General features: G+C 42.2%; 3 protein-coding genes across 5 annotated transcripts in view; 2 read left to right on the top strand and 1 right to left on the bottom strand.

Moving 5' to 3' along the window:
• Positions 1–3,356, top strand: part of LOC149283248 (putative sodium/bile acid cotransporter 4) — an 8,424-nt gene extending 5,068 nt beyond the window's left edge. The window contains exons 2-3 of the mRNA XM_089497788.1: positions 691–901; positions 2,811–3,356. Of these exons, the coding sequence (XP_089353914.1) occupies positions 691–901; positions 2,811–3,356 (757 nt within the window). The remainder of the gene's footprint in view (positions 1–690; positions 902–2,810) is intronic.
• Positions 3,357–10,453: 7,097 nt separating this feature from the next.
• LOC149283247 (zygote arrest protein 1.L-like) lies at positions 10,454–12,692 on the top strand. Its single transcript, XM_089497816.1, has 4 exons — positions 10,454–11,098; positions 11,697–11,789; positions 12,106–12,180; positions 12,549–12,692. The coding sequence occupies exons 1-4, from the start codon at positions 10,475–10,477 to the stop codon at positions 12,690–12,692; spliced, it is 936 nt and encodes a 311-aa protein (XP_089353942.1). The 5' UTR covers positions 10,454–10,474.
• A 14,371-nt stretch (positions 12,693–27,063) lies between these two features.
• On the bottom strand, positions 27,064–110,034 carry LOC149283246 (protein furry homolog-like). 3 transcript variants are annotated; one of them, XM_089497761.1, is made up of 64 exons: positions 109,867–110,034; positions 106,830–106,839; positions 88,267–88,466; positions 79,498–79,551; positions 75,899–76,038; positions 74,853–74,949; positions 73,872–73,951; positions 72,291–72,371; positions 72,022–72,190; positions 71,476–71,568; positions 70,570–70,668; positions 70,348–70,449; positions 68,755–68,799; positions 67,532–67,635; positions 66,275–66,383; positions 65,523–65,609; positions 64,468–64,639; positions 64,082–64,214; positions 63,355–63,462; positions 62,722–62,959; positions 61,861–62,046; positions 61,335–61,421; positions 60,598–60,866; positions 60,194–60,389; positions 59,642–59,766; positions 58,840–58,897; positions 58,623–58,714; positions 57,676–57,848; positions 57,288–57,448; positions 55,281–55,391; positions 54,681–54,835; positions 54,483–54,582; positions 53,613–53,781; positions 52,874–53,133; positions 51,714–51,854; positions 51,177–51,345; positions 50,335–50,419; positions 49,826–49,938; positions 49,080–49,230; positions 48,761–48,864; positions 48,208–48,393; positions 47,590–47,791; positions 46,375–46,496; positions 44,728–44,915; positions 44,163–44,257; positions 43,266–43,873; positions 42,541–42,638; positions 42,121–42,291; positions 39,935–40,075; positions 39,412–39,621; positions 38,897–39,058; positions 38,256–38,330; positions 37,867–38,043; positions 36,938–37,138; positions 36,260–36,430; positions 34,225–34,478; positions 33,043–33,250; positions 32,587–32,736; positions 32,410–32,508; positions 31,244–31,312; positions 29,337–29,354; positions 28,276–28,386; positions 27,779–27,975; positions 27,064–27,322 (listed from the first exon to the last, which is right to left on the bottom strand). In XM_089497761.1, the coding sequence occupies exons 1-64, from the start codon at positions 110,032–110,034 to the stop codon at positions 27,064–27,066; spliced, it is 9,366 nt and encodes a 3,121-aa protein (XP_089353887.1). The 3 variants fall into 3 exon arrangements, with proteins under 3 accessions (XP_089353887.1, XP_089353886.1, XP_089353885.1); XM_089497760.1 differs by lacking the exon at positions 106,830–106,839 and adding an exon at positions 92,145–92,154 and having other exon boundaries at positions 51,141–51,345; XM_089497759.1 differs by lacking the exon at positions 106,830–106,839 and adding an exon at positions 89,477–89,492 and having other exon boundaries at positions 51,141–51,345.
• Positions 110,035–144,179: the final 34,145 nt, after the last annotated feature.

The following is a 144,179-nucleotide window of genomic DNA, read 5'->3' as shown; positions in this document are numbered from 1 at the left end:
TAACATGCAATGATACAAAAAGGAGAAATAGGGTTGCAACTTTTTGTAACAAGTATTATGCAACAGGACGAGCACATATGAACCTGTCACCTTAGCAAATAATAATAATGTTAGTATGTTAAACGTTTAGCATTGTTTAATGGGGGTATCATACATATTCTTAGATATTAATTGTTGGAAAATACTGTGACTGCATGATGAAACTGGATCATGGGAACAGTGCAAATATATTTTGGAAGGTGTCTTTCCCTTTGTTGGTATGAAGATTATTACTCCTGGAGATTATACACAAGAATTCACTAAACTGTTAGTTGTGGTGAGTGAGGTGCAAGTCCCTGACGTCATCTGAATGCAGCCAGCAAGTGTGAGGCGGTGAGAGTATGGAGTGACCATCCAGGGGCTTGCCCTCCCCCCTTACCACCCTGCCCCCCTGCAGACGCCCATGCATACAATGTCGTGGCTCTAATGCATTCTTACATACAACTCTATCAACAATATATAACAATTTATACTGTGATACATAAGATACAATTGCTTAAGAAATGTTATCCTTGATACCTATGACCTAAGTTGTTGTGGTTTAATTACTTATATCTAATGCATTCCATAAGCCTATATAGTATCTATACATGTCTAAGTAGTTACAATTTGGTTGCATTTACATACATAGTAATCTCTTGTTCTATATAGTATCATCATGACTGCGTCCTCCACGTTACTAGCCCTGGTGCTGATGCCGCTGTGCTTATGGATATACAGTCGCCCCTGGATTAACACACCATTGGTGGAATTACTGCCGCTAGGCGCTGTGAGCCTTACTCTCTGTAGTACTCTCCTGCCTATTTGTTTGGGGGTCTTCATACGCTACCGCTACAGTAGGATTGCAGATATCCTTCTCAAGGTAAGATAGGCCACACATCTAAGTGTCTTTACTAAACTATTTATAATAACTATTACCCAATATAATATATTATATATGCAATTTACATGGTGTCTTCCATGGCACAGAACAGCTGTGAAATGTATATAAATATAACAAAGTTCATGCAATCCAATGGTACAATTTCTTTTAGTCACGGAACATGTTAGATAAGTCATCTGATTTTTATTTTAGAGTCTGAATGTTATATATATATATATATATATATATATATATATATATATATATATATATATATATATATATATATATATATATATATATATTTATATCAAACAACGTCAAGTTTAACAGGGAGGCTGGAGGGATGGAGCACATAGGCAGAAAAAAAAACATGAGTGTGTCTTTAACCTAAATGGCTTCTTTCTGTTTTGTGGAATTGGCCTTTTGTTCCAAAAACAAAAGAACATTAAATATATAATTTACAATTAAATAAATAAGGTTAACATTAATCTCAATTTAATTGCAGTGGAGAGAATATGTCATTGTTTTGCAGAACATAATTAGATCCCCTGCTTGTCAATAGAAGAGGCAAAGATTCACCCTGATTGATAGGTTTCAGACATAAACAGACATGTGTAGGCTCACAGATTTATATGTGTGTTTTCTGCATAGATGAATGACCTGCTCAGCCATGGTTTATATGACACAGTCATCAATAATTTCCTAATAGCACTGACTCAAAACAACAGTCTTTTGTGTTAGATAATGTGCAGAGGAAGCCCATTCTATATGTAGTAAACATAGGAGACAATCATTTTGCATAGGAACATAAAATCTCTTATTTTTAGTAAAGGGACATCACAAAAACTCCTGCATTCACGTAACGAAGACCATTGGGTCACCTCTACTAAATGCTGTGAAGGTGGCTATTCCCTTACAGTTGTTGGTTTTTGAAGGAACAGTCTAGTCCCCTAACATAATTTTTTATTTCACACACTACATGCTAATTGGAGTATGTATTCTTTGTTTTTCATAGAAAATGAGTCTTATTTGAGTCCACTCATGACTACCTCTAGTGAAACCAGTAAACATCTGTATAAGCATCACTCCCATTGATGTCAGGAGCTGCAAGCATGTGAATTGCATGTATGTTAACAAAACATCAGTGTTCAGATAGCATACACGTGATTGGCTGCTGCTATTACCCATGATTCGATTTTTAGTTTCCCATTGATTAGAATGGACCTATTGAGCATGTGCAAAAATGTACAGACGCATGCTCCCTGGTTCCAGCAGAGGCACCTGGGGGAGGAGTTAGGATGAGATTTTCTCATCTCAACTGTGATAAGTAAAGAATACCTGCATCAATTTCAATGCTGTAAAATGCGCTGGGATCCATGCTAAATTGACTCTAATATGAATTTAACATGGAAACTGTGCTGGAGTGCTTCTTTAAGTAAAAAAAATATGCTGTAAAAAAGGTATGAAAGTACAATGTGAGTAAAGTATATACATTAGCATTTTATATGGTATAACTATATATATATATATATATATATATATATATATATATATATATATATATACACACACACACAGAGTTTTAGGCAGGTTTATTTATGTTTTAGGCAGGTGTGAACAAATGCTGTAAAGAATTATTTTCACTCACTTTTGTTAAATGATTAAAAATAATCTATTAAACATGTCTATTTTTTAAAGCATTCTTACTTTACAACATTTATTCACACCTTCCTAAACCATTTGCACAGTACTGTATAATATATATATATATATATATATATATATATATATATATATATATTGTTACTGACTCTGCTAAATGCATTGTTTGGGGGGTAAAAGGGTTCTATAAAAAATTTACTTAAATAAAGCGCTCTCTTTAACACGTTATGTCTTTTTTCACTAGGTTTCCCTCTGGTCACTATTAGTGACTTTGCTCATCCTGTTCATCCTCACTGGTGCGATGCTTGGGCCAGAACTTCTAGCGACCATCCCTCCCTCTGTATACATTGTGGCTGTGATCATGCCTCTTATAGGCTATGGATTGGGATATGGACTAGCCACTTTATTCAGCTTACCCCCAAATTCCAGAAGGACTGTGTCTCTGGAAACAGGGTGTCAAAATGTTCAGCTGTGCACTGCTCTGTTGAAGCTGGCTTTCCCTGCCCATCTCATTGGGAGCATGTATATGTTTCCCTTACTCTATGCACTATTCCAGGCTGCTGAAGCGGGGATTTATGTCTTAGTTTACAAACTGTACAGGAAGGAAATCTTACACAAAGCAGAACCTCTTGATGAAGACGAGGACACTGATATTTCTTACAAAAAACTGAAAGAAGAGGAAATCATTGAAACATCTTATGGGGCAGTAAGTACTGCAGAAGCCAACTCAATCCCAATGGAACCAACCCAAGGACTGCATAATGATACTGCAGGGCCAGGACAATGGTAGTCAACAAATGTTGCAAAACTGCAAGGCTCATAATCCTCTGCACCCAAAGGCTTGTAGACGTGGTAGTCAAAAGCAGGAGGTCCGATCTTTGCTTGCACCTGTAATAATGAATTATAGTTATATCTATGGTGGTGAATACATGGGGCATGCTGAGGTGTATTTCAGAAATTATGTAAATTGTGCTTAAGATGTATGTATATTTGGATGTGAAAATAAGTTGTCCAGCTGTAAAGAAGCATACCTTGAAAATATGTTCTTGTTAAATTTGTTCTTTGACCTGCAGCCCATTATCTGGCATTTCCCTACCTCACATTTAGGAAAACGAGAAAGAGATCATACAGTGCCTAGTTCATCATTATTCAGAGTCCTTTGAACCTTGTGTGGTCATGAGTCAGAAGTAAGAGGCATATTTATTTGATGTTGTCGGTGTTCTGTTGTAATTGCTTTGCTTAAAATCATGTAAGTTGTATAGCTGCTGGTTTATCACAGTTTAACCAACCCTGACCTAGAATGAAGCCAGTCTACTTCTTTGTAACATATATTACCCAGTGTATCTACTAGATTGAGTAAAAGGAACAGCTGTCAAACAGAATGAAGAGTTTTAGTTGTAATGTGTTATGATTCTAAATGTTTATTCAGCCAAATGTAACATACAGCTCCTGAGATGTCTTGCACATTCTGTAGGCCTGGAATTTCTATAAGGCAGACTAGAGTGTGGCCAAAGATAAAGCGGTATGGCCCAAGAACGCACAGGGGACCAATCGGCCATAGCTCTTTAAGGGCCAATGGCTGATAAATGACACGGACATTGCGGCCTGCTGTATACAAGCTGTGCAAGAGGCAGTAAATATACATGGGAGGTGGTATTGGATACTATCCCGCTAGGCATATGCCTGGGGTGTCTGATGACCAGTTTGAGTATGGTATAGACCTTTGGGAAGGGCAGGCAAAGGGGCAGGGTTGAAGTTGCCTTCTGAATTGCTTTGATTATATGGAGCCACCACCATTTTTTTTTTCAAACTTGTATTTTTTTCTGTGCTTCCTTTTATGGTTTTTATTGTAGCCTGTTTTTGTGAATGTGAGTTGGACACAACTAGATAGCACGCATTATATAATGAGTGACTGTGGTGCAAAGTTTGAAAATTGATCTCCATAGAAACCAAATGGAATGCTGTTGCTGACTGGATGATTACATTGGCAGATATGGTGATAAGACTACTTCTTCTACTTTCCCACAATCATACATAATGACCAACGAGTGCGTTGTCGTTTGTTTTGGCCATTTGGATGGGCTTGCCACCATCCTAAAAATATCCATCTCAACCCCAGGCCCATTACTTATCAAACCAAAGCAATAATTCAGTGCATACCATCCAACAAACACCTATATAAGGCATACATATTGGGCATTCCATCACTATATGGCCATTACACATATGTACCCCTCATGTCCAGTCTCTGCCTCCCCATCAAACCCTTTAACACTGACTGGAGGAGGATGCTTGTTCACCTGTAGTATTTGTGCCTAAGTGTATCTCAGATGTATATCTGTTGCATGTTATTAAAGCACATTAATGTATTGATTTGCACATATCTTTGAAAATGCATGCCTGTGGATTAATGGACCAATTTATCGGTATTGAAGGCTACTTTATCTTAGGTGTGCCAAACATCCACAGTATTCAAAGTAATCTTTATGTCATCTAAAGTAATGTTCATAACATGCAAGAAAATGTTGTGGTGCTTCTCAGGTATAGAATTTTAAGTTAGAAAAATATGCTTATATCCAAATATCCCTCTAGAGTGTAAGCTTACGAGCAGGACTCTCTCTACCTAATGGATCGGTTTCTCTTAGTCTCCCAATTCTAGTGCTGTCAAACCCTTTGAATATATGTATTGTAGGAAGCGCTGCGTAAATTGTTGGCGCTATATAAATAAAATCTATTATTGTTATCAAATAAAGAAAAAGTAACTTACAAACTATTTTGCATGCACATACAACCATCATTTATCTATAGTGACGACACTGGGTAGCAGTGGACCAACTGCTAGCACATCATTTTGGTCCTGTGCTTGTATGGTTCAGTGGGACAGGGGTCTATTCACTAAAGCAGGGAACAGCAAGAGAGATGCCATTTCAACTCACCAACTTCATTTGATTTTTGAAAGGTCAACCCTGGCAAGATTCTCCTGCAAGAAGGGCTAAGCTGGCCCTTGCAAAGAAGCTCACTGGGGTTGGTCCTTCACCATATTGGATGAAGTTGATAAGTCATACTGAAATAATCCCCTTTATTTTCCCCTAATCTCTCATATAGGTCCTTAGACATCATAGGCCAGCATGTAAGAAAGCAAAGCTGCGTGACGGTGGCCACACAACCACGTGTAAAGTGCGGCAAGTCCCTATACGTGCTCCGTGCAACCTTTAACTCTGCTGACAGATACATAAGGAGAAAAACTGTCCTTATTTTACAGAGAAATATAAAAATAGTTTGTACAAACAAGTAGCTGATGTATTTTAAATACTAATTTTTGGGTCACCTTTTCAGGCCGCAGCTCGTTTTTGCAACATTCCCAGGTTCGTGTATAAAAATAAACTAATATACATGTCAGGGAACAAATTAAATACAATTAAGACATTTGTTACTATTTGCTACTGACAAAATCCGTATATGGTCCACTGTGTGCATTTAACATTGTTTAACAAAATGTTAACCTGTCTAATTACAGCATTTATTTGTGTGTACAACTTAGAAACATGGAAACATCCAGTCTGCCCAACCTCTGAGTACTTTCCTTTAGTACTTGCCCTTATCCTATATCTAGCTTGGCCTTATGCCTATCACATGCTTGCTTAAATGACTTTACTGTATTAACATCTACCACTTCTGCTGGAAGGCTATTCCATGCGTCCACTACCCTTTCCGTAAAGTAATATTTTCTGATGTTACCATTAAACCTTTGCCCCTCTAGTTTATGCTTGTGTCCTCTTGTTGTGGTAGTATTTCTCCTTTTAAATAAACTCTCTTCCTTTACCTTGTTGATTCCCTTTAAGTATTTAAATGTTTCTATCATATCCCCCCTGTCACATCTTTTTTTATATAGGTTAAGAGGTTAAGATCCTTTAACCTGTCCTGGTAAGGTAGATAAACCTGTAATCCATAAACCATTTTAGTAGATCCGGTCTCCAGTACTGTACACAATACTCCAAGTGAGGTCTCACCAGTGATCTGTACAACCGCATGAGCTCTTCCCTCTTTCTACTGCTAATACCTCTCGCTATACAACCAAGCATTCTGCTAGCATTACCTGCTGCTCTACTGCATTGTCTGCCTACCTTTAAATCCTCAGAAATAATTACCCCTAAATCCCTTTCCTCACACGTTGAGGTTAGGACAGTACCAAATATTCTATACTCTGCCCTTGGGTTTTTATGCCCCAGGTGCATTACTTTGCATTTATTTACATTAAATGCCAATTGCCACAGATCTGACAATTTTTCCAGTTTACCTAGATCGTTTGCCATTTGGCTTCTTCCTCCAGGAACATCAACCCTGTTGCTAATTTTTTTGTCGTCAGCAAATAAACATACCTTTCCATCAAGACCATCTGCACTATCACTAATAAAAATATTAAAGAGAATGGGTCCAAGTACAGATCCCTGAGGTATCCCACTAGAGGACTGCACTGGCGGGCGGTCAGGCACTGTACCTGCGGGTCCCGGTAATCCCGCGCAGTCCCGCAAGGATGCCTTCGCGCTGCTCCATTACAGTGTCTCCTATCTTGCTCCGCCCATGAACAAGGCAGATTCACGTGATGTGACGTCACTTCCTGTGACTCCGCCTTGTTCCTGGGCTGAGCAAGAGAAGAGACGCTGTGAGGGAACAACTCGAGGGCAGCCTTGCGGGACTGCGCGGGAAATCAGGTAAGGAGACGGGCGTGATTGGCCACAAATGTGGCGGAAGCGGGCGTGATTGGCCACAAATGTGGCGGGAGCGGGCGGGAGCGGGCGGGAGCGGGCGGGAGCGGAACACCCACATTGCGGGAGCGGGCGGGAGCGGGATTCAAAACAGCGGGAGCGGGCGGGAGCGGGATTCAAAAAGCAGTCCCGCGCAGGGCTCTATATCCCACTGGTAACAAGACCTTGTTCTGAATATACGCCATTCACTACAACCCTCTGTTGTCTGTCACTCAGCCACTCCTTAATCCATTCAACAACATTGGGATCTAAACCCAGAGATTGCAGTTTATTTATAAGTCTTCTATGTGGGACAGAGTCAAAGGCCTTACTGAAATCCAGATACGCAATGTCTACTGCACCACCTTGATCAATTACTTTAGTCGCCCAATCAAAAAAATCAATAAGATTTGTTTGGCAAGATCTTCCTGAGGAAAACCCATGTTGTTTTTTATCTTGAAACCCATGTGACTTCAGATGTTCAACAATCCTTTCCTTTAACATTGTTTCCATTAATTTCACCACTACAGATGTAAGACTTACTGGCCTGTAGTTGCCCGACTCCTCCCTTATTTTTGTAAAGCCCGTGCTCCCAGGTGTATCACAGATACAAAGACTCTAACCAGGAAAAAGGATGAAGTCAACATGCTCCATGTCTAAAAGACCTCAACCTATAGACTCAACTATAGTCTATAGACTCAACTATAGTCTATAGACTCAACTATAGTCTATAGACTGTAGACTCAACCTATGTAAGAAGACTCTGCATTTTAATGGGCATGGGCATGTGGATCCCCAAATGCCAAAGTTCAACATTGAAAAATGTGCATGCCCCAAATGTGGCCCTTTTGCCCCAAACAGCCAGGCAAAATCATTCATGTGGGGTATCACTGCGCTCAGGAGATGTTGCTGAACACATATTGGGGTGTTTTGTGATAGTGACATATATGAGAACTTTTTAATTCATACCTGAAGTAAAATGTGTGTGAAAAAACAAATGCAAAAAAATGACTACCACAAAGTTTGACAAAGACTGGTGGTAGATATGGTGCATGGAAAGAGTTAAAATACTAGCATTTGAAATACCCTGGGGTGTCTAGTTTTCAAAAATATATGGCTTTATTGGGCATTCTGAAATGGCCCGGCTCAAAGATGTACCAAATAGGGCATGGGCAGTGGATCCCCAAATGCCAAAGTTCAACATTGAAAAATGTGCATGCCCCAAATGTGGCCCTTTTGCCCCCAAACAGCAAGGCAAAATCATTCATGTGAGGTGTCACTGTACTCAGGAGATGTTGCTAAACACATATTGGGGTGTTTTATGATAGTGACATATACCAGAACTTGTTTATTCATACCTAAAGTAAAATGTGTGTGAAAAAACAAATGCAAAAAAAATTACTACCATAAAGTTTGACAAAGGCTGATGGTAGAATTAGTGCTTGGAAAGGGTTAAAATACTAGCATTTGGAATACCCTGGGCTGTCTAGTTTTCAAAAATATATGACTTGATGGGGTAAATTGCATTGGCCGGCTTCAAAGATACCCGAAATGGCACATGGGGGGAAGAATTACCAGATTTGGAAAAAATGGCTTTGAAATAGCAAAACGCTACCTGTACTTATTGCTCCATAACGTGCAGAAAAAAGCAAAAAAACATTAAAACATTGGGTATTTCTAAACTCAGGACAAATAGTAGAATCTATTTAGCAGGTTTTTTCATTACCTTTTATAGATGAGTAAAAGATTTTTCAACTAAAAGTTAGAAACAGTCATTTTTTTCTAAATGTTTTACCATATTTTATACTTTTTTAATAGTAAATAATATGATACAATCAAAACAATGTCATCTAAAGAAAGCCCTTCTTGTCCTGAAAAAAACAATATCTAATGTGTGTGGGTTCAGTAAACGGGAAAGAAGAAAATTACAGCTAAACACAAGCAGCGCAGAAATGTTAAAAAGGCCATTGTCACGAAGGGTACAAAAAGTAAAATCAGCCTTTGTCACAAAGGGGTTAAATAGCATCCTACCTGTGGTGAAGGAAACACAATGATGCTCAGACTCTTCCAGTGTATTAGTAAAGGCACATATGATTCAATGCATAACCGAGCCAAAGCTGAGGTTCATGCTGGAGAAATGGTGGCATCTCAGGGTAAAAACTAGAAGAGGAACACCCACCAACATTTTATTACTATGTGTAAAACAATCAGTTTTGTGCATCAAAGCAATTCTCCTCTTAATATAATGCGATGTTTATGCAGGAAAAGTCACCCAAAATATCACCGCCTACAATGATGGTAGATTAAAAAAATGAAATATAGACACACTTTCTTCACCTCTGAACTGCATTATTCTATACAGCAGTGTATGTATGCTCACAGGAAAATGGACTTCTCCTTTAAGACATGAAGTCACCGTGTAAAACCCTAAATGAAGGGTGTCTCAGTTTGCTTAGTGTTTATTGTATGCTCAATTGGAGCCTTTTCAGCTTTATTGATCAGACCTGAAGGGGGGCATCTCATAGACCATAGCTCATGAGATTACTTAATCTTGTAGAAAGTCCAAAACTCTTAGTATCCTTTGGTAAAGTGCATCATATGACATCATAGCCAGTCACTGATATTGCATTTTTCTTTATCTAGGTATAATATTATTATTACTGCCAAGTACTATTAAGACACATAGATAACAATGGCAACCTTTATATACTTTATCTAATCAATGTAATAAAATGTTATTGATTTTAAATTTTGTTGAAGTCATTAATATATATATATATATATATATATATACCCTATATCTATCTATCTATCTATCTATCTATCTATCTATCTATATCTCATATTTAACTATTTAATTGTCAGGAGGAGCTGCTGTCTAAAATTTAAATAGCCAATTAAAGAGGAATATATGCAGTCTACGCTGCAATGGATGGTTGTTCTTATGTTACAGAAAATAAAAAAAATAAAAAAACAATAACATTTTATCTGAGTATGTATTTGCTAAATCTCCCTTTAGCCACTTGCTTTATTTTCAATGAATACATTGAATTGCAGGTTTAACTCTTCACAGCTTGTTAGCTAATCAGACCACCTACTATTTAAGCAGGTACTTGTAGAACACCAGTGGCCAAACATTATGGCTAGCTTCACAGAGGAAGCAATGGAAAACTACATGTATTCTGCCTATAACCCCTATTCCTATAGGTATATGAACCCTAAAAATAAAGGGGGTGGCTGGAGGCAGAAAAACTATTTGTCTAATTATGGAGACACTGGGGAGTATTTTGACAACTACCAAAGAGCTCAGCTGAAGGCCATCTTATCTCAAGTGAACCCCAACCTCACTCCACGTTTGAGGAAAGCAAACACGAGAGAAGTTGGAATCCAGGTGAATCCCAGGCAAGATGCATCTGTTCAGTGCTCCTTAGGGCCCAGGACCCTGCTGAGAAGGAGGCCTGGGGTTATTAGGAGAGCACAACAAGCTCCCCAAGAACAAGGTAGCCCTGCCTCACCCACCAAGGCTGTACGCTTCCCCAGGACCATAGCTGTATATTCACCCGTAGCTACAGGGAGAATGGCTACTTTCCAGGAGGAGGAAGAAGAGGAGGTAGAAGAAGCAGCTGAAGAGAAAACCAGTGAGGAGCCCTTAAAGCCTGATGAACCCAAGGAACAGAGCCCTCTCCAACAGGAAATTAAAGAAAATGAGGCGACAGAGATGACCAAAGAGGGGACGTTGGACAGTGACCAAGGGACCTCCTCTGGCCAAACAAGAGTGAGATTTCAGGTGGGTGGCATCTATCCTGGGGCTACCATATTCAAGGTCAGAGTCCTTGGTGTATGATGCTTTAACAAGCACTAAGGTGGGCTCTGTAATGGCACACATCTCATGGTGTCTGGCTCCTGAACAACTTGACTCCTCTCCCTTGTGGAGCAAGAGGCTTGTACTGATTATTCTGAAGGCAGCAAAAAAAAAAAATTGGCTCTACAGTTTGCAACTTTAGATGGTGCTGAGGTATGTCTTCTACCTGGGGAAAGATTGTGGGGTCTATTCACTAAAGGGTGAGTTTTTTGGAGACTTTGCAGAACTATGATCGGCTCATTATCCCCATACTTGCAGTGAGCTTCTGCTGCAGTTAGAGCTTGAGTGGCCCGGAATAATGTGTAGTTAAATCACTTAGTGTTCCCCAAAATCTTGTCGCCTTGGCACCAGAATAACGCATTATATATGGTCAGCTCAGCCCTTGAAGTCTTGGTCCTTTATATTGAATGGAGAAGGCAGATATCCAGGTTGCTCAATATATTCAACTCTAAATGTAATTACTCCTGGTCGCCTGTGTTTGTACCATTAACGTTGATGCATTTCAGGACTTCTCTCGTTACAGTTCCTAGAACAGAAATATGGATACTACCACTGTAAAGACTGCAACATTCGCTGGGAAAGTGCTTACGTATGGTGTGTGCAAGACACGAACAAGGTGGGCAGAATTACCTTGTGCTTTATGTATAAACTTTGAGCAAGCTAGAGGGCCTGAAGGTTCCTTATCTGCTAAACTAGAAAGTTTTGTCCTTGGTCTAGCCTTAAATTGAGAATCACCTTGTGCATGTTACATTCCATCACTGTATTCGCCCTAACCAGTGGATCAATAGAACAGCCTTCCAGCAGAAGCAGCAAAGAATATATTACATTGCAGCCAAGCCTCTGACCCTCTTGGTTATGACCTCTCGCTTCCAACATGTAGTCTTTTGAAATAAAGGTAGCCCTAAGAACCATAAATACCGTTTTCTTTCTAGGTGTACTTCAAACAATTTTGCAGGAACTGCCAAAAATCCTTCAATCCTTACAGAGTGGAGGATATAATGTGTCAAGTAAGCGTTTTTTACTGCTCGGGTTTGCAATGTCTGTTTAGTATCGCATTTCTAACACTGAAGAGTAGGGTATGTTATAAATGTTGGGGTTATGCAGTGTGTGTGGGGGGGTGTATGTGCAAAACAATCTTAATTACCGTTTATGCTGATCCTACTATTCTTTTGTTAAAATTTGCCCCATAATTGCTTTCACATAAGCCCTCTTTCAGCATAATTTTATTGCTAAAAATGCTATGTATATTATGTATCACGCTCTGCTTTTCTTACTCTAATGTACCAACGTAATAAACCCGCAGCTCTAATGTGGCAGCTAACTATTCACAGGAGATAATATCTTGTATATTTTTTTTTCCTCTCTTCCACACCAGAGTTGCAAGCAGACCAGATGTATTTGTCCCGTTAAACTTCGCCACGTAGATCCAAAGAGACCTCATCGCCAAGACTTGTGTGGGAGATGCAAAGGCAAAAGGCTTTCCTGCGACAGCACCTTCAGCTTCAAGTATATCATATAACTTGTAAAACTTAGACTCCTGACCTGATGCAGTTTAATTTGGCAGAAATGCATTTTTTGTTCGGATTTTTGAGAGCAGATGAATTGGCAGGAATTCCAGTCGTAATAAAACCTTACCACAGCACATTATATAGTACATTGCATACAATCTCTGCATCATGCCTAGATGGGGCTCCAGGGAGCTGGCAGATGGCGGCTGCTGGTACCGGTGCTTCCTATGGCTACTAATCTATAGTGATGGAGGCTCTCTGCGTGCGGTACATGCGTGTTGAGTGTTAACAGTAAAAATGTTCATGAGCAGAAATAATCTGGTATTCTCAGAAGTGTCGCTCGGCCTTACTGAGGGCTAGTGACCATGGCTGTAATAAAACATGAAATCAGTGGACATGCGCCTCTGTTCTCGAAACTTAAATAAACAAATACAAAAATGCATATTTTTGTTCTTGTGGCTTGTAAAGTGCAATCTGGTGTGTTACAATCACAATGCCTTCAACAGCTAAATGTGTGCTGGTAACTAAGCCTGGACACCCCATTGAGTAGGAAACCTATGCAAATATATAAGAACCACCAGGAAAAAAATCTTGAAAGGGTGTAAATGTCGTGTGGTTTTTGGTGGTCTTCATGGGTAAAGGTGATCAATGAAACTGTATCCTACCGATCTGTATCCTATTTCAGTATTCACTAGACCAGGGGTCTAGTGCGGGGGTCTCCAAACTGTGCCCCTCCAGCTGTGGCAGGACTACACAGCTGTGGCAGTTACATAGTTATATAGGCTGAAAAAAGACATGCGTCCATCAAGTTCAGCCTTTCCTATATCTGTTAATTTGTTGCTGTTGATCCAAAAGAAGGCAAAAAAACCCATTTCGCTCTTTCCAATTTTGCACTAACCAGGGAAAAAAAATTCCTGCCAAAATGGCAGTCAGATTCCTCCCTGGATCAATAAGCTGTTTCCCCATAATTAATGATTATATCCCTGAATATTATGTTTCCCCAGGTATCCATCCAGTTGCAGTTTAAACGTCTGTAGAGACTCCGATAAAACTACCTCTGCAGGCAGAGAACTCCACATCCTTATTGTCCTTACTGTAAAAAACCCTTTCCTCTGCTTTAGACTAAATCTCCTTTCTTCCAGTCTGAACGCATGACCACGTGTCCTATGCATAGTCCTGTTTATGAACAGATTTCCACATAATGGTTTGTATTGGCCCCGAATATATTTATATAATGCTATCATATCCCCTCTGAGGCGACGTTTTTCTAAACTAAACAGATTTAAATGAGTTAACCTTTCTTCATAACTATAGTGCTCCATTCCTTTTATTAATTTTGTAGCCCGTCTCTGCACCCTTTCTAGTTCTATGGTATCCTTCTTTAGAATAGGTGCCCAAAATTCCACAGCATATTCAAGGTGCGGCCTTACCATTGATTTATACAGAGGCAACATTATATCTTTATCCCGCGACTTGATGCCCCTTTTTATACACGACAATACCTTACTGGCCTTAGCAACCGCAGACTGACATTGCACATTGTTGCCTAGTTTGTTGTCTATAACAATTCCCAAATCCTTCTCATTTGTCGTTACCCCTAATTCACTACCGTTTAGGGTGTATGTTGCTTGTGCATTCCCTACCCCGAAGTGCATAACTTTACATTTATCTACATTGAATTTAATCTGCCATTTGTGTGCCCAGTCCCCCAGTCTATCTAGATCCCTCTGCAGCACTGTAATATCAGGCTCGCCCTGTATAACTTTACCTAGTTTAGTGTCATCTGCAAACACAGAAACATGACTTTCAATGCCTACTGCCAGGTCATTTATAAATATGTTGAATAAAATTGGTCCCAGAACAGAACCCTGAGGGACACCACTTACCACTTTTGACCAGCTTGAAAATTTACCATTTATAACAACTCTCTGTTGTCTGTCTCTAAGCCAATGTTCTACCCAAGAACAAGAATTTGCATCTAGACCAATTTCCTTCAGTTTGAATACTAACCTATTGTGTGGAACCGTGTCTAACGCCTTGGCAAAATCCAAGTAGATTACATCCACTGCAACCCCCTGATCGACACTTCTACTTACTTCTTCATAGAATGCAATTAAATTAGTTTGACAGGACCTATGTTTCATAAAACCATTTGCTAATAATACTGTTCTTCCCAAGGAATTCTTGAATATTATCCCTAAACAGCCCTTCAGATACTTTCCCTGCCACAGAAGTTAAGCTCGCAGGTCTATAATTTCCGGGCACAGAGTTTGAACCCTTTTTGAAAATAGGAACCACATCTGCCTTCCTCCAATCCTCTGGTACAATTCCTGAAAGAAAAGAATCCCGAAAGATTAGAAACAGAGGTCCCCCTTTTTCCTGACTCAGCTCCTTAAGTACTCGAGGGTGAATACCGTCAGGCCCCGGTGCTTTGTTAACATTAACTTTCTTTAGTTGCTGCAGCACCTTCGCCTGAGTCATCCACTCACAGTTTGACTGAATTTTTTTCTCAGTAGTCCTATGTATATCCATTGCCATAGGTTCCTCCTTAATATATACTGAGGAAAAATAGTTATTTAAAGTTTCTGCTTTTTCCTGGTCCTCCTTAACCAACACTCCCCTCTCTGTTTTTAATGAACCTACGTTTTCATTTTTTGGTTTTTTTTAGAATTTATGTACTTAAAGAATTTTTTGGGGTTAGTTTTGCTCTCTTTGGCAATCACTCTCTCATTTTCTAGTTTAGCCCATCTAATCACCTTTTTGCATGCTTTATTGGCTTCCTTATATCTTATATAGGATGCCTCTGATTCGTCTGATTTAAATGCTGTAAAAGCCATTTTCTTTTTAATTTTCTGCTTAACGTCCCCACTAAGCCACATCGGTTTCAATTTGTTTCTTTTATATTTGTTTCCTAGTGGTACATACTGAGAATTGTACCCTGCTAATATTTGTTTGAAAATACTCCATTTTTCCTCAGTGTTTTTATCCCTAAAGAGTTTTTGCCAGTCAATAGGTTGTAAAGCTGCCCTTATCTTATTAAAATTGGCCTTCTTAAAATTATACGTTTTGGTTTTCCCCATGGGCAATTTCTTTTTTGAGTTTATTTCAAAAGAGACCATATTGTGATCACTATTACCCAAGTGCTCCCCCACTTGAATGTTAGACACAAGATCAACATTATTCATTAAAGGAGTTGTGCTTTGACCTCATTGACTGTACTATGCATGATAAGGGGCTACAATGGGAGTATTCTTGATATAACTATACACTAACAAAGTGTCAGTAGCGTACCTAGTGGGGGGGGGCGGTCTGCACTGGGTGCCGCTCATCAGGGGGGCGCCACCACGCTGGCACCCCTCCAGAGATGGACAGCAATGTCTGATCTTTTCAACCGAGCCTGCTCCTCTAGAGACAAAAATCTCCCTCCAACCAGCTTAAAGTCAATCAAGGGAGCGGGAGGACTGTTAATACTGCTCCCTTGCGACGTGCGCGGCAACTGATGCTGTGGATCGGGATTTGATGTCATATCCCGGCACACAATACTGAAGCCATGCCTACCGCACTCACTGCACCAGAAGGACAGAGCACAGAAGAAGAAGAACGAAAAGGAGGGACAGTGATAGAGGAAAGGTAGGAAAACATTCAGTGAGAGTGGATTAGTAAGTGTGTGAGAGTGATGGATGTTATGCTGAATGAGTGTGTGTGATAGCATGGATGTGTAAGTGGGAGGGGGGATAGCATGGCATGTACTGGCTGCCTGGGCATGATAGGAGTGTGAGTGATATGATTTTTTTTTGTCCAATTTTGGTCCAACTACACTTTTATTAAAAGTAACACACCAAAATTGGACAGAAAAATGCAATAACAATATTAACCCCTAAATGACAAAGCCTGTACATGTACAGGCTCAAAATGCATTGTTTTTAATGGGTTTAGGGACCGCCCATTGTCCTTAAGGGGTTAATTATATATATATATAATTGCTAACAGCAATCACACTCCTATCATGCCTAGGCAGCCAGTACATGCTAGAACCTGGATATGATAGGAGTGTGATTGCTGTTAGCAATTATATATATATATATATATTTATATATATATATTGGAATCTGTGTATAGGATTGTGATTGCTGTTAATCATATATATATTATTATTGTTATTGAATTTTTCTGTCCAATTTTGGTGCAGGGGGATTTGCCACATACAGGAACCGCCCCAGATGCCAAATACTCTAGGTACGCCCCTGCGGAGAACCTCAACTTTTTGGCAAAATGCCTTTATCAAGGGTGGTCTTGTGTGTGCGCCTCTTCCTTTTTACATTTAGGGAAGAAGCTCTGATTCTGATGAAATTGAAGCCCATTTATGACCCGAGAGGCCACAATATAAGGTTTGCAATAGGATGCACCGATATATCGGTGGCCAAAATATATTGGCCAAAATGGGAATTATTGGCAAAATGCTGAAATAAAAAAAGGCCGAAAATATTTGTCCGCAGGGGCAGCTTACCTACGTGTTGGTCGCACAGAGGCGAGCAGCATCTCAACCAGGAAAAGCAGGAACCCAGCGGATTCACATGATTCTGCTCCGTTCCTTCTTCCACTGGGGGCGGGGCCAGAGAAGTTGTTCCAGAGGAAGCAGCAGGGCCCCTGCAGTAGTCTGCGAGTGAGAGATCTGCAGTTCAGGTAAAGGGGTTGCAGAGGGTGTATGAGCAACTATGTGTGATTAAGGGAATGAATGAGTATCTGTAAATAAATGAGTATATGACTGTGCGGGGGGGGGCATGGCATAGGGAGCCTGAAATAACACTCCTATCATGACCAGGTTCTAGCATGTGCTGGCTGCCTGGGCATGGTAGGGGTGAGATTGCTGTTAGACATATATATATATAATTGTTATATTGTCTGTTAATTTTTATTAACAGTAACAAACAATTTAACTTAACAGCAATCACACTCCGATCATGCCTAGGCATACCTAGATTATAGCATGTACTGGCTGACTTTGCATGATAGGAGTGTGATTGCTGCTAACAATCATATAAGTAAAAAGTGCACCATGTTCATTTATATATACCTGTATATATGACAATATGTGTAGACATATACATTCCCATCCCTATATTCATCACTGCATTCCTATTCCCTGTATGTGAGCACTAGCATCTTAATTTTTTTTGTGTCAATTTATCTTCAGCAATGCTAAACTCCCCTGTCACACCAACTTGTGTAGTGCATACATGGACTTGCTTCCTGGTAGAGATGGTATGGCCAATTTCAGTATGAGAGGGGTTAATTTGATTGTATAGGCACGTGGTGCCAAAAGGTCTTGTAAGATAAATTTGTCTTTTGAAGCTGGGACTCCAACCAAGGCCCTCTGCAAGGTGTGAGATTTTACCGGGAGGCGGTGCCTTTAAGTCTGCTAGCCATATTCACCATATGCCTGTATCCCCTCATAGACCCCGGATTCTTTGATATGCAAAGTGACCACTAGCAGTCAGGAAAACCATTTCATATCCAGGTCATATCCAACACATATCAATAATAACTCATATATTCATTATCATACCTCCTTGTGTGCATACCTAGAACGGGGAAAGCGCACCCTACAAAAAGCGTACAAACATGGCGGCGCAACGTAAACGGTTTGGAAGGAATTGTGAAGTCTATGATGTTCAGTCATAAGTAGCAAGTGTGACATATCTATGGACTTCACAATTTACAGGAAATTCATAAACGCATGAATTATTACTGTGGCGAGCACAGGAGGGACGATAAAATGAAAATAAATTTGGACTGATATGTTTCCACCACACGAGGGGGAGGCCACTTATGGTACACCTTCCCTCCGCTTATACCACCTCTGGGCCGGTTTGGAAACTCGAGATGAACTGGGAAAGAGTATAAAGTTTAGGAGAGAAGATTGGTCAGTGTGCTTACTAGGGGCCAAGATCTAATTTTTCTAATCTTTCCTTGCCGGAGCCCTACGGACAGAAAAACTGTTACTTGACCATTCAGTGAGTAGTTAGGTTTTCTGTAATTTTCTCCTTTTTATTTTTATCTGTTGGTGTAAATAATCTGTTTATCATATTTTTTTTTGTATGCACTGTGATTTTTTGTTCATAATAAATATTCCTTTATTAAGTTCTGCCTTGGTCTGGTAAAGACTCACGTTACCTGATTAGACCATTTTATCGGTAATCTAAAATCACATAATTATTGTGTTAAAATATATTGTGTGGATTTTTTTAGTCTGATTCGTTTGGGGTACCAAGACACCCCATTTCTAAATTGTCTTGGTGGTGGCAGCATTTTTTTGATATTTGTTATATCATTATAGATAATTGCGGGTGGTATTAAGGGTGGATATTTGTATTTTTATCACTATTTCCTGTCTAGGGCAGACAGATAGTGAATTTTAACCCTTTTACCAGCAGAACCAAGTCACGCGCACGCTTGGAGTAGAGTGCGTTCGTGACACCCCCCTCAAAATTCCTTACTCATTTATGACCCTCTGTAGGGGCACATACTTTTACAACAGTAGTAAGTCCCCTCCATCCCCTCCCCTGCCACACAACATTGAGTTCTATGTGTCGTTTTGCTAAGAAATGTTTTAGACTTGAGAAAGGGAGAAGAGCTCCTGAAAGCTTGTCATTCCAAAATTCTGTTAGTCCAATAAAAAAGGTATTATCACAAGATACTTATTCCATCTGTTATTTGATATTGACACCACTAGACTAATACGGCTACAACCTCCACACACACACACACATATATATATATATATATATATATATAAATATTTTTTTATTATTTTTTTTTTCTGTGCATCCCTAGTTTGCGTAGAGCATACGTATGGAAAAAGGCCAGGTTCTATTTATTGGGTCTGGCAATCTTCTCTGTTGGTTGCACGTTGTAAAGGGCTGAACAGATTCCATGAGCTAGGTAGCAATGGCTTCTACAGTTTTACAGATTATGTTTAAATTTTTTGTTATTTCAGATTGAATCTTGTAAACTCTCCACTCTTACCTCCCAATAATATGAAGCTAGCCCCTTGGTTTTCATTCTCGGCTTATAAATTTGAACAGATTTATATTTCTGAGTATACAGCTGATGTTGGTAGAGATTCCAACCTTTTCTGTATTTCCATTTCCTTCCTCACTGCCCATGGCAGAAGCAATGGATGCAGTTACCGAAAGGCCTTCTCAATGGACAGTGTGGTTAGCTGTGGGCTAAAGAGAAAGTGTTTGTTCTTCCAAATTGTTTGCCCCCTCATGTGTTTTATGTTAACAGATTCAAACTAAATCACAAGAGAGTTTACATTTTTGTAAAAAGTTTTTTTATTTGTTATAACAGAAAATAGTGACAAGGAAGGAAACAAAAAATCTTTAGTGCACTTAAATAGCCCTAAAAGGGACAAATCTTTCCAGTCCTAGTCTGCAGTCCTTATCAGTGATCCAGAGGAAGGCGAAAAAACTTGGAGGACAAAGGTTGTTTCTGTAGTCCAAGCAAAAATTCCTTCCTGAACCCTTGAAATGGCGATCAGTTACTTTTCTCTGAATCAAAAATGGACCACAGAACTCTTAAGTGCGCTCCTCGACAGAAAAAAAACCCAAAACATCGATTCTTGGTATTCGTGGCATTTAAAAAAAAAAAAAAAAAAAAAAAAATTGTCCGGGTGCTCGTCTGATGCAGTTAGATCAATAAAATTTTTACAAAAATAAAAAAAAAAGAAAAAAATAGCACGTGCGCTGTGAAATAAACAGATAAAGAGATCCATCATGGAAGCCCCAGCCCTTTATGTTGGTGTATTAAACATTGCATGCACTGCACCAGGTCAAAGGGCAGAAGCTAGTAGGGCCACAGTGGACATCAGCACCCTTTTTCTTTTCTTTGTTGGGCTGCGATCACTGAAGGGATAGGCGGCAACTTCTTAGTCAGAAGGGCTGCAGGAAGACTGGATCTTCGGGGACCATCCCAGCAAGGGGAAGGACCGCTGAAATCAACAAAATCAATAAAAAATATATATATATAAAAAAAACAACTTGGTTGCACCATGGCATATCCAAAACAAAAAATATTCTGGTTGCTTGTCTGATGCAGTTAGAGCACTCAAAAAAAATAAGGTGCTCTGTGAAAAAAACGGTGCAGAGCTCCATCATGGAAGCCCCAGCCCTTTACACTGGTGTATTAAACATTGCATGCACCGTACACCAGGTCAAAGAGCTGCGCTCCCTGAAATCAGCAATCAATAAAAAAAACAAACAAAAAAAAAACTCTTGGTTCCACTATGGCATTTTCAAAACAAAAGAATTCCAGTTGCTCATCTGATGCAAATTAAAAAATCATCACTCAAAAAACAAAAAAAGTGCTCTGTGAAAGAAATGGTGCAGAGGTCCAGCGGTCCAGCATTGAAGCCCCAGCCCTTTATGTTGCTGTAATAAACATTGCATGCACCGCACTCAAAGGGCCGGGACTAGTGACAAAAAAAATAAATAAAAGTGCTTAGAAGGGTCTAGGATGCCAAGTACAAAACTGAAAAGTGTTTAACAATTACCTCCCATGCACTGCACCCAGACTCGGAACATGGACTGGAAGCACCTAGCAATCTCTAGGCTAACTTAGCCTCGCACCTTCACAGGCATCCTTGTCTAAAAGCTGAGAAGCAGACCTCTTAAGATGTTGCTGGTCTAGTTAATTCATGATCCTCTATCCTAACTGTGCTCACCCGCTTCAGGCACCTGCTTTTACAGCTGGTGAGCTATTATGACAGAGCAAGCATTATGATGTAACGTGGGTGTGGCTGTAACATGCCTTATAAGGTTACCAGCTAAACATTATGATGTAATGTGGGTGTGGCTGTAACATGCCTTAAATGGAAAAACTGCATCTGGCTTAAGCGTCTCTTACCTGAGGAAATAAAATGTGTTTTAACCCATTGTTTTCCAGTTCCACAAATGGTTGATGCAGCTCTCCAGAGTTCTGTACGGCCCTAGAGCTCCATATACAAACCCACAGATTCAATTGCATTGCATAAATAAATATTTAAAGCTCCAGCTTTTCCCTTTTTGTTATAAAAGCAGGGCAACAACATTTAGATTAAATCATAGACACATTTTAGATTTGTATTTTCAATTTAGTTTACCGTGTGTGTTTCTACCAAAACTTTTATATTTTATTATCATGAAGAGATTATATTATAATTATTATTACATGCCACAATAAAATATTTCTTCTTACAAAAAAAAAGGCCACTGCTGGCCAGTAAAACCCAAATTCTATAACCTCCATACATATCGATAACGATTATTATTAACAGTGGAGCATGCGTGGTTAACCTCAGTGAGTGTGCTACTCCAACTAAAGTCTTTAAATTCCCCATGTTTTGCATACAATAAGAGATTACCGGCTCTGAGAGTAATTGCCTGCCAAAGCTACCAACGGTCCAGAATTTCCTATGCAAGACCCGACAACCTGGCTTATAGCCTTAATGCCAGCCGTGCTGCAAATTATCCTGTGTGTTGGCAGTGTTGGTGTTTTACAAAGGCAGAACCATCGGGTATCTGTGAACCTGAGAATCTGTCCTTTACCTTCTGATGAAATCTTTATAGTTCCAGATTATGACAACTATTATTACATTAACGCTTCTACGGCCCAGCTAGACACAACCTAAATACAAATTTTTATGTATATGCCATATTTCTCCATGTTTATAATCTTTGTCTTTGTATGGATCATGAATTTTGGGTTCACTTTCTTTTTGCACTGTGAAAACTATAGTGAAAATGCAAATTCCTTCTGTATGAAAGCGTTCAACGATGTTGAGAAATAGCTATTTTATGACATTCCATGCCTCGAACTGGCAATGCATTAAAATACTATAGAGCTGTGTTTTTCTGCTAGGGTGTGATGGTGTGTATAAGGGGTTCCCCAAAGAAAGGGTTAACTGCTTACAAGAGTTTAAGCCCAGTACTCCAAGCCGTTACTGGGGCTTAAAACAAACACACCTTCACTCGAACGTTTTTTCTTCCTTCCGTTTGTGGATCTCATACATGATGGGACAACACTAAGCAGCCTGGGTTTATGTTGTTTGGAAGCCTTTTATTTTGTCCTTAAGTGGAGGGAGAACTAAGTGGAGGTGAGGTTTTCTTATATGTTTGACCTGTATAATTTATGTCACTCTGAATGTAACAGTGTTGCATACTTTGCATGCTAAGAAGAGTTGGAAACTCCATCCAACAAGGTCCACTCCATTACATAGGAGTTTTTTTTCTTTGTCCTCTCTCAAAGCACAATGGGGTGAGATAAGACACATTGCCTCTGTATAGACATTGGCATACCTAGGAACTCCCCCCACTCCCACTCCCACAATCGGAACTGGTGCTGGAGGAGGAGGGTTGGTTGGGGAGATCAGTAGAATCAGCACAAAAAAACCCAAAACACTGATCTCAAATTATAAATCTTTTTGCTTAAAAGCACAAATTTACATTATATTTTTGAAAAGGCCCACATATTATTTCAGCTGCTGGTCTCCCAGAATCCACAAATCCTTCTTGACAATTATGGGCAGGAGGCGTAACTAACAGAAGAAATGGCCACTATGTATATTGTACGTACGTTACCATGCGCAGTTACCTGTGTACGTGGCTGGCTGCCCACTAGTCCCTCTTTTCTGCTCCTTATAGAAAGCCGTTGGGCTTTTAAAGGACTAGAACGTGGGTTGGCAGGAATGGGCAAAGCCAAACACTGATCCCCTTAGGTTCCTCTAAATATTAGCAACACTAAACGTGAGAAAAAGTGGCCGCCAATCTCAGCTGTCAGTTGGGTTTGTCAGGGTAAAAGGCTAAAATATACAATCCTGTAGTTCTTAAGAGTTTGTCTTCCTCCCTAGATTTATCACACCATTTAGTTTAATGAAAGGGCAGTAACACATAGGCTTCTTGTCATTATTAAGGGTCAGAGGTGATGCTCATTTATAATGGAATTAAGGGCTCCTTACACAGTGAAGAGGAGAGACCCAGAGATCCCATGAAAATATATAAAATACATGTATTTATTGAAATCATTTACTAATATTGTGTCTTAGTTTATACAGAAATCATATATACCGGTATTCCTGTATTACATGATGTAAAGATGGAGTCATATATATATATATATATATATATATATATTTTTTTTTTTTTTTTTTCAAGAACATCCAATTTTTGCCTGTGTCCGGCTGTAAAGGCATGAGGCATCCGAGTGGAGTACAACCTGACATTATTCCACAAAATGTGGATCTACATGCTTCAAAGCGTAGTTAAACGCGATGCCGCTAATCTATTGTTTGAGGCCAAGGAGATAATTGCCCCGGGGAACTTCCATTTACTCCACAGTATCTTAATAATCATTACATAAACCAACGGGACTGATCAAATAGGAGCTTAAACCTTTATACTCGGATAAAGCCAGTGCAAGACGTAATTGCATAAAGTCTCATGTTTTCTTTAAAAGGCTCGTATTGTTCTATTTATATGAATTTATATGTTAGGATTATAATCTGATTAAAGTTCCGTGCAGCAGACAATCCTCGGCAGTCTGTGTATGTTTGTTTAATGCTTTTATACTAGAAGCCAGATTTCAGAAAAGCCTTAATGGATCTCCTCTTCGATGCCAGAGGCTATGACTGTCCATTATTTGAAGACTTGCTTTGTAATAAGTGAATACTGAATAAATCCAAGCAATAGGCAATGAGTTAGCAAGAGAATGCACAGAGGCAGAAATCCAGGTACATGAATGCTTCAGACTCGGGGAAATGTTCTGCCGCTGGTATTTGTGAATCACGAGGTTTGCCAGTAGCACCCAAAAGAAAGCGATCACTAAATAGGAACCCTGCACGCGACCTTTAAATACATTTATGTTTAAATTCCAATGTATCGCATGCTTCCCTATTGTGAGGCAAAGACAAGTGTCAATGATCTAAAGTAACATGTAGAAGCTGGATCCCAAATCCTCCTCTTCTGGGGCTATGACACAAGGGTATATATTCTATGCCCCCCCCCCCTAAAAAACACACATGCCCCCAAAAACAGCAATAAAGTGCAAGTGAGCTTGTAGGGGAAAAAACTGCCATGGCTAGTCTAATTCTCCTCCAGCAGCCATAGGCTAGTGTTATGGATGGGTCCATAGGTCTTACCAACCCAGACAGTGAATTTGATTTTGTGCAACCCCATAAATACACAATACACACATATCCAGCTCCCCGATGGACCGAACCAGGGGGTTCAGTGCACAACTTTGGCTTAATAGCTTTCCTTGCCTGAAATCCATAGGACAAGTGTTCCCATCTGCCAATATGTTTTGTAGATTGTCACACCTTGTCTTATAAACCAATATAGGATTTTGTTCTGCTCTTACCATAGAAGAGTTTTTCCCTTTAAACTCACTCTATGCCATTTTCACAATGTTGACTATACTTCTACAGTTGGAAGAATATATAATGAATTGCTGTTTTGTGGGCATTTTGAGTGGGCTCAAGGAATATAAAGGCTGATAGGTTCAAGGATACAACCTACCTGCCGAGTTCCTTAAAAAACAGTGCGAGTACCTAGAAGAACTGGTGCTGTTTTGAAGGCAAAAGGTGGTCATTTAGATTTTTCTTCTGTTCACGCACTTTGCATTTTGTTAAATGAGAAAAACTTTTCGCATGGCTATTGTTGAAAGCATTTGCACTTTACAGTATTTTTTTGCCTAAAACTTGCACAGTACACAGTATGTATAACATACATTCACTGGTGTGGGTGCTGATGTGTAACGCACCTGTAGGTTAAACGTGTCCTCGTAAATTTTAAAAAAATATTAAATACCATTTAAGGTACAATATATACATGGAAACAATTTTCAGTTTGTGTCTATTTGCTATTTGGGGATACAGTGATTACATTCTTCAATGCCAGTGAATAATTATATATATATATATATCTCCAAGAATAAAACGTGGGGCTATTTCCCAAGGTGAAAGCAAAGCTTAAACATGTTTTATATTAAATAATATATCACAGTGTGTAAGAGAGGTGTAAAAAACGCAGGTTATTCATTTCCATAGCAAGAATCAGTAAGCTACATCCATTTATTTTACAAAAGAAAACGCAGTTGGTGTATACAGAAACCTGTTTATTTGTGCTACAGAACTCCAGTCTTACAATGAGCTTATATTGCAGAGACTGTAAATTATTTTGGTAGCTTGTCCTATTTTTTTCAAGCTTTTCAGCATCCGAGGGGTGTTCAAAACCCCTCTAACACTAAAAAGGGTTAATATAAGTTACGAAATAACAAAAGATGCATGAATAACTTCTTTTACCCGGGCCTCGTATAGTACTCCTAACAACGTGTATTCACCGCACCATGTCTGCCCCTGCCTGACCCATCCGTGACAAAGGGCTTCACACCCTGTGTCCACGTATCCTTTATACAGCCATCATCCTATAACATTTACAAGGAAATACTGGATTTACAACGTACAGAGAATCTAGAATATATACAGAATAAAATAAGTTATTATCTGGTCTTCTAATAAGAATCGCTGGTGGGCAGCATTTAACTAAATATACATTTAAAGTCTCTGCAGGCAGTTACTTTTTGGTTAGTTATCAATATTTATACCATAAGCACTGGTCAGAGAACTGAGCAGCATTCTAATAAAGTTAAGATATATTATTTCTTTTTTTAGAAACACTGGTGAAAGCCCAGCTTAAAATAAATGTCCTAACATTTACACGCTATGAGGTGTTAGATCTAATAAAATAAAAATTTATCCAAAAATAATGTTGCGGTACTCTCTTTGAAGCATGCTCGGAGACAATATATACATTCATCCTTAGATAAACAATGCAGCGCTCGCAGGGCCGCACACTCCATTTGTCGCTGATCTGCTTGGACAAGAAACACTTACATAAAACAAAAAACACTAACAAAAGAATAAAGAGTTCCATTGTATCCCACAGACGTTAGGTGTTATCTTCTGCCAATGTCTCGTCGGACAATTTCATAGTTTTGGTATGTTTGGTACTTCGACTTCTCAGTGACCAGGTCATAAAGGCCACCACAGCGGAGAGGCCATATTGCAACTGCTCCTTTTTTCACGTCGTTGTAGCCCTTTTGCTTCTATAGGGTTGGTACGTAACAAAAGCAGAAAAGAAAAAGTCTATACTCTCACATACATTGCGTGGAACAAGCGGCCTGTCTTCTCCAGGACTGATGCACGTCTGCTTTGCGATTGCTCCTCTTGCTGGAGTTCAGTCCCGTCAGAAAAGCATGTTAATATACAGTAATCAATGAAAGGTGCTTCACACGGTTATCACACATCCAGTGCATTCACTTTGAGGCCAGCTCCATAGCCAGTGCTCAGAACTCAGTACTCAATGTACTGCTAACAGGTTTGGCTTTAGACAAAAGCTGGTAGGACTGCACCACGCGCAGAGACGTTCTGATCTCTAGGTTCAGTTCCATTAGCTTGGAGCTCGCTTTTGACATGTCCTGCTTGGACCCAATGATGGCAAAGCTGCCAGTCTGGCCGAGGGTTTGATGGCGGAAATATATATGCAACAGAGTTTGGATTGGATCATCTTTTGAGCTGCCAAATATATCATTGGGCCAGAGAGACCTGGGAAAGAAGGGGAGAAAAGGAAATGAATGCACTCAGATGATGCATGTAAGTAACAATGGGTTGATAAGGTTGAATATTAGCTGCGGGTTTAGATATCAAAGGCATCCTTAAAAGCAGCAAAATGGCAACACCTTTCCCCTAATACCCCATACAGATGAAGATAGAGGGCTGCCTTTGCCATGCCTTTGATGTTGTTGGATCTCAGAAAACAAACCATGACGATTGTGCAGAGACAACGCAGCCCTGCGTTCACCGGAATCCAACGGCAGAGACAGAATTAATGCACTGCCTTACACTGTAATCGCATTTTTAGAAGGCTGGGAAGGGTTGCTCTTTATACAGTAATATGCTACGCTTGCAGTATTGATCTCTAACATGCAATTAACCTGGCAAAGCAGAGAGACACGCAGTATGAAAATGACTCAATCACACATCATCGACTCATCTCATTACCTAAAAGCTTTGACCTGGGTTATGGCGGATACAAGTTCTTTTGCTCTTAAGCTTTCAATGACCGAATGGACAGCTGCCTCGGTAGTTGCTTGGCAGAACTCTGAGAAGTCACACTCTTCAACGAGAACGTCAGAAGACGCATCTGCTTCTTTCAGGCAAGCCTCCAGCTGGGAAAGCTCCTCCGACATGTTTATTACCTAAAATATGGTTTCAAAATTAACAAATCCAGTAGCTGATATAATTTGTATACAAACTTTTTCATTACAATAATAAGTGTACCTTCTTCCTTGTTTAATTCATGACATTATCACTTTGTATAATGAGGACTCATTCATTCAGGGCACATGCTATCATACACTGAAACTGCTGACATTATGACATCTCAGTTCCATTAAGAACATTGGTCATGAAAAAAAGGCATGGTGTCACATGACTGTAGATGACACGGGCACTTTAATACAATGCATTCAACAAAAGGCATACTAAGCAGAATCTACCTCTGCCTCCTTCTTGATGGTGTCCACCTGACTGATGAGTTTGCAGTAGGCCTGGAAGAGGAGCAGGAGCTGGAAATGCAGCTTGTAGAGCCGTCGGCAGAGCTCGAGCTCCTGGGGACAAGAGAAAAGCACAAGCTTTCATTTGCATGGATCTTTATTACCAGAGCAGCAACAAGCGACGGGAGGACGCACAGTCAAATCGGTTACTGGTTTAGTGCAAGGAAAGGAATACCAGGCTTATATTAACCAAGTTGTTAAACAATACACAAGGAGACAGCGATTTAGACATCTAAAGCTTGTTAGGGTCAATTTGGGAGAGAAAAATCTAATTAGTAGCAAGCCAATCTACAGTAATCTACACTACCTCTTCTCATTAGTAGAATGGGACGGGATGAAAGCCAATGTGTGTTACGTGGTGACTGCTTTCTAACTTGCATAGAAAGGGTCTCTGTGGCAATGCTGGGATATTTTATTGGCTGCTATGGGGATAAGACCACCTTTCAAACATACCTATTTATCTAAATTAACATTAATCTTTTCGTCTTGACTTCCCAATGACGCAAACATGGCACATATTAATTGTCAACTATACTTGAATACTAATGGATTTGGCATCAAACTATAATTACTTTGGATGACCAGTTTTCCGTATGGAACTACCTGGTTTCTCCACTACTGTATCACACTTTGGTTTTCATGCCTCAACAGAAGACAAGGTCTTGTTTGGAACTGGTTTACGACATGCGCCAAAACAACCAGGACAAAAAACAAACCAAATAATAAAGCCATAGGAGTGCCGATCACATAATTTTAGGGCTCCAACAAGATTTAGCAGAAATCGGTGTATTTTTGGACTTTTGTGGATGGATTTTTGAGGGCGACACGAAACAACAGTATGAAATCTATTATACGAGAATTATATGTGATGTGAATGAGCCGAGATAGATTTGCAGAGCGCACAATGCCGGGAAGTTACTAGCTCAACAAATGGACAAGACAAATGAAAGTGAGTTTCTGATCTGCCGCGTTTAGGAATTAATAAATCAAGAACCATCACTTACTGCTAGAAATTCCATTTGCTAAGCAAGAAGGTGAGCAGGTCACAAAACAAACAAACAAAGAAACAGAAAGGAAGAGAGAGACGGAAAATTAGTGATAACCTACTAAAGGGGGTCTCAAAATCCCAAGGCCTTCCTTTAGACAGTACTATACATATACTAAAATATAAGACAAGTGTTAGCAGCATTTTACATTTCACCTGCCACTCCGACACACTACATTTTAAGAGATATGCAGATCTACTTTAAGGGTGTGTTTATGCTCAAGCCATAAAAATGAACGTCTGTGTGATGTTTCGGAGGTTTTAAACTGCCCACAGTGAACGCTGTTATTTTGCGTCTATCAGTTATTGTCCGTCTATGTCGCACCCCGTGTACACGTCCCGCAGCCTACCGAGGTTAAAAGGACTGCGGGTAGTGTTTTGCGTAGTAGTTACTAACCCCCTGAGATCCATACTAAAATGTGCTCCTGAACGATCGATACATAGAAACATACAATTTCATGGCAGATAAGAACCATTTGGCCCATCAAGTCTCTAGATTTAGGAAAGCTTTATGCCTATGCCATGCATGTTTAAATCCCCTTACTGTATTAGCCACCACCACTTCTCATGGGAGGCTGTTCCATTCATCTACCACCAGCTCAGTAACGTTAAACTTCCTAACATCTGACCTCTACTGCTTAATAGACTAAATAAGCTTCCCTCCTGTAGTCAGGGGCCCCGTATTAATGCAAATCTGTCCCTCTTACCTCCCCTTTTTTCTAAGAACTCAAAAGACTTGGAGGACATGAGATTACCATAGAGTGCCGCAGCCCTGCCGCTAAGAAAAATATACGCCATGAAGAGGTCCCAGCAGCGCGTAAACTTGATAAAGCCATGCCATTTGCCACAAACTCTAATCGAGCCACTAAAAAGTATTCCTCTTTGCCAGTCTGAAATACTGGGAGGTGCACAGCTGCGTGGCTGTCATTCTGTGCTATTCCTGCCATATAAACAAGTTTATTACAGTCCTTCTATTTCCTCCTCTCATTGAGAAGACCCAAACGGGCTGAAAGCAGTACACTCGTTGGAACTGGATCTGAACTTACAATTTCAACTGTTGGTTGCCCATATAATATTATATATATATATGCATATTTTTGGGATTATGGATAGATATCCCATACCCGCCATGCAGCACGCATGAACTGTTGCGTTTGCCCGAAGCGGTCACACATTAGTAGTGTTATATCACCCGCATGCAGTAAGATGCACAGCGCCACTGCCAGACCATGCATGCACTCTTTCTGCCTCTTTCTGCTTTAATTCAAGAAAAAAAGTTTGTGTTTGTTTTAAAAAAAAGAATGGAACCCCCAAAAAAACAAAAGCAGGAATATGTTAAAAAGTAGTAAAATTGTTTAATTTGAACCAGGTGACCATAATGATGTAAATATTGATCCATCGAGTCATTTAATTAACTTACCATCTGCATATCGGTGCACACAGACATTAATGCTTACCCGAGCACACAGAGAATATTAATCTCCAGATTAGTACATTAACAGTATCCAAAAAACAACTTAACTCAATAAAATGAATGAGTGTCTGCGTCTTTCTTATCAAAGACGTACAGATATTAACAGTCACCCACGATCTGTTCCAAGGGTTAACTGAGCGGCACATATTTACAAACCATATCTGCTGATATTGACGGAAAGGACTTCATTCCAAGTTGGATAAGATCCCAGACCATGCCGCTTCTCTGAATATAAAGCACTTCTAGCTTTTCTACCAGCAGGTAAATATCCTCAAGTGTTACATGTGAAAGCCCCCCCCCCCCCCCAACAATAAGAATGTTCAGTGTAGATTTCCGGCTACTTATAAAGGTGAAAAGAGCCCTAAGCAAGAAGAGAACCACTTAACACATACCTGAGCTTCTGTATTAGATGCATGGCCATCGCCCCCAGAACAAAACGTCCGTTTGCAGTTGTCTAACCACTTAAAAGAAGAGAAAAAGGGGCCATCAACAAAACGCAACATAACCTTTTCCCTTAAATCCCACTGTATAACCCACAAAAAGCCAGACAGTAGCACACGAACCGTCGCAAACATTCTACAGCCAGTATTTTTCATTAATGCCAGAGGGGGCCGCGATGCCAGCAGAACACTGTGGCTTTTCCACGCGTGTACCAATGGGGGGGGGGGGGCAGGGAATGTCCCTGGGTAGGATGTTAATAATGACTTGCATACAGTATACTGTGTATATCCATATCTATTTATAAACCCCCTGCTGTACGTCAGCCTATGACCTCCGGCTCACTTTCAAGAAAAGAAGAATGTGTTTTGCTCGCCGGCTGAATTTAATAAAGGCTACTCACTTAGTGAATTAACCACGGAGGTCTGCATTAGAGAGGGAGGGCAAACTCTCAAAGGAATACAGTGCCAGATTCAATTAGTGACATGGACCCAAGGTCTGTCGTAAATTTCATTTTCTTTCCTGACTTGACAGCCATCATTAATAAGTAGTCTTTGCAAGGAGCAGTACTGGAGGTGCGAGTCTCCAGCTTTTAGATGCAGTGCAAGCCAATAAAGCAAACGGCAAATACGTAATATACAAAATACTGAACCGCTTCCGTTAAGATCTTTTCGGTGATTGGTTCAAACAAAGTGCCCTTTTTAAAGTATATACATTTTAAACATATAGCTATTTTTTGTAAACACATTTTCACAAAATAAAGTATATATAGGCTTTTTGTACGGTCCAAACTAATAGGACATTAAGTTCTGCTCTATCGTATACAGTATGTATGTATAGAGCATGAAAGGAACCCACAAACTGAAGTCTAAGGGGACTTCATCGGCATTGCCATAAAATGAAAGCACTTTCTGCCATCTAGTTCTGTAAAAGAGGTAATTTGCAAACTGGAGAAATAAAGTTTTACTTGCTAAAAAAAAAACAAAAAAACAAAAAACAAAAACCATGATGTTCCCGTCAGGCATGAAATCTATAAGCCTGTAGAAGTACATGAAATGTCACTGCTACTAATCCATAGCAATCAATGGCTTTACAGAAATGCCCAGGCTGTACACAGTACCTGTTCTGCTGCCTCCCGCTTTGCATTATAGGTATCCAAGTGTTCCTGCAACTCCAGCACGCTGAACTTCAACGTCTCTAGCAAGCCACAAGACATCAGCTGCAACAGAAAACTTCAACGTGTTAATTTCTAACAGCCACAATTTATTTAGCGTCGAGTAACTAACCGGTGACTTACCGTTTCTGCATCCACAAAGACTGTCGGGCATTCGGAAGACGCCATCATCACCTCTAAGGAGCTTTTAAACTTTGTGCCGATTCTTTGCAGATTTTGTCCAAGGAAGCCAACGGAATCATTCGTAATAGCCACAAACTTGCTTTGAATGCTCTACGGTGAAATATAGACAAAGGTCAAATTTTTTGTTTTCTATAAGTACAAATACATATATATCATTCCAGAAATAAGAGGTTCTGCAGGCAAATATGTTTTCTTAATGCAGAAAAATAGCAGCACAGCTAATGCTGCTGCTTATGGCTCATACTGTGTGCAGCCGTACAGTACAAGACCTGTAGTTTCCATCAGTTTAGCAGTTTCTGGGTGCTGCGTCACTCCGTTTGTATCTCTGCGGAGCTCATACACATGGCTCGGTATTGCTAAAGGCATCTGGTACGTTATGAGTATGCGATAACTGACCTGAAACAGCCTAGAGAACACATGAAAGGTTTGGACCGCACAGGACCCATCAGTTTCGGAGAGCATCTGGTTGACGTGGCAGCGCCATGCTTCCTCCTCATCTTCATAAGCCACTGGTTGGAAAGCAGCCAAAATGGCAGACAGAAATGGGGATGGCGGTGGAGACGACTGAACCTCTGCAAAGCAGTCTTGTTCTGCCTCATCCTGGCTGTAAAGAGATCATAAGACATAAGTCATTCAGCAGACCTTCGTCACTAAACAGACTGATAGCTGCTACATATTTACAGCAAGAGGGAAAAAGTCAAACAATACTCGCCGCTGATTACTTACAAGCTGAACTTCCTAAAAAATCTGACAACACAGGTTGAGTATATATATTTGAGACCTTTCTTGCTTATCAGAGAGGTTGACATGTTCCACACTGATGAAGTAACAATATCAAATGTTGGACTTTCTTGGTAAGACTCTTTACTGCATGCACACACAATTCACAATCAGCTCGCTGGAGATGGGCCAGCTGAAACCGCTCCAGATCCGCATTCTTTTTAATTATCTAAAGTAATATCTGAATGTACGGAGCAGAAAACCTGAGATCTCATTTATTTTTATGGACAATCAATTTAGCTGGCGTTGTGCTGTATAAGATGCTGCATTACGGGCTTCTTGCCATTCTGAATCTCTGTATTGGAAACTCCTTGCTCATTAGCCACATTGATCAAGGTTTTCACATTTTGCCGGAGCCAGATGATTCAGGGTACCCGAGTTATATGGTGTGTTTTAAATAAGAAGAGATGAAGCATACGCCACCCAAAAGTTAAACGACAGCAAAGTCCTACTTCATAAAACCACAAGGGGAATTAACAATATTTACAATACTTCAGTCCTGTTGGTGAAATAATTGGCCTAACAAATACCGCATCATGAATCATCCTTTGTACAACGTGTAAATGACATCATGTCAGAGTTGGGATCAAATTGTGTATAAAATAGTTAAATACAAAGGCAGTGCAGCTATGTCACAGTCAAAAACTTGGAAAATCTGCTTAAAACCTGGTTTGTGTGTGATGCAATATTTTTTACATCTGCTTGTCTGTTTTGCCATCTGAATTGATGATTAAGAGGCTGGGTGATCACCGACAGGTCTATTGCTTTGTAAATATTATGCAGTCCGAACAGACTGACCTGGACAGATCAGAGAAATCGGCTTCTTCCTCCTCACATCTCTCATCCAGTTCTTTCAAGGCAAGTGTGACATCATCTTCGCACACAGAATCAGGGGGGCTTTCAGGAGGCGGAGGGTCCTGAATATCGCACTGCTCCTCCACTTCCAATGGCTCGTGACAGACCAGCGATTCATGTGGCTCCTGTGTAACGTAAGAGCCGGTATCCTCGCTTGCGGTGCTCAGCTGCTCATCTCTTCCGGCGTTCTGGCTGTCCTGAAAGTCACAAAGCATGCCGGATGTTACACCGAAAGTACAAAAACGAATCCGCAAAAATACATTCAAAGCACAGCTGTGTGCGGGTTGTGGAAAAGAATATATACCACCAGAAACCGCATAACCAGGCACATGGCAGAGCCTTTAATTAAATACAGACACTTAAAAAGGCTTTGGCACCAATAATAAATGACCTTTCTTTTACAGAACTAGCGCTCTAATAGCAGTATGCAAGCGGTATATATAAGGCTACATTATTATTATATACTGTTTTATATGGCGCCATCGTTTTCCACAGTGCTGTAAAATGGGTAAACGGGACATAAGCTGTATATAACATATAGAAAACAGCAGGTGAGGAGGGCCCTGCTCAAAGGAGCTTACAATCTACATTATACACAGGAGACCCCAGTGATGGAATGGTTTCTTGGCAAGCTTTCCCAGCATTACGTAAAAGAATAGTATACCCATAATCGTCTCGTGTACACATCCAATCTTCTGAGAACATAACGGTGGTGGGTAACAGCCATGACTGTTATAGGTTTTACTACATATATTATCTTTATTTTTAAACAAGCCAGAAAATGCTGATTTCTGCTGTCTTAATTCCTATAGGACTTGGTCTATATTTATATGGGAAGCTATAGGCGAGGCTGAAACGGCAGAAGAAACGCTATGTAACGGGAAACCAACTCCACCACCAAAACACATTAAACCAACTTAAACACACTGGATCAAATAGTAACAGCATTGATTTCATATTTCTTATCCATTGTAAAAAATGTACTTAAACCATTAAAATGTTATACATAAAAATCCAATGGAGAGCCTACAAGGAGCTCTTGTACGCACCCTGGCATCCAAACATAGCAACACACAGTACACTATTAATAAACAAAAAAAAACAACTTTTCCAGACTTCTTTAAGCCATACTTTGCCTTTAAATATTGTACATCTCTGTAAATGAAACAAGTCACGTGGCCTGCCACTAGGGTTCTGCATAGTATACTAAAAGCAAAAAAATATGGAATTCACAATTTATAATCCCCTTTTACTATTACTTAAAACAGCAGCTGTACAAAAAAATAGAAATAAATGTAGGTAGATCCACGGAGAAATGTAAAAGTGAAAAGGGACGCCCCTTTACCTTCTTTTAGATCAACAGCTAAATACATTGTATGTAACAATGCATCCGACACTTGTAAAGTAACTACAAAGCAGATTTTTTTTTTTTGCTTCTCATCAGCGACGGGTAGATATTTCGACGTTTAAATGGAATAAAAATTACTTACAAGACAGAGGCCGGCAATGAGTTGCAATGTTCCATCGTCACAGGCCACGCCAGCACATTAAATACTAGGATTGCGGGAACTTGTTTTCATAGAATCGTAATGGTTGTACAATAGCGACCACTAACATAGCTGGCCTGAGGTCCTAACCCCAATTACAGTCCAGATCACACAAAAGCAGACCTACTACAAAGAAGCATCACATAGGGGAAACAATCTGGAATCAAAGTAACCATTCCCAAAAATAGCACAATAAATTAAACAGAAACGGTAACAGCTTATTTAGAATATTTGTAACCCTTGGGGGAATTGCATAAATAGTTGCTGCATTCATGGTAAGATGCCCCCAAAAATAGGTTAGAAATATTAAAAGTAAACAAAATTGTATGATCTGACAGGCAGGACAGCGCACAGAAATAAAAAAAAAGGTAAAGCTAAGAGCGCTAGAAAAAGCCCAAATCAGCCATGCACCAGCCCAGATTTCTCCCCACCTCAGCCAGCTGACTGTTAGCGCCGTCTGGAGGGGTCACCTCCAGACTCGGGGACTCAGCTCTGGTTGGTAGCACTTCTTCCGTTATTGCATTACTAACAGAGTCTTGAAAATGAAGGATGGAATCCACGGCGTCCGGCACGCCGTCTTCTACTGCAGAGTCATTGTGAAGCTGAAAAGGTAAAGGAAGCCACGTGATATCACAGCAAAGAGAGAGAGAAGGAAACTATGCAACTATGCCCTAACTACAAAAATTATCACGCACCCAACGTGAAGTGTAAAAAAGGCAATTTCTACCCCCACTCCAGACTCTCCCTTGTTCTGCGGAGTATTTCTGGATGAAAAATTCTGCCCAGCTGCATGGCCTCACCACACCAGGCTTGACAGCAAGTTGGAGCACACAGCAGGCCATAGGCACAAACAGATCCCAGCAAGGTTAAAGCACTGGGTTAATGTACGCATGCCCAATACAATGTCTGCGGTGCCTGCCGGGAACAAGCAGCCGTCTAGTACATTAGGTGAGAAGCACCTCTCATTTTCTTTAATTGAAGGTAAAATTATATACATACATACATACATATATATATATATACATATACCTTCACACACACACACACACAGTGCCTTAGCAATTGACCTACACTGTTTTGGTACATGCGGTATGTAGGCCATTACATACCATATGTGAATGGGATAATATCTGACTTGCAGTCAGTGCTTCTTCCTCAGACGACTCGTCGGTGTCTTCTTGATTAGTTAAGTTCAGGCTCGGTGTGCTTCCCGAGTATTGGCATTCCTGGAGAGATGGGGTATCTCCTTTGTCAATGCTGTCCAGCGAGCGTCTGCGGACACCCCAGTTGAAGTTGTCCATACTCTCACCCTACAAAAAACACAAAACATATTAAACAAAATAAGCAGAACCCTCCTCTGAGCATCACAAAACACAAGCAACGCAATACAAACTAGAGGAGGATCGTTCCTGAGACATTTAAGGTGCGTATAGCTAGCTGGTTGCGCCCAGTTTAGCGGATTTTTAAGCTATACTTGGCATGGAGGAAACAAGAAGCAACGTTCTGCGTTTTTTTGTTTTTTGTTTTGTTTTGCTGTATGTTTTAGTCCACACATTAGGCTACAGGTTACTGCACACACACAAATCACGGATACCACGGATGATCACAGTGGGAACAAGCCACGCCACCAGGCTGCAACTTACCTGCAGTTCCTGGTTAGCAAAAAGGAAAACACAAATAATTACAACTTATTATTACCAGGACAAAACACACAACTACGAGAAAACATTCAATTCTGTGTAAACATTACATAGCTATTAACTGTTAGATCCCAATTGTAAGAGCTTGATTATGTAGAGAAAGAATTAGATTATAACCTAAGGGTGACTATTTCTTCTGACTGCTTAAAAGAGATTTAATCACCCCCATTTGCAGCATATGAACCAAAAAGTAGATAAATAGTGTCAATTTCACATGTATTCCTTTGCTTTTGTGTTTATAGCAATTTCCAAACTAGCCTGAGAAAAGATCATTCTTGCTGCTGGTAAACGATGCAATCAGAGTGACAAACGACAGACAGCAGACACAGGGGTCTCACCTCAGCATCTTCCAATTCCACATCTAAAAAGTCAAAGTCCTTGAAAACTCCAAACTGCTGTTCGCTGCCCGTGTCCTCCACGGCTACGTCCTCCTCCTGAATGGCCTCCTCTGTGCTCGAAATAAGACTAGTCTGCTGGTCTCCAGCTTCCAACTCTTCATTGGATGAGAATACCACCTGCCGACAGAAGAAATTAGCAAAGAAACCTTCTAAACACTCGAATCTCTGTGTGAAGCCAAAGCGCGGCAATTAACAGGTGTGGGGCGCTCCTGGCAAGGTATTTAATAAGACTGAACGGAGCAGGGACTGCAATTATACGAAGTGTAATCAGCAGTCCCAAGGAAAACAAGCCAAAAAAAAGTGTATAATTGGTTGTTTTTCACACTCACGGATGGATTTTTGGGGAGACCGGAATCCGAGCCACAGAGTAAAAGAACATTCCTTAGCTTCTCCCTTGTTCTCCTCTGAAAACAAAGCACAGGGAAAAATCAGTAACAAGAAAACAAAAAAATGACACAAAACCTGAAAATGTGCGGCTGATAAGACTTTGGTCTTTTACAAAATTAAACAGAAAGAAATGACCTTGCTTAGTGTTCTAGGTTCACAATATGCACCAGATGATGCTGAAATTCAATTTTGTTTCATCACAGGGTGAACAAAAAGAGGCGTAAACAAGAACGACTCAAAATTAGTATCAGTAATGATCGGTAATATCATTTCAGACATGTCTGCAAACAGGTTATGGAGACAATGGTATTTCTTAAACCTCGCAACAGCTGGCAAAATCTCTCCTACTGAGGAGGCTCCGTGACCTGTAGGATGAGCCTGCAGATCACAGATTAAGCACAAACCAGACCTGCTGGCACGGCTCGTCTCTAAATAATGCCATATTACAGTACAGTTAGACGTAGCTTCTCATTAGCGCCCTCACCCTAAAGATAATGATGCCTCTATAATATTCTTAAAAAAAAAAGAAAGAAAGAAAGGAAACGATGGTGTGCATGGGGCCTGCAAGCAGTTTTATTCATACCTGAGACAGCTGAGGCCGCTTCCAGCTGACGGGTACTAGAGCATTAGAGTTGGAGCCGGAGGAGGTGGATGATGTGCTCCGGGTCACCGCAATAACCTTTGGCTTGCCGTTGCGTCCCGCGGCACTGTGCTGGTCACCATACTTCTGCCCTATTATCGGCGTCTAGAACACACACACAGTTAACGCCTAGAAACTCAGCCATCACTCTAAAAGGAACTAAAGATGTGTGATATAAGAAGAGAAGTGACCAATGAATGAACAATGGAATGGTGGCATTTTGTCACCCCTAATCTGATACTCAGGGCAAAATTTTTTTTTTTTGCTTTTGGAGTAAATTTATATTGTGGTGGCAAGTTTCTTTTTGGTTTTTTTTTTACAGTATGTTTGCTGTTGGGATATTATTTATTTCTCAGAATCTAGCTTCTGAACTACAGCTGCGTCGGCATGAACAGGACCCTCTAATACCTTGTGGGAGAAGCTAAAGTAGACGTCACAACGTTCAAATCTGCACTTGCCTCTGTTATGTCGAAATGGAAATCTAAGGTTTTCCCTGGGAGCTCTTTGGAGGCGCAATTGAAGATTTTTGCAAATGAGATTTCAGGAGAACCCATATCTCCTCCTCCACCTCCTCCATAGGACTTTGGGGCATCATTAGGCACAACGAGGCTAGCCGATCGAGACACCACAAGCTTGAGGATGTTAAGGGCTTCTTTCCAGTATGCGGTCTGGTGAGAGAAATAAACGGTGGCTTTAATATCTGAAAATAGTTCCACATTACACCTGAAAATGAAACTTGCCACAGTGAACGTGGCTGAGGCCAACCCTTCTTGGTGTATATATTCTAGCATTAACAAAAACTATAGGACTGGCATTGAAAGACAGAAGAGAACGAAGCTATCCAACCACCGTAATTGCCATGCCAAGAATTGAATGATATTGTTTGAATGCAACTATAATTATAAAAAAATACAATAATTCTTAAATTACGACATTATAATTGTTCATACACACTACTTCAATAGCAGTTTATGGACCCACCTGTACATATTTCCCGATAATCTTTATGATCTCAAGGTTGAACTGCTTTACGGGAGCAGCGGAGAGATCGATGTGACTGAGAAGGCTATAGATGATCTGCAGTAAAGACTGCTGCATGCTGGCCAGGCCTTTCTCAAGAAGCTAAAAAAGAAAAAAAGAGAAACCATTGAGAATTTCTTTATATCGTCTGTGCATGTCAATCATGCCTGAATAACATTTGGATTTATTATCAAATATTCAGTGATTTGTTTGCAAATATCTGTCATTTTAACTTTCATTGAAACGTCTTTAGTCGCATACTGTACTTTCATGCTAGGAACAAAGATGTGAATCCTATATCTGGTAATTAGTATCACATTTAACCCCTTTGTGACAAAGGCTGATTTTACTTTTTGTACCCTTTAACATTTTTTTTACATTTCTGCGCTGCTCGTGTTTAGTTGTAATTTTCTTCTTTCCCGTTTACTAAACCCACACACATTAGATAGGGCTTTCTTGAGATGACATTGTTTTGATTGTATCATATTATTTACTATTAAACAAAGTATAAAATATGGTGAAACATTTAGAAAAAAATGACTTTCTAACTTTTAGTTGAAAAATCTTTTACTCATCTCTAAAAGGTAATAAAAAACCCTGCTAAATAGATTCTACTATTTGTTCTGAGTTTAGAAATACCCAATGTTTTTATGTTTTTTTGCTTTTTTCTACACATTATGGGGCAAAAAGTACAGGTAGCGTTTTGCTATTTCAAAGCCATTTTTTCCAAATCCCAATTACCCCATCAAGTCATATATTTTTGAAAACTAGACAGCCCAGGGTATTCCAAATCAGGGCTTGACAAATTTGTTGTGAATCTAGGCGCCAGGTAAAAAAGTTAGGTGCCAGGATTTTTTTAAACTAACAGTTGGTCAGGAGTGATCGGATCATCATCAGCCCACTTACTAAACTCACAGCGTTTGACCTGGAAGCACCATGGACTTTCAGGTCAGTGCTGGGTTTTTTTTTTTATAATTTTTTTTTTTTTTTTTAACTCTTTCAATGCTGATGTTCCATTGGAGCACAGTATTGACTGATATTTAGTCCCCACAAGCTTGTGGGGACAAATGTTAACCCCTGCAATGCCACGAATGTGCCATACACAATTGTGGCATTGAAGGGGTTAACGCTGCACTGTCGCTCTCATGGAGCTGGGACGCAATTACTGGTCTATAGAGCAGCCATTGCAGGGGGGAGTCTCTGATGACTGCTGTAGGCTTCCATGCCTACAGGAATCATCAAAGAGCTTGTGGGGGCTCGTTTTTGCTGTTGCTGGTCTGCCTGGGCAGACCGCCAGCAGCAGAGCCCCGTACAAAACGGGAATTAACCCCTAAATGCAGCGATCGCGGCATTGAAGGGGTTAACGCTGAACTGTCGCTCTCATGGAGAGCTGGGGGGTGTTGGGTCAGGTCCCCACACTTGTGTGGGGACCCAATCAACACACAACCCCCTTCCCTGAAGCTGCCTGTGGCAGCTGAAAACACGATTGCTGGGAGGGATCTCAGGCTCGGGGGCGGGCTCTGAGTGGCTGTGCTGTCTGCCCAGACTCCTGGGCAGACAGCAGCAGCAGCGCCCCCGTGTGGTGACTCAGCCTCTTACATCCACAATCGTTGATCGCCTCCTAAACGCTTTTAAAACAGGCGTCCACCGCCATACATTGTATGGCGGATGTTGACGCCCCGGGGAGGGGCCAGACATGGCCCCTGGTGCCGATTGTGGCGTTGCTGAATGCTTCGAGGTCGAGGCACTACAGCAGCACCGTTTGGGTGGAGAAAAAAAAAAAGTCGATCACGGATCGTTTTTTTTTTTCATCCGTTTTAACAAATGACGGTCCTGGCAAGTCATTTGTCGTTAACTACTTGTTTTTCCGTGACGTGCCCGGACCGGCAATTGTCATCAAGGGGTTAAAGGAGTGGGACAGCAGCTTTATGTATTTAAACGGTAATAGGCACTTAAATGCAAAATGGTAACAAAAATGGCGTTCCATTCAGATTAAAGAAAGGTGAGAATGCCTCTATTAACCCTTGGCTAGACATCACTATACAGATAAAAAATAGAATGTATGACATTTTACGCAAAATGATTACAGTCTAATGGACCATCCCTGTTCACTGGGTGCTGATGACCTCAATGGCGTGTTCACCTACCTCGGCGAGATAAGTCACAAGGCTAAAGGTTATGTCGGAAAAGGCGTCGTGCAGATACCGGCACACCACGTTGATCCAGTTGCTGCAGTCCCTGGAGTAGCTGTGTGTGCTGTATAAACTCATCATATGAGCCAAATTTGCAAGAGTAGATGATTTCTCCTCGGCACATACCTAGGTAAGAAACGCACAGAGCTAAAGGGACACTCATGCACCATCAGTACTTGGGTTTTGCGTCAAAACCCAGCTTGCTTATGGCTGCTGCGTTCTTCCGGCAGACTTGTCAAATGACACCCTGACCTCGCTTTTACCGGCGGGTCACGAAGAGGTTAACATTCTCATTTTAGATTGGCCATTAAACTGTAGCCCAGTTGGCCACCCTGGATCTAATCTAACAGGGGGCGCGCTATGAAATCCACTTACTTTGGCTATCCTGTCTGCAGTTTCTTTACAGAATTGCGTTGGGTTATCAAAATGCTGGATTAGATGAGGCAACAAGCACAGAATGTTGAGAGGAAGCCCTGGAAAATAAATTAAACAGTATTAAATGTTCACTGTCTATAAAGGGACATTACTAAGACCGTATGGTTTTCAATTTAAATGGCGTGTAATATGTGATGCAATTCATTGGTTTATTACGCTGTCATTTTGCTCATTTGTAAATCAAACTGCTCACACTCACACACAAAAAGCGACGACAAAGTGTGTACACGAAATTCAACACGAGGTGTTTGGGTGCCGGCCCCGACATCGTGAGCACCCCCCCACCCCCCATTTCAGTTCTGCTTTAAGTGGTTAGAGCAGAAGCCCCAGAAATAAGCATTCTGACCGGATCAGCCAGGACATGAGCCTGCTGGCACTATAATCGTGTATTTCATAACTACATCATTATTTATCTGTATACATACATACGTATTTTTTTGCAGTTTCTATGTCACTTTTTGGGCTGCACAGAACACGGTTAGGCTTATACACAGCAAACAGTCTGAGATTTTAGAAAAGAGGGACCGTCCCTTCTTAAGAGGGACACTTGGGAGGTTTCCTGAGAATCTGTAACAGTCCGGCTAAGTTTTATCATTAGCGGCCACAGCCTAGCTTCAAACGTAAATCAATGATAGGGTTTCTTTTAAGGCTACGGAGCAACCTACCGGCTATAAGCGGTGGATCCACTAACTTATGCTTCGACGTGGTGATGAGCTTGCTGAGAAGGTGAACGGTCATCTCCTGTGTAGCCACCGAGGTAAATCCCTTAAGGAAGAGCTGCTGAAGGCCTGGAAAATTATTCCACTTCAGTTTAGCCTGCACCGTCTCGATCTTCTCCCGGCTGTCTGATTTGTCTAGAGGCATGTGTGTCAGCAGCTTGTTTAAAAGCTTCAGAGCGAGGAGGTACTCATACTCGTAGTCTGATTCCAGCAAGGATGCTGCGATCCAGAATATGGTAGCCATGAGGTTGGTGGGATCAGTAGCTGGCTGCAGATCCTGCATTCCTCCCTCTCTGAGGGAGGAGAGGCTTCTAGTCCTTGCTAAACTGCCGCCATGATTTATCCTTCCATCCATTATATCCAGTGTGTTACTCCGCCGCCTGTCACCTCTCCGGTCGACAATTAAACTTAGCCGCAAGGAGTTACTCCTCGCATTGTTGTAACATCCCATGAAGTTACCGCTACTCAAAGGACTTGTGCTTAGGTTCAGCTGTCCGGTGCTCTTCCTGTTGGTTGCGTGCTTGTTGCCCATTATTGGGTCATGGTAGGATGTTCTAAAAGAAGAAACATAAATGAAAGATAAAAGAAAAGACAAAAAAACACAAATACATCACACAAGCAGTGTCTTGGTAGACTTCCTTATGCGGAGAACAGAAAAACCTAACTCCTGGAAACGCGTTCCCCTCTTTGTTTCTACATGAATTTGCTTGCTCCCACACGTGAGCATCTGATGTTTGCAAATGAGGTGCACATTATTTCATATAAAATAGTGTACATGTGTAATACGTATTATTACCACTACAATGTCACAACGCATATGCAAGTTTTCCGAAGGCTACTTACTGAGTGAGTGCAGAGAGAAGATCGTAATGCTTCATGGTCTCCGACAACGTGTCGATCGCTGACTCCAGTGTTAGAAGAAGCTCTATCACAAAACCCTAGAGAAAAAATTATTAGCATACAAAGAATACAACGGTGAAACCTATTACTCACAATGCTGATCAATCACAACTTCAGCAGTAGCTGCTGTAATGATCTGACCTCAAGATATCAAAGGGATTTACTCTGGGAAGGTTATTGAGCATCAACTTGAAATTAAAGTTTAAGGTTTACGTAATAATTATGTGAACACGAGGTCTATATTTCACTATTGGATATGTAGCTTTGTATCTGTGATTGGGTACAGGACTGCGAACATGAAGGCAGCAGGCAAAAGAAGATGATGTAACCAAACTACTGAAGAACATTAAATGGCCTCCACCGTCTCATTGTTTTCTCATTAACACGGTATGGCGACTGATGCCGCAGCCAGAAACGGGAACCCTACAGACAGACAAGTCATGCATGAGCATGATTAGATTTTAAATAGATATTGTATATAAATCACAACCCTGTAAAAAGAGCTTACCTGGGCCTCTTCACCTGCATCCCCAACAGTATCCACCAGTCTGGAAAGGAGATCTGAGAGGGTCTGTGCAGTAAGTGGTTGCTTGAGGGCACGGAATATCTGAAAAGACCTCCCGGCATAGTGACGAGACGAGCAAGAAAGAGCCGTTTGCAGGGCTACCTCGCTCAGGTGGCGCTCCAGCTGGAACCCTGTAGGATGCACAAGGCGAAGGTCAAGCCAAAGACCTGAACGGCCGGGGAGGAGTAAATGTCTTCACGTTTTGGTGCAAACTGCAGAGATCCCCTCTTACGTTTTCCTCTCATGGCACACATTTCTCGGTTGTGTAGCAATGTGTTTTAAAAGCCACAAAAGAATTACAGAGAAACACCCCCCCAACATGTATACTAACTAAGGGGTATCTGGAAGCTTTGTGGCATCGGCATATGCACATATGAAAATCCCCGATCCAGGTTTGCTGCTAAACACTTTGGAACAAATGTGACCATCCCCAAAAGGTTTCCATATTTCCATGACCCACGCATGGCCTAATGGAAAAGCTTGGACAATAATGGCTGCAACCCCAACCCCGAACTGTCTTAGCACATAGTAAGTAGCAATATGTATTTAGGGCTCTAATAAAACTTAAATCTATTCACTGGTATATGAACTACATATTCAATTTGCTAATATGTAGTTTATATGCCAGTGAATATAATAAATATGCTCATTGTCAGTATGAACCCCAGACAAATGTAAATTTCTTACACAGCTAAGAATTAATGTATTGTGCCCCCTACTGGCAAACAGGAGTCTGCGCTGAGGGGTACGCTGATAGCGGTAACATCCATGGATGATTATACATTTCAGATCTACTTTTTTCACCCCAACTGTCAGACCTGGCTAACTTTATAACCATAAATCAGCTATATGTACAGCTAGTTAGACTACTTAAGGCACTTGCAATAACTGGAGTGCAACTTGAACAACAAGTCTACTTGTGGAGGCAAAACATGACAGGGTTATGTAACAGTAAAAACGATACTGCTTCTAACAAGCTAAGGGGGTAAGAGAGTGTATGTTAGAGTGTGTATGTACCGAGAGAGTGTTAGTATGAATGTGTGTGTGTTTGCAGCTGTGTAAATATGCATTAGAGTGCGCATGTTTTTGCATGAATGTGTGTGTTAACATGACACCTAGTATTTACATAGAGCCTTTCTCCCAGTGGGACTCAAAATCGGTTTTAGCACATGCTCTCGGAATTAATGGAAACTGAATAATAGTTATTACCCAATGAATAGTAGTCATTTATTGAAGGATGAAGGGCTCAGTTGAACCTGCGCCCATGAGGTTTGAATAGTCTCTGCACTGAGGGGCATTTACCACCTGAGCCATATCACCGGTGTTAGAGGGAGTGTGTATGTCAGCATGAGTGTGTATGTGTAAGTGTGTGTTAGAGGGAGTGTGTATAATAGAATGAATATGTGCACTGGGGGTGTCTTTACCTGCCAGCAAGTGCCAGCCCAACTCTGCTGTTTATTTTAGACTACTTTATAAAATCTCCTGGATATTGCAGTCACAGTAAGCAACATATATGATGCTGATGATTTTGACACATGTGTAAGATTTAGGTACAATAAATAAGTGTTTAACACCACCAAGTAAACATACCTGATCGAGAGTTCTTAAAGACAGAGACCACATGCTTTAAAAATGCAGCGAGTTGTTCAGCACTTTTAATACAGGGGTTCTTCGCAGAAACGTCCTCATGGTTCCACAGTGGTCCTCTTTTTCTATAAAAGACATAGTAAAAATTAGCCGTGTAACATGTAAAAGCTATGGGGTCACCACGCAGTTCTGCAGCTGAAAGTTGAACAGAGTTGAAGAGAATTGTAGTGTAAACACTCAGACACAAAGCTTTGTTCTTTTTTGCCTCTCAAGCCTCCACTATTTGCCGCTAAAGGTACTAGAATAAAGTCAAATGCTCCAACTATGTTACACTGACCAATGAGGGTGTAAGGACTACCAAATCAATAGCCCCCTCCTGTCCCTTATTACTCCTTACGGGCAAGCAAAAGTCATAGAGGTATCAGGAGAGGGCAAGAATATTCACAAATGGTGGTTCTCCTCCACCGCTCCACTTCTGCTTGCTAAGAGCACAAAGTAACGGGTGCACTACAATCTATGAGACGATGAGGACACATGAAACTCTACAAAGTGATCTATAACACACAATAAAGCAATATAAAAATAACCCATAGACACAGGTCTACATTTGCTAGTCTTTCTGTTAGCGCATGTGAAACAAAGACAGATAACTAGAATGGGACATGACAAAGTCACTTGAAAACTTGATTTAGAGTAATGAAACCCGGCCCTGAAAATAAGGGCTGTTTCTGCAGTCATGAAATAGCAGCCTGAAAAACGAACTCTCTTCATGTTACATCAGGTTTCTGCCAAAGCTGCAGGCCCTTATTTTGTCTCCCTGCTTCATGGAAGACGGCTCGTGAGTCACTTCTTCCTTTCCTCTGTCGGCAAGAGAGCAGATATTGACAGCGAGGAATGGATGACTTACCGCAGCTTCCGCGAGCAATCACGCAGGAAGCTAAAAGGCGTCCCGAAGCTATACGCTGATGCACAGAGAGGCCTACAGCGGGAGAGGAGCTATTTCCAACCCATAGCCCAGTGCATTTTTATAGGTTTCATTTTCTCCTAAAAATAACTCCAGCAGTCTGTGTTAATGCTGGCATGGCCAAGGTATATTTCTCTGTGGCATAGTGATATGTATGTAAGACAGGGTACAGATTTAAGGCCATATAAAGATTTGTATATAAAAATATAAAAGAACCTGTTCACCTAAAAGATGCAGACTGTGTGAATCTATACCTTGAAGTAATGAATTCCATGAGTGTCTTCACTTTCTCATCTTGCTCTATGGAGAGGTCCACCTCGTTGAGGATGGTGGTGTGCAGGTGAGGGACAGCTGAGCTGGTGTTCCCTAAGCTAATGCTAGAAGAGGTAGAACTGGAGCTGAGTCCTGAGTCCGTCATGGGAGAAGGCTGGTATTCAGGCATAAAATCATTAATACCTAAAAAAACAGCACCACAGAGAGACTAAGTATCAGCAACTCAGTACAGAATTATAGGCACCTAAAACATTTTGGGGCCATGACAAGAACTGAAGTTTAAATGGTGATGGAGGACAACAAACCGTAACTTGCTTCGCAAGCAGCTTTTTCCATTCTTTCCACAAGCAGCTTTTTCCATTCTTTCACCATAAGATTCTAGCAAATTTTATGGTGAAAGAATGGAAAAAGCTTTTTTTCCCCATTTATGAATACAACGTTAACTGGAACGTAGGAAGGATTCACGCCCGTTAATGTGTCCATTTTGGTAACGTTTGTAAATCATTACACCTGGTTAGGTCCTATTAATGGTAGACCATCATGGTACTGATAACATCAGCCAAGGAGTACTCCTGCAGTTAAGAAAATGACGGCTGTACCTGTGAAGGAGAAGTCCAGATGTGAATTGTGTTTGACGGTAAGCACCCTCGGCTCGTTACATTCTCTGTTCCTGAGGAGGACAGAAGCAACGGTCTGCACGCTGCTGTTGGAGCCCGTGACAATCAGTAAATGCAGAAGGAGGCGTTTACAGTGTTCATACACCTCAGCATGGTAGTGGTCCAACCCTAGAACACAATATTAGAGAACTTCAATACAAATTAGTAACAATGCTGTCCAAAGATCAAGCTTTGACCATTTCAACGTCTTTCCAGCGGGCCACACGCGAAAAGATTGTTCCATTTGTGCCGCTAGAATGTGTTGTGCTGTGTGGGTCAGTGAACAGCAGTAGTGGTTGGCACAATGCAAACCTTGTTAAGATTGTTGAACAGACTTATAAGGTGCACAAAGGTCAATAGTTTCATCACCGACATGTTAATGCCCAGTGGCTTCAAACGTTAGAGGATTATTTGTATTTATGTTACAATTTTAGCTGTAGTAATATACGTAGTTGGCGAATATTGCAAATGGAATGCGAGATATAGCTCTTGTTACCTATGAAAATTGCATGAAGTAAGAGGTGTAGGTAGCCCCCCCATTCAACTTTCACACTGTGATCAATGATCAAATCCGTCAAAAGGATCACTGCTATGTTACACCTGAAACAGAAAAAGGCACAGATTGTGTAATAATTGTACAGAAAGTAGTGGAAATGCGTAAGAAAACACTGTTAAGCATCCAACAGATACAATGTGAAATCTACGTCCTAAGGGTTTAAGGTCACTGGTGCTATTTTGCAGTTCCTCCTGTCCCGTTTTCGCTTCATATTCGCGTTCTTTCTCCTTTTAGCATACTTGGTGTATCACGTTCATACCTGTGTAGCGAAGTGCCAGGTGATGAGGTTTCAGGCAGATAATCCACCAGTGGTGACCAGCATCCACCGCTGGGTGGGAAGGGTAGTGGTTCTGCTCCATTGTGCTCCATCACCTTGAGACGCCAGTTTGAGAACAGTGGCATGGAATCACCTGTACATTAATAAAAATGGCACTTCTGCATTCATTGTTGCTCAGTGTCTAGTTACATTCGCCTTAATTTACATAAAACACACATATATATATATATTTCCAATTTCTCAAAGCAAGAACAGGTACTGCCTTTGAAATATTTCACAAACACCCTGACACTTGAGCATTAGCCGAGTTACGTCATCTAAAACAAACGCAAACAGGGCTTCTAGAAAGCCGCTAAGAGCATTAGCTTCACTCCGAGGTAGCTCTGTACAGCTTTCTAATGCGGACAGCCGTGAAGAACACACAGTCATGTCACCCAACAGTGATAACCGATAGAGAAAAGCAGTTTGAGGCCCACTAGATGGATCGTCCTCCAAGCTGTGAGAGCCTCCACATAGCTGGTAAGATTTGGCTCAGCGGAGTCGGTAGCCCCAGCATTATTTTCACTTCTTTAAGAAGCTGATTATATAAGGAATGGAATTATGTAATTGCTTTACAGAAACTTAGGGCAAGGAAATCTTCAAGTTAAGAAAGCTTTTACGTGAGTTTTTTATGTATATTTAAATCTAAAGCATAATTTGAAGGGGAAAAGTCACCGGATGGTTCATACTTTTTTCTTCCTCGTACGACCCCCCAGAGCTGCTGCTGTAGCGGGACTCCAGTCTGTGGTGTTGGCGATTCAGGTTACTGTTTAGACCGCTGTAGATATCTAGATGTACATAGCTGGTGGAAAAGACATACAAAAACTAAGTATGGACTGCAAGTCGTCAGCTTATACCTGATTAACTTCAGCTTTTCATTCACCTCATCATCATGGCATAATAACCCATTGTATGAACTAGAATTATGCATTCTAAAAGCTATTGTGCCTCAATAACACAATGAGGGCACAACTCATCCTCGATCCAGGGGGGAAATCGTGTTTGCCAGGTGGCATGTTTACTGCAAACATTTTCCTGAACACATGAGCATTAACTGATCCCAGGGATCCAACTTTAACTGATCCTAGGGATCCAATTAGGTAGACTGGATGGGCAGGATGGTTCTTATCAGCCCATACATTGTGTTATGCATGTTCTCTGCACAGGTAGCGTGTAGGGCTTCACGGGGGACACTTACTTTTCTTCCATGCCGTCTCTCAGATGCTTGTTTTCTTGATTCCCATCAGCTGGAGCTACCATGGTATTGCTGCTGGAAGTGGTACCTGGTTTGGGGGAAGAGACGTTTTCAGATCACAGACAGTAATACATTGAACTGCCCTTGCAAGACAGTTGCTCGTTTTGATACACATACAAATATTACTGGTGTGTTCAGTGCGTATATTAAAGCATACAGAAAACAGAGCAGAGAAAACATGAAATTTCTAAAAATTCAGAATGTATTTTTTTGTTCAAACTGTTGGTTGAATTAATGGTCGAATTCTCCTCAAAGAGTTTTCCTTTATTTAGATCATGCGCATAATCGAGACAAGGCACACAACACACAAAAGTCGAAGCGTTGTCTGATTACATGTTTGAATTACATGGTTTATATAACCTCTTATCTACTTCTAATAGCATGCATCATTCTGATTGGTTACTTTTCAAGCAGGTTACGCCTCTTTAAACTGCATAATTAAGAATGGCTTAGACTTGACCCTTTGCACATATATATATAGAACAACAGAGTAGACGTGTTGGCGGAAACTCGTGCATATATCATAGACTAGACATTCCCTGCTTTCTTATGTCTTTGTCAGCAATAATATTTACGATAACATAAGCATTTTTCTAACACAAACAACCACCAGAAATGTATGCAAATGCATTTTGTGCCTAATAACATGCCTCATGGCTCCCAAAGAAACCATTGATCCCAAAGAAACCAATGCATCCATGAACAAGCTAACAAATTCTACCACGCGCAATGTTCACTGGCATCCGAACCCACACATGCCACTACAGACGACAAACATGACTTACCTGAGGTGACGGAGGGGATTTTATAGCTGGAAGTGATGCGATAGTACGGGGGATTGTCCATGTGAGTTACTCCGGAGCTCACTTGGTCTGTAAGCTGCAGCTCGCTAACCAACTCTTCAAGGAGCTGCATGGTCTTATCTCTGCCCAGATACACGATCACCTTCTTTACCTAAAAGATCATCAACAATGAGCAACATGTTTAAGGGCATGCTTCCACAGGCACGTACGAGCTTGCAAATGCCTCCAATGCACACGTTTACCCCTTTCATCAGGGGACGTCTGCCTGGTTCACCAGTGGAAGCGGGGGCTCCACCACCACAGGTCTCTATGGTACCCTTAAACAGCAACTTGCTTTAACCTACAGACTGGATCCCCCCCCCCATAAGCCCGCCATTAAGGCTTGAATTTCTATTTAACTAAGCTAAACAGAGAAACGCCAGACTTTTGCCTTCACGACCAATGAGTTTCTGTTAATTAAGCACGATCGCACCATTCTGCACACTACGGGCAGGTTACGGCACATTTCTTGGCACTCACATAAGGTAGAAGGCTGGGCTCGCTATTCACGCCACAGATGCTTATCAGAAAGTGCAAAATGATTTTCAGGTTTTTTGGCCAGCCATCTGCAAGCGTCGTCCACACGTTCTCAATTTCTGACCAAGCAACCTCGTCACCGTACTGTAACATAACACATTAAGCGTTAAAACACAACGTCATTAGTACCCAGCTTTTTTATTTTATTTACAGTTTTCTAACCAACCCCAATAACGATAAGGGCCCTTTTTTCTTAAAATATTCTGTGTTTTAAATATTCGTTTATTAACAAGAAAGCTGGTAAGCAACTCTCAGATCTGCAACAGTGAGGTGTCTCTAGAGCGTGTATTTATACTCTTAAATGAATAGAATAGTCATCATCACACTAAAGAAAAGATAGATTGAAGATCCCAACCCATTTACAACAAAAAAAGCATGTGGCTACCATAAAGATCTGGCGCAAAAGTAAACAGTTGCCTTCTTATTACATATAGTACATATCATTGTAAAATGCTAACCATGAAGAAAAAAAACCTAAAATGTTATTTTGCCTTTTGACGACTTTCAGAATGTATTAATTACGTAACATCTGGAAAGGGTGATCACCACCAGACATTACTGGTAATGTGTCCAACGGCCATTGAAAAGGCTATACCCATACTACCATATACAGAGCTAAAATCCAAACAAAGGGCCTCATGTCTGGCATTAGAAACTGTGGATCTTCATAAACTTTGCAACAGAGCTTTGCAGAGCACAGAGACAGCTAAAGGTGACATCTATGGGAATATCTACTAAAGTTGCTATGAGTGTTGGCTACCAAACACAAGAAATCACTGTACATTACGAGGGTCCAACCCCAGTGAGCTTCAGGTTTTTGGAAAATTGCCATCCCAATCAGCCCTACATGATGCCAGGGATGGTCCATCATGCATTAAGCAACATGAAAATACAACTCTTCCATAATTACTCCTGCCAACCACTGCTTTAGTGCATTAACTCCAGTGTGCGCTTATTACTCATACAATTTAGAGTCATGTGCGAAAACTGAGATGTATATAACAAACCGTCACTAAATATTCAGAGCTTTCCACTACACTACAGGAGAAATAATGAATGACTAGCTCAGTATCACACATTTTTTATGTAAGCAACATATTTACCTTGGCAGTCATATACATCAAGTTGTTTAAAACCATAGCTGTGGCTTGAGGTGACCCCCAGCCCTCTCCTCTGAGCCAGCGCCTGCTGTTCACCATCATTTCTCTGTCTCTGAGCGAATCCTCCACCTCCTCTTCATGTCTACGCGCAGTGGGCAGAGGCTTCAGATCCACCAATTCTATGTTGTTCATCCAGGGCAGTAAATAGTGCAACATCACCTGTCGGCCAGCAGGGTGCGCCGTCTGTATTCTCTGGCTGATTTCTATGAGAAGAAAGTTAGCAAATACATGTAAATAGGCACTATGGAACCCGTAAGAAATCTGCGTATGATGCTATGCCAGCTATTTAGGGAAAGTATTTTCATCCCCAACAGCTCACTGAATTGTATGATGAATCGACAGCAAGTCAGTAACAAGGGGCTTTTGAATTGACCCATGCCTTTCAGAAATTGCCACTTCTATATTGTATAGAAGGTAACATTGACCCATGCCATATTAAAGTTTTTTCCCCTGATAGCAGAATTCGAAGTAGCTTAATTAGAGTTTTTTTTTGCCTTGTTTTGGCTCAAGAGTAGGAAGGTTAGGTAGAAGGGTTGAACTTGATGGACTTAGGTCTTTTTTCAACCTTAGGTACTATGTAACTGATAAAAATGTATTTTGCATTTGCCGCCAAAGCCACACTGCACTGTTTTGATAAACACAAGGTATCAACAAAAACACACAACCAGCAGCAGAAACATACCTGAAAAAATGGCAAGGGTTAACTCCGGGTAAGTCCTCGCCAGTTCCTCCGAGAGCTGGTAATAGGACACGGAGTATAGATGTGGCAGGGGCGAGGGGAGGCCCAGGATGCCATCAGTTCTGTGTACTTCAAGTTTGTGAGCATAGCGGAACATCTTCGGTTCCAAGATCTGCAATAAATAAATAAATAAAAAAAGGTATTACTGCTCTACGAGATGCATCACATTATCATTTAAACATTTCCCCATTAAATATTTTTGTTTAGGAAACCGCGCTGTCGGCTCGGCAGTGAACATTGGGAGCTAAGCAAACTATTATCTTAACGTTAATATTAAGTACAATAAATGTGTTAGTAAGCAAGTGCAACAGGTTGGAAAAAACCAGCCAAAACTGAAAAATGCATGGCTATTTATCTAAAAATTGCTGTCGTATTGCTTTTGGGGCTGGGTTGGATCAAGCATCGTGTGCAAAATATTTTTTTTGAGGACATTGTGGACACTTTTACAAGCCTCGGGAAGATTGAAGAGGCCTTGCAAAGTTTGCCGAGCCATTAATTCTTCCTGAAACTAGAGATGTGCGAATGGAATCAACGACAGCTGTTAAAGGTAGTTTATGAAGCCATAAGCTTCGGCTACTCAATTAAACTGTGTTGTGTTTGTCTTTTAATGAGGTCTTTTCCACGTTTATGTGACTGTTTTTTATTTTCCAAGTAATAAAAGACAAGGTCGTAAGAGTGGATCAATGTGTACATTCGGACCGAAGCGCTCACGTGCCCAGCCTGCGAGCGGATTGTTTTTTATTATTTTTTTTTCTTTCTAGCTACTGAACTTTGCTTAAGACATAAATCCAATGCTATGGAGTATTTACAAACCTGCAGTAATTGCATAGCAACCTCATAGATATCCCTCGCAGAATCTGCTGCCTTGAACAGGATCAGATTAAGAAGGGTCACAGTGTCACACTGATAATCCCTGTAGAAAGATTACACAGATTTATTTTTCTGTACAGAAATAACATCATTTTTTATTTTTTTGTATAGGGTTTGTGTTTACAATAGAAATGGTTTTACCTGTTCTGGAAAACACTGGCTATGGCTTTAAAACAGCCAGATGCCACCCTCTTGGAGCCCGTGTAGCACCGATCCACTGCCCAGTACATAAGGTTACTCTGGTCGGGGTTCAGCTCCAGTAAAAGCATGACGGCTTCACACCCTAACTGGTGCACCTGTTGGTGAGGTAGTGGTAATTATGGTACATCAATATATATTTCACATGTTATTCACAACAGGGCTGTAAGTAACCCAAAGGCTAGTTTTATGGGAAAGAGATCCAGAAATCATCGCATTATTACTGGCAAAAGCAAGTTCGATGGGACACTGCAGGACGCGGGTGACATATTCCAGGCCTCTCAAAAGTACTCGGTAACTTTACATTAACCTTTGAAGGTTTCAACTCAATTGCGGGGGCAACAACCTATCAGCACCTGCTTTTGTGTTCCAAGTTTTAAACAAAAGCTATTAATGACATAAAAGTTTACATGTTTAATAATTATAATTATTTTTTGGCTCTCAACGGGACTAGCAATGATGTTCGTAATGCTGCATGACATCGTAGGTGTTAGATTCTGTAGAGAGGGTGCATCACCTTTACGGACTTCTAGGCCAAAGTACCTTTTTGTCCTGGGAATCTAGGATATTATCCAGCCACTTGTACAAGTAGCCATCAGATGAAAGACCAACATTATCAGCCACCGGGCCGCAACAAAGTACAGCTGACATCGCCTGTAGAAAGAGCAAGAAGAACAAAACATGTCCATAACGTACGATATAAAAATCTTCTGTTTACAAGAACAGCGGTTTACAACTACTATTACAAGAATAAAGCTTAGAATTCCCATCTCTCCATCTTCCTTATCTAGATTTAGTAGAGGAAACACGTATTAACCCATACCCTGCCAGCTGTGTGTGCCAACACGTATCCAGTACCAATAAACACTGGATGCCTCTCTATAATTCCGTGATGTGCCCACAAAGGGGTCTGTTCACTAACGAGTTTACAGAACAGCTGTATTTGACTTCACTATTATAAAAGGTCCAAACCCAATAAGCTTCTTCTGTAAAAAGAGCATGGCTGGTCCTGTATAATGCATGGCTAAATCGGTGCGATTTCTTCAGACTCATCGTCCATTGAATGATGCATTACACAGGGCCAGCACAGCCTTCTAGCAGGAGGAACTTGCCAGTGCTGATCGCTCTTAATGAATACTGGAGTTAGGGGTTGAAGATTTTACTCTCCATTTGGTACACAGACCCCAACACATAAATTTGATAAACGCAGGGTAGCCTTTTCTCTACCATATCAATGAACTTGACAGATGGGACTCCAGAAACACATTTGTTGCAACACAAACAAAAACCACAACTGCAGGTATTTGCAAGAAACACTGGGCTATGAGTAACAAAGAGAAAGCTCAGCAAGTATATTATACGTGCACATACATACATACACACATATACACACACACTCACTCTCTCTCACACACACACACACACACACTGCCTGCTACTAATATTGGCACCCATGGTAAATATGAGCAAATACACAAAAATACTTTGCTCTCATTGATTTCAAACAGAACACAGGTTTATTAAAAAAAAGGTGTGTGTGACAAGTATTGGCACCTCTATGAATTCATATGAGAATTATATTTGAAGTATATTCCCATTGATATTTAAAATTTTCAGTACACTGGGGTTACTAGGAACAGGAAATTGTTCAGCCATGACTTCCTGTTTCACAGGGGTATAAATATTAGGTAACACATCAGCTAAATTGCCTTACTCAGTCATCACAATGGGTACGACCGAGGAATAAATAGCTGTGATGTGCAGCAAAATGTTGAGCTTCACAAAATGGGAAGGGGCTACAAGAAAATAGCAAAACATTTTCAGGACAATAATTAAAATGTTCCAGTCAAAGAAAGGTTATGAATGACCCTGTTATATGGTCAAATGAAACCAGCGTGGAGCTTTTTGCCAATAATTTCCAGCAGTGGGTTTGGCGCATACAGAGAGGTAGCCATATGGAAAAGTACCTCATGCCCACGGTTAAATATGGTGGTGGCTCTTTTTCTGCCAGAGGACCTGAACGTTTTGTTACATGGCATCATGGACTGTACCAAACATCAACAAATATGTAATTAACTCCTGACTGTCTCTGCCAGAAAGCCTAAAATGGGCTATGGCTGGATCCTCCAGCTGGGCAATGATCCAAAACATGCATCAAAATCAACACAAAATGGTTTACGGGCCACAAAATCCTACCCATGGCCATCCCAGTCCCCTGACTTGAACCCCATAGAAAACCTGTGGGGTGAACTGAAGAGGAGAGTCCACCAGCGCCAACCTCAAAAATGGAAAGATCTGGAGAGATTCTGTATGGAGGAATGATCTCAGATCCCTTGCCGTGTTTTCTCTAACCTCATCAGACATTATAGGAGACGACTCAGAGCCGTTATCTTAGGAAAGGGGGGTAGCACAAAATATTAACTAAAAGGGTGCCAACAATTGTGCCACACATATATTTAACAATATTTGGGGGGAAAAACCTGTGTTGTGTTTGCCATTGTTTCATATTGCTTCAGGGAAGCGAAACACGTTCTTAATACACTACATTACCTTCAACGCACAGTACTGGTGCCGATTTATCTGCATGTTCCGATCGCTGTATCTGTCCAAGGGAGTGAACATGATGCTGAAGGGCCCGGCCCAGTGACTGAACAGCATGAAGAGACTATGGCGCAGACTCTGCTGGGGAAATATACTCCGTCTCTGGTGCACTGGAAGAACATCACAAATATTTAGGAGGCTAAATCAGAAAGAACTACAATTATCCGCTTTTAACGCGTTCCACAGGATAAAATATATGTATTTAAAGACAGATAACAGTCATTTGGCCCATCTAATTCTGACTTGATGATTCCGATTTTAAAATTACTAGTTTATCTCTGTACGGTTCCAAATTTCCACATCAATGAACAGTCAACAAATACAAAGAAAGAAATACCTGGAACATTCTGAATGATATTCGCCACTAAGGCACTAAAATGGCATCGGATATCCTTAAGCGTATCAGAGTCCTTCTCGTTTTCTGCCTCCAGCAACTGCCTGGTTAAATCCACGTACTCTAACAGAGTATTGTTCAGGGAATGGGTTTCATTATCAAGGCCACCACTTGCACTTGGAAAGAAAGGACAGAAAAACAGTTCATCACAACAAACGCATACAGAATGCTTACATGCCCTGGGCAGGAGGCATCGGAAATTCTTACAGAAGAAAAAAATAAGAGCTCACATGTATATCACTGAAGTTTTATTGCATATAACTACGTCAAACATCAGCCTTCGATTATTGCCCAAGCTAATTTGAATGGAACAATACATAGAAAAACAGTCCTGTTGTCAAGGTTATATCTGCTTTTATTAGAAGTTTATTATTGCTTGCTCGTTCATTTATTCTCATGACTGGCTGCCTGGAAACATGGCAGACACAGCAACACGAGAGATGTAAAGAGGAGGTGCCACCATTTATTTTTAAATATTAGTATCGGAATTACGTTTTCAAAACTACTATAGGCTGTTTTTTGGTTTTTTTAACTGCTTAGTGAGGGTTTTAGCAGCAAAAGACACCCAAAACATCACATAACCACCAACAATGGCAACCGCGAGATAAAACCACAACTCTTCTCCAAACTCTCCTTTTAGCGAAAGGACCCCATTGTGAAAAACTGCTGGGGTGGAAACACATCTGATATTTTTCAGTGTTTTTCTTCCAGGCTAAGGCGCTCATCTGTCTACACCTCGTATTTAGAGGTACTCACAACATGAGTCTTTAGAAAGAATGTACAAACAAATCATGAAACCGCGAGTATTTATGAAAATAGCTAATTGCTCTTTGAATAATATTTATTATATCCAAGCTAAATCATGCATATTACAGTTTTGAAATGCATACCTGTGACTAATGACTCCAGCATCTGCCAGCAGTTCAAATATACGGACGAGTTGTACTCGTAAAATATCTCGACGCCTGCGTCGCTTCATATTCTGCATTAAAAGCAAAAAAAAAAAGGAGAAAACGTTTTTACCAATTTTTCCTTATTTGCTGGGTAAACTAGTTTGCCAAGCAAGACACTCCGCAGTTCTATCCCACAGACAGATAACACAATTACCTCTGGCCTTCTATCAAGTGCTTCCTTAATTATAGGGTGCAGTTCTTCAATTAATTCCCTGCGTGCAAACAAAAGATATCAGAATTAGACACCTACGGATAAAGCAGCTGTTCAGAATTACCGGATATGATGAGCGCTAAATATTAATTAAATAACAGAATGAAAAAGCACTTACAACGTAATGTAATCTGGGCAATTTCTGGTCAGTGAGCAGACTCAGAATACAGCCTGATTTTAAAATGTTTTGCAGATCTTGTTACTCGCTCCATAACTCAAATTTTGAAATTGTGCTATTGAGAAGGCATTATTATAGATTGTAAGCGTATGTTTTAACATGTGTTTAATGTTTGCTGCTAGCAATTATAATGTTACTGGCCCTCTATTGTAATAGCCCTAGGGAATCTGCTTGCGTTCTCTTAGTAAATATAATGCGAGGACCGTGCCGCTTACTGAAAATGAGGATTACTACTTATTTCCAGACATAATGCCTGCTGGCACACGGAGAGTTAAATCTCCAAGTCTAAAAAGCCCACACAGCATTACCTAAAGAACAATTTGTCCTAACTGGTAGACAGCAGAAAAAAAGCAGACGAGATAAAAAGTTGATATGCCCTAAAGCCATGGCAGGGTGAAGATTTATTATATTAAAAAAGGACAGCAGTGAGAAATACAGTAACCTCTCTATAATGTATCGCTAAAAACCTAGCAGAGAGAAGCAGCAGCCTAGACTGATTGACTCGTCATATTGGATGGTTTCTCGGGTGAAAATACGTGTCTTTAAAAGAGCAAGGCAACTACGTACCTAAAAGCGCCTGGGTTGGTCCTGCCAAGGCCCAGAACAAGAGATTCAGTGATTTCCATGCTCTCGGAGCGCATCATCGGTACTATGTGCTTAAACAAGGATGAAGGGGACGGATTTCCAACAATCTGAAAAAACAAGGATATCGTTTCACCCCCGGAATAAACAGCGTGCGGCTTTCAAATGGGGGAAAAAAGGACAAACTATTCTTAAAAAAATAAAGGTTGCCGGTAAGGCCGTGGATATTTATCAACAAGCAAACACACAAGTGGAAGATTTTACTTCTGTTCTGGAATGCTGCAAATATAGCATTGCAATAATGAAACGTTATCACATGACGTGTTATCCAGAATCACTTGTCTTGGTGATGGTCAGAGGCCTGTTATATTGTACGTGCATCGCACCAGCAGCCTCACTTAAGTCTATATCCAGCAAAGTCCACCAGATCATTCATCTCCAGTGGCTCTAAGGCCCAAATTTTCTAAAAGGGGCTAGCCAGAACCCTGAAGCCCAGCACAAAATCGTGACAGTTTTCAGCCGTCGCATAGAACCTACTTTGGAATCAATGCTATATCCGCTGTCAGGGGTAGACGCCAGCGTCTCAGGAGGGGAACATCGGACTGAACCAGTGGACACCGAAGAAGCTGTGGGTGTTGCTGCACTGCAGCAAAGGATCAAATAGTTTCTCCAGAGCCCAATGTAGGAATCGTTGCCCGTGACTGCAGTGACCTTCTTTGCATTGATGGGACTGCTGCAAAAAATGTAATAAAAAAAACAACAAAAAACACACATACACCAAGAAAGCAAATGTTAACTTCTGTCCAATCGAGGAGTAAAAGTGTAAGGATTGAGCAAAACATGTTTTATATAGGAAATATTACAGTACATAAACATGTCAATAAAAAACAAGACATGCATCATCACTGCAGACTTCATACAAGCACCCAATAAAACCTTACTTTATGTCAACTTGCGGAGAAAGAAGCTGCAGGCGCGTGTACGAGAACATCCAGGCATAGTTTACAGCGGTGGGACAGTACTTTGGCAGGTTCTCCTGTTTCAGGAAACTGGAGAGGCTTATTATCCATGGGTCTTGGCCTTGTGTCACGTGAGCAAAGATCCATATGTTTGAGGGACTGACCACGTCAAACTGGTGACTGATTGGGGATGAGCTCCATTCTGCTAATGTCTGCAAGTCTATAGCGCTTGGACAGTAGAGCAATGTAGTCTGCAGAAGGAAAGTACAGAAAATATGAACTATACATTGGTGATGTGAGCATGTATTCTCGGCTATGGAAGAACACATGGTATTTCTATTTAAGGGCAAATTTAACTCGCTGTGTTGCTGCCTTGACGGATGGTCTGGGTGGTCTCGCTATACGGACCGAGCAGCTGGAAACTTTGTGCCCATTAGAACACCCTGTCTGACCAAGGAGCGAAGAGACGACGCTCAAACTTTTTCATGTTTGGGAACCTTACTGGGCTTAAGTGGCCCAGTAAGTGTCAATTAAGTGAGAATAGTTATATTTTATCTTAGAAGTTTCAAACTCTGAACTATTGCTAGTAGGCATTTATACGGTCTACAAAAATATTGTTCGGTTATTGCACAGCCCACTGTTTTGGACATGAGTTTTTTTCTACTTCTATGATATCTATTAATATTCTTTATAGATGAACTTGCTAACTGGCCATTTACCTGATCGGCTCCAGTGAGGTGTATAAAACTCTCCAGAATAGAGGGGCTTAACCTATCCATGACATCAATAGCTAGTTCCTCATCACCCTGCAAGACAAAAAAATAACATGGAAATGGAAATCTTATCCTGCATTTACTCTAGTAACTTTTGAACCACATTCCCCATCTTTGCTTTAATAACGTAACTAGTGTCCTGGCACGGGAACATTTTATAGGGAATCACTGTGAATATGCGTAGCGTGTCCTGATGGGCATTATATATATTGCTGCAATGCATCATTTTTATTAAAATTTTCCGTACAAACGTGTTGATTTGCACATTGAGAATCTGAAGTGAAATACTATTTATATGCTGTAAACCTGAAAAAAACTGGCTGACCACAACATTATGTATTATTTTGTCATATATGATAAAATGAAACCTCTACAAACATGTACTCATTAAAAAATGCCCGTGACAGGGTGACATCAGTCCGCAAAGGCATACAAGGATTTAACGTTATGAATATAGCTTTTTTTCCTTTACCTTGGGAATTTCTAGGACCGTAAACAGAGTGCGAATTTCTCTGAGTACATTGACTGCCAATCTCCTTGTGGCCGGTCGGCTGTTACAGAGGATCACCAACGCAAACCCTTCCACCACATGGAACACATTGGAGTACGGACTTCTTTCCAGAGGAAGAGTATGTGCTGCCCCATTACTTCCACCACGCTGGAGGAGGAAGACAATAAAAACATATTCCCACTGAAGACAGACTTTTTTTTTTTTACATTTTATACCAAGTATTACCATAACGGCAAGAATTATTTTCATACAAATTAAAAAACAAAAACTTTATCACTTATAATGAAGGATACAGAAGTCAAAGTATCACTGAATATGTTTAAGTCTAACATTTTTTGCTACATAACAAGACCTGTTCAGATTACTTGGTACATCGCAAGTGCTTGGATACAACTAAGCAACCACAGCAAACACTGAACACGCTGAGAGTAATGAGGTATAGAAGGATACAAGGCTGCGGTGCATGGAAGCTAACGGGCAACAGATGGTCACAACAAGCTAACTAATTGCCCTGTTGGCAAGAGTAATTAGAGCAATTCGCTTGTACTGGAATAGAGAACAAACCTTCTGGATTTAGGGAAAATGTAGCTCTAAAACCATATAGTCATCAACATGGAACATTAAACTTTATAATAGCCCCATGCCAGACCACATGGTTACCTTTCACTCATATTTATTATGAATACAGGAGCCTGCAGTGTACTCGGTAGGTTACAGAACGCAAGCTCATGTGGCAAGATGCACCTCAACAAGACAATACACTAAATATACACTCAGAAAAAGAGGATCCTTTCCAGCATAACACTGAAGTGGCGTTAATACCTGGGCATCTGCATTCTTAATATGCATTTGGGCCGCTTGCTTCCACTGATTTATTAGCTGCACCAGCATCTTGACGACATTGTCCAGCAGAGACGGGTGGACATCAGTAACTTCGCGCACGATGAAGTAAACGAATCCGGAAAGTACATCCTCCCGCCAGTCCGGGAAATCGAGCATTAATGCCTGCAATGTGTTGAATGCCAACCCCCGCAACTCTTCATCCATGTGAATTGTTAGTCTAGAACAAAAACACGGGATCAGGTAAACATTGCTTTTGGGAGGAAACTAGCCCTTTAACCGTACACAGTGTATATGAACCAAAAATAAGTGGGTTTTTTTGCATAAAAGCATACCAGGAACCTAATTCCACCTGCTCATCATAACAGAATTGTACTGCTAAACATCGTATTTAACTTCAAGTCCTATTGTGCTCATGGCTGGCATGCAAAGTGTTGCGTTACTGGACAGCAGGCACCCGCCGGGTGAGGTGGTATTAGGAGAAGTCACATCTACTGAGGACCAACCATACCAAGAAGGCAAGTGCAGCTCAGAGACAGACTGTCAAATATATTTATTTTTCCTAACATGTTGATAAAGTCACCAGTAATTTCTATTGTTTGCCAAGTAGATTACCTTGCTAATAATTCAATGAGGTCCGCTCTGCTCATGCCATCAGGGATAAGCCTTGGGATTGCTGCGATACATGTTCTGAACAGGTCGATCTTGGGTTTTCTTTCACCTCTGTAACGAGTTATTCAGACGGCATAATTACACTTGTGCAGCGATGCACCCAATTAATAGCATTTTAACTCAGAACAATCAACTGAAGTGGAAAATGCCTTTTGGCAAAATATGTGGTATAGATGCCTGAAATGTATTGACAGCATGGGATTTAAGAGTTAAAAATATTGAAAATGGGGAAAAAAGGGTTTGCATTGACTATAGATATGTTACCTAACCAGAACATAGACATATCATAAGGCATAAAATCATGATGGAGCCCCATGAGAATGCTTTAATCCCCGAACAATAGCTCATTTTACCAAGTGAGGCTGGCAAATATTTACTTAGTGAAATCGTGCTGTATTTTGAGCGATAAGAAAAATGCTGGAATTTTATACAGGCATTCACAAGCAAAATAAGATGCTATAGGCAGTGAACGCCTTCTTTTATTATTTTGCCATCCTGTACCGCAGAGTACTGGTTACATGACTCCGCAAGACACATAACCTGTTCTCTTACCGACCATAAACATGTACCGAGACACTTTCACCAACAGGTTCACAGCCAACCTTGATAAGCTGCAAACCACCAGATGAAGTTAAAGATGCGTAAGTGAATAAAGCATCCTGGTACATACGTGATCATGTCCTCTGGCTCTTTGTTAGACATCTGCACGCTTGTCATGCACATGGGCCGGCCAACTTCTTTGTCGAGATGCCTTAATATGCTGTCTAATGCTTTGCGCACTTGCGGATGGTAAACTGACATCCCTGCAGAACCAAACAAAACAGCAGCGTAAATACACAGGCAAATGAAGAATTTTTATTGTTTTATATATCGCCATCACATTCCGTAACGTTATACACAGACACACACATTATTTTATAATGCAGCCAGAACTATTTATGTCACATAAAGCGCTGCTACTCATGTAGGGCTCAAAATAACGTATCACACCAGCTAATACAGAATGGTACCAATAATGTATAATTTACACATCAAAACATATGTATGATGACAAACCTATGACTTTTGCTTCTTCATCCGTCAGGGTTTTATTAAGAAATGTTTTCTTTACACGCAGCGTATTTCCCGAAGGGAGGACGACTCCTGTGGTCGGCATGGGTGGCTCCCCATCTTTCTGCTGTAAGCTGTCTGCTATAACAAGGAAGACTCTGAGACCTATATTCATTCTCTGCAAAGGCACATAGAACAGGGTACACTAATTACACAGCACATGACGAAGTACACACAACAGGGTATATTCACTGCATGGCTCAATGTAGATTAACTACATGACATATGTGTAACATGGCACGGAGAACAAAGATACAACAACTCAATGACACAAGGAACGAGGCAGAAAAGCACAGAGAGAATAGGACTCCAGCTGTATGGGGTCTGCTAATGGAAATGTCATTTACAAATCAGAAGGGGGCAACGAACAGCCCAGGGACCATTAGCGACCCAGGTCTGTCTGGTTATCGGGAACTTATTTGGAGTTGCCCCCAGGGTAGTCTATTATATGTAGGTATGTCGTGATGCTTTTACTAGCGGCACGAAATAAGTTACATGGCTACGTAACCCATCACCTGAAATAAATATGCAGTATTTTTCATAGTTTTGTTTTGCTTGTATTACAACCAGTAAACTAATCTTAGAGAAATGGGGTTATGTGACCCTGTTATCAAATCCAGCAAAATGAGTCTTTAATAGAAAAGAATTATCTTAGAACGAGCAAACAGGAAAAGGTGTAAAAGCTCAGGACCTCAGGGGTCTTGCTCAGATGTTTCAATATTAGGTAGAGACCTGATAGCAAATCTCATAGCTTCTAGCTTACTTTACAGCTGTAAGCATGCCAAAATGCGATGTCTACGAGAACAGCACCGACCGCTCACTGAGGTCACCTTATGAGGGCTATGAGGACAATCCTTGTCAAGATATCTGCGCTAAACAAATTTCCATCTGCCCCTTGCTTCAGGTGACAACGTGACTGACCAGCGAACGGCTGAAGCCACTCTCCAATGTCTGTGGTGTCCAGGGACACAAAGTATTGTGAATAGGAAAAAAATAGTTACCTCTGGATTAATAGTAAAGGTTTTTGAAGATTTCCCAACACTGAGAAGATCAAATATTATTTCTTTCATTGCAAAATCTAAGCGCTCCTATGAAAAGATAAATCAACAAATCAATTGTAATAAATGATTAATGGATAAAATACAAACGCTATCTCTGTTGCAGTTCATGTAAATTACATTGGGCAAGCTCCTTTCTCGACTCCAGGCCTCGGGATCCAGGAACGGATGAAGACAGAAGTACAAACACTCGCTCTCTATGCGTGTTGGGTGCCACAGAAAGATCTTGGATTGAAATTAGCACTAATGCTAAAATTTGAATAAGCATAAGTAACCCTTAGAAGACCTGTCATGTTATTTCTTCCAAGACATTTCTGTGTGCATGTATGTATGTATATCCGTGTGCGTGTGTGTGTGTGTGTGTGCGTGTAACAACTTTTAAGATTTCTCTATATCCATTGCAACACTCAGTCGCTGCCTTTGTATTTTATGAAAATTAGAAATAAGTGATCCTGGCAAAAGATAATAGAGAATTTCACATGATTTAAGAACTCTTTCCAAGAAGGGTTTGGACAGTACTAGGAATGCTGTACTAATTCTGCATTCCGTTACAAATGTCTTAAAGTCAATAGAGTAGGTGGGACAGCAGCTTTAATTCCCTTACTATAATTACTAGTGTTTCTGGTGGGAGGCTCTCGTAAAGCAGTAACTGAATATAAAACCTGTTTGCAAAAGACAAAAGAAAATCCGCATACCTGTGCAATGAACTGAATGATCTTCACGAATATATTCAGAGGAGTATCTCTGGGCACTACACTGCGAGAGGCTTTGGGAAAAAGTGCGGATACGATGCTCAGAAGGCGGCTAAAAGAAAAGAACATTTATAACATTAATTAAAAAAATAAAAAAATAATTGTACAATACAGCAGTGCTTTTGTGTTTTAGGTCCTCATGAGAATTATTAAGTACAGAGTACACTGTCCAGCCGAACTGGAGGAGAGTTCGCTAAACATGGGTCTAATGGAGACTGTAGAAGTGCCGTGAGGAACAAGCAGCTCAAATTAGGCAGATGCTGTGCCTGAAAAGCACTTGATCAGGAGTCTGACCATATCCCCCAAGATCACTTTAGTATGGTACAATGTATATCTTATACCACATGTATTATTCACCTACTCCAGTCAGGTCAATATTCATAGCGAACGTTATAACCTTGGCAGAAACCTTTTACAAGCAATCAGGCCTGGCCTTCAATGTCAGAGATCTATTTCCCAAACCAGGCTGCGCTTTAATTCCCCCTCTTTCCGCCGGCCTTACAAAAGCGACTGCTAATGGCGCGTAACATAAATAATGAATGCCGTGGTCAGGATCACTCGTACACTTTCCCACAGGGACCAGGCAGACAGTATACACTGCACTCATCCACAAAGCAGAAGTCCCGACTTCGAGGTCAAACGATTCAGACGGACTGCTTTACTGGATTACTGCTGGTCGTACGTTCCATTCACAGCAGCTCATACAACGGAGGGCAATGTAATCCCGCAAAACAGATCAGACGGGAGATGCTGAACCTACTCAGGAGCGAAGCACTATTTTATACAGAAGTATTCATGCTAAAGGGGTCTTGCTGCCATTTATCTGCCACAATTACAGTAAAGGTGCACAATAAGGGTAGAAAGCATTGTACAGGATGATTTGTGGTCAGTTTCCCTCAACGTCTTAAACACTCATAGAATACTTATTTTCCGCTGTACTCGGACACACCAGGTGCCGTCATCCTTTAATGTACTCGATGACAGGCTCAGGAGGGATATGGAAGAGAGCAGCGATCGCCTCGGGACCCAACAGCTAGGCATTATGCAGGATCTGCCGCACACGCGTGTTTATATTTACAGACATTGACATCTAGCACTCGTTTAGCGATGAAGTCCTCGCACTGAACCGGTCCGTCTCATGGAGTTCTAACGTCCCCAGAACCCCAATACACAGAACCAAGCGGCCACCATCCGACATACCTTTGTGTTACAGTGTTGCTTTCACATTTATATCGAACAACATAAACCCACAATAATCTATACAGCGATTCCAGTGCAACTCGGGACATTTTTGGATCCTTGTTCTAGGAAGAAAAGAAAAAAAGAAAAGTATTCTAATATTCGTATTTTTGTTTAATAATGTAGAAGAAATGTAAAGAGAAAAATGTGAAATTTAGTACATATTTTTTCTATTCTTGTTTTCTTTCCCCATACAAGTTTAAAAGCGAAATATACATTTAATAATCCTAATAGTTGAAGTTGATACCTTTTATTGGGCCAAACTGAAAGATTTTAAGCTACTTATGCTTTCGGAACCTCATCTTCAGATGGGTTTATACCGATCGGTCCCAAAAATGTTTGCAACTTCATATCTCTATCTAAGTTGGCCCAATAAAAAGAGTCAACGCAGATATACGAAGTACACACACACTACTATTTATATATTGTACTAATGCTGAAATATATATTTTTATTCATCAAAGTAACGCAAACCATAAAAACCAAACACAGCGGATCATCAACAAGAATTACAAAATAAATATAAATTCTCGATTGCATTCTCCATAATTTGATCATTTATTGCTTAGACAAATGTCCTCTGTCAAAGGCCTTAATATCTTCTACCCACTGACACAAAGGCCATTAAATGAATGCAAATTATTTTACATCTTTGCGATGTTCATTATTATTAGAAATGATTTATGAACAATGATTTGGCTCCCGTCGGTCTTTGAATTTTCAAACCACAAACTGCTAACCTCTGTGGATTTGGATAACGTGACATCATCACACTTAAAATACACAACACATTTTACATCATATAATGCCTAAAGTCAAAAGATCTGAAACCAGACAGTGGAAATAAGGCACATTATGCAGCTGAACAGCTAAAATATTACATATATGAAAGCTCTGTTACAGGACAATACAAATTAGTAAAAGCAACACATTATGACTACAACAAGGGTATACATAAACAGGACTGCATACAGAAAGCACATGCCCATAGGACAGCATTCTTATGTCTTTAACACTGTAAAAATTATGTGAAAAATATACAATTTAAGATTAAAATTCGTCTTACTAAATATTCACATTTTGTAATCCCAGAGCAAATTGTGAATAAATAAAAAAACGATCTTGTGAGATGTAGTTTGAAACCATATAAGCCTCGTCTTTTCTATGGTGCCCAATTAACTCACCTGAAGGGTTTCTATTTGTTTTCTGATACTGTTGTTAGATGGCATCTAAATAAAGCAACGTGAGACAGCAAAACATAACACACATGAGAATGGGAAGCACATGCAGGTTAGATGGGAAAACAAACAAAAAAAAACACAAAAAAACAGACGCAAAACAATCAAGAGGATGAGTGAGTGGGAATTACTAGTTTCATGTAATCGGTGGGAAGGCAGCTCAAAAACCACAAGGTAAGCGTGCCAGGTCCTTACTGACGCAAGATCCCCGGAGGCGCACACTGTCTGAAGCCAGGGCTCACCTCAAGGACACCGTACAGCTTGTCGGGGTGGCTTATTGGTTAAAAAAAAAAAAAAAAAGTCTTGGTAGATGATTTTCCACTTCAATAAAAGCAGGGAGTTTAGATGTGTTAAATAAGAAGTTATAGTAGTCGATGGATTCTTTCCTCAACAGTTTCAAAAGAATGAAACACAAAAACGGGAATTCTTTTTTTTTCTTCTGATATGGCAACAAAGTCTTTAACCTATTAGTAACTTTATAAGGGTTTCATAAGGCATGATTTCCAATTCAGTTACAGTGTGGGTGTGGGGAGGGGGGGCACAAGATTTCTTCTGTCATGTTCAGTTGTTAGAGTTATCGTGTAGTCAGAGAATCTGTATTTTTTTAATGCACGTCAGAGTCCATTTTGGACAGGCTGAGTAGAACTCCCACTCAAGTGAGCCAGCAGTGTGTACTCTAGCAAAACATCACTCAAACAGCTCACGTGATTGGCTGCTGCTACCCCAATAGGTTTAAAGGGCAGCTCAGCGCTGTTGGCTGGAAAGGGCGTTGTATCGCGCATGTGCACAAGTCCAGATGAATGTTCCTGCTTTCAGTTGAGGGAGTAATGGGGGGCTAAATGAAGTCTCATTATTCTCACCCGAAAGCTAAAGCATGCCTGATCCAACTGAATGCACTAAAAAGCACTGCAGCCCATGCAAAATTACCTCCAATATGCATTTACCATGGAAATATGGCTGGAGGGTTCCTATAGATTGCTAACTGGGCATAGCTTTTTATTATTATTATTATTATTATATGTAGCAAAACACTGTTCCTATAAAATAGTTAAAAAACCAGCTATTAACACATGAAGCACATGTTAAAGGATTAGTAAGAAGCGGCAGAGCAGTCATACTCCTAGTTACTCAGAAGAGCGCTGGGTTAGTGTTAACATTCTACCCTCGCACACTCAAGTACAAGCAGAATTATTTACCACGGAAAACAAACAATTGTATTATGAGAAAGTAAAAATGAACATGAAATAATGTAAAGTATATAAAAAAATTAACCCATGCAATCGATTGCAAATGATGAGCAGAAGATTTATCATTCACAAAGACAAGATCCAAGGAGAAATCCCGAAGTCCCCGAAGAAGTCCTTAGAACAAAATTAAATTACAGCAGATGCAGAAAGTAAGAGGCATGTGATTTGCCTAAAGGAAAAATCTTTTCTTCAAGAGGAAGAGTAAATGCATTTTATTCAGCGCACAGGTATCAGCTCGGTGATCCAAGAAACAAAATGCCACAGGGTAATAAGATGCAAAAAGGTGACTTACTTTCAAATGCGACAAACAGTTTTGTAAGAAAATGTGCCAGTTGTTTAGGAAAAAGGGTTTTTGGCTAACACATAATAGACAGGTGATCAGTGGATATAAAGCCTGAAAAGACAGAAAGAATATATACACGTTATATATTATACACACACACACAATAGACTATACATACAGCATCTATAGCGCGCGTGTGTGGGGGGGATCTCCTGTACCCCATTACATTACCAAGGAATGCTTCTTCCTTGAGCTCAGCTCAAACGTGGTCTGGTAGAGCATCTCCACAAAGTTTTTTAAACACGGCACATTCACTTCATTCTTTACAGCCTGAAACAGAAAATGCCACGTTATTATTACACCTTATTTATTTATTTATCTGGCCCCAACACAATGAACATTTGAAACATTACTCCCCGTCTAAGTCATCACTTTTTAATAAAGAAACGTATGCATATGTTTGTGTTTCTATCTGTGAAGGTTTGGGGAGGTGTGATAAGCGTGCCCAGCAAGGGAAACGGTGTCCCAGGAGCAGCCACACACAATAAAAGTCTAGCGAGGGTGCCTGGGCCGACCCCCATAGAATAACACGAAAAGGTCAGTCTAAATAAAAGCAGCATATATTTAATTATATACACACATTTATGTTTACGACCGTTACCGTGATGAAGGGCCTCTGTACCCGGGTCCAGTTATAACAAAACTTGCTTTTCTTTCAAAAAACAAGGACATTTCTATACGACCCCAAACTTTTGAACAATAGTGTATATTTATCTCATTGTTTTAGAATAAACGTTTGCTCCGGAGTATAGGTTTTCCAGGACCTTACACTATTACACTATTACCATGCGCATCGAAGGAACTCCGTGATAAACGAATGTATGTGTGTCGTGTCATGACATTTACTTTTCCCGTCGCTGCAGCTGAAGGCCACATCAACTATTCCACTTCTTTGCATAACAAAGCTCAGAACGTACGGCCTAATCTTTACCTACATGATCTGAACACGCAATGGACAGGAATCATTCCCGCACATCGAATGTAAATGGGTCGGACCAAGAAAATGTATTCTTCGAGGTGTCGGCATGTACGGTATATAGCAGTATTATGAAGAATTATGAAGGAACGTATACTTACAGCAGCCACAGGGATGAGAATTTCGACAAACAGACCGGCAAGTGCATGTTTTATATCTTTGTCTTTTACTTCTAGGAAGTACTGCGCACATTCCTGGAAATGGAGCGCCGTGTTATTAATGATAAGCATGGCAAAGTATTATCCCCAATTAATAACACAGAGATTCTGCAGTGCTTCGACAAGTGACAGCTAGAGTACGCAAGTAACCACAGCCTGGCCCAGAGCTTCTTATTTTTACGACAGCCTACTGGACATGATATAATTTATACAGGCCTCATGGTGCCGTCTAATACAGTTTTTCCCATCGCTCAAACAGAAGATCACTTACTGATGTCTGACGCTCTTATCCAGAACGCTGTAGACCTACATTCTACACCCCACAGACTTTCCAGGGGCCAGTTTGGCCACATACAGTCCAGTATTGATAGCTACAACCTTGCACGTCCAATAATTAAAAGCAGCGGCAATAATCTGAGTGAAGACCATCTCCCAGTTCCCCGTCCCTCCTTGCTAGATGGTTCCACAATGAGAAATGAATTAAATTACCTGCATAAACTGAAAGGAAGCTTCAAAATCCTCAACAGGATACATTTTGACGCGGAAGAATTTCATTCCCATGATCAAGCTGATGATGCTTTGCACCACGTGAGGGCTTTGCTCCTTCTGGCGTAATTCTTTTAATTCCGTCACAAACTTTTTCCTCACTGCCTGAAATCTAGAGCAAAAAAAAAAATCAAAAAGTTAATCAGGACACCAAGTAAACATTCATTTAAAATACAAAAACATCAAACCAAAGAATAAAACGCAGGTCTTACTTGGACTGGGCAAGGACACCTATGACTTCGGCATATAAATCTGCAATTATGTGCACGTTCCCGGTGTTGGTTCCTGAATACCTGGAAGTAAATGGATAGAGGGGCATCACCGTGCAATTTAGGGAAACATGCTTATATAAAGTTATTACTGCTATTTATTCAGTTATATAGCACCATCAGGACAGTGAACAGGACACGAGTACGATTTGGGTTACACCGGGCGAGACACAAAGCCTCTTCGTTTCAGCCGGTGGACAGTCCAGGTTATTCTCCTCGAGTTAATCAGCGATTAATTAAGCGTGGTACCCGAGGTGAAAGGAAAGAACTGCTTTTTTAATTATTTTTGTTAAAAAGAAAATTTTTCCTTTGAGGGCCAATGCAGCTTCATAAACAATCTGCTAGAGTTAATATTTCTCATATGGTTTCAGCTGCTTTCAAGATATTTTAATAACAGATCCCATTGCCAACACTAGCACACCAGACCTTTTACTCCTCTAAACGCTTTGAGTCCCTTTAACCATCTTCAATTTCTTTTTATATATCTGGTGGAAAATCTGAGAAGGGCAGGGTTTGTTAGCATCTAAGAAATTCCACTAAATCCAGGTTTAAATCTTTTATATTTCTTTTTCTCTTTTTTCTTTTTTACGGACATGTTTTAATAAGGAATCTGGATCTTCCGTAGGTAATGGTTCTTGTTCCCCATTCCAGTTTTCATGGATGAAGCTATAGTAAAATAATGGACACCTGATGAAGCAGGCCCACGAAGCAGCGAGGCGTGGGGCGATGTCGTTTCATGTCATGTAAAAGAAAACCTTTTCTGCGCAGATGTGGGATCACGTACAAACGCTGGAGGCCTGGCGCCACATAGCTCAATAAGCTTTTCTGAACATGAACAAAGTATTTTTCTAAACAAAGTTACGCACGTAATAACTGCAGTGTCTGAGCATGTTAATGTGAGCCTTAGATCCCTCTCATGACATCGCAGATTCACCGTATGACTCAGGAAAGGGGCATTAAGTAAATTGTCATTTTATTCTGAATATACAGGCAAATAATGGGCTGATGGCTAGAAACGCTAAGGGTTTGACCACACGTTTCAGAGAATGCTTCAGCCTCCCAACTGGTCGTGGAAATCCCATCTTAAATATAGGTGGGAACATATGAAGAATTGTATCATGAAAGCTTTTTTGCTTTTTATTGGTGAAATTAGATTATATGTAAGGAACTTTTTCTCATCAGTGAATATGTGGCAGAATGTGACAAATTTAGCATAACAATCATCTTCTCCCACCCATGATTTTACATTTTTAGGCATAGGAAGATTTTCTAATACAGATACATATTTTTATTAACTTCTAAACACCATATACTAATTATATATATATATATATATATATATATATATATATATATATATATATATATGAGATCAGCTAATTTAGAACATCTTGCTGCATTTAGAACCGATTCTTTGTACACTTTGCATAACCCAAAAAGAAAATCATTGTAATACACAGCCAAGAAGCAGCAGGCATCATGCATGAAGACCAGATGAAAATAAACAGAACTTGCCGCACTTACCCTTCTTTGTGTTTAAAGTGCTTAAAAGCCAAGTTGAGAACTTCTTGTACAATGGGATCTGGAACTGGATGAACAGGAATCTGCAAAGTAAGCAAAATTGGTACCTGCATTCAGCTGGAGGCAATATATGCACACTTTCCCCCGGCTCTATTTTATGGACAGAGTAATCTCTCTTTAAATACGTGATTGCGTTCAGGGTAAATATTTGTAATACTGGCACCATCTCCCAGGCGCTACTGAACTGGAACCTGCAAGCATTACGGGTAAATTCTATAAACATGCCCAATGTAGAGGTGCCAGATAATTGATATATTTACTGCAAAAGGGAACCCAGAAACCGCAGCTGGCAAGTGTCAGAGAAAAGCCAGATGCGGAGAAGTACTCACTGAAGTCTTTATACCCGTTTGCTAATATCAATTCCATTAGCCATGGAAATAGCTCTCTGGCATATTAATTATATGTCACACCATCGAGTGTGTCCTGGCTGCTTATTATTAGTGTTCGCAGGATACAACTAACGAATCTTCCAGACGCAATTTAATATACCGAATATCGGAATCCTGCAGACACTAAATCATCCAAAGAAAGCATGCACATCTCATGCTTGTTAACGTTCTACAGATAACTCTTCATGTTCATCTGTGTTCAACCCAGAAGGCAGCTGTACATTCTGGAAGTTTTGCACACAATACAAGGTCTGTCTGTGCCAGGCATGGTTTACTGGGAGCTTTGGCGGTGTGAACATGATGGCTGTTCTTACAGACAAAAAGTTGCAACGTCCAGCATTCCAGTTGTTCTAGAACGCCCACTTATTCTCAGTCTACAAGTTGAAAATACCGCGCAGTGGAAAGCATGAGTGGTCCGCCACTGCTTCGGTGGATAGACTTGTGGTCCATGTTAAGATTAAAGCCGGAAGCTATTAATCTACTGCAAGGGGTAGCACACTGGGTTCGTATAGAACTACAATATAAAGAGTTTTACCTGTTTGAGAACCTCTACTAAAACTAAACAAAAAATAAAGTCTACAGCCAGGTCTCTTCTTTCAAGTAAGTAATCTCTTTCTCGTTGTTGCTCATCCCTAAAATGACAGAAAGAAAATCTAGTATCAAAGAATGTTCTACATTTTACAATATTTAGCTGTTATGAATCTTGATCCCCCCCCCCCATGCACCCTGTGCCTGAATAATTGAAGGACATATTTCGGAAACAAAAAATAAAATTTTGGGTGCATTTTGAATATACACCATAGGTAATCAGAAAATGTTTAAAATAATTGTATAGACGCCATTTAATCTAATCTGTATCTCCCTCGTACACCGTATGTGTCGGCTGCCCGTAATCCAAACATTGCTAAGTATGTATCCGTAACTACAACAGGACAGTAGTCGGGAGACATGGCTCCAAGTGGAACAAATTCCAGTGATATCAAGTCACAGAAGTCCCAGGACATTTAATCACTGGTTGTAGATGAGAATGTAAACCGGCGCAACTGCTATGCAGGTACATCACAGTCCTTAACGTAATCTAGTAACGATCAATGGTTAAAAACTTGGGTCAAACAGCCAGAATACTTGTGACAGGTTACAGATATTAACACGAACACTTATATGTTGAATACAGTGTTCTTAACGGCCGCCGGTATAACACGGCCTCATATCTAAAGTACGGCTTATGGACAGAATCTTTCGGTTAAAGACCATCTGCCTAATAAGTAAAGTTAACTGTTTACCAAAAAAACGAATGAGGGACAACATGGTCTCCGGCCCAATAACGGTCTACATTTATTAAGCAATGTCCAATCATGAAAACCATTCCTCCTGCAGCCTTTAACATAATGGAGAAATTGGATGCCTGCACGGTACGCTGGATATAGGATAAACGGTAAGAGACTTATCTGTGGACGATGCCATTATTTAGCAAACAAACCTGAATGCAAGTATTCTGATGTCTGCTGCTTTAACTGTTATCTACAGAGAAATACCAGCAACCATGAAATCAGTCATTTCTGACCAAAACCTTATCCTTACGCTTTTGATTTTGTGCTAGATCGAGGCCTGTATTCATAGGATTCGTCTTCTGTTCCATTTTGGCGTTTATACCAGTCAAACAAGGTGCGAAGTAAGGAGGGGAGACAGTGCTCTGCTACGGAGCTCATAGAGCTTATTAGCTGTAAAGACAAACCAACACATTTACTCAGAACAAAGACGCAGACAAGCAGGGTTTCCTTTCCGGTGGGTCCTTGAGCATTTGTCTGGACAAGGACAACTGCAGACATCTGCATTCGCTTTACTGGTTCCAAAGCTTAGTGACGGCACAAGATACCCAGTGAAGGTGCCCTTGTAACTTCCATCACTACACTGAAGATACGAGGAAAGTAAATAACGTATTTGCTCGATTATAAGACGACCCTGATTATAAGACGACCCCCCAAAATCTGAATATTAATTTATGAAAAAAAAGAAAGCCTGAATATAAGACGACCCTATAGGAAAAAAGTTTTACCAGTAAATGTTAATTCATGTAAACTATGAACAATTGTTTAATAAAAGCTACGATTGAGAAAAATATTTAATTTTTGTTTTTTCAACCTGCCCCTCCCAGTTATGCACATCTGCCCCCAGGCTTGCCACTCTGCCCCAGAAATGCCTTATACCCCATATATGCCACTGTGCCCCATGATATGCCTTTTAACCCTCTAAATGCCACTGTGCCCCATGATATGCCTTTAAACCCTCTATATGCCACTGTGCCCCATGATATGCCTTTTAACCCTCTATATGCCACTGTGCCCCATGATATGCCTTTTGACCCCCCATGTGCCACTCTGCCTCCAGAAATGCCTTATACCCCTATATGCCACTCTGGCATTTAGGGGGTTAAAAGGCATATTATGGGGCAGAGTGGCATATGGGGAGGTATAGGGCATTTCAGGAGGCATTAAGTGCCTCCAGAAATGCCTTATGCCTCCGTTTAACACTCCCTCCCCCTCCCTCTTCCAAACTTACTGGTGCTTCTGAGTCCCCGGTGCTTAGTCCGGGCAGCGTGTATTCGCGTACACAACTTCCGCTCTACGCGAATCGCATAGAGCTCTACACGCTGCCCGGACTAAGCACCGGGGACTCAGAAGCACCGGTAAGTGGTGGTGGTGGGGGGGCATAACACGGGAGGATCCAGGTCCCCAGCAGCGATCTGGATCTTAGTCTCATAGTCAGACCTATTTGAGGTCTGATTTTAAGACGACCCCGATTTTTTGCTCTGGAAAAAACCTTGTCTTATAATCGAGCAAATACGGTACTTTTCCACGTTCAAATTCAAATAAGTGTTTCTGCTGATGATTTGGGTTCTTAATGGGACCAAATTGTGAGAGTCACAGGAGATTTTACAAGTGCCGGGCGAACGAGATCAGGTCAGTGCACGGCAAGAAAAACAATGACTGGAGAAGTAACAGAAAACAGGATACTCTTATTTGGTTTTTTTTTGTTCAAATGCTATTTAATTCTCTCCTTTTCCTAAATGCAAATTAAACTCATTACTGACTGATGAATTCCAGGCTTTCAACAGTAATACCGAATGCCTCACTTTTGACATGTTATAAGACTGCTAGTTATGGTTAATCTCTTTAAACCCCTAGAGAAGGTTGATTGGTGCTTTAATGTTACCCAACGTAAAATGCTTAGTGTTAATACTGTACTAAAAATCATCAAAACATACATTTTTGTTTTTACACATTTACCGTGCCATGCCTGACACAAAAGCAGCTCATTGTTAACGAGTTTCAGATAACTAGTTGGATGCTTGTGACAACACGTGCACAACATGTCTGTATGGATGGTGAAAATGGATTTCTTTAATAAGGAAATGGAATGTATTTTTTGTACGTTATAGTGAGCAGAAATATTTCATCTCACCGGCCTTATGTATGCATTATAAAGGGCAACCCAGGTAAGATGGATCGCGCTGGTGCCACATAATGCGTAGTTAAATCGGTGAGAAAACTATGTATTGCTTTAATATCCCACACAATGTCACGAAGCAGAAAGCACACAATGGTTGAATGTAGGGCTGAAACAACGAATCGATAAAATCGATAATAATCGATAACGGAAATCGTTGTCGACGATTTCCGTTATCGATTAATCGAGTGATCGATTCGTTGTTGGAGCACTCGGCTCCTTTTACTTACCTCCGCGAGCGTTCCCCGCTTCCGCTACACGCGCCTTCTTTTAGTTGCGGTTCGCTCTGTGCGAGTGGCTCCGTTCGCACAGAGCGGTTCGCGGGGGTGGGGGTGGGGTTTCAGGGGATGCAGGGCAGAGTGGGGGTGGGGGGGGCAGGCCAGGGTAGGAGACTGAGTGCAGGGCAGGGTGGGGGTGGGGATGCAGGGCAGGGTGTGAGTGTGGGGGCAGGGCAGGAGACTGGGTGCAGGGCAGAGTTGGAGACTGGGTGCAGGGCAGAGTGTGAGTGTGGGTGCAGAGCAGAGTGGGTGCAGAGTGTGAGTGTGGGTGCAGAGCAGAGTGGGTGCAGGGTGTGAGTGTGGGGGCAGGGCAGAATGTGGGGGCAGGGCTGGGTGCAGGGCAGAGTTGGAGACTGGGTGCAGGGGCACAGTGCAAAGTGCCAGGGCTGGGTGCAAAGTGCCAGGGCTGGGTGCAAAGTGCCAGGGCTGGGTGCAAAGTGCCAGGGCTGGGTGCAAAGTGCCAGGGCTGGGTGCAAAGTGCCAGGGCTGGGTGCAAAGTTCTGGGTGCAAAGTGCCAGGGCTGGGTGCAAAGTGCCAGGGCTGGGTGCAAAGTGCCAGGGCTGGGTGCAAAGTGCCAGGGCTGGGTGCAAAGTGCTGGGTGCAAAGTGCCAGGGCTGGGTGCAAAGTGCCAGGGCTGGGTGCAAAGTTCTGGGTGCAAAGTGCCAGGGCTGGGTGCAAAGTTCTGGGTGCAAAGTGCCAGGGCTAGGTGCAAAGTGCTGGGTGCAAAGTGCCAGGGCTGGGTGCAAAGTGCCGGGTGCAAAGTGCCGGGTGCAAAGTGCCGGGTGCAAAGTGCCGGGTGCAAAGTGCCAGGCTGGGTGCAAAGTTCTGGGTGCAAAGTGCCAGGGCTGGGTGCAAAGTGCTGGGTGCAAAGTGCCAGGGCTGGGTGCAAAGTGCCGGGTGCAAAGTGCCAGGGCTGGGTGCAAAGTTCTGGGTGCAAAGTGCCAGGGCTGGGTGCAAAGTGCTGGGTGCAAAGTTCTGGGTGCAAAGTGCCAGGGCTGGGGCAAAGTGCCGGGTGCAAAGTGCCAGGGGTGGGGCAAAGTGCTGGGTGCAAAGTGCCAGGGCTGGGTGCAAAGTGCCGGGTGCAAAGTTTCTTGAACAGTAATAGTCCACCTCTTTTCAGAATGTTTGGGGTTATTTTGTTTCATAAATATTGTGTTTGGGTTTTTGTACTTTGAAAATATTGTTTTTTTATTACATCATAACAAAATAAGAATGTTAATGTAAATTTTAAGTTGTTTTTTAACATCCAGTTCATTAAATTATTTTAAATAAACAAAAAATGTGCATATTGTTTTTTTTTATCTGATTAATCGAAAAAATAATCAGCCAACTAATCGATTATTAAAATAATCGTTAGTTGCAGCCCTAGTTGAATGTAAAATCAGATTACCATACCTGGTCAAACTGAAGATCTTCACCTCTTTGAAGAGATCTTGACAACGGTTTCTCCTGCAAGAAAACAAACAAAATCAAGTTGCAAACCTTCAGCGATCCATGAGTATGCTTTCAGAGGGTCACATTAGCTTCACTCGCACAGCTGGATTCTCGCAGGTAGCTCATTAAAATGTTTTTACACAAATCCGCCAACATAAAGGACAAAACCGATTAAACCGAGCGGTGTAGGAAGACTCTGCTCTTCTACCGCCTATAATTACCCCAACTACGCTCTTACAGCAGGGACTTGGGAGTTCTCAGAACCTTGTCGCGGCTTTCAGTGGGTCAGCATAATGTTTAACAAGGTGGAACATACATTTTTGGAGACCTCAAGAGCCACTCCTTCAGAGTTAATGGGAACAATACCGTATATACTAAGCCAACATTGCTATTTGTGAAAGCTCTACAGGATGCATCAAACAGGCCCTACAAAATGGCCCACCACTTGGTATTCATAACATATTGAGGCAGACCTATGTGAATTGCACCTTTACTGAATTATCTAATTTAAATAACATTTCTATAGCATTCCAAGGATCAGTCACAACACCCAATAGTCCAAAATCAGTGAGGACAAGGCTGCAACCAATGAATGTATGTACGACCTACAGATGGTTAATGTATGGTAAGGTAGATCCAGTACTTTGCGAGGAGCATTCACAGAGAGAGACGCTTCTCACGTGCTGCAAGAATAACTGAAGGCTAATGTTGGTAAAGGTCAACTAGTTACAGGGGCTTGTTCACTAAACAATGAGTTGAGACCATTCAGTTCACAGACTTCTTATATGTACTTTGAAGGGACAACTCTATTGCACAAAAGACTGAGTTGGCATAACGTGTTTAAATAAGTGAGATTATATATTAATTTTATATTTTCACCGGTTTGAGTAATAATCACTTTGCTATACCACAACATAAAAATGTACAAGCTTCAGAGCAATTTGCTCCTGGGTAGAGAATGTTACGTTTTATTTTGAGGGATCCTAAAGAACAAATTAATTTCCCTGGACAAGGAATGAATACATTGTTTATAAATGACATCGTATAACACATGTAGCCGGTGACGGCCTCGGCAGGGTGATAATATGGAGGTGGTGAAAGGCAGTGAAGGCCAGCATATCTTTATCTGACACACTGATATCTCAATGATGACAGAAAAGCGCTCATTTAAAATAAACGGAGCAAATGTCAAACAGAAAGTTCAATTTTAATAAGCTATCCTGAATTAGAAGTAAAAGACGCACCTCTGCTTCATAAATGTCTACTCCATTAAATTCATCACTTTGACAGTAAAGATCACGTACTTCCCAGCGAAATTTCAAATCCCCCTGCCCCAGGCTGCTTGGCACACATGCGATATGTCTCCATTATGCCTAAATCCCTGACATTGTACCAATGAATAAAGATACACCGACCATTACGGCATGAAAACCATAGCTTTCTTCTAAAAACACTTCCACGCTTTGCTCCAGGCTTGGATCTGGGGGAACGCTGAAGGCGGGGGCCTGTTCGGACCCCAGGACGTATGCGCGGACAGTGCTCCCACTGATTTCAATGGGGGGCACTCTCCTGTCACTGACTGGCTACTACAAACATTTGTGGAGCACAGAGCTTCATGTAAGCGGGGCTGTCAGGGACAGTAAATCACCCCTTTAGTAAAATCAAAGTGTCTTAAATGTCCTTCGAGATTTGTCCTTGGTTTGTTTTTTTGACTGGTCAACCGGCCCGGACTGGCCATCTGGCACACCAGACAAATGGTGGCATTCACAAAAATGTAGCGTGCAGGCTCTTGCATACACCTACGCACACCTACGCAACCACCGCCAGCTTCAAATCGCCGGGGCTTCCTTGTTGTCCAACATGAGCTGCCTTGCCGTGTACCGGTCCTCTGCGTCGCTAAACATACGCTAACCACGCCATTTCATTACACTGGTGAACGTTACATGGACACGTTTGGTTTTCAGTTTTGTATCATACGAAATAATATATACAGCCTGGAGGTACAATATGTTTAAGTTACTAGCCATCAGCTATTAGGATACAAGTAATCATCAAGAATAATACCCATCACAGGATTCCTTAACAGAGGCAATGGTTACTTCATCCCTCCATTTCACTTTGAGGCCTCTGTATTCCACAGTCTTAACACAATATATTTATAAGGTTAGTAACTTTCTTGGAACAATAAATAACATGGCGGGGTGGAAGGGGTATGAGCAGCACAAAGTGTTCTGTTTATTACAGGACTCCCAGGAGGCCCAAATTCCAGCCTGTCTCTCTGGTGTCTTGCCTCTCGCACGGTTGGGTAATCCGCACCTGGGCATTAGGAATCTTAACTCAATGGCAAAATAGTTCTCGCTTTTTTGGGACCCATTTACTAAAGGGAGCTTGCAGGACTCTCTCGCTTCGTTCTGAAGCGCCTGCTGCAGGAAGAGTGTTCCTGCCCCTCCATAATATATAGTTACCCATTGAATTATACATTACACAGGGCCATCAAAGCCCTTCACACTGGAGCGTCAGTGCTGACCCCTTATAATGAATACTCATGCAAGTGAAAGGAAACCACAACTAAAGAAATGGCTCAGTGTGGTGATTGAGCAGGGAGTCACCCAAAATACCACATGACTGACCCTCCAGGTCTCAACTACACCTCCCATAATTCTCTGCATAGCTTAGAGCACCAAAACACTACTTATTGATTCATTTAACCATTTCATGTTCAAGGAGGACTTGTTTGTTTAAAAGTAACATGCACATATGCACCGGTATCAGGGACCCCGGGGACTCCAACTCCTCTCACCCTTCACAGTAAAGACAAGTTCACATAAATCGGCTTGCAGGTAAGTTTTGGCTATCGTTCCTTTATTCATTTTGTGGGGTTTTTTATCTTCCTGAGAAGGCGTTTGAGCCACTGGCATGATGCTAATGTTTTGATTCCACACACGGATGTGCGGCGTGTTTCGACAGTGCGCTGGAATGCAGACGTACGCGGAGCAGTGAGAAGTTAACCCCGGACGGCTCGTTGGCGATTATGCTACGCTTTACGTGATGCGACACCTTCCATGCCTCATCCGCTGTAATCACACTCGGATCCTGCAGATAACACGTAACCATTGGAGATTTGAGGGTAGGGCTGCGGGAATTGGCAACAACATGAAGCACAGACGAGGAAAAATGTCCTTAATCATTAAGAAATAAATGACAGGAAGGCCAACGTTTCCCCAAGAGGTCCTTTGAAGGAAGGGCCGAGATAATGTGCTTGTATCAGAGGAAGCAAAAGGCTGCATCGCTTGCCTAATGTGCTGCATACTGAACACTCCGACACCGCTCAGGGGATCCATTACATGTTGTTTATACAGCAAGAACAAGCGAGCAGCATCAGGCTGAGAAAGAAACCGACAAGGAGCTGGATAATGAACTAATAATGAAAGCTTACAGCATAACCTTCAACCTCAATAGCCGGCAGATAAATCAATTATTATCTCTGTGTATCGGGAGGGAGATATCCGTAACCCCCACATCTTCAATGTAACCACTTCAAGAAGATGCAGAAGATCTGACTTTGTGTGTGCGTATATATAGCGCTTATGTTATATATTAAATATGTGCTAATGGACCTCAATTACATAGTGATTGCCATACAATGTGTTGCGTTTCTCTGTATAATTCGCAGCAATCATTCCCTTCTGATGCCAGCATGGCTGCTGTTATTTATTGTTTTATATAGCGCCATCAAATTCCATAGCGCTGTACAATGGGTAGACAGGACGTAACAAGTAGTATATAATGCAACACTTTAGCTTACAGAGACAACATGCCGGGATAGAAGTTACTGCTGGGAAAAAATATCTGTATTCCCTGCAAAACGCTGATCCTATAGTTTTCTATAGGAAAGCCTGACTGATTCAATGAAACCCTGAGATGGGCCTGGGCAGCACGGGCCAGCATTATAGAAGATGCCCATTGATCCTGCCCGTGCCATCACAATCACTCAGTGAGTTGGTGTTTAATTTTGACATGTTTGCTAGAATTTTAAAGGGTGCAACAGAAGACCCAGCGTTTGTTCCTAAAGGACATTTACATTGATTAACAAGGATTCACTTCAGACAATACAAAAAACTGTGCCGCTTATAAATATATTACTTTATCTAACAAGTAGATACCCCTCAGAGAGCACCAATCACATGGTTAATTTGGTAAGTGTTATGTGACAATGGGGGAGTGGATACATATTGTGGCCCAAGTGACGCGGCTCCGCTGTGATCAGAAGGGTGGAGAAATGTCATTCTAAGGGACCACCGCTTGGTAGCCACGAAGCCTTCGGCACAACTCGAAAACGAATAGGCTGCGTGCTTCAGTTACAGGTCAGTAACGCTTGGAATCAGAAAGACGGCTCAAACGTCAGCAGCACACGTGGACGCCGATGATTCCGTAACAGACAGCTTTCTAGTCTAGCGCCATCATTTACAGCTAGTCTTCTCCTAACACTCAATGTATCCTCTATATTTTATTGTGAAGATTTACACATAATTCAATGTGTTTATTTCACAGAGTGTATTAAATACAGAACTATTAAATAGCACTCAATATGAATAACTTCTGTAATTTCTGCGCCATTTTAAATGCACATCTGTAATAAACTGAACAGACGTGATCAGGAGCAGTAAATCTACCCATCAAGAGGCAACCTCTACAAGCTGTATGACCTGTGAACACGAGCTCCGTTACAGACTGCAAGTAACCCGTACAACATATCAGAGAAAGCCTCTGCTACATATCAAAATACTGCTTGTGTGGACGCTGATAAAAGGCATTGAGGCGTTTAGTAGACAGACACCTCTACAATTACGACTAACTTAAAAAGCCTGGAATAAATTTCTTAGAGAAGAAAATGAAAGCCGTGACTGCGTGACATTCCCATTAAGGAAATGAAATTGGTTTTATGGCAGTTCAAAGAGATAAATAAATGTTTTATCTCAATTACTGTTTCTGTGCAGATAAAATACAAAGGCAAGCACACGAGAGATTCTGAAATATGCTCGTCTGGGTTAAATATTGAGCTCTTATTCACAAAGGCAGAGACGCACAAAGCATAAGGGGCAAGTTATATGGTCACATCCGACAAAGTAATGGCTCTCGGGCGGCCAGTGCAGTCACAGCGCGGTGTTGGTGGTGGCACATACAAGTGTACACGCGTGTTCTCTCACACATCATTTCCAAAGCACACGCTACAGCGTTTAAACACGGGATTTGAAGATGTGCGTTTGCTTTGCTGATCACGGCTCATCTAGAAGCGCTGCACGTCACTTCATGCCTTCAGACAAGCAGCCTCACGACCTGTGCACAAGCAGAGCTGGAAGTGCCAGCAACATAACGCCAAAAAAGCCTCCCCCCCCAGATGGTACTCCCCCTCTGGCCACGACAGGCTTGAGCCGTATTACCCAGCTATAATTCACAGGCCACGTAAATAAAAGCAATAATAATGGTAATAAATGATTGCCTTTATATGCAAAGAACTACTGGTATGTCTGCAATTTTATTTCCCCCAAAAAAAGGTTCAACCACTTATCTTTTCTGTTGCCATGGCTACAAACACGTAACCTTTCAATTTTGTATGTCTTGACTGCAAGCTACAATTAAGCTTTCTCTGCCAAAATATGAACGGGGAATTTCACATGACAAGTAATCCTTTCTAGTCGAGTCTGTATCGAGCGCTACGAAAAGCGGCATTTCTGATGCTAGATTCAGTTACGTGTCTGAATTCAGCAGAGTGGGAATCAAAGGACTGCGACAGGGGTCTCAAGCAACATTCATGGGGTTAAATAATGCACGTGCACTCACACACGTGCACTCACACACGTGCACACCAGAAGTTTAAATGTGGCTACTGTATGCAATTATTCCAGGCCGCACACACACCGTTCCTCGCTGCTTCCTTGGCAATATCTGCAAACACTCCCAATGGAGAGAAGCTCTTTCCAAGTATCTGAAAGCACAGAGCAAGGCCGCGGGGGAACGACATCTGAAGCCGTTACGGGGCAGCAGCGCTCACTCTGGTTTAGCAATTAACCTCTGCCTGCAGCAGGCATGGGATATAACACCCGCTACACGATTGTATTTATCTAGCAGCGGCGGCAGCAGAGATCATAATAAAGAGAAATAAGCCGCAATTCATCTTTACTCAACATGCACGGCGCATTCTCTCTTACGGGACGTGCCTGGCATATAGTCACATTTAACTAGACGTTATCACGAGCGCGCCTCCTGCTAACGCAGGCTAACTCCATCACGCGCCATGTTCTCTTGAGCCATACATCTGCTGGAAATTCAGCCAGCCATGCGCATGACCGTCTTCTATGTCCTTCACTCTTTCTGTAAGCACTGCTAATTGCTTGCGGTCACTAGGCTTTCAGAGAGACGCGTCGGCTGGCAGTTGCGGTATGCAGGCAGATGCCGGTGTTCTCTGCCAGCTAACACCCAATATAGTTTGGTCTCCGGCTGCTTCTTCTGATGATCCTGTATGATCACAAGTGGATTGTCCCTGTGACTGACCTCCTTGCATTTAAACAAAACATTTCACTTCTGTACAATATCTCCTGTAACGTCACCACCATCATTATCTCACGGATGGTGGTGTCTGCGTGTGGGGGGGGCATACTGTGAATATGGAATAAAATAGGCATTTTCTAGTATAAATAGCAGTTCCCGTGTTTCATGTTCTTTGGATCCGTACGGGGCTGACAGAAGCATGCAGCGCGTGTGCAGAGCAGATATGGTACGTCCGTGTGACGGCGGGCAGAGAAGTGCAGAGTCATTACACCGTGCCTAGAGATAGGCACTGCGACACCGCGCAGCACCACAACCACCACAACAGCCACCCGCATCACAACGCTTTCCATACAGAACACACGAAGGAAAGACACCTGCCTCTCGCGCACAAACACACACACACACACACACACACCTGGACATGAAGCAAAAGGCCCTTTAGTGTTTTATCGCTCATAAAGTCTCTGCTCTGCCTCATAAAACAGGTGCCTCGTCCTATTAATCTAAACGTCATGCCGGGTAAAGGTCAGCTTGCTGAGGCTTCTCTACACCAACTGCTGCAAAGAGAAATTAAGATCCGTAATGCAAGTATTTCCAAAGTGTATTTTACATTAACCCTTTAATTAAAGATCATCGTGCTTCTCGGGAGACTACTGTCTTAGAAGAAAGTGCCACGCTAACATGATTTCTTTTACATTTTTATTTTTATTAATAAATTATACACACACAAACACATATACACACACACCTGCTCAAAAGTTTGGGGTCATTTAAAAATCTCCTTGTATTTGAAAGAAAAGCTCATTTTCATTCCAAGTCCATTGAATCAGACATACAGCGTAGATGTTAATGTTGTAAGTGATTATTGTAGCTGGAGACGGCTGATTGTTAATGGAATATCTCCATAGGGGTACACAGGCCCTTTATCACTCCCATCACTGCTGTGTTCTAATGGCACGGTGTGTTCGCTAATCCAAGTTTAAGTTTAAAGGCTAATTGATGGCTAGAAAACCCTTTTGCAATTATGTTGTTTTCCATGAGACATACACTTCCCTGTCCATTCTGCATCTGTAAGCGAGAATTTACACCTGTAGTTACACTACTACCACATTGTGAAATGCAGCCAAATCAATTTCAGCAAGACGGCGTCCAATAATAACTGCAACATAGGCGGAAGTATTTAAGATATTTAGATTGCTGCGTACACATTAAAAGTCTGGACTTTAATAGCGTCTACTCATGGCACGTAAGGTCAGGCTTTAAATAAATGCAAAATGAAGAAAGTTAGTACTTTTCCAACATACAATCAAAAAGACTACTTGGACTTTTATTAAATATGAAAAAATAGTTTACATGAATTCATATTTACTAGTAAAACTTTTTTCCTATAGGGTCGTTTTATATCCAGGCTTTTCCCCCCCTAAATTAATATTCAGATATTGAGGGGGTCGTTTTATAATCGAGCAAATACGGTACATATCAATATTGATGATTCTGATTAACTCCTAATAACCTTACTGCAAAAACAAGATACGACTATAGGGTGTTTTTAACAAGCTAATGTAAACAGAAACCTAGATTTATCTATATTATATTTATCTATATCTGTCTCTGGACCTGTGTTTAAAGGTGAGGAGCATACATTCATTTTATAATAGTGCTGCAATCGATAAATAACCTCTCTTGATTATCAGCCATTAAAATGTGTCAAAGGTAAAAGGACTGCGAAGTTCGCCAGTATTTCTAACGCCGTCCATCACTTTACGCGGTGTAGACGAGTATTCCGACTCTCTATACCAGCAAGCGGCTGAAATAAACCAAAAGCGGCTACGTCTTCATGACGACAAGCTCGAAGGACGGACAATCTGATCGCCAGGGGTCACAACATATTTTATCTCCTGGAAGTTCTATTTAGGTAACAAATTTATAAACAATGTACATCAAACATTTTTTCCCACAGACAAGTTAAACAATTCAAAAATGTTCCGTCGTTTTTCCACCTCTGTGGGACTTGGTCTTACAAACTATTCTGAGGATTATATGAATTGTAATAAACACTCACCTGTCATTTGAATAAATTGGTGTTTTTTTCTATATTATATATACACACACACACACACACGCGTATATACACACAAACAGCGTGGCTAAGATGCATTGTTGTAAAAACAATAAACTCACCAATGATTCGGCCATCACAACTTCAATCTTCTTTTCTGCTTGCACAGCAAATTCTGCAAAGAGGCTCTTGATGACATACTCGCCAGGCTTGACATCCGGGTCGATGGTAATGTTTGACATGATCACGCTCTTCTTCTCCCAGGTGGAGTTGTTGATGGGCGAGACGCGACGCTTGTTTACACCGCTGCCCGGTGCCGAGGCTACAAGGTAACGAAAACAAGAAAATGAGTTTCAGCGGAAATGCACATCAAACCAACACACATGCACAGTGTACACAAACTGGCGCGGTCCAACCGGCGCCTCATCGTATGATTACATTACTTGGAGAAATACGCCCGCAAATTAAAGATGTGTGTGCTTACATGCCAAGAGATATACTAGGAAACACTTTACCATGAGGGGCAAAAAACGCAATATGTCGAGAAACACACATAAAATACACGCGGCTTATATAGCGTTATATAGCATCCAAGCACTAAACCAGCCCTTTTTACTACAAAGTAATCGTGCATTGTGACAAATGCCGGCACACGAAAAAGTACTTAAAATCAAGTTTGCTTCTCTCTTCTTCTATAGAACACTCTGTGTCTAATATTCCCAAAGTCTGACACTGTCCCCATCACCTATACACCTCGCCATGCGCGGAAGGCTCGCCAATCGTTCGTATTGCTTATAGTGTTTATCCTGACTGGGAACGACGGACATGTTGGTAGAGGTTTCCCTTGCAGCACTCGGGCCGTTGATCATAGATTTCCCACAGAGCCGAGCACACCGCTAAGCCGCGGCCCCAGAACAAACCGGCCATTGTTTACTGGGAATAATGTGTCGAGTGTTCCGCGGCTGTGAAAGCCATATTCGGTCTTGCTTGTTATTGTCTGCGTAGAAATGTAAAGACCTCATGCTCATGTAATGTAGTATTCTTATCTCGTCTGCCGCACTAACGCAATCTAGTGAATGAACGCAGGGCGGCGATGCAATTAAAGGGGTACCATCCGTGTATTGAGGGCCGGGGGGGGGGGGGGGGGTGTCGGTCAGCCTCCGATCTCTTTCCCTCTGGTGTCCAGGTGATCGGAGTCTCTGTTCCATACATTTGATAAACGCCGAGGCTTCCCCAGTGCCATATCCTGATGCTCACAGAAGCGACAACACAACCCACAAGAGAGCAAAGAAAAGAAAGATGTGTCACGGCCCGCCTTCTCCCCGAGGCTGCTACGTGTGGGGTTATACTGGAGGCAAAAGAGACTCGTATACCCCCATCAAAAAAATCCTGCCTTTTTATTGGATATTCCATCTTCAGCACAAGTTGCAGATATCATATATAATGAAATATTACATATAATTAGATATTAAATATGATAAAACCAATATCACATTACCTTACTAATTGGGTCACAGTGCAGCCACTGCTAATGACAAGCGGAGAACTATGGAGTCCAACAATCCTCAAGCAGCCTTTTAGCTGGCTGAGCATCATGTGAGTTGTAGTCCCCAGCGGCTGCCCTGCTACAGGTGCCATATAGCACTACTACACTATAGTACTGGAGCAGTTCCCTTATGAGACATTATATAACACTATATAACACACTAATAACACTATATAACACACTATATAACACACTATATAACACACGGCGCAAGTCACGAGTTCTAGTGCGCGCTTCTGTCCGTTACACAAATATTGTAATCACAAACACCAAATAGTTTGATTGCTCGTCCGTAACGCGCTTCGAGTGACTGCTATCGGCCCGCACTGGCCGGTCTTCCTGTAAAAAATGTACTTAATGCCGTAACTATTATTTTGTGTCTCGACGCTTGCGGTATGCAGACTGAAACTTCGAGAAGCGAAGTCTGATCGTTAAGTTAATGGTTTGTGGGGGCCGCACCTGCCTTTAATGATCCGGACTCATCCCTTTGATCCCTCTGCGTGTTGCGTTTCCATAACTACTTGGGAAATTAGTTCCATAACGAAGAAAAACCCAAATTAAAGCAAACCAGTGAGTCAGACCCTCCACAAAAGAGGAAAAAAATACTCAAATTCCCTTTTCTATAAGAGAAAAGTGGAGATAGTACCAAGCCGCTCACGATGAGTTACGACTACGGCGATAAAGATTTCATCTAGAGTTCCTGGAACAGCGGCCGGTGCCACGATGACGGGTGTTGGTGTACGGCCCTGCGCAGGGTTAATGATTGACGCCAGAGCTGAAATGCACACAAAATATACTTCCCCGATAACCACACACCACGGTCAGGCTGTTATATTCATCATGCCGGGTGAAAATAGTGCCAAGTTACATGAAAAAAAGTCACTTGTTTTAAAAGCAAGCATGTTTGTGAACAAAGAAATCCAATCTGCAGATGATGTAAAATATTTACATTGATGATGTCATCAGTTGCCGCATACAAAAGGCTCCCTATTAAATAATGGTAGCTGTACAATGGTGGGTCTGTAAACTTAATTCAGAGTTAGTTAAGTGCAATTCATTTAGATTGAGTTAATGCATTATAATTAGCGTAAAATAAATGATAATAAAAAGTAATACTCTAAGCTTTTCGTGTTTATTTGGGGTATAAAACGGAAAGATGAAAATAGCTAGTTTTAGGCTTTCAGAGGCGAGGAAGTAGTAATTTGAGATGTTCCGATAACGTTAAGCGGTTGATCTGGGGTGTGATAAACGGCTGGGTTTCTTTTCCAGATTCTACCTGCCACTCTTAGCAAACGTTGCAGAAAAGCAGCTTTATCCCTAGACAGAAAGTTCATTTTTTGCGCGTTTAATAAAGATGTGCGATTATTACTCAGTATTCAGGTATTTCAGCAATTAAACCCAAGCTCTCCATTAGCTGCACTTTCACACCAACGGCGCTCCCGTCAACTTCCAGATACGCGAATGCGGCAGGTCCGGTGCTGAGGGCTATGGGAGTTGTACTCCAACCGCTGCTGAATGCCAAAGTTGGCCCAACCCTGCCACCGATGACATGTAGATGAGGAGTGCTGCTGAGGCAGGTGAGCGCAGATGACGGCTTCGTTATCTGCCAAAGGTTACAGCGATTACAATCACACCCTGTCTATCGTTTCATATCTACCCTCGGGTTACTGTCCTATAACTGCTGCCGGTCGGCAGATCAGAATTCCACCGGCTGCACACAATCATGCAGGCGACTCCGACTACCAAGACAAACTGCACCGCTAAATCACTGATTCCAACAGAGGCCTGCGCGGTGGGAGGCCTGCGCGGGGGGAGGGGCCGGCAGGCAGACCGTGCAGCGATCACATGTGCCGAGCCCGGGCCTCAGAGGAAGAATACTTGTAGTAACCTCGAGGACCTGGGAAGAGCTTTGACCTCCAGCAGCTACTTCAGCGTATATTTTGAAAACAATACACAGAAAACACGCCCTGAATCTAACATTTGCAGTGTTTTCCCAATAACACAGGTATCAGAGTCTATCGAAGGTCTCGGCACTCACAAGGTTACCAAACCCTTTGCCAGGTCGTATGTTCTGTCTATAAACTTCAGGGGTTTGAGGATTTTTACCCTCGATTATGTTGGTTTTGGAGCATCACAAATCGTGAATGATCTGTAAAGGGTTGGGGGGGTTTTTTTGTCATTCAACGTCGGTGTTTACAATTCCATGTAGGTTATTCTTAATGAATAAAAATGGACGTCAAACGGTTGCTAAGCAACCTCTCACCAATCAAACTGGATGGCAGCGGGTGCAAAAGAATAAAAAGAATACTGAATAGAGTAAGAAAAACTTACACAAAAATTTTCACAATCTCACGGCTTAAGCTTTTTTTGGGTTCTGTAGCAACAACCTATTAGTGCTGGCTGCTAGGTCACATGACAATTAAGTGTTCCCAGCAAAATCTGTGTATGTAACACTGCTGTAAACCTTATTCAGAGCTAATTAAAAAAATATATGTATAAAACATTTATTGTCTGCTAAAAGAAATAGCCAAACAACAAATACGAGAGCGATTACAATTGATCATTTAAAAAAAAAAAAAAAGTGCCGTTTTATGCTTTTAATGCCGCGATATTCTCCATAACATGTCCGTATGGACAAGCGCAGCAGAAAGGAGCGGATCTCGCTCCATAACTCAGATATCACGACAGGTGCAGATCCCCCGAGCACGGGACCGGAGATGGGGCTCTTTGCAATGTGTGTTGTTACTAAAAATAAACGGGCGACACACGAACGCCTTAGTGTTTGAATGCTTGCAATTCTTCAAAATAAGCAAATGCTGTATTAGATAATATTCCCTGCATTGCAAAGGTTCCCAATTCCCATCATTCAGTCACAGTACGCAGGATACAGCGGTGTGCGAGGAATGAATGAGCGCGTGCCCCGTGAACAGGTAATAATGCGTTTCCGTAATGAAGGCCATTAGGGTTACCCGGTAATTCCTCCTATTTCTCTTTAGATGGGATATGTATGAAGGAGCCCTTAATTACACAGCGCCCAGCAAGCGCCATAAACAGACGGAGAGCTATTTGTGTAATTGATGAGTGAGACCTGGCCCTCCATCAGGAACATTAAACATCACTAGATACACACAAATTTGGGCCGTTACCCCCGTCCTACAATATCCGGCAGCACAGATGGAAATCGGCACCTCGCTCCACCTCTCGGACTCCTCGGCGCTTAGGTGACCAGATACCACAATGTGGGCTACTGTCAGCTTCCGTTAGCTCGTGTGTTCACCCGCTTAATCATCCCTTTCCTAACCCACACCATCCGTGTTCCAGCCAACTCCCCGCAAGTAGCCATTAAAGTGTCCGCATCATGCTAAATGACAGAGGTGCTCCCTAAACATGAAGTACACGCTACTTACACGCCAACAAGTCAATCGCACGCTTACATTTTCAGCTACGCAGACAGCACTTTGCGGAGCCTTATGATTTAGGGTGAACACCACGGCTACTAACACTATACGGGTTATATAGCGGTGTTAGCGTGTGTGCGCATGCGCGTGCCTGTGTGTGGTGGGGTCAGTAATGTTTCTGTTCATTCCCTGTCAAAATTCCAATGTGCTAAACAAAATTCTCCAAGACCTCCAAGAAGGATGATGGGGATTGTAGTGCCATGGCAGTGCTTTGAATGCTGTCGCTGCGTGGCTGGTACCGGGTAAAGCGGAATATACAGCGTTTTATTTTGTGTTTTAGTAGGCGGGATGGCGTTGCACTATTGCACGTCTGAGTCTAAAGAAGACGGTTGTCTGGAAAGTGTTTTAAAAAAAGCCATGACTAATTACAGTGTTTCCATAATCCCGCGCCCTGCGAAGTACCACCCAATGTTTGCTTCCTGTTGATGTAGCAATAAATGGTAACGGTTTTGTAACCGAGGCCAGAAGCATTTCTTTACTTTCCCTCAAAGCCAAAAGTCTTAAAGCAACACGATTAATACGAACCTCCGCCAACGTTTCCCAAACCACGCGAATCCGAGCCCGGAGCGGCGGTCTGTACCGTTACATCTCACCAGAACCTTTCACTCCAGCGTCACCGGTCTGGTAATTATTTACAATATATTATTTGTTTCCTGGCAACAGGCTCCCGACATGAAGGGGTCAATCAGCACCGAGTACCAGCACGGCAACACACGGCCATCTGGAGCGCTTTTACACGGGCTCGAAGTCCACTTCCCAAGCACTGCACATCATTCACGTGTAATAGCAGCCTCATATTTACCCCGGGAACGCTCAAAGCGCAAAGACGCAATCCTCACAGCGGAGCGCCAGGATATGATGTCATATGTTAACGGTGTGAAGCGTCTAGTAAGGCATCATAAGGAGGCTGTGATGACGGTGTTCAGCGGGCCATTTGGGGAGATCACACATCTCTTGTAACCAGCGGCACAGCAAAGCGGCAGATTGCCCAAGTGGGTGAACTGCCCCCGGCCACAATATATCACTAGATATAGACTGCATCATTTACAAAATATATTATATTCACTAAAGATGGAGCTGGCAGGAGAGTTGTAGTTTCATCTCCCTAACCCGAGCTTCAGCTTCAAGCTACACTCCGATAAAAACCATCAGAAACTCCGTAAAGGTACACATGCGGAAGATCCGTATCGATCTCGTTAAGGACTAGAGCAGGCGCAGCCCGGCAGATCGGAAAAGCGAAGCAGACATGCGCAGTTGAGGACGGCTACATACTTTATTCTGCACAGATTAAAAGAGGCTTCATGGGACACCGAACGGTCACCACAACCTGCGCCTACCTACAAAAACTTTTATGCTCCATATTCTAAACATGCGATAAAGAAACAAGGTGTGTCAATGTACAGTTCTTTTCACACATTATTATTATTATTATTATTATTTGCATGCGCCCAAGTTTTTCTAGTTATGGCGCTCGATGGAAGTTTTCCAATAGGTATAAAAGATACACGAGCATTTTACTAAAGGAGGACGCCGATTCGGACTACACATAAACCAGGCGGACCACGTCAATTATCTCATCATCCGACATCCAGCACTGGAGCCGGAGAGTAAATGGAAAGGTAGCCGGCGCTAAGCGGTGCGTGGTCAAGGTTATTACATAACGTAATGACGGCAAATGTATTTCTATAAATGCACTTAACTCTCGGAGTGCCAGAGACACGAACATAGCAAGCAAACAAGAACATCCAGAAGCCCTGACTCCCCGGGGTTTAGAGGTCGTTCTCAGCATATTACCCCAGAAGGTCTTATGGGAGTTTGCCCCTATCGAGTATAATGTATATTACTTGCATTAGTTTATATTTATGTACTCATTGCACAGCTCTGCGGAATATAGCATCCAGCGTATGACTGCCACTGCCGTTAATCCAGCTTTAACATCAAGCCAATCGGGGATAAAGTAAATATACTCCTATTTGCCGATCTTTTTCCGTAACGTGTTAATTGGGGGCTTATTCGGTAAGCAGTGAGGGCGACTTGTTCAACTATATACTATCTATGCTTTCTGTGCAGCCAACCAGGCGATTCTCTCCTGCAGCAAAAGGTCGAGCTGACCCCGTACAATGGTTATTTTAAAAAAAGGTTAAATTTGGGACTGTTTAATGAGCACCCCTCCCCCTCCTGTTCGAATTGCACTCATCCATATTTATTCACTAAAACCCATGGTTTAGCTTTCTAATTCGGGTGCATCTCAAGCACACACAGCTTTGCACCGGGTCATAGAGCAGGAACACACGCTTTGGCACTTCATTAAGCAGCGCAAGCAATTAATCCCAGCAAGTTCCCGGCTGGAAAGAAAGAATGTACTAGAAGCAACGCATCACTTCAGTTATATAACGCTGGCAAACCCTCGCAATTACTGATTAAGGAATATTCAAGGGCTCGGTAGCACCGGATTCCAGTAACGTCACATATACCGGTTACAGCTGCTCACCAAAACTAAGATGCCACAAAGGGGTGGGGGCTGGGCAACAAACTCTCCCATAGGAGAAGCCAGGGCGAAGAAAGGGGGCAACTCACACTTTCTTCAAAGGGAGCTTAATATATATATATATATATTATATTAATATTATTATTAATATATTAAATATATACGCACCCGGTAACACTTATTTTCTGTGCTGCTTAAGCAATGTTAGCAGGTATCTGATCGCCGGTTTCTTTTTAACTACATGTCATAAAAAAATGCTGACAGTGCAATATAAAGAGTAGGCAAGTTTTTTTTTTTTTTTGTTTGTTCTTTTAATTTTAATATGTTGTGATACCATCACATTCTGACCAAAACGTACTATATATAAAATAAAAAAATTAAAAATGTATATATATATAATATATTATTATATATGCACACACACGACAGACTGAGCGCTTGAACACAAATGTTTAAACTGTACAGACGGCAAACAAACAAGCCTCTTAACAACGCCAGAGGGGGTTTACTAATTCAGCATTTAGGAAATCACTTTTTATACGCTGGCATCATTTTTACAGCGCATGCAGGGGGGCCGTTTGAGAGCAGAAATGTTTCGCAATGACGCCAGTTCAAGCACGCATATAACGTAGGCATAGACCCGAATAAGCCATTCCTCGTCCCTAAAGTAGTGTCAGAGGCTTAAGAGTTAAAAGGATCACGCTTAAACTTTCACAAAAGAAAGAAAAAAGATCATGCCGAAAACGTTGGCACCCAGTCTGCATCCTGACTCCCGGCCGCATGAATGTCACTTCATTGTTGTCGGTGAAAGAAAAAAAAGCTTGACTACGATGAAACGATTGCCAGCGCAGCAACAACATAGTGTTGGATAAGCAAACCGGTAAAGCCAGGTCCACGGATCTTTATTGTGGGGCCAATAGATGAAGCGACACAATTAGATTCGCTAAAATACCACTTGCAACACTTAAAGAAATAAGTGAAAATGCAAATGTTTTTAGATTTTGAATCGGTTCAAGATGTTTAATATCACAAATGAGGAACAAAATAGGCTTCATAATTGATTTCACAAAATGAGTGAAAGACAGGAAGTGGGGAGTGCAGCACAAAATTACTTCCCCCAGGACTCTGTGGCATTTTAGGGCATGGAAAGCAATCTGGGTGTTTGAGAGTCCCTGCATCCTTTCAGGTTACTTTATTAATGTTACTAGGTGTTATTTACTGGCCTGACTCTGCCCGTGTGTTCTTTTACACTTCAGCTCTTCAATGGACTATGTATGGTCTTTTGCTGCAGGACTTACATGGCCGACAATCTCAGTAATGAGGTGCATTGTGGGTACCGTACACCCCACTTTCTCACATCTCCAGAATCCCTGGTATTTGGAAGCATTCAGCTGGCCGTATCGTGTAGCCTACGTAACCTCCGATAATTCCTTCCCACATTAGATCCGCTCCAGGCTGGTAATGGTGAGGTTCTGAGAGTTTATTACCTTCATCACAGCGATATGCAGCTGGCTTTAGTTTCCAGAATGTATGAAATAACTAGAACTGCCAGTGTACAGCATGCATTCTATACTGGCCCGCAACACTCAAAATCTAGTACAGCATGCATCCTATAAGCTCTTGTACCATTCAGAATCCGGCACAGCATCCATCCTATGAGCTCCGAGTCCGCCACAGCATCCATCCTATAAGCTCCTGTACCAGAGTCCGGCAGAGCATGCATCCATAAGATCCCATACCGTTCATAGTCTGGCACAGCATCCATTCTATGAGCTCAGGGTCCGGCACAGCATCCATCCTATATACTCAGGGTCCGGCACAGCATGCATCCTATAAGCTCCTGTGTCATTCAGAGTCCGGCACAGCATGCATCCTATAACTCCCGTACCATTCCATGTATAAACTACAGCATCAGCCGGCCTCCAAGTACAGCTCACCACCCATAGCCCGCATACTGGGTGCGGTACCTGCATGTATCGCCCATATAGACTGCAGTAAGTCTGGCTTCAAACGGGCCGAGTCAGTATGTCGGTTAACGGGAGGCTTTAACAGACACCAGACCCAGCGGCGAAGAAACCGGGACACCGCGCGGGGCAGCCCTTCATTACTGGGGCATTCCGTGCCACCGAACAGGGAAAGGGCTAATCAGCTGCGGAGCGGCGGCCCGATCACGGCGGACATATAAACGGTTACTCACAGTGACTGCTCCAGGACTTGAGCAGCGACTTGATGCTGATCTCAAAGAACACGGACTCCTGCAGACTCAACATGATGGCCGGCGGCCGCGGTCACTCTCTTCTCAGAGGCTGCCGGTGTCGCTGCTTCATTACATGCAGGCTCGGAATGACGCACGGCTCGCTGCAGACACTCGGCAGGGACGGGGGGGGGAGAGAACACCCGGCACACTGTACTGTCAGAGGGGCTCAAGGACATCCCCACCTCTCCTGCGGCGGGAACATCAAGTCACCGCACGGGGGATTTAACCCTGTGCTAGCCGGGGCTCGGCGCTTGTTAGTAAACAGACGAGGAGCTGCGATCAGGAAGCCCACGGGCAATCTCTCCACATTCCGTGTGACTCAATTAGTTAAAACGCGTCACAGGATCTCGCGTGTTCCCATCAGCAGCTGGCCGTCGTCCTGCTGCCCGTCTCTGGCCGGGGCATTCTTTCCACGATTCCTGCCACGGAGCAGTGACCGGGTATATGCACTCGAGATGCCGCTGGAAAGGGGATGTAACGAGCGCCGAGCCGCCGCTCTCAAAAATTACTTGGCTAATTTCAAAGTGTCTTTCCGGTCCCTCAAAGCGTCTGACGCCGGCGCCTAATTGCAGCGCCCACCTACATTACAGCACTGCCATAAAGTGCGGCGATATGCATTAACCCCTTCCCGACTGCATTCGTTCAGTGAGGGCTTTTATTTGCTATAGTTTGTGACATTAAAGGTTCTTCATTACAGATCCACGAGGGAGCCAAGCGCGTCACCGGACCGATCAACGTACCGGCTGCATCAAACACACCGCCGGACATCATCCGCCCGAGAAAAGCCTCTTAAAGCGGCCCTGCAGCTCGGCGCCGAGAAATGCTCTTCCCTTATGAGTCGCAATCCCCTTTAGCAATGAAATGGTTAATCAAAAGAAACCGTGACAGACGCCCATATAAATGTCAGGCCTGCATTAACCCTTTTCTTCCTGGCATCACATTGCAAATGAAATACTTAGTTTGCTGCAGCTAAAGGGCCAGGTGTGTGTGACAGGCTTGTCAGGGGAGCGGAGATTGCGATATATATATTATATATATATATTATATTATGCATGCGCACATATACATAACACTGGCCCTTACGTTACAGTGATGGCGTACTGGGGGAAAAGCATCTCCAGTAAAAGCGTCACCAATTGCGTAGGAACCGGCTCCTTCCTATTCGGCACTGATGTGATCGTATATAAGACCCCCAAATGGATGCCTTTGCTACCAGTATGTGAAGATTCATATCCCTGCTTGAATGGAGGTGATTAAGTTAAGTATCTATAATGACAAGTCAAGATTTCCATTTTGTTAACACTTCCTGATGGACTATTAAAGCGTTGATATTTCAGGGTCAGCTCATTTCGAAAGTTCCCAGGCGTGGTTATGGGGGGTTTAATCTTTTGATGGAAAGTAAGTGTGCAGAGATGGTGCTAAACGCGGTGACATCTAGTGACATAGTCTGAGCTGCCACGCCGCGCAGCGCCCGCTACTACCGCTAATCCTGTCACTAGCACCCGGCAGCCAGTGGAACTGCAGCGTCTCAGATAAACCATTCGAGGCTCCGGCTGTGGGGATCATCACACCGGTCTGCTCCAGTGCTAGGGTTCGCTAGGCATGGGTTCGTTTCCCATGATCCCTCGCTCTGCCATGGAATGCCGATATCCTCCAAGCAGGATGGCACTTCCTATACCCAGAATGCCTCCAGCACTTGTGTACCGCCGCGCACCCTCCAAGGGCCGATGCGATGGAGCAAAAGGATTTTCCTGCTAAACGTGCTGAAACAAGGTGACATGCGTGGAACTCCGAAATATCTCGCACACAGTGTTTGGACAGAGCTCCAATCCCCCCGCACATCACTGAACAGACGAGCCGTTTCCCGAACACTAAGCGCTATCATTTAAAAAGGCGGCAAATATTATGACGGCGCGGAGCGGGCGCTGATCCGGAGCCCTTGCGCTCGCAGCTGGCATTTTCCATCATCCGCGAACCCGCTCTGTAACAGACCGCGTGGCACAGCAGCGATCCGACGCCTGAGAGCGGCTGCCAACAACAAAATTCTTCACATTGTCAAGCGGATGAAAGAAAAACACCGTCCCCAAAACGCGGCTTTAACCTGTAAAGCACCGGGGGGCACGGCGATGCATTCACGCAAACACAGCAGCCCTCCAAACACATTCAAATATCAAACGAGCAGGCCCAGGGCACCCCGACCGGTACTCACGCAGTTAAATACTTTGCCGCCAATAGAGAACACAATGCACCCCTTGCGCTAAAATGTGCTGGGGAGGAATCACAAAGCAAAGAGCAGCTGCTGATCTAACGGCTCCCTCTAATAACACTTTTCAGCTCGTTTCCATCAAAATCAAGAAAAGAAAGAAAAAAAAAAAAAAAAAGATTTCAAGCACCCAAAAAAAACACAAGAACAGCTTTTCTCGATTAGTTTATGAAATACAAAATATTACAGGGGAAATGGACACAAACCCCCTCAGAAGAGTAACTCGCAGTGTCACATCACGAGAAACACAAATAAAATAGTTATGACATTTACTATTCTGTACGCATCCCATTGTGGTGGGATGGGGCTTTAAAAAATTTACCCCAGGTTCCCTATCGGATTGCTGGAGATGTAGGCTGGAGCAAGGGACTTTCAGTCACATATGGTGGAGCTGTCCCAAGATTAGACAGACTTGGATTGAATTATTTAGTATTATTTCTAATCTTATAAACGTTAGTTTGGTACCCTCACCGGAACAGGCACTGCTGCATCTTAATATGGCCACTAAACCACCCAACAAGAGGGCTTTGGTCATACAATGTTTTTTAGCCATGAAAATAGTTATTGCCAGAAACTGGAAGCAGCAAGAATTAATACCTATTGGGAACATCTTAAATCAGATCAAATTTCAATGTCAAATGGAGCGGGGTTATTACCAAACACGTCGGGAGATTAATACATTTCATTGAATCCGGGATACCTGGTTGGGGTTTGCCCTTTCTGCAGAATGTTAATAATTTTCGGTATGTAAACAACAAGTATTGAGTTCCAATGTGTGAATGGTAGTAAGTTTGAATGTGTGGGGTCTTTTTTCTTTTTTTGTCCCCCTTACTGGATGCTGTAATTCTTTGGTTTTGATATTATTATTATGTTGTGTTGTATATTGATATGTTGATGTTTTGTTCTTTTTATTATTTGTTATTTCTTTGGAAAATAATAATAAAAAAAAACAATAAATAACATTGTGACCACAAAGAATTTCAACACTTAAAATCTTTCAAACCAAGAGAAGGGAAATGTATACATTTGCGAAGGTGTCCTGAGAGTGTGGTAGATAAGTGGATCGCCTCCCAGCAGAAATGGTAGAGGCTAATACATTGAGGGAATGTAAAGATGCGAGAAAGGCCTGAAGCTATCCTGACTCTAAGGCGAGACTAACGGCTGATAAAAGGCAGACTGGACAGGCTGCTTGCGATACCGTCCGCTCTAGCAGCTCATATGCGCTTCACCTATACATGGATACCCTACAGATCCTCTATACGGTCACCCCAAAGACACCAGACATATAGTCTCAACACCCCTCTCCAATAATAAACACTTATGGTGTAAAGGTATATAAAAAAAAATAAAAGCAACCCCAACAAAGGGTTACGGGAACCGAATCCCAATTAGGAATTCTGGATGTGAGTGGTGCTGCTAAAGTCACCAAACAGCAGCATTTCTACCCAAAGTGCCATTTCTCTGGATGGAGACGGCGAAGGATACAGCTTCCTTAAGCAATCAATGACGGAAAAACCCGGGCATGGCTGCCCCTTTAACGGCATAACATATAAAAGCACCTCAGAATATTAGAGAACAGCCATTAATCCCACCATCATTTAACGCTGCGGCCGAGAACCAGGCTGGGATTATGCATTCAGCACGAGCCGTAAACAAAAGGTTTACAGCACATAGCTGGACATGCGCTGGACCAAAGGGTTACAGACAGGGGTTAAACACATTACTGTCCCATAATTTATTGATTTATATAGCACCATCATATTCCGCAGTGCTGTACAATGGGTACACTGACAGAAGCGAAACGTGTACAGTACAATGTATCAGATGGACATGGTATATACGGCCGTCACCCGAGAGATCACACTTGGCTGCCTCGTTATCGGGACGGTGCTCGATGTTCCCGTCCGAGGTCACGCAGAAGTAAACGGCCCGCGTGCTCAGCGAGGAAACAAAGTGTTCCCGTCCGACCATCGCTGGGGAAACGGCACAAGACGTGGACAAAGGACACAATGACAGGAAAAGCTACTGATGTGCGATCTACGCAAAGTCACACACTGCGACGGCCACGATCTTGTCGCTGGCTCGAGGAATTCTAATGCAGAAATCAAGACAAGATATCCAACCTTACAAAGTTCCCTGCAAAACACATCTTAAAGCTGCTTATTATGAGACTGTATTAACGGCTTGGGATAAGGGGACCTAGCCCTTCAATGTGACACAAGCGGTATAATGTATTTATATCGTATGCCGGCATGCAGCGTTTGCACTGGGCAGCCTCAAGAGACTGAACAGATGGGAACTGTGATTGGCTGCCACGGCCAAGCCCCCAAACTCTTTCATATGGATTCAAACTTATTTTCACGTGCCATTTTATGATAATCTTCTAAGAATTTTGCAGTTTTTTGTACTCCAAAATAGTAGATTTACAACAAATCAGTGTTTCTTTTGCGTTACGGATTCCTGCCGGATCACAAGCCTGAGGCATCTACCTCACAGCGTTTCCCTTTATTGAGCATGAAGAACGGCCGCCCCGAACCACATCTTTACACTAGTAGGACAGATTGGCTGACATTTATTTTCATGCTAGATGGTGCAAATTATGTTTAAGTGGAACTGCATCTTTAAGCACGGAGCATTTTCGGTACACTTCTTGCTGCAGCAGTTCGAAAAGGTTATAAAGGGTTAAAAAGCCAATCAGATGAGTAGGTCAGGCGCGTGGCGCCAAAGGACCGCCGAAGAGCAAATGCACTACAGAGAATCTTATCTTAAATATTTACCATAACAAAAAGACAGCAATTATTATGTATCGATTGATATAGCGCCATCATATTCTGTAGCGCTGTACAAAAGCCTTAATGCTGTGTGATTAACGTAACGTTTTCTTTTCCCAGTGACAGATCACCATTAACAAAGCTTGGAAAGTTGGCAGCTACAGTTTGTGCAAAAGAAAAAAAAAATACAATACCCCCCCCCAGGAAAAAAAACTACTACTACTAAAAGTAACGGCAAAATATTAATCCTCCCACAGCCACAACATAATAACCTCCTTCCAATTATAAACTTGACAGCTGCTCCAAAACAAATTCCAAACTCATCAAGAGCACCAGCCGTATCGCTTTCATCCACAGCCGTAGCGGAGGATTTGGGGTTTTCTTCCCACATATCAGCACAATACTTTTCTGTCTGTTTCCCGAGGGCTTTAAACACCCAGAAAGGATGATAAGGTTTGACCCAGAGCTAAACTTCTGGAGTGAGCGATCCAAACGCTGCATCATTTTAACGACGCACACGCCCTCCAAAGCTTGAAACGGGCATGCTGGGGGGGAGGGATTGCTCCATACCCACAACGTCAGAGTTGTATCAATGCCATGGGTGGTTGATTTCAACACTTTGCCCTGGATCGCCCCCCAACTTCGAAGGCTGTATGGCCTATATGGAAACAGAACTGGCTCTATTGATACGCCCATCAGTGATTACCGGCAGCTTCTTGATCTCAGAAGACCGTGTTGGTGGTTGTCTCCATCTTTTCTTCTCCACTACGCTGCTTCAAAAAGCAACACAGGAGTGAGGAGCCAAGAAAATTCATTCAGAAAGTACTCTTTTCTCAGAGACTTCTAGCACGGATTAAGCGATTGCAGAAGCGCGATAAAACACAACGTATTTGGAGTGAAGACTCAAATTACCCAAGATCTACACCGGCCATACAGCCTTCCAATTACAACTGAAAGCAAAAGGGCAGTTACCCAGGGAATGGAGACATCATCATCATCATCATCACCATGCTTCAACATAGAGTATGTAACTACAGCAACATTCCCTGACCACATGTAACAGACTGAACTTTCTCTGCACCCATACAATGCCTTGATGGGGCAAATGAGTGCAGTGGGCAGAATAGAGAGGGTATTATACTGGGGTATTTAAGACTGTTTTCTTTTCGTTAAAAAAACCCTCTTTGCATGTGTTTTCAGGCAGCTGCATATTGGCCATTTATAAGTGTTATAGCTCCTCATCCAATGTACTAAACACCCTGACTACTCATACAGCCTGTGGGAAACAATACAACATCTCCGTCCAACCAGCCGGATACCATCACCAATGAACATCTATGGAGAAACGGACTTCATTGGTATCGCCATAAAAATCCACTCAATGTGGTGATGTTTTGGGTGACTGTCTCTCCTCAATGACAGGTCTGCAGATAAAGAAGGTTTATTGGAACAAAAAGAGATACAGAACAAGTCAGTGCCAGCTGACATTACTGTGTGCAGCACATGGGGCTCCCCTTTAATTTACTTAATGTTCTCAATTATCAAATATATAAAACATGGTTACCCAGCCGATATAAGCCAGGCTCTGTGAAGCATCTGCCAGGTGGTACGTGGAGCTCCATGTGGGTTTTATTCGCTTAATGTAGTTATTCTTCAGTGACTGACAACACAATGTATTTTCTTAATAAAGGAATCGACATGCTGAAGGAAACAACCCTCCCATTTTAGCACTAAATCCTACATGCTACAGCAATACCCCATGAAGTGTCTTGTTTTAGGATTACACATCACACTCTTCTGCTCGGTACACGATTATGCCAATTCCAGGGCACCCACACCCACACAAAAATGGATGTGACTCACGTCAGAGCGGCCAAATCCACGGCTCAACCTCTCCCAACAGTGATGGAAAAGACTACTTAAAGGCAACTCCTTCCATTCCTTAATTCTTTGAATGCATAGGAGTGTTTTACCGCTTAATGCGATATAAAACTATAACGGCAACATGGGGGCGCATGGCCCTTAATTTTGCATGAGGGTGTTGGGCGGGTAGGGGTTAATAGGGCGGGTAGTATCACAAGCGCATTTTATTTCAGCTGTGCGTTGTAGTTAGGTGAGCTGCTGATTGGCTATGGGTCGTGTGAGAGATTAAGGCGGGAAAGGTAACTAGCCAGCTTGTATTGCGTTGGGGCCCCCCCCTTGTCGTGGTTTTTATTGAGGGTATGGGTCACCTGCCCATTAAGGGGGGGTGGACAGCTTTTCATGGTTATGGTTAATAAACGGTTAATTTTAATTGTGGTTTTATTAAAGCCTCAATAAAATACCACGGCCTTTTTATATCCAAGTTCATTTGTCTGTGTGTTTATTTAAGGTTATTTGCACATACACCACTCATGTTTTTTGTTTTGTTTTTTTGCTAAAGTTTTAAGAAAAACGTAAATTCTTGTACAGAACTGCCAGGAGAGAGCCAATAAGTAATCTCACTCAATGAGTCTATTAGCCTTTTGGACACTCCGACTGCAATAGGAGGGAAAGCTACATGGGTGCCGGACACAATATGGAAGGCCGATCCAGGACACACTACTAAACCCAGCGGCCTGTCCTCCTCTGGTCTGAAGAGTATATGCTTGGTGTTTTATTTGCAATTTCACATTACATTTACATATAAGGCGGCACTTTTGAAGAGGCGGCACTCTGCCGCCCCAAGCCCTTTTTTTTTTTTTAAGCGGAGGAGAGAGAGGGGCGCCGAGTGGTTTTAGCTCATCAAGTTTTCAGTACCCGCTCGGCGCCCCTCTCTCTCCTCTGCGAGCCCTCTAGCCCGGTCTCGGTGCCGGCTTGTAATGCTGAGCGCCGGAATATGACGTCATTTCCGGCGCTCAGCAGTAAAGCAGCGCGCACCATGGCGGAGCAGGGAGACTCGCCGCAGGACTCCTGAAAGGTAAGTGAAGTACAAAGGGGGGGGGGGGGGGTGTAGGGTAGATAATGGGTGGAGGGGGGGTGTAGGGTAGATAATGGGCGGGGGGGGGGTGTAGGGTAGATAATGGGCGGGGGGGGGTGTAGGGTAGATAATAGGGAGGGGGGGGGTGTAGGGTAGATAATAGGGAGGGGGGGGGTGTAGGGTAGATAATAGGGAGGGAGGAAGGGTAGATAATGGGGGGGGGGGGCATTAGGTCTTGGGCCAGCCCTGGGTGTCAAGATCTAGATTGATCAAGCGGTGAGAAAACACTGCAGTCAGATAAACTTACCAGGATCCGAATGCACAGGGAATTAAAAACAAATTGAAGAAATGATTAAAAATGGTGTAGAAAATGTAATTAATTGTCAACCTTCGCATAACGGGAAGAAAAGTGCAAATTCTAAGAGACCTACATAACTTTTAGCAGAAATAAATTGGTTTCTCCAGATTAACAGCAGAAGGTATTGCACATTACAGCCCGGCGAGGGGATTCAGAGCGCGGCCGCCTAAAAACGTCATAATGAATAATAAGTAGCAGCTTTAAGTCATCGGCATTTTATAGTGTAAACTACTGAAAAGCACCAATCTGCATTATTTTACTTTCTGGAAAAAGATCCTACACAATAGAAAGCCCCAGCACTATACCAGCACTGGATTTGGAAACCTGTCACGAAAGAGGACGCAACTAATGTCTTTTTACAGGGCGGAGAGGTCCAAGTGTTGGTTGCAAGCTGGTTACAGGTTCAGTGGCCCACTAGGTATTAGCTCTAAAACCTCCTGGAACAGTCCTGGCCGCTTACATACTATAGGTACCTTAAATAGATGAATTTATGTATCCTTAAAGCCGAACAGAAGATTTTAACCCCTTCAGGACCGGGATTTTGATACTAAGGTGGCGCTAAAGGACCGGAGCCGTTTTTGTGTTTTTGCCATGTCTTTCTTCAACTGTAATTTCTCTCTTATCAATTGGTGCACCCACACAAATCATATATTGTTTTTTTCAGCACAATAGACTGGAGATTGTAGGGGAGGAGTCTCTCTGATCAGTCCTACAGGACTGATCAGAGGACTTCTGGGGGCTCGTTTTTGCTGTTGCTGGTCTGCCTGGGCTTCCAGGCAGACCACCAGCAGCAGAACCCCCTAAAAAAATGGGAATTAACCCCTTCAATGCCGCGATCGCGGCATTGAAGGGGTTAACGCTGCACTGACGCTCTCATGGAGCGATCAGGCAGCAGGGGGGTGTTGGATCAGGCCCCCACACTTGTGTGGGGACCCATTCAATACCCCCCCACCCTTCCCTGAAGCTGCCTGTGGCAGCTGAAACCGCGATTGCAGATTTTTCTGCAATCGCAGTTTCTGCCTAGAGAATCAGTCCGTGGGAGTGATCGTGGGCTTGGGGGGGCGGGCTTAGACAGGCTGTGCTGTCTGCCCAGGACAGACAGCAGCAGCGCCCCCACGATCACCGCGATTGTGGTGATGTGGGGGCGTTTTTTGGAGGAGACGTACCTAGTACGTCCCGGTCTACCGGTGACTGTTAACCAGGAAGTACCAGGTACGTCCCGGTACTGAAGGGGTTAAGCACTGCTTAAGTGGTTTAAAAGAGGAATTGTGCACTTAAGTAAACACTAAATGGCATCTGGTGGCCTTGTACCGAGTCCCGACCGAGTCTCATGAAGCCCGGGTTCAAGGAGTTACAGAGAGACTTTAACGTTTCAGTTTCTATTTCAGAGGAAGACGTTACATCGCACTCTGTGCAAACCCACATTCTGCTACAATGATAAACAGCTTTCACCTTCCACCTTTGATTGTGTAAAAAAAGAAACAAAACAAACTTAAAACTACAATCGCCGCGCCAACGCTAAAGGGTAACCGACATCACACGACTTCCACAACCTCCTCTAACACCTTACAGACATATTTTTGTTCCAGGACAGATAAGGCTTTGTAACTATTTATTAGGAATAGGAAAGGAACATTTTTGGATGAGTTCCGGCTTTATCTGTGTGTAACATTAACCTTAATAGAGCAATGGCTCACATGAATTGGTGTATGCCAAAAACTCCCAGCAATCTCAGCTCCCTGCACTTCTCATTCTCATCACATAATGATTAGAAATGGGTTCTCCGCAGCACCGCTTTCTTGATCGCTTCGCTGGATACGGGACTGTTAGACTGCCCTCTCCCCGCAATGCCTGGTATAGGCACTGCAGCAGAAATTGTAACCCATGAGGTACCGGCCATGTCTTTGGTCCTCTAGGGACTGTTCACTTGGTCCTAAAGTAATTCAATTGAAGGGCCTACTTTATGGTCAGTCTGCAGTTCCCCAATGTATCTGAACCGCAAGGACAGAGACGCTCGCCAAGACTTCTTCCTCAATGGGATACGTATTCCAACAACTAGAAGAGCTCGCAGGACACATTATAACTTTTGTGTTGTGGGCCACTCTCCCACGTAATGGTTACAATACATAACCCATGAATGTGCATTTTTATTTTTCACAAGCACTGGAGTAAAATCCGTGTGAAGTGTCTTAGGTGTGCCGTATTAAGGAGTGCCACACACGGTACGCTGCCCCCTCCTTAGTTTGTCAGCTTCTCCACGTGTACTGCACACAAAGAACGAGCCGGAACCTCTCACAGTATAGAGCGTTATGATATAAACACAGAAAAACAAAGCAAAAAGCAGAAGCTATGTATGTATCCCATATACATGTGTGTACACGATGCACCGATATCTTTATATGGAAGGCTTTGTGGGGGTTTTTGTCCAACCGAGAAGGTACCCCGGTATGGCAATGACAACACACACTGCGAAAACTATTACTTCACAAAATCAGAAGCAAGCTCGTTTTTAAAGATGTCCTTTAAGAAAATTAGCATAACCTTCAGCTCCTTTTGTAGAGAAATTTAAAAGAGCACGGTTTCCTTATTCTGGTAACTGATTAACCTTTTCTATAATAAGTACATCATCTTAGGAACTTTTGAAATCCCCCCCCCCCGGTTTAGGACCCCTGGCATGGGCGCTGATTAGGGGCTGTCATGTTTTTACGTCTGTCAGAAAACACTACACATAACCACATCTGGGAAGTCTACCGGTTTAACCCGGAGTCTCCGGCTGAAGTGCTGCTCTCCCGGATCTCGGGGACGCTATCCTCCTTCCCTGCGTTTATCCGCACCCAGACACCCTCCTACTGCTAACCCTGCGTTTAGCCACGACCCAAACGTCCTCCCGCTCCCAACCCATGTAATGCTCGTAAACATGCACGGAATAGACATGAAGCTATCCTGAATATAAGACAAGACCAAGGACCGTTGTCACTATATGACTAAATGGGCAGACTAGATGGGCCAAATGAACAATAAAAGGTCAAAGATCTATGGACATTATACCAAAACTTACAAAAAAAAAAAATCTATAGAATAATCTGAAAAAAAAGTCAAAAAAAGATCTTCATATTTTGGTCTAACTACAGAAAACCAGCGAGGCTGGAGAGTCCGTATTAGAGAGGTCTGCATATGTAACCGATTCAGGGCACTCTCACTTATTCACCAAATATTTGATAATCATGGGTGTAAAAACTGAATCTTGAGCCACCTAAAGCAAACACATCATTCCTGAAGCCCTGTTTGAGAACACCTGATTGATGTGCTTACAAAAGGTGTACCTTTCCTCACTCATTTAATGAACATGAAACATCACACCAATATGGTTTCACCACTTAGCACACATACACTCATATTATCTTTAACAATCTCTACACATAGATATACATCATATCTTTATAAACACGTATATATTATATATATGGTACATACACAGAACACATTGTTAACTCGCAGTTCTGCATGCTAGCTGCTTATAAGTTGGTTAAATAGACTACAAGTGATGATTGTTGTCTGCCAATTCCCAAACCACTATGACATAAGTAATAATAATTACAGCGTTAACAATACCTAGAGGCCGTCTTTTATATCTGTAGTTTACTTTCTGGAAGTCCGTCTCATGGTCCTCGTCTATGGTCTGTCCCAAAGACAGCAGGCTTACGCGTCTCATCTTTAGGAGTCTTGGGGAGCTTTCGCGCACGGTGGCTCCGACCCCCAAGACCACCTCTCCAGAAACTGCTGAGGGCACTACCCTTTTCAAAAAATCCATTCTCGATCACATCCCTGACAAAAAGCCAGCTCCGCTCTGGCAGCAAACACCCGGCAAAGAGTACTTACAACTTCCTTGAAAACACACATTAAGGTGGACTTGCCGGGCTTGCTTTGCATAGTGATGTCACCGTAATGCTGGGCGGTTCCAGACAACAACAGGTCAACAACCAGCTGTTACAGAGTACATTCTAACCCCTATGTACTGTACAACCTGATAAAACACACGATAGCGACCTCATAAACCAACGGCAATAAAGGCTCCGACACACAGGGGCTTTGTTACTGCCACAGACAGCACTAGCAGGTATACTGCCGCCGATTACACAATTAGAAACTAATACAGAGTTTACCAAAGCAGGCCAGTTTTAGCTCATTCGCGTTAACTTGTGGGTACGCAGGCGGCTGGGAGGAGTGAGACTGTTTGAGAAGATAAGGCTTATCGCCAGCACAGGGCTCCATCAGGAGGGTCACGTACTGTACATCTCTGCTAAACACTTCGGCACCTTCTCGCGGCTCCGGAGAACGCTTACAGAGCTACAATGTCGAGAAATGAGAGTAGAACTTTACGGTTCTTAAATCACATTTACTAAATAGAGACGATAATGTTGAATAAAAGCGCTAGCTGGATTTTCTCTGTAATCCAGAACAATCTGCAGAGATGGTACAAAAAGTTAGATCAGAACTAATTAAGGGGCCACACTCGCCTGACTGTATGCCAACTATAGAAACATAAGTATGCCATACTATTCTTGCTTTTGCACCAACACTCAGTTTTAGGGAAGTTTTAGAGAGTATTATTATTTACTGATTTATAAAGCGCCATCATATTCCGTATCACTGTATAATGGATAAAACAGGAATTAACAAAGAGCCACACAGCATAACAATTTCGACTTACAGAAAAAAGAGGAGAGTACCAGCTCTCCCTTTATCAAGGCAACAGCTTCTCAAGTAATCTCAAAGCTCACCCTTAAAACTCCATGAAGAGAGACATTACTAAATACTGACTGCAATGTCTTATGAGCGAGGGGGGGCACACATCAACTCTTGAAAAGCTTGTTTTCACTCGTTATGCAGTAGGTATGTTTAAAGGTATTTCACACCAAAGTAAACAAGTAGAATTAGTACTTCTTCCTCTTCACAAGAGATCGTGCTCTCCTGAATAGAATAAATCACAAATAGTATATAACTAGATTATAAAACTGCAGAACAGCTTCTGAAATGGCCTCTTTTTCCAAAAAAACAAACAATATTTGCACACAAAACAAGAACGTAAAAAATGTAAATAAGGAGGGCCATGCAGATCAATAAAGCAATACTGAACGATGCTTGCCGATTTCACAATTCCCAGGTAAACACACACAATATCGAAAAATAATTACAAAATTCTGTGAAGTACATGAATAGAAAAACATATTTGTAAGTGAAATATGGGAGGTGTCAGATTTTCTTTCAGTTTCTTTCTCAGAAAACGGACCGTTTAAAATGAATACTTCTGCATAAAGTATTGCTGATCCCAAGTACAGAAGAAGTGGATTTAAAAACTAGAGCTGTGTGACCCAGACTAGGGCCCTGCGCGGGACTGTTTTCTTAATCCCGCTCCCGCTGAATTTCTGACCATTACCGCCCATTCCCGCAACATGTATCCACTCCCACCCGCTCCCGCAACATATGTTCCACTACCCCCCGCTCCCGCAAACATTCTGTCACAGCACACTGTGCCCCTGATATGCCTTATAGCCCATGCTATGCCTTATAGCCCATGCTATGCCTTATAGCCCATGCTATGCCTTATAGCCCATGCTATGCCTTATAGCCCATGCTATGCCTTATAGCCCAAGATATGCCTTATAGCCCAAGATATGCCTTATAGCCCATGATATGCCTTATAGCCCATGATATGCCTTATAGCCCATGATATGCCACTGTGCCCCCCCCAGATATCTCTTATAACCCCAGAGATACCACCAGATCGCACACAGTGTCTCTTCTCTTATCCCGCCCAGGGGAAGCAGGAACGGAGTCATACGACATGACGTAAATTCACGTGACTCCGCTGGGTTCCTGGGCAGAACAAGAGAAGAGACGCTGTGTACGAGCAATGCAAACGCCCAAAAAACCGCCCACACCCACAAGTTTCTTGACCAGTCCCGCGGGACCCGCATCCCGACGTAGTCCTCTAACCCAGACCGTTACAAAACCCAGCAGCCTAATGACACAGACTTCTGCATGCCATCGGGGACTGGGACACACATAGCCCAGCACAGGTGACAGTCAACTTGCTTTACTGGCAGACCCTACAATGCTTCACATTAGTCAACCTCAAGGCAAGCCCTAACAAGAACGTCTGTGGCCCTGGCTTTGCTGGCTGTTTCCTGTATCTCAGCACCCTAGGCAGCTGCCCAAGTCACCTATACCATAAGACCAGCAATATACAATAGGAATTATCATTATAATCACACAAAAATTATTTCCCTTCCAAATGTATTTTCTGCTAAGATTAAAGTTCCCTTGCCACTAGAAGTCCGAGAAAAGGTTAACCATTACTCCATGATTCCTATACATTATATAATAATGTACACCAACAAAATACATTGACATTTAAGACAAAGCAGTCTCTGAACTTCATTTTCAATTATAAAGCCACACTTGTATATGTGAATATATAAAAGGGATAGGTATAATGCTATGCTGAAGACAAGTTCAAGGAACAAGTAAAGTTTGAGGTCTTTATAGGGAAAACATGGGCAGACTGGATGGTTCTTATCGTCAGTCAAATTCTAGGTTTCTATGTTCTTGGAGACTGGATAGTGTGCTTCCAAGTAATGCAGCCCCCTCCTTGCACCAGCATCACCCCATTCACCGATGGTGAAGACTGACAAGACATGAGCGGGATCTACCTGCAGAAACTTCTCCATACCAAGGTTAGACAGGCTAAGTTGAGAACACACAGGATCTTCTCTAGTAAATGCTTGTAAGAGTCAATAATCTGCTGAAGATCTCCGTTATTTCACTTGAGAGCATTAGGTTGTGGACAGTGTACAGATATCACAACAATCTACTCACATTATTAGAGACGGGTCCTGGTGATAGCCTGCAGTTCAGAGCATCTATCTTAGTATCAGGATGCCAGAGCTGATCAGCAGAGTGGAATGTCTGGCATGGGACCATCAGAGGACAGCGAGTTCCTGCAGCTAAGAGGTGAAGGACATGGTCATTAGAAAGATCACAACAGTGTAATAGTCAAAAGACAGCCAGCAATTCCTACATACTTTGATTTTGAGGCTTTAACATCTGTATAAAGAAAGATGCATGTATGGAAATATTGATCTATACATTGTGGTCGAGCACATTGAGGAATAAAAAGCATGCACTTACCACTAGTCTTACATGTTTTATTTATACCATGGGTAGATCCTGGGTGGGGGTGCTATGGGGCTGTTGCACAATCTGGGTTTACCTCTTTATAGCCCTAATTTCCAGGGAAAGGCAGGGTAATGTAACGTTACATTGCATGACCACACGGTAGTAGTGCGACAGCTTGCACAGACAGGCTGAGGGTTCACGCAGGATAAACGAGTTGCATGAATACATGTGATTGTATGTGTGCGCGCACGCGCGTTACTGTGACTGTATGTGTGTGCGCACGCGCGCGTTACTGTGACTGTATGTGTGTGCGCACGCGCGCGTTACTGTGACTGTATGTGTGCGCACGCGCGCGTTACTGTGACTGTGTGCGCGACTGTATGTGTGCGCACGCGCGCGTTACTGTGACTGTGTGCGCGACTGTATGTGTGCGCACGCGCGCGTTACTGTGACTGTATGTGCACACGCGTTACTGTGACTGTATGTGTGTGCACGCGCGCGTTACTGTGATTGTGTGTGTGCGCGCGTTACTGTGACTGTGTGTGTGCGCGCGACTGTATGTGTGTACGCGCGCGTTACTGTGACTGTGTGTGTGCGCGCGTTACTGTGACTGTGTGTGTGCGCGCGTTACTGTGACTGTGTGTGTGCGCGCGTTACTGTGACTGTGTGTGTGCGCGCGTTACTGTGACTGTGTGTGTGCGCGCGTTACTGTGACTGTGTGTGTGCGCGCGTTACTGTGACTGTGTGTGTGCGCGCGTTACTGTGACTGTGTGTGTGCGCGCGTTACTGTGACTGTGTGTGTGCGCGCGTTACTGTGACTGTGTGTGTGCGCGCGTTACTGTGACTGTGTGTGTGCGCGCGTTACTGTGACTGTGTGTGTGCGCGCGTTACTGTGACTGTGTGTGTGCGCGCGTTACTGTGACTGTGTGTGTGCGCGCGTTACTGTGACTGTGTGTGTGCGCGCGTTACTGTGACTGTGTGTGTGCGCGCGTTACTGTGACTGTGTGTGTGCGCGCGCGTTACTGTGACTGTGTGTGTGCGCGCGTTACTGTGACTGTGTGTGTGCGCGCGTTACTGTGACTGTGTGTGTGCGCGCGTTACTGTGACTGTGTGTGTGCGCGCGTTACTGTGACTGTGTGTGCGCGCGTTACTGTGACTGTGTGTGCGCGCGTTACTGTGACTGTGTGCGCGCGCGTTACTGTGACTGTGTGTGTGCGCGCGCGTTACTGTGACTGTGTGTGTGCACGCGCGTTACTGTGACTGTATGCGCGCGTTACTGTGACTATGTGTGCACGCACGCGCGCGTTACTGTGACTGTATGTGTGCGCACACACGCACGCGTTACTGTGATTGTATGTGTGCGCGCGTTACTGTGACTGTGTGTGCGCACGCGCGCGTGACTGTGACTATGTGTGTGCGCGCGCGTTACTGTGACTGTGTGTGTGCGCGCGTTACTGTGACTGTGTGTGTGCGCGCGTTACTGTGACTGTGTGTGTGCGCGCGTTACTGTGACTGTGTGTGTGCGCGCGTTACTGTGACTGTGTGTGTGCGCGCGTTACTGTGACTGTATGTGTGTACGCGCGCGTTACTGTGACTGTGACTGACTGGGTATGTTGGCGTGAATGCTGCTCCAGAGATCAGGTTCTGGTATACTCTTGCTAATTAATGCACAATTATCAATGAACTATAGGTCCACACTAAGTTCCTGCGTTTCTTAAGAAATTATTGTCATAATAAATATACTCTTTGTAGACGTCACATGACAATGGTACTACCGTATTTGCTCGATTATAAGACGACCCTGATTATAAGACGACCCCCCAAAATCTGAATATTAACTTAGGAAAAAAAGAAAAAGCCTGAATATAAGACGACCCTAAAGGAAAAAAGTTTTACCAGTAAATGTTAATTCATGTAAACTATTTTTTTTAATAAAAGCTATGATTGAGAAAAATATTTTTTTTGTTTTTATTTCTTGTATTTTCCAGCCTGTCCCCCAGTTACGCACATCTGCCCCCAGGCTTGCCACACCAATATGGCACTGTGGCCCATGATATGCCTTTTAACCCTCTATATGCCACTGTGCCCCATGGTATGCCTTTTGACCCCCTATATGCCACTCTGCCTCCAGAAATGCCTTATACCCCTATATCCCATTCTGGCATTTAGGGGGTTAAAATGCATATTATGGGGCAGAGTGGCATATAGGGAGGTATAAGGCATTTCAGGAGGCAGAGTGGCATTAAGGGAGTTAAAAGGCATTGTATAGAGCACTCTGCCTCCAGAAATGCCTTATACCCCTATATGCCACTCTGGCATTTAGGGGGTTAAAATGCATATTATGGGGCAGAGTGGCATATAGGTGTATAAGGCATTTCAGGAGGCAGAGTGCTCTATTAAATGCCCCCTTAACGCCACTCCAGAAATGCCCTATGCCCCCATTTAACACACACACACACACACACCCTATACCCCCATTTAACTAACACACACACACACACACACTCTCCCCTCCCCTCCCCTCTCAGCCCTCTCTTACCGGTGCTTCCAGCCGGGGCAGCGGGTTGACGTCGCCTTCTGCTGCAGCCGGAAGGAGGTGGAGTTGGCAGCGGGGGTTTGTATGCGTCCGTCGCTTATACTTTCCCCGGCTGTCAGAGATCAGAGATCTCTGACAGTCGGGGAAGGTCTACGCGACGGACGCAGACAACCCCCGCTGCTAGCCACACCTCCTTCCGGCTGCAGCGGACGTTGTCTACGCGGATCGCGTAGACGTCAACCCGCTGCCCCGGCAATACAGCAGGAAGCACCGGTAAGTGTGTGTATGATGGGGGGGGGGGAGTCGGGTGAGACAGGAGGATCCAGGTCCCCTGCAGCGGTGCGGGGGATCTGGATCTTAGTCTCCTAATCAGACTCTATTTGAGGTCTGATTAGAAGACGACCCCGATTAGAAGACGAGGGGTATTTTTCAGAGCATTTGCTCTGAAAAAAACCTCGTCTTATAATCGAGCAAATACGGTAATTTAGAAATAAAAAATCCTATGCAATAAATGTAAAATAGAAACATTTCCACATTCTGCTTTTGTGAACTACATCACCATTATCAAATGGGCTGAGCCAAGAAAAAAATCATTTTTAAATATTTGTTTTATTTTTATAAACATACATGTGTTTCTTGATCAAACCTCATATTGAAGAACTTCATGTCAGAATATATTAACCCCCCACACACACACCTCTGATGGTAGCAAGCAGCCATATTAGAGTACCTACTCTATGTGCAGATTGCAGGTGATGTACCATGCCGTTATAAAAGGGTTTAATATACACTACTTTCAGGACAGCACGGTAAATCAAGAGGTTGACATATCATAGCATTCTATTATCCCTTATATTTTTCTTCCCGTAGCACAGGTGGTGGGCTTTGCGTTTTCTTGACCCAACAGGAACAGGATAATTACAAAAAAATTTGCAGACAAAGTTTGGCAGGGATGTGAACGCTGTACATTCGTTATGCTTGTGCGCCTCCTTATTTTTGCTAAGGGAAGTTATAGGTTTGTTTACAAATAAACAACATTTACACCGAGACTTGTATTTTTGTTTCAGCAGATTTAAGAAGGGTTTGATGCTGCCTGCTGGCACGGATCATTCATTAGTATGTATCTGTGCGCTCACATGTTCTCCACGGGGCTGGATGTGTGCAAATTGAGATGCGTTCTGCCCCAGCAACTGGATTCACAACAGAACCCAGAGGAGCCAAGTTTTGCTTCCTGCTAGACTGATGTCCCCAGAGCAGGTACAGCAGGGAAGCCCCCGCCAATCCAACCGACTGGTGAAGTGGATTTCAGATGTTTATATCGCCGCTTGCTCACCCATGTCATTTCCCCACCAAGAACCGATTGCATGCCAGTTTCACTTTAATCCCACCGCCCCCGGGTTAGCCCCCCCCCATATTAGGAATTTTTACAAAAGATCATTGCATTTGTTAGATGAGGTTTGATCAACTGTTTTTTTCGTTAGATCTACTCTAAAATAGGCAATATTAACAATCTGTAGCCAGCCCCCCCTCAACAAAAATTTCAACAAAATGTTACTGATTATGATAGCTCTGCGTAAGATCAGGTTTGAGCAGACAAAATTTTTGTTAGATCTAGTCTAATTACTGAGATATTGCATATTTAATAACGGGGGGGCTGGCCCCCCCTCAACTGAAATTTGGAAATTTTTCTAGGGATTTTGGTAGATATTTGTTAGATCCGGTTAGATCAATTGTTTTTTTTTTGTTAGATCTATCACGCCGGAGGCGGTATTCACAATCCTATTTTGTGTGCGGGGGGGATAGGTTTTATTTCCTAAATGCTTTATTTCCTATCTTTTAGCTTTGTATAGCGTTTCCAGGGCCGGCCTTAGGTGTTCAGGTGCCCTGTGCGGACCACCCCCGAATTCCACGGAACAGAGGTAGAGCTCAGCAGGACATAAATTCCAAATTTAAGTTGGAGGGGCAACCCATATGTATTGCTATCCCCCGCACACAAAATAGGATTGTGAATATCGCCTCCTGCGTAGTAGATCTAACGAAAAAGACTGTTGATCTAACCAGATCTAAAGATTATCTACCAAAATCAATAAAAAAAAAAAAAAAAAAAATTCTGTGGGGGGGGGGCAACCTGTATGTATTCCCATCCCTTGCACACAAAATAGGATTGTGAATGCCGCCTCCTGCGCGATAGATCTAACAAACAAAAAAATTGATCTTACTGGATCTAACGGGTATCTACCAAAATCCATTAAAAAAGTTCCGAATTTCAGGAGGGGGGCCAACCCGTATGTATTCTCATCCCCCGCACACAAAATAGGATTGTGAATACCGCCTCCTGCATGATAGATCTAATGAAAAAACCTATTGATCTTACCAGATCTAACGAATATCTACCAAGATCCATTAAAACATTTCCAAATTTCAGTTGGGGGGGGCAACCCGTATGTATTCCCATCCCTCGCACATGAAATAGGATTGTGAATACTGCCTCCTGCGTGATAGATCTAACAAAAAAAACAGTTGATCTAACGAATATCTACCAAAATCCTTAAAAAATGTTCCAAGTTTCAGTTGAGGGGGGCCAGCTGGCTACAGGCTAGCCCCCCCTGAAAAAGATTGTTAATATTGCCTATTTTAGAGTAGATCCAACGAAAAAAAACAGTTGATCAAACCTGATCTAACAAATGCAATGATCTTTTGTAAAAATTCTTAATATGGGGGGCTAACCCGGGGGAGGTTTGAATCCCTGCTCTGCCAGGCTCGTCAAACAGGGAGAAACGGAAGCTACAGCCAAGCTAGAACACCACCATCTCCTTGCTAGCCATGTCCAAGCGTTTTATTATTATTCAGATAGCTCATCAAAAATGGTCTGGCTTGGACTCATCTCCAGCCGCACCAGGGCCACCATGTGAATCTGCGGCCAGGTTGCAGAGGAAGACATGGTCGTCGATCATCTGCAGCCTATTCTTAAAGTAAATGGGTTGTCAACCTTTCATGACCTTAAGTGGCCCCTGCTGAAAATAACTACTGTCCTTTACAGTTCTATTACCATTAACAAAGAGTTCTCCAAAAAAAGATCCCATCCCGTGTCAAAATACACCAATCAATGAACTGTTTCATTACAAAACAGTACAGGCATTGCAATACCACCTGTTCAAGTCCCTTCTAATATTTAAGCAACATGTACAGCCAACTGCTGAATGCCACGGGTCAGCCAATGGTTTGTTTTCTGGATGTTAACCATTTGTGTGCAATGGGTACAATGGGTAAACATTTTTTTGCCATTGGGAAGCGAAGCCAACCTCTGTAGTTTTATTTTAGGATGTAATATATATATATATATATATATATATATATATATATATATATATATATATATATATATATATATATATATATATTATTCTGTGTGTCCCCATAAATTCCTAGTATATGCTAGGTTGTTGAAACATTTGGTTTTCCCCAATATACACAAAGAAAGATTATGAATGAACAAACCTAACAATGGCAAAAATGCAACTGTCACTGAGGTGCGGAAAGCCCTCACATATCTCATATTTACATTATATAGACTTCCTCCAGAGGCGTAATAGCCCAGCAGCCACACTTCCCCACAAAATGTATGGTGGAGGGTCGGAGTGTCATCACAAATAGGTTTTGTGTTATGGTTCCAACTGGTCAACCACGTTCCTTATACATGGCCGGAACTCAGCGTTAAAAGTAACCTAGGACCTTTACAATACCTAGCTTGGTGAAATCCCTCTTGATTGGGTATTGGGTTTTGAAAGTCGTATAAATGTTTTGAAGAAATGTTTTAAAGGAGAACACAAAGCTTACATTAATTCCTATCCTGAACTCATCTCCTCCCCATCCTTACAATAGAAGCCAGAGCTGCCACCAGAAGACCCGCCGGTCACAGCTTCTAACACAATGTATTTATTAAAGCTACCCGGCTCATGGGCTTACAGTTCTAGAATTGGGATTTACTTCAGGGAGGCAAAGACTGGTTGCAGAACCTCTTTCAGGCTAATCAATTTCCTGACCTGAAGCTCTCTCTTTTCCTCACACCGTCCTTACAAAGAACACCCTAAAAATCTGATATACACTCTACACACGTATGTAACAAACAGCATGTCACCATGGGAATTGTCAATAACGCTGCACTGTCCATCAGCACAACCCGTGTAATGTGAAGGTTAAGGTTGCATGAATTGATTAGTCGTGTGTATTGTTTCCTTGCGTGTCTGTGTCATGTGCATCACAGCCTCGTCATTAAACACGCAGCTAGGATGGCGTGGAGGTGTAGCAGTGGCTGGAGCTGACGACAGTCCGGATGACAAACTCTGACTCCCTCTGCATTAAGTATGTTCCAAGGCACCATTCAGCCCAATTTATAGCAAGCCAAGGACATGTATTTGTAGATATAGTTATAAACACATACACACTGTATGGATAAACGTATTGGGACACATCCCTAATTACTGAATTTAGGCGTTTCAAACAGACCCATTGCCACCTGTGTATAAAATCAGGCACCTAGCCACGCAGTCTGCATTTACAACCATTTGTGAGAAAAATGGGTCATTCTGAAAAGCCCAGCGAAATTCAAGCGTGATACTGCGATAGGATAGACGGCACCGCCATAGGATAGACGGCACCGCCATAGGATAGACGGCACCGCCATAGGATGCCATCTTTGCAATAAGTGAAATTTCAACCCTGCTAGATATTCCAGTCAACTGTAAGTGGTATTATTGGCAAAAGGAAGCATTAAGAAACAGCAGCAACTCAACCACAAAAGCAGAAGACCACGTAAAGACACGGAGCGGGGTCACAGATCTGACACGCATGGTGAGCAAAAGTCGCCATCGACATTGGGCTCTGGAGCAGTAGAAATGTGTTCGGTGGAGCGATGATTCTCGCTTCTGTTTGGCAGTCTGATCCGTGAGTCTGGGTTTGGCGGATGACAGGAGAATGATACCTGTCTGACTGTGTTGTGCCAACTGTAAAACTTGGTGGAGGAGGGATAATGGTATGGGCCTGTTTTCAGGGGCCTCTTACTTCCAGTGAAGGTGAATCTTAATGCTTCAGCATACCAAGACATTTTGGAAACAGTTTGGGGAAGGCCCTTTTCTATTCCAGCATGACTGTGCCCCAGCGCACAAAGCAAGGTCCATAAAGACATGGTTGTGTGAGTTTGGTACGGAAGAACTTTAATGTCCCACACAGAGCCCTGATCTCAACCCCGTCACCTTTGAGATGAACTGGAACAGAGATCGGACTGGATGAAAATTCCCACAGAAACACCCCAAAATCTTGTGGAAAGCCTTCGCCGAAGAGTGGAAGCTATTACGGCTGCAAATGTCTATGTATTTAGAATGCAATGTCATAAAAGTTTCTGTTGGTGTAAAGGTCAAGCGTCCATAGTGTGTGTGTGATATATATATATATATATATACATATATATATAAAAATATATATAAAAATATAATTTACCACTTTAAAATGTGCCACTGACATCTCAGTAAACATTTCTGCTACATTTCTGAAGCAGTTTGCATAATTACATGGACAGTGATCTAGAGCACAAATCTGAGCCCTTTAAAGTGAATATATTATGTACATTGATCATGAATAAAACTACTTTATAATTTTGGAAACAAACAGGTGCCAGGCTGCCAAGGGGTCTTTAGTGGTAGATTTATTACACAGGGTGAGAATGAATGTTGTCATCTTTATGCAGCAACACTGCCCCCATGTGGCCAAAGCACCTTCAAGTGGAAGTGGGAGCAACCTATCCACCTGCTAAAAATATATAATAGCAGACAATCTCAGGACTAATAAATATTGTGTAATAATAAGCGATTCACAGATATGGTCAGAAAGTACCCAGTCGGTGGCACGTGCAGTCATTGTGAAACTAAAAAGGCAAACATTGCATTCCATTTCCGCCAAAGCGCTCCTTGGAAACAGATTTCTAGAGTACTCTGTGTCTGTATACACTCTTCCTGTGTTACGTTTGTACATACATGTATCTGTGCGCACAAAACATTGGAACAGAAGTCACTTGAAAAACAGGCTGCTGAAAGCTAATGGTATTTTTATTGGTAACACCCTTACTTAGCATCCACAACAGAAAAAACAACATTATGTTCTGCAACTTCTTCATTTCAGAAAAATATATTTCTGGAGAATGAGGATTAAAGAGAGTCTAATGCACAGCCCCACCAATGAAGATCAGAGTAACTTGTAAGGAAAATGCTTAGGAGGAATTCTGATGAATTCCTTAACCCGTTGCAAATGGATGGAAACAGTCATCTAACAGGGGCACTCCAGGCATCGCGTGCATTTCGGTGCTACGCTTCCAACTTTGTGGGAACAGTTTGGGGAAGGACCTTTTCTATCCCAGCTTGACTGTGCCCCAGTCTCCAAAGCAGGGTCCGTAAAGGCTGGATGAGCTTGGTGTGGAAGAACTTGTCCGGCTGCGCAGAGCCCTGACCTCAACTCCACCACCTTTAGGATGAACTGGAACGGGGATTGTGAGTCAGGCCTTCTCATCCAACATCAGTGCCTGATCTCACAAATGCTCTACTGGATGAACGGGCAAATGTTCCCACAAAAACACCCCAAAATCTTGTGGAAACCCTTCCCAGAAAAGAAGCTGTTATAGCTGCAAAGGGGGGGGTCAACTACATATTAATGTCTGTATTTAGAATGCAATGTCATAAAAGTCCCTGTTGGTGTAAAGGTCAGGCGTCCCAATACTTTTGTCCATAGTGTATATATGATTTACCACTTTAAAAATGTGCCACTGACATCTCAGTAATCCTACATTTCTGAAGTGGTTTGCATACTTAAATGGACAGTCATATAGACAAGCTTGCCCTAAAGGGACCATCGAGCCATCTCGGGCATTTCCGTGCATATGATGGCTCAAGTGTCCCTTCAGGGAAAGCTTGTTCCAGAAGCATGCAGATGATGCAGATATCTGGCAGCGGCTCTGCAAATGTTCAACATTTGTAAAAATAACAAGGCTCAAGGAATCAGACACAGAGCTGGTAACCTGAGCCTCGGTTACGGAGCCGACCAAACCAGGAGCACCAGGGCCATAAAAGAGCTCTCTAGATTATGATGATCTTTCATGAAAGCAAATGGAGCCAAATGATGGGTAGTATTCATATAACGGTAATCCAACATTTTAAATATCTCCCTAGAAAAGGTCACAACGTCAGATATATTAGGAAAGAAGTGTGGTATAAGCGTGATAAACGGAAACGTGAAAGGCTACATAATATATTTATATTTATGTTCCCACCATAATAGACTGATGTTTAGCCAGACACTAAAAGCAGGCTATTTTATATTTTATACCCAGCACACAAATACTTGGTAATCTATTGAGTTAGCCGTTCACCAATACAGCGACCCTCTTCCCAAAGGCCTAATAAGGCCTAATCATTGACGTCAGCCAGTAAAGAGATTTTGATAGCTTCAGCAGCTCAGCATCCATGGCTTTTGCGTGTGATCAGGTTAACCATTCCACGGCACCGGAGCTGAACAAGCAGGTATTTAAAAAAAAAAAAAACGCTGAATACAACAGAAGCGTTCTGATGAAGGCACAAAATCTGTTTTTATCTTTAGATGAATATGCGTAATCAGCGGTGCAGGACAGGCAGCACCACCATGGAAATGACGAAGTACAGCCGTCTCACAAACTATTACCCTGCGACCAGCTGCGCGGGAGGAAAAGTTTGAGAATACAGCACAGCAATAAGGCTATTTCCAAGGTTCGAATGTCCTCCCTTTCCCCGTCCCCGGCCGTTGGCCCTGCAGGAGACGCGTTCCAGCACTGGCGGAGAATACCAGGCGGCCTAATGAGATACATGCACAGAAAGCCCCCACGTTCCAGCCCTTTCCTGACAGCGATTGGCTGCTTCTAGGAGCCAATCACTAATCAAGAAGAGTGGCGCATTCAGCAGGTACATTTTTTTTTTTTTTATTTCTTCTCGTCCATGTCATGAATCTGTAAAGTACTGTATTAGTCATTGGTGAAGCTTTCGGGCAGCAGACTGTCCTTTTCACTAGCTTCTATTTGATCTCCACTTATTGATTTTCAAACTTTAATTTCTGCTAAAGTTTTTGAAAACTAGTACAGAAAGGAAAAGTCGGTGAACTTATTGTTTATGAGTATGGCATATTAGGATACAAGGCATAGAGGAGGATGCTCTAGCGCTCGGTAACTTGTACAATTAGGCTAGAGCTATTCATATACCTTTTAGTGCGCCATTTAAAAAGAGTAACACAGAAGACGGTACATTATTATTATTTTTTATTGTTTTATATAACACCATCAAATTCCGTAGCGCTGTACAATGGGTAGACAGGACATAACAAGTAATATATAACATAACAATTTGACTTAGAGACAACAGGTGAGGAGAAAAACTTACTTACCCCAAAATGTTGTCGATGTTCCACCGATCCACTTCAATACTTTCTATCCAACATTTATATGGATTTTCAAGGATGTCCTGAAAAAAAGGAAACCATGTGTTAAGTAAATGACACAATCATGAGCTAGTCTAGTTAATGTTCTATCATTAAAAATGAGAAGTGAACATCTCACTGCAGATTACCTAGCTTTAGTGTATCTCGGCTTCGAGTTTACATTCAGCAACATCCTCGAATTACAGAAATATCCCACATATAGCTTTTTTATGCTCTGCAGGATTACAACCCCAAACATTTTACCTTATCATTTATGTTTTTGGGGTAGCAAAGGGTTTTTTCCTTTTGGTAGGGGCTAAAGCATATTACAGCAATTATATATTTTTTACATTTGCACTGTACTTAGTGCAATATGGATACAGATCACTTTAGGAATCCATGTTATCTTATAAATGCCAGTGACATCACTGGCCTCCTTTTTACTTTAATTGTCTATTTCATTTATTTGTTTTTTGTAAGAGGGAGAAACTAACTTTCCGCCAATAGCGATATGACTAAAACAGCAGGGGGGGGGGGGGGATTAGAGATCCCAGTAGGGTCTCAACAGACCACCCTCTGGGGTCTCTTCTATCCTACAGGAGTCTGCGATGTGGCAGGTGTCAAGTGATAAGCCATGCACATGGAATACCAGCACTCGCTACATTAAACAGGTCCAGCAGCGGGGGGCCAGCAATGCTGGCTTCTGCTCACCAGGGGAGAGTCCAGGCCACTGCAGAACACCAGTGACCTACATATACATCCTGATGGTCATTAGGGTACAGTTTATAAAGGAGTATCGGAAAAATGTGGCACTCAACCCCCACCAAAAAGTGTAAAGAAGCTCACTATCTGTGTGTATTAGGACACTAGTGCTTCGTCTCATTTAACAGCAACCCGGCTGCATTTGAATATAGATGTCTCACCTATACTTAGTAGCACTCCAAATAAAATAAAGAGGCGCGGTCAATGGTGCGCGTGTATAATATATATATATATATATATATATATATATATATATATATATATATATATATAATTACACACACACACACACACACACACACACACACACAGTGGAATTAGAAAATTCATTTAGCACAATATTAATAGATTAATATTCCTGGGCCAAGGTATGGAGAGCATGGAGATGTACAGTTCATACAGGAGGAGGTTCGATGGTACTTTGATCAACTAATCTGTAAAATGATTATATATTTATAAAACGAGTGTAAGAACACAGCAACAGATGGTGCGGAAAGCCACACTCACGAGAGCTAACAGACCGGGTACATGCCCCAATCTATAATGGATGACGCAGTCATCTACAAACAGCAGATAAAAGCACCGGCAGTTTCATCCATCGTCCCGCGCATGTTTGTTGGTAAATATTAGAGGAAAGGTCTTGCTAGCCATTTGGCTTCAGGTCTTATCTTCATTAGCTTTCCGATAAAAAGCGGTGGGTGCTTCATGTGAATAAACATAGAGCTGAGAAAAGTATCAATATGTCACTGTTCTTATTTAAAAATAGAAAATAACTTAATAAAAAACACGTTCTGTGGAAGGCAACATCTTCTAACAGCTTCTGCAGAAAAGGATCTCTCGCGAAAATGTTAATGTTTTATTCTTTATATGTTGGTGTGAATAAATATTTATTAGTATGAATATGGTTTAATATGAAACCTTCCTATAATGTAATCTCTGGCAGGTACAGTAAACACAGAGGAATAAGGTAAACATAGAGGCTTAAAGCATTATGGTGTTATTAATGGGTTAACCGCGGTATTGTACAAAGTGGCGCCGCACTGAAGAAAGGTGTGTTTTAGCTAATATTGCCACAATAAGCATCCTTTCCCTGAGTGTCCCCATTTCAGTAAGCAACGTTACATTTTGGCAATATTGCCGCATTGAGCCAATTGTACAGATAACTAAATTGCAATCCTCTAAGCAGTAGCGTACCGCGTTTTTTTTTTTTTTTTTTTACACGGAGGAGAGAGGGGCGCCGAGCGGTTGCTAGGTGCCCCTCTCTCTCCTCCGTGTAAAAAAAAAAACACAAAAAAACAAAAGTGACGATGCTGCCAGGGATCCGGGACATGTGGTCACCCTAGCCCGTGGCAACGCCCCCCGCTAACTCCGTCGCGATGCCGGCATGTCATGCTGAGTGCCGAAATATGACGTCATATTTCGGCGCTCAGCAGTGAAGCAGCGGCAGAGCAGGAAGATGGAGGCGTCGTGCTCCCACCGCAGGACTTCTGAATGGTAAGTCCAAAACCTTTAACTACAAAGGGGGAAAGGGTAGATAGTGGGGAGGGAGGGGGGTAGATAGTGAGAAGGGGTGAGAATGAATGAATGTGTGGTTGAATTGTCTGAATGAGGGAGATAATTAATGAGTTTGTGAGAATGCATTAATGAATGTGTAAATTTGTGTGAATGAGAGAGAATAAATGATTGTGTGAATTATGTGAATGAAAGTGTGAATTAGTGAGTGACTGTTAAAGTGTTTGTGTGTATGATAGATGTATAACTGATGTAGAGCAGGATGTTTGAGCCTTGGGGACCAAGATGACACAGGCCGGGCTGTTTGGGGACAAAGTTGACTCATGCTGGGCTGTTTGGGGAAAAAGATGGTAAATCCTATGTGTGTAATCTGGGTGCTGGTCAGGTTCTATGCGGGCAGTGTGGCCGCCAGAGCTGGCTTTGGGTTGTGCAACGTATCATATATGCCTGTAGTTTTATCTCTTGCTATGTTTGCATACATTATTATTGTATACCTGTAAATACGGGATTTGTATGTCTGATTCTATGCCTCTAGTGCCGAGTGCAATAATAATAACAATATATAACAGCAATCACACTCCTATCATGCCAAGTCATCTAGTACATGCTGGAATCTGGGTATGCGTGGGATCTGGGCATGATAGGAGTATGATTGCTGTTAATTATATATATATATATATATATATATATATATATAAATATTGTTATTGAATTTTTTTTGGCCTATTTTGCTGTGTTACTTACTTTAAATAAAACTGAGATTTTTTTTAATGGTGGGGGTCATATTTGGTTTCGGACAGGTAAATGCTGAATTTTCGGTTTCAGTCCAGAATTTTCGTTTCGGTGCATCCCTAAGCCAGACAATGAAGTGGTAGGCCTACACCACATCAATGTTTGGGTTGGTATATAGCGATAGGAGTTATGCTGCACTATTATCAGTGTCTGGCTCAATGTATAGCGATAGGGATTATGCTGTACCACCGTCAATGTCAGCCTCAGTATATAGCGATAGGTGTAATGCTGTACCACCTTCAATGTCTGCGCCAGTATATAACGATAGAAGCTATGCAGTTTTAAAGTGTTTGTGTGTGGGGAGTGCCACATAAAGGATCTGCACCAGGTGCCAAATACTCTAGGTACGCCCCTGCCTCTAAGGGTTTTAATCTTTCTGCTGGATATTATTTTACGTCGCCTTTTATTCTGCATAACTGTTCGTGTAACAGAAATCTAGCAGCTCCAGTGCATTTACATGCTTTGGGGTATAGTGTTATACTGTGTCAGCCATAGAAAGAAAATAAGCAAAATGTAATAAAGATCAAGGCTCAACAAACCACGGGCGACGGGTCAAATAGAAATCACTTGCCGGCCCCAAGGAAGTATGCCTGAGACTGGTGTGCTGGGCACCTTGCTGGGCTACAGTGGGTGCTGAAGTTGGTGGCACGGGTGGTGATCCGGCGGTGGTAGGGAGGCAGTGGTGGGCAGCCCACACAGAGTGCAGACACGTCCGACGATGAAAGAGGGAGAAGGGGAGGGGGAAGTTGAGTGAGAGAGATATTGTGTGTGTGTGTGTGTGTGTGTGTGTGTGTGTGTGTGTGTGTGTGTGTGTGTGTGTGTGTGTGTGTGTGTGTGTGTGTGTGTGTGTGTGTGTGTGTGTGTGTGTGTGTGTATACACTTCATGTTTTGAAGCTTCTTTCCACTGATTGGCTGATAAGCTGTCAATCAGTGACAGGAAAGTACTTCCAATTAAATAAATGGAATTATGTTCCTGCCACTGATCGATGGCTTAAGCCAGGGGTTCTCAAACTGCGGCCCTCCAGCTGCTGCAGGACTACATCTCCCATACTCCTCAGCCAGCCCCTTAGCTGAAGGAGCATTATGGGAGATGTAGTCCTGCAGCAGTTGGAGTGCCGCAGTTTGAGAACCCCTGGCTTAAGCCATCAACGGGAAGACTTCTCACACACACCACGCATCCGTCATAAGTATTAAAATGCAAATGATGGCTGGAACGTCCCATTAATATTGTCTCTTTTGTTCTTTCTTTTGGTTGACGGGTTTGGATTAAACATTCTCCCCTCCTCCATCAATATGCTCCTTTAATTTAGACTGGTAATAAAAGGAGCGCATGCCATCTAATACTTCGAAGGTAAAGGCTCCCTGCTTCCATGTTCTAACTTGCTTGAAACTCCAGCCTTTGCAGTCTTGACACTTTTGGGAAAATCAGAGCACAAACATAAAAAAAAAGCTTCATGTTCAGACACGTTACTGCAGCCGGCGTCTGCCCACTCCTCTCTTCCCACAGAAATTCTTTGATTCCACTACAAATACCCCAAACCACAAAGCTTTTTTTTTTTCTTTTTTTGCAGATTTCTTTATCAATGTTCTTTTCTTAAAAATAAGTAACTGGTTTCCTCTCACTGGAAAACAATGGCCCGCCAGTTATGCATGGGAAATGCTCTCCCCGCAAACACAGTTACAAAAAATGACACACAATTGATTCAACTTCCTAATTATCGCTGTTAACCAGAAGTGCAAATGATAAAATCTACAAGTACGCAACACAATTACACACGCCGTTCCCAGAAACAATATATATATATATATACACATGCCAAAGAGCAAAGCAACAGAAGCGGAATGATTGAAATGAACATATTTGATCAGAAGTAAAAGGCATACCTGCTTGAGTCGCCCAACTGAACATTGATATTTTTCCACTCGCAAAAGAGTGAGATGACCAAATATTGTAAAATACTATAAGTATAAAGAGGAGGCTTCAGTTTACATAACACCGCATAGATAAGGACACTGTGTGTGTGTGTGTGTGTGTGTGTGTGTGTGTGTGTGTCACGCAACTAACTTCCTGAACCTAAGGCAACACAACAAATGATTAAGGTCTTTACAGCAACGATAACAGGCAGACTAGATGGGCCAAATGGCTCGTATCTGCCGTCCAATTCTATGTTTCTATGCTGCCTTTTTGTCCACACACTTCTCTCGGGTAACAAGCTTTTAGGGCTGCAACAACTAATCGATAAAATCGATAATAATCGATAATGAAAATCGTTGCCAACGAATTTCATTATCGATTAGTTGAATCGATTTTTATCGATTATAAAATGAGGGTTTTTTCAGAGAAAACACTCTGAAAAATACCCCTCATTATATAATCCGTTTCAGTGACTCACAGCAGCAGCTCCTACTTACCAGCCCCTCCCTGTAATCACTGTGACAACTGGCCCCGCCCCCTTCCTTCTCCCAGAAGGCCAGAACCACATGGCTGTGACACTCATCTAACTGTAAGTATAAAATTAATATTTGGGCTGCTGAAAGTTAGGGGAGGTGGGGGTTAATTTATGGGCAGTTATGGTTAATGGGATGTTTAGGGGCAGCTATGGTTAATGGGGTGTTTAGGGTTAATTTAGGTGCAGCTATGGTTAATGGGGTGTTTAGGGTTAATATAGGAGCAGCTGTGTTTAATGGGGTGTTTGGGGTTAATTTGAGGCAGTTGTGGTTAATGGGGTGTTTAGGGTTAATTTAGGGGATGCTGTGGTTAATGGGGTGTTTAGGGTTAATTTAGGTGCAGCTATGGTTAATGGGGTGTTTAGGGTTAATATAGGAGCAGCTGTGTTTAATGGGGTGTTTGGGGTTAATTTGAGGCAGTTGTGGTTAATGGGGTGTTTAGGGTTAATTTAGGGGATGCTGTGGTTAATTGGGTGTTTAGGGTTAATTTAGGGTAGTTGTGTTTGATGGGGTATTTAGAGTTAATTTAGGGGTAGTTATGGTTAATTTAATGATGAGGACTGAGGGTTAATTTAATTAAATTTAATAAAGTTAACTTAAGGCGCAGTTAGAGGTAAAGGGGGGCAGACTAAGGGGAATCTAAATCCTGGGGGCAGTGAAGATTAACCCAGTATTTATTTATAAAAGTATGGTGTCAGTGTGATGCGAACAGGTCTGTGACTCTATGAGGGGACTATGAGGTATCTGGGGGGTATAAGGCATATCTGGGGAGGATGGAGTGACATATCTGGGGGTATAAGGCATATAGGGTATATAAGGCATATGTGGGGAGGCAGTGTGGCATGTCTGGGGAGGATGGAGTGGTGTATAAGGCATATCAGGCACAGTGGCATATGTGGGGGTAGAGTGGAGTGACATATGTGGGAGGCAGCGTGGAGTGGAATATGTGGGAGGCAGCGTGGAGTGGAATATGTGGGAGGCAGCGTGGAGTGGAATATGTGGGAGGCAGCGTGGAGTGGAATATGTGGGAGGCAGCGTGGAGTGGAATATGTGGGAGGCAGCGTGGAGTGGAATATGTGGGAGGCAGCGTGGAGTGGAATATGTGGGAGGCAGCGTGGAGTGGAATATGTGGGAGGCAGCGTGGAGTGGTATATGTGGGAGGCAGCGTGGAGTGGAATATGTGGGAGGCAGCGTGGAGTGGAATATGTGGGAGGCAGCGTGGAGTGGTATATGTGGGAGGCAGCGTGGAGTGGAATATGTGGGAGGCAGAGTGGAGTGGCATATGTGGGAGGCAGAGTGGAATGGCATATGTGGGAGGCAGAGTGGAGTGGCATATGTGGGAGGCAGAGTGGAGTGGCATATGTGGGAGGCAGCGTGGCGTGTCTGGGAGGCAGCGTGGCAAGCCTGGGCTCAAATGTGCATAAATTGGGGGGGCTGGTTGGGAAATAAAGACAAGAAATGCATTTTATCAAAGTTTTTTTTTTATTCTGCGTTTGTATTTAACATCATTTGTTTATTAAATTATTTTAAATAAATGAAAAATGTACATTCATTTTTTTATCCGATTAATCGAAAAAATAATCGGCCAACTAATCGATTATGAAAATAATCGTTAGTTGCAGCCCTACAAGCTTTCCTCCCGGCAGTCACTCCACCTCCCTGCCAGTTGTCACGCTATAAATGTAAACCTGCTCCTGGGAAGATGGCGACTACCAGGGCGAGCCACATCTTGGGATCGGACTATGGCTTCCAGCAGAGGGTGTAAATGGAGAAGCAAGGAATCAGTTCATTCACCTTGTCATTTGATTGGGCCTTCATGGAAGGCTGACTGGGGCACGGCCCGGTCGCAGTCTTTACATATATAAGGCATGTCTGTGTTAAGAGATAAATACCTTACACATACAGGAGGTGCAAGAGCCCATCAAGTTTCATCAACCGAACAATGCCAGTCCAACACTTCAATATAGAGAAACTCTCCAGAATAGGTTGCAAAACCAGTTTTCCTTCCATATTAGTAACTCTGGAGAACTATCAACACATTTCCCACTGACCTGCGCTGGGTATGACTACTGAGGTTTATAAAGGGCAAAAATGCCAACAGCAAACTAAGACCTGAGCAGGACAGTGACCTGCTGCACCTTTAATGGAGATGTCATTACCAAGAAGAGAAGCCATATTAAAACATAATCTCTTATAAAATCACAACCAAGTTACGAAGACATGAATGAGTGAATAGAAAGCATGGTCACACAGTTCTCTCAGCAGAAAATATCACGCAAAACACATAGATATACAGAATTGATTCAGCCTCCTAATTTTCAGAGTTATTTGACCCAACCAGATTAAATGCCAATCGAAAACAGGATTAGACACTATATGGAAAATTATAAAAAGGAGCATGAATGCGTGCGGCTAATACAGCTGGGCAACGGCAGGAGGACAAACACATCCAAGTTGGTTCAACAGGTAGCAGTATGGAGGCACCTAATCCATATACATTTATATATACATGGATTACAGACAAGGTCATTGTACTCAGTCTACACTCTGGCTCTGATAGAAAAGGCAGATGACTCTCCTAAATTCACCACGAGCCCGAGAAGCAAATAAAAATATTAGACTGCATCCACTTCCATAACAGCAAAACTCAACACAACATTAATAACTTCCTCGCGCCTCTACAGCGCTGAGTACAGAACGTGCCACATAGGAGGGCTGGCAAATAAAGGCTCTTTGTGCAGAAGCAGTAATAACGCACGGCTTCAGACGGGATCCAACAGCCAGCATACTCTGAATTGTCTGCCCACACCACCCACTGCCATGGAGCAAACAGGGTCGAGACAAAAGAACGGAGATGTCCCGTGATCCGATGTCTGAATGTCCAACATGCGCGTTTCAAATCTTCATTTTTATTTATGATCGCTTTGTAACATACCAAAAAAATTCCTAAATTGAGTAAAACGAGAGTTTTTACAATATAGAAAGCAAAGTATAGCATTTGTGTTTCTCCTGCACACATCCAAAAATACAAACTCCAATCCAAACTACCGTATTTGCTCGATTATAAGACAAGGTTTTTTTCAGAGCAAATGCTCTGAAAAATGACACCGATTATAAGACGAGGGGTGTCTTATAATCAGACCTCAAATAGGTCCGACTATGAGACGACCGGGATCCTCCTCTCCCCCTCCCCCACTTACTGGTGCTTCTGAGTCCCCGGGGTAGCGTGTAGATGTCTACGCGATTCGGGTAGAGCTCTACATGCTGCCCGGACTAAGCACCGGGCAGCGTGTAGAGCTCTACGCGATTTGCGTACACAACTTCCGCTGCAGCCGGGTGGAGGTGCGGCTAGCAGCAGGGGTTGTCTGCTTCCATCACGCAGACCTTCCCCGGCTGTCAGAGATCAGAGTTCCCCGCACGGTGAATTCTCTCTGACAGCCGGGGAAGGTCTGCGTGATGGAAGCAGACAACCCCTGCTGCTAGCCGCACCTCCTCCCGGCTGCCGCGGAAGTTGCCCCGGCTACATGACAGGGGATTCAGAAGCTCCGGTAAGTTTGGGGGGGGCGGGGGAAGGGAGTGTTAAATGGGGGGCATAAGGCATTTCTGTAGGCAGAGTGCTCTGTGAAATGCCTTTTAACCCCCTTAATGCCGCTCTGCCTCCAGAAATGCCTTAAACCTCCCTATATGCCACTCTACCCCATAACCCTCTAAATGCCAGAGTGGCATATAGGGGTATATAGGGGTATAAGGCATTTCTGGAGGCAGAGTGGCATATAGGGGGTCAAAGGCATTTCTGGAGGCAGAGTGGCACATAGGGGGTCAAAAGGCATATCATAGGGCACAGTGGCATATGGGGGGTATAAGGCATTTCTGGGGCAGATGTGCATAACGGGGGGGGGGCAGGTTGGAAAATAGAAGGAAATAAAACCAAAATATTTTTCTCAATCATAGCTTTTATTAAAAAAATGTTTTATATGAATTAACATTTACTGGTAAAACTTTTTTCCTATAGGGTTATATTCAGGCTTTTTCTTTTTTCCTAAATTAATATTCAGATTTGGGGGGTCGTCTTATAATTGAGCAAATACGGTACTGAGCCCAGACAAATCACAAGGGAGGCCATCAATAAAATGCCATCATTATTGTAAAATATCATCATTATTCACCATACTGCTGACGAATATATAGCGATCTGGCCTTCAGTTTTTTTTTACCAAAGTAACTTTGCCAGGGACCCAGACATTGAGACCTGCACCAACATATCTGCTCCAGTCCCATATTATTATTATTATACACCATTATATTATATTATATATACATATATATATATATATATATATATATATATACACACACACACACACACATATATATATATATACATACATACACACACACACATTACTGTGTGTGTGCGTGCATATTATATATTTTATTTATTTATTTATTTTTTTACTTTATTTCACACACTTACACATAATACTTAAAAGCTTATAAGATGCTATTGTAACTTGCTGAGGGAACCTAAAACCACACTTATTATTCTGTATAATTACCGAAGAGACTTTGTAAAGCACGTTCTCAGACAATAAAACAAGTGGAAACAAGATATTCCACGGCTATGATCTCAGAATAGATATCAGTTTAAATTTGAAATGGAGCACTAGACTATACGCTTAATGGAGCATATGCCTTAATCGCTTCATTTTCAATCACACACAGAACAAGAATTTGCCGCGATGGACGCATGTCAGGGGTTATAGATGGAAAGCTTTGTACGTAATGAACATGAATAATATTAAAAGGCTGCGTCTATCTACATGGCTTTTGAAGGGTAAATGAAGTGATGAACATTTACTTCCTGGAATTGTCACCAATAGAAGAAATATATTTAAACCAAGACCCTATGGCTCGTATGATATTGTGTCCTGATTATACACACATTGTGTAAATGATACAATAACACAAAACATTACAGGAAAAGAATGAGCATGCATAGAAATAAACCAAGTATATCTAAACCAAATGAATGATATGGAAATCCCAGGCTGATGTGTATAAATACTAGCGATTAGTCTCCTCTAACGAATGCGACGGCGGAATAAGAGTAAGTGGCATTCAATGCCAATCGCAATAGGGTCGAGTGTCAGCGGGGAGACGAGTCCTCGAGGCAGCTTCCAGGGACAGCGTATCTTCCACCTCCAGCAATGGATGAATCGCCAAATGAACAAAACAAGTTCAGGGAATGCTCCCGTCCACCTACAATCATACACGCAGCCGAGCGCAAGGCTTTAGCTTGCACCCCCATTTTTAAGCACGTATAACACCCTCGTTTCCCAGCATGCACCCAACCAGTTCCTAGGGATGGGCAACATATTGAATGTTGGCCATCCAATTATACATTATTTACAATAATACGAAGCGAACGCACGGTTAACGGATAATTTAGTACATAACTATATAAGCACTCGCGATCCAAGCTTAAATTAATTTCCGTGTAATTGTTTAAGACATGTAAGGAAGAAAGAAAAAAGCTTTCAGCAAACAAAAGGAAATGACTGGGGTACTAAATGGAAAGAAGGAGCTCTGCAGAGGTTTTTTGGGGTGTATTCACTAAAGCGGCAGTTTGATAGCTGATTACGGTCCCATATCACTATGCATTATCAAGCTTCTGCAGCAAGAGGGGTGAACACACTCTGAAACATGCATTTATCATTAATCTATGCATTATACAGGGCCTGTCCCAACCATCTTGCAGAAGTTCACCAAGGTTTGCCCTTCATGACAGCATTGAGTTGAAATCTTTTTTTTCCTCACAAACTCCCTATTTAGTGAATAGGCGCCTCTGCCGTACATTTGTTTATATGGCACTAGAGGTGGGTACTCAGACTTCTGCAGCGCGTTATTTATCTGCAGTTCATAGAAGGCATGATGATGATGTGACTTGTCTCACTCGTCCACATTGCTGTCACTGAAACGGCTTTGTGAGCAGTCCCAAAAGAATTACAGCTTCCAGGGCCACAGAGGGCTCTTCTTCAGATTTCACCTGAACGCAAAAGCGTATACAACATCTTTTCCTCCGTTGTTTCAGAAAACTATCAAGCTTCACACACAGTGCTGGAGCTGGCTGAAGGCGACATCTTTGCATGATCTTCACTGTTGTGAAGGCAACGCATTCAAACATCTCCTGCAAACACGGCACGCATTCAGGTGAAGGGAAAAAAGGGGAGTACAGGGTGACTGGCAGCCATCACACACGTTACAATGCACACGATGGCCGCCGAATAACTTTAAGGCAATTAAAACCTGCTAGAAATTATGGAAAAGCGATCCATTAAATTTAGGTGAGAAGACAAGAAAATACGTAAACGTCTTTACGCAGGCTTAATGTTCCAGTCCTTGCGGATGCCATTAAAGCAGAGCAATCGCTAAAATCCCACAGAGATGAAAACATCAGCCGTCTAGCTTCAAACAAACAAACAAGCTTAAAAGGAACAATAACGCTACCGAGACATGTCTCCACATGAAATAATTACAATCCCAGGCAGGTGAACGCTTCACAGATCAAGCAAAATATACAGGATGGTATACATGATGACATATATATGATGAAGAACGTCTTAGAACTGTGGTTTCCTATTCTTACACAAGACACGAAGCAAAGGGGGAAACCGATCGATTCCGTCCAACTCCCATCATTCAGATACATCTTTGCACCATACGGCTATCTCAGAGAGTAGTATTCGTGGTATTTCTCAAGATCAAGTTCACTTACAAACACGCCTGCTGTAAAATAAATCAGGAGGGTGTGAAATGCTTGTTTGGGGCCCGAGTCACTGATACACACAGGCTGTCCGTCAGCTAGTAAAGACATCACTTTATGCCTGTGGGCAAAACATGAAGAATGGATTTTTCACCTATTACAAAAATAAACATTTCTACAGTCAACTAAACTGAACCCCGTCAGACCAACGTGGAAACACTAGAGGGTTAATTCACTAAATATTAGAGCGTTAACTTACCAACACCACTAAACAAGCGAAGACTGCCTGGCCCTGCCCAATGCATATGTGAAAAATAGTAATTGGCTCATTTCTACATTATAAACAGTTAAATGTGTGTGTGTGTGTGTGTGTAATATATATATATATATATATAAATAACTATATTTATCCATTCACACTGAAAGGTTATTTGACTTTTAGAACATACAATGCACAACAAAATAAGCTCCACATCAAAGTCTTCAATAGATATGGCCTTCCCTAGTTTAGTACGCATGAGCAGAAATTTGTTTATGGAACCCGAATCCCGGCATCAATGTGCACATTGGTTTACACACACACAGACAGGACAGACACACAGGACAGACACACAGACAGGACAGACACACAGACAGGACAGACACACAGACAGGACAGACACACACGGACAGGACAGAGACACAGACAGGACAGGAGAGACACACAGACAGGACAGACACACACAGACAGACAGGACAGACACACACGGACAGGACAGAGACACACACAGACAGGACAGGACAGAGACACAGACAGGACAGGACAGAGACACAGACAGACAGGACAGGACAGACACACACAGACAGGACAGACACACACACAGACAGGACAGGACAGACACACACCTTTACCCTGTAACCAGAGAAGAGCTGGGTGGCCAGACCTGTTCATAAAACCTAGGGTAACTTGGGATGAGAGACAATCTTTGGGACACACAGCGTTCAGGATAGACATTCCCTAGGACAGACATTCTGGAAAACGTAGACAGGTTCTATGAGGAGTTACCCTTAGAGCGTGTCTATTCTGGGGGAGAGAGAGAGAGTTCTATCAAACTCCATCCCCGCAGATAATACTTGAGTATCGTGCATTGATGTTATGGTTTGTGTTAAAGTTATTGTATTTGTGTGTTGATATACATTGCTGGCATGTTTGGTAGAATCTGTATGATAGCATTGGCTAGTGCCAGAGTTCCTGCATGTCTGAGACCCTCCATGTGCACTGATGGTTGTGATACACTGCAGCAATTTACTAAAGGTAGATTTTTCCTCTTCCCAGTAAAAGAATCCATGGAGTCACTTACAAAGTACTTTAATATACATTTCTTTTGCATAGGGCACTCAACTGTCCCTGTAGGTCAGATTACTTTTAGGTCACCACAACTAAGCATAAAGGGCCTGCTCGGGCACAATGGAGGAAATGTTTTTGTTTTAGTAAATAAACCCTTAGGAGACAAAATATAGCCATTCGTACCATTAAAAAAAAAAAAAAAAAAGTTCATTTCTGCACAATAAACCAGGGAAACCTAAAAAGAACAGAGTGCACAGGTGTAACGATAGGTAAATATTTCAACAGCATGACAGACTACATTTTATTAACCCCTTCGTGACAAAGGCTGATTTTACTTTTTGTACCCTTCGTGACAATGGCCGTTTTAACATTTCTGCGCTGCTCGTGTTTAGCTGTAATTTTCTTCTTTCCCGTTTACTGAACCCACACACATTAGATATTGTTTTTTTCAGGACAAGAAGGGCTTTCTTTAGATGACATTGTTTTGATTGTATCATATTATTTACTATTAAAAAAAGTATAAAATATAGTGAAACATTTAGAAAAAAATGACTGTTTCTAACTTTTAGTTGAAAAATCTTTTACTCATCTATAAAAGGTAATAAAAAAACCTGCTAAATAGATTCTACTATTTGTCCTGAGTTTAGAAATACCCAAAGTTTTTATGTTTTTTTGCTTTTTTCTACACATTATGGGGCAATAAGTACAGGTAGCGTTTTGCTATTTCAAAGCCATTTTTTCCAAATCTGGTAATTCTTCCCCCCATGTGCCATTTCGGGTATTTTTGATGCCTGCCAATGCAATTTACCCCATCAAGTCATATATTTTTGAAAACTAGACAGCCCAGGGTATTCCAAATGCTAGTATTTTAACCCTTTCCAAGCACTAATTCTACCATCAGCCTTTAGCAAACTTTATGGTAGTAATTTTTTTGCATTTGTTTTTTCACACACATTTTACTTCAGGTATGAATAAACAGGTTCTGGTATATGTCACTATCATAAAACACCCCAATATGTGTTTAGCAACATCTCCTGAGTACAGCGATACCTCACATGAATGATTTTGCCTGGCTGTTTGGGGGCAAAAGGGCCACATGTGGGGCATGCGCATTTTTCAATGTTGAACTTTGGCATTTGGGGATCCACTGCCCGTGCCCTATTTGGTACATCTTTGAGCCGGGCCATTTCAGTGTGCCCAACAAAACCATATATTTTTGAAAACTAGACACCCCAGGGTATTTTAAATGCTGATATTTTAACTCTTTGCATGCACACATTTTACCACCAGAATTTTTTCAAAGTTTGCAGTAGTATTTTTGTGTGTGTATTTTTCCCACACACACCTACTTTATGTATGAATTTACAGCTCCTGGTATATGCCGCTGTCACACGACACCCCAATATGTGTTCAGCAACATCTCCTGAGTACAGTGATAAACCCATGCATGTGGGGTGTCATTTTTGGGGGGAACTAAAAGGCCACATTTGGTACATGTGCATTTTTCTAATTGGAAATTAGATGTGTGGCCATCCTCCCCCCCCCCCCCGTGTTAATTGGGACATTGTTGAACCCGGCCAATTCAATTTACCCCATCAAATCTTACATTTTTTAAAAGTAGACACCCCATGGGCATTTAATATGCCAGTATTTTAACTCTTTCCACACGAGAATTGTTTTAAGCTAATATGCTAATTTTAGGATTTGCTTACAAAAATATATTTTATATATATATATATATATATATATATATATATATATATATATATATATATATATATATATTTTTATTTTTTATTTGTTTTTATTATTTTTTTTGCCTTTTTTTAAAAAAAAATGTAAAAATGTTTTTCAACTTGAAGGTTCCCCTGATAGTGACATCGGTGGGAAATTATTTTTACATTTTACTGTTTTTTTACTATTTTTTCTAATTATTATTAATTTTATTTATTTATTTTTACTAATCACACTGTGATTACAAAGCTGGGCTCCATTGACTTGCATGGATGAATGCAGTACCTGTATTCAACCTGCAAGTGGAGCCAGAGTTCTCTAGAGGGTCTGGCGACCATCTAGCGAACTTTTTCATCTTTATTGGTTTTTTTTCCCGGGCCGCCGCCATCTTGCTGATGGTGAAGATCACCGGCAGCGGGGACTGTGACCGCTCTCCGGAGCGGTCACAGTCCATCCCGAGGTAAGTGTTTGGTGTCGTTGGATGCCTCCTGATCGAGGCATTCCAGCAACACCATTTGAGTTTAGAAGGCGATCAACGATAAACGCTTTTAAAACGGGACGCCCCGGGGAGGGGCCAGAGATGGCCCCTTAGTGCCGATCGTGGCGTTGATGAATGCCTCGAGGTCGAGGCATTACGGCAACGCCGTTTGGGTGCAGAAAGCGAAAGTAGATCGCTTTCTGCACCCGTTTAAAGGCGTGCCAGTCCTGGCACGTCAATTGTCGTAAACGACATGTTTTTCTGTGACGTGCCCGGACCGGCAATTGTCATCAAGGGGTTAAAGAACTGCAATGCCTTCTGTGCCTGTCATACGTTTCATGTGCCAGAACAGAATGGCAACCAAACGGCTATCCATGGTTACTCCAGGACGTGCAGCTACAATAGTAACTACGCACTACACTCTTGTATTTAAAAAAATATAAAACAACATCATCCCTTACAATGCAATACAGGTGTTTCCTTCCCAGGACCTGCTGATAATTTTTGTGTTTATGAAAAGAAAGAAACGCACAACATTTTGTTTTATGTGAAGACCGCTATTCACTCAAACTCCAAATATCATCCGATATTCACAACTGATTGTATACGTGTGGTAATAAATTACAATTCACAGCAGAAATCTAAAAGCATTTTAGGCCACCAGGCCTTTAGGACGACTCACAAAATATATATAATTAAAAATGAATGAATGAATGAATCTGTTCCTTCAAAAGATTTACATAACGAGAATTTAATTGAAAAGGGTCTCCTTTAAAATCAGAAACCCAACTCACAATCATTAACAAATGTTGGATTGGCAGCGATCTCAAAATAAACAAGCAACACACAACTCCGGCAATTATCGAAAACAATCCTGTTTCCTTCCTGGTGGAGGAATTAAAATGTGACCGGATGAGGACGACTTTTATTCACTTTGGAGTCTAACAAAAGATTCCAAAAACGCCTCTGAATTCCTTACATGAATTATATATTATCTATGCGACACTGGCGTGGAATTTAGATGCATAAGCATAATGTCCACAGATATGGAGCGTGCCTTTCATTTATATGAAGTCCTGACAGCACCAAAAAACACAATCTGTTTCCCCATTGAAAAGCTATAGTTTTATTTTGTGTTCGCTGGCTGAGCCGCACTTACCTTGTCTAGACGTGGTATTTATCTCCAATGCCCCAGAGAAGTAAAATGAAGCAGATCTGGATACGTCTAGACCACGCTCATCGCTGAAGTGCTTAATTACTTTCATTATGTTTCCATCGTAGACTCATAAATTTAGGTTATTAAAGCCCCACACACCTGACAGTTCCCCAGCCTCTATTGTTTTTAGAGGCTACCCCTCCATCTCCTACAGGAAGCCCCCCCGCTTTCCTCAGCTTGCTTCACAACCTATTATAAAGCGCAACAACCAAAAGTGAACAGTCCGTGGGGAAATTCCAAAGGTTACTATGGTGACTGCACAATTGTTTTCATTATACCCCAGAATCCTCTTTCTGGACGTTACAGCCTTGAAATGCACTGTATGTGTTAATATATAGCTAAAACATTTGGGTCATGGGTACAGTTGAAAAGGCACTCTTATCCTCACACTAATAGGGGAGAAGTAGAACAAAAATGGTGATAGAAAAGGGTACATGGCAAGAAAGGGTGTGTAATGTGACGAGGTGTGCCAGACAGGCAGAGCTGGGGATACATACATATTGGCCACTTTAATGGACACCGGCTCATCAGCACAAATAGGTCCTGTAACCCGATGTGTAAAGCCAGGAGCCGCGAGGTGTAGCATTAGCACGATGACCACACGTTCTACATGACTTTGACCAGGGTACGCGTGTTGGTACCAAACATGGTGGCTCCACAGTCTCAGAAGCAGCCGACATTACGGGGTTTCACTAAAAGCATCTCGAGTTTACAGGGAACGGCAAGATAAACGAAAAACCCAGCAAGCGGCAACTCTGTGCACAAAAACAGCGTGTTAATGTAACGAGGCCAGACCTGAATGTGAAAGAAGGGCCATAAGGTTTGAAGGAGACACTCTGCAACGGTATTTCTGAACACGCAAAACTGTATTACATTCATACAGTGGCAGAAAATTCAGCATCGTTAGTACAATAAGGGGATGGTGAAAATGAAGAACCTCCTATTGTCAGTTCTTAATGTTAACATTAAGACATAATGCATAGAAAAAGCTATTACAGTGGAGTATCTCTTTCAGGAGATATAGTTGTTATACACACGAGCGGGGCCAGTCACTCTCATATACAAAGGTGGAGTACGTAAGGCCAGCATTAAAGGGATAACAGATCTCACTCTATAGAAAAGGGTCACATAAAGAGCGGCAATAAGAAGCAAAATAAGAATGCATTAAGGCATTGAATCCATAGACTGTAAGAAGCCTAGCCTAAAACAAAGGGAAGGATCTCTATGGATCTAAAAACACTTCCGCAACGATCACATTTGCAGGAAATTGCGTGTTCAGCATTACTAAACTTTCGGCCCACAACCAGAGTGATTCAAACAATAAGAGCCCCAGACACAATGGGGAAATGTACCAACGGCTCCTCGTGCAAACAGTCATCCTGTCATGGATCCAACACAGATACTTCTTACGAGGGAACAAAGTGACAAATACACGTTACAGCAGTCTGCATAATATCAAACATCTACCAAAGACAGTTTCTATGAATCCAATACACCGAGAATCGCAGAATAAGCAAGGAAGTCTGTTTGAGGAACGCCCTGTTTTCTCACCCAAGGCATGTTAACCATGAGAAGAGGACAAATCTTCAATATACCGGTGGCCACCATCTTTCATACAGGGAGCCAGGGGCTCTACCAGCGCTCAGAACACATTTAAGGAGGGCAGGGCAAAAAGAAGCACACATACGTGCGGTTTGGCAAGGCTAGGTGACAGCAGAGGAGTGACATCAAAACGCACGCACATCATCATCATCTAGAAGAGATAAAGGGTTAAACACATCAGAAACCACTTCCTCATTCTACAACATACCTCTTACTGCAGCCACAGAACATTCATTCCAGGCCCTAAGAAGTTTCCACTCAAACAAGCTGCCGTTACGGGGCCGGCGGTTCGTAGAATTGTTTTCTAAACACGCCGTATGACAGTTAGCATTCCTTCCGATGTCTCCTTTTTCAATAGGTGATCGCCCAGGTCACCTCCCAGTATGGAAACATCAATACAACGGCTCATTGTGGAGATCAAATGAAGATACAAGGTGACCCTATTATTTGCATGAATGGGAATACAGCGGCTGGACTGTCCCCATACCTTGTCCTCTTTTGTCACAGTATCTTTCACTGTATTTACTTAGTTTGGAAATTGTTTTTCGGCCAACGGAAACTCGTAATTTTTTTATTTTTTTTTAAGCATTAGAAACATCATTCACGGTCCTGCAGAATGTCCAAATCCTTACTAGAAATCATTTCATTTTGTCTCGTTCACAACGTTGTAGGTAACAAAAGACACAGGTGCAGATAAGCTGTTGCCATAGATACTAAAAGGTTTTTGGTTTTCATTTTATAAAATCTTTAGAGGAAATAATAAAATGACATATCTGCTAGGGGAACAGAGTTTTCAAAGGGAGATCTAATGTCCCCAACAGTCTCTGTATAGAAGAATGCATATTAAACTACACTGGGTTCATTCATATACATTCTGCCAAAACCAAAAAATAGATGATGTCAAAATCAATGGCAGCACTTTCCACACAAGCACATGGAGGTCCGAAGACATCCCGGCACGTGCAGGTAGATCTCCTGCAGGGCATTTAGCTGGGGAGTGGAAAGGGGGGCAAAGGCACCCATCGTGGCCAATAGGAAAAGTTAAAGCGACCACGCAGCTATCATATGCATTAAAGCGTATGTGATGGCTGGAGTGTCCCTCTCAAAGGGGGGGGGGGTC

Source organism: Sceloporus occidentalis, unplaced genomic scaffold (assembly GCF_023333645.1).
Source record: "Sceloporus occidentalis isolate IW3139 unplaced genomic scaffold, rSceOcc1.0.p SCAF_107, whole genome shotgun sequence".
NCBI lineage: Eukaryota > Metazoa > Chordata > Lepidosauria > Squamata > Phrynosomatidae > Sceloporus > Sceloporus occidentalis.
This window is presented reverse-complemented; position numbering and strand designations above follow the sequence as displayed.

Coding starts and splice junctions, on each gene's coding strand:
- LOC149283247 (XM_089497816.1), top strand. CDS start 10,475: ATGGAAAACTACATGTATTCTGCCTATAACCCCTATTCCTATAGGTAT. Junction 11,099..11,696: donor AAACAAGAGTGAGATTTCAG/GTGGGTGGCATC, acceptor CTCTCGTTACAG/TTCCTAGAACAGAAATATGG. Junction 12,181..12,548: donor TGGAGGATATAATGTGTCAA/GTAAGCGTTTTT, acceptor CTTCCACACCAG/AGTTGCAAGCAGACCAGATG.
- LOC149283246 (XM_089497759.1), bottom strand. CDS start 110,034: ATGGATTTTTTGAAAAGGGTAGTGCCCTCAGCAGTTTCTGGAGAGGTG. Junction 66,384..67,531: donor AGCAACACTGTAACACAAAG/GTATGTCGGATG, acceptor CTTTTCTTTTAG/CCGCCTTCTGAGCATCGTAT. Junction 57,849..58,622: donor GCTGGAGTCATTAGTCACAG/GTATGCATTTCA, acceptor TTTCTTTCCAAG/TGCAAGTGGTGGCCTTGATA.